Here is a 106,192-nt window from a genome sequence, read left to right as displayed (position 1 = left end):
TTATAAAAGTGACACTTTCACGGGTTCACTACTTTTTAGTGAGACAATCACATTTATAAATCAACGAAATAGTTTATTTTTTAAATAAATATTAACGATCTTGTTAGTTTATATTAACGAGATTGTCACTTTGAAATACATATACTATCGATCTTCCTGTTTTGGGAATTAAAATGAACAGTGAGTCGAAATCGGAATTTCATCATGTTAAGTGCCCAAAACGATAATTTACCCTATTAATTAATAACCTATGGCACTGAATTATTTAAATTCAAGTTAAGTTTTAGTGAAGTGTCCCAAAAAAGGTTGAGATTTGGGTGTTTTATCCAAACAACCAAGTATTTTGTAGAAATTATTGTCTTAGTCCCAACCACCACAACGTGAAAAAGCCCAAATTTGACAGTCTTAGATCGTCCAATTTCATAAAATTCATGGACCAAGGGGTCGAATTGGAGTCAAATTTTTCATTGTCAATTTTTTTTTCGATGAGTCGAAATTGTTAAATTAATGAAGGATGGGAGAAATTCGACAACTCTAAGCCATCAAATCTGGGAACATCAAGAATTTCGATGGTCCTAGACCATCAAATTTCAGTTTCTAAAATTTGTGGGTATTAGCCCATCAATTTTTTCTATCGAATTTTCCAATTTTCACGTAGTGCACCCTTTTGAAGCATTTATCAAAATGGTCAAATACCTATTTTGATATTATTTATTTGTACCAAAATGGACATCTATTATGTGGACATTAAACTGAATTTACCATCATATCCTTTTCCCAAGTCATACTGTCAGTGAACCGATATTTCACAAAGGCAAAAACAGTTAAAATCACAAATGTAACCATATAGTGAATACCCATTTTGGGAAAAAAGAAATAAATAACAAGACGGGCATAATACTCTTTGAAGAATGTTTTAAAACTAAAGAGTTACTATTAACACCCCAAATTTTACTTATAAAATCTTAATTTCTTAAATTATTTATCACATCCCAATTAAAAATTAAAACACACACTTCAAATATTATAAAGGTTTGATTCAAATTATAATCACAACATTATTGAACGTTATAACACTCGTTCAAACAATTTCAATAACCGTTTACAATAATGATTAGGCTCATAAAATCTTAAATCCAAAAAATAAAAATTTAAAATAAAAATAAATAAATAAATAAATAATGTGAGAATTTCTATTGAACCCTAACTTTGACTTATTCTCTATCATCCACAAATAGTCCAAGGCTGTTTTGGGTATTTTACCTTGAAAGGTATGGAGCTGCTCTAAATTTCTATCCACATGGGTCAGACAGGTTAAAGTACAAACAGGAGTATCATAATTCTTTATATACATATATTATTCTTTTTAAAACTTCATCAACCCATTTTTTTCCACCAAAGACTACCAAATTTTAGCCCTAGATTGTAGGCTAATCTTACCTTTGGACCATGACTCATATAGGGTGAGACACGTGGACAGTGGATGGATCAGTGAAACAACTTCTTCAGTATATTGATGGTGCATAATATCACTATTTAGCTTTAGGTCTTTTCATCCTTTTTTTAATCACTTCTATTAAGAATATTAAATACTCACAAAACACATAAACCACATCTCCTTTAATCATGTGATGAGATGACGTGGGAACATCGTACACCATCATCATACACCTTCAGCACGAAGATATTGTTCTCGTCCTCAGGATGACATTCTCCCTAGGATGCAAACTAAAATTCTGAATCTAAGGAGGATGTCCTCCTAGAAATCAAACAAGCTTCTTTTTCTTTTGGTCTTACGTGACAATCATATCTTGATTTTTCAATCAATCCTTTTTTACCTAATTTGATTCCTTTGGACCATATTTTGTTTATAGGAGCGACTGCTTGTAGATCACCTAGAACTGATAGCACGACGCCACCTAAAATAAAAAAAAAAATCTCACGTGTAGTCCATCAATATTATTGCACTTGAAACTAGCAATTTGATTACTTCAACACACATGAGAAAGAGAGAGAGAGAGAGAGAGCGTACTTTCTCAAGGGCGTGTTAGCATTATTTCAATTTAATCATTCTTTGTTTATATAGCTTTATTAGGATTAATTATCACTAGTAAAAGTTGTAACCGGAAAATTTAGGTTGTATCGTTACTTGGAATTGTAACCATTGCCATCAGTCTAACATGAACCTGTGAATAACAATTCCCCTTTGGTGAAGTATCTTTAATGTTTAGACTCACATTTTCCTCTTTGATCTTCTTTCTATGGTTTAAGAACTTTCTTGATGGAATTTTGATCTTTCAAGAACTCTCTAACCTTATTGATTTTAGAGTGCAAAATTGAATGGAGTTCTTGAGAATTTTGATTTTTTTATTGAAAATATATATGGTATAAGGGAGCCAATCCATACTTTTGTTTTTTTTTATTAACCGAGTGTCCGGGTCAGTTTGCGCATATCACAACTAATTACGAGAAGGACTACCACAACAACCCACCGACATGGTCCCCTAGTTAATAGTAGAGAGTTTAAATCTTCTCTAAATGAGAATCTAAAACTCATCAAAGGATTCTAATTCTTTCCAAATAGAGGTTTCCCAAATCAATTGAAACTCTAAATTTGTCATAAATTATTGATTTATTATCTTAATGAGAAAACCCAATATTTAGAAGCAATAAAAAACGTGGGTCATATGCTTAATGGGCCACCTAACGGATCAATAATTCCAACAAGGCAGAGCCAAAATTTTGTCAACGGAGGGGGGTGGGGAATTAAGACCTTATAAAATTTAAAATTTGTTGTGTGGGCAACAACAATGAATCTATTTTCCAATCTATTATTAGCCGTAGTAGCATATAAATCTTTATAATTTTTAAAAATGCCCATGTAGACAAGTGCCCTTATTGCCTTCACGGTAAATTCACCACTATACCTACTCCCCTCTTCATCTCCTATTTTTTATTCGTTTCTTTAACGAAGAGAGAGAGAGAGAGAGAGAAAAGAAAGAATCGCTTCTTTACCTTCCTTCAACTAAAAAACAAAGAGAAAAAAATAGAGATGTGCAAAGAAAATGGATAAATAAAGAAATTATAAAAATAAAATCAGCATTGAATCCATTTTATTTGAATCTAAGCTTTTATTTCACTTTATTGAGTGAGGTGGGGAAAAGTATTGAAAGACACAATTTGATGATCTGAAAGAAGTAAACTTTGGTCTGAAAAAATCAATGATCTTTGTGAATAAAATGCTTCCATTAAAGCTGTTCATGACAGCCTTGCCTTGTACTTCACCCTTCATATAGGTTGGCTCTGTAGCTCACCTTTAAGCTTTTACGAGAACAGAATCTCTTTGATTTGTTAATATTTGAATGGTAGGATTATACTATATCAAATTATTCTTTGAACCTTTGGTTTAACCCTTTCACACTTGACTTTGGAACCAACCACCAACCCATGAGTCTTCTCTACAATTGTTTTTTGTTTTTTTTTTGGTTTGTGGAGGTGAAAGGTGAATTATTGATGGGGTGGGGTGGGTCCATCTGTGAATATGGCTGAGTGGTCCCATGTGATTTATCAGGGAGAATATACCAAAAGTGAAGAGGGACCTACCCTTGGATGAAACAAAAGTCACCTCACAATCCCAGTTTATTAGATATATATAACCTTACCAACTTTTTATTATCACAGACCAAACATAGGGTTGATTAAACACGATTGTACCCACATCCTGACGTGAAAGTGTGTTAGGAGCCATATGAGCTTTTCATCGTGATACGAATAAAAAAGAATCTATGATTCTTACACACATTCACGTCAAGATATGCAATATGAGGTACAATCTTGAGGTCACTCTAGCACAATTCTTAATTAAATAAGTTGTATAGGGATCTTATGTTTTTATATTTATTACTTCACTCTATTCCTTTTCTCTTGATATTATATAGAGTCGTGATGGTATGACTCGCCAGGTGGCAAACTCAATCGACTCCCCTGACATGATAAGTCCAAAAGTCATAGATCTGTATGCATTTGAATAAACAATTGCACTCCCCCATAAGAAATTAAGTATATCCTAAGGGAGTTGTGTATCCAGAGATGTATATATTTACGGTTCTCGAACTTGTCCATGTTAGGGAGTTGATTGAGTATGCCACCTGACGAGTCATATTATCACGACTCTATTATGTATTTAGAATTAAAATGAATGAAAGAGAGAGAGAGAGAGAGAGAGAGAGAGAGAGAGAGAGAGAATTGCATGTACAGAAAAGTAATAAGGAAAAAAAAAGACATCAATGGGTGTGTATATCATTGTTTGGTATATAACAAGGGTTATGATATTACCACATCATTACAATATGACCATTCTCCAAAATCATTATATAATGAACACACATCATCTTTTTGTAAAATCACACCACTTGGGGTAATTTTGAATAATTTCTCCACTTTTTGGTGGAATTTAGAGATACTCTAAGTTTTCAAATTGATAATATACCCCCCAAGACTTAGGTCTTCTGTGAGAGATTAACATAAAATGATTGATATGCCCTTATATTCAAATTTTCTAAAATCCATTGCGGTGAGAAAATCAATGGTTTTTGCTAAGAGGATGATTAATATGATGGGTTGAAGAGGATCAACATGTTAAAAAATTTGGCTTAGAGGTTGAAGACAAGCTTTTAGGAAAAAGAAAATCAAGTATTTTTTGTCACGAGGTCGAAGATGATGGTGTTTTGGTCATTTTATGTTAGACTCTCGTGCAAGATAGCTGTCATCCATTTGGAATTTGGAATTTGTCCTTAATTTTTCAGCAAGACTCAGAGGGATTCTTCAAAATTGGTGTGCTATAATAAAATGTTAGTATGAAAATATAATCTCTCAAGATAATTACTCCTAACTCGTCATCAACAAAAGTAAATTACCAATAGTAGTCCTAAGATCTAAATCGTTGGATAGTCTTCGAGATTTGGATGTTGTGAATCTGGTGTTTGAGGATGTTAACACTCCAGTTAGGTATAAATAAGGCTCTACTAAATTAATGCTTATAGGCATCAAATCACTTAAACCTTTAATGTGTATGATTGCTGATGAGTCCAAAAGCAAGATATTGGTCGGATGACGAGGAACATAAGATCAGTGCTATTTTAAAACCGTGGCCCATCTCCTCTCTTCTTCCACTTTGTTTCCCATCAAAGGATTAGAGTGATACTTTCAAAGCATATTTACCTTCACTGAACATTTTTATTTCTATTATTCCTTTTTCCCTTTAAGAGATAATTTTTATTTTTATTTTTTTAGTTTATATATATGATAAATTAATATAATATTAAAAGCTCGCTTGATCAAAAAAGAAAAGGAAAATAATAATAATAATAATAAAATCAGCCCGAGACCTAATCTGACGCAAATTAATTGCATGCTCGAAATATCATGGTTCAAGCCATGTGGAACGAGAGGTGGAGCTAGTAAGAAGAGAGAGGGGGCAATTGCCCTCACGGAACTTTGAAACACCCTTGTATTTTTTACTAATTACATGTCCCATTAACCCCCACTCCCTCAACTCGCTCCTCATTTGCCCCCATTCCCTCTTTCAATTTTTTTTTAAGAAGACATTGCCTCTTTGACTGGGCATTCTCTCGTAGATAAATTGGAAATAACCTAAATATCAATTTCTTCAATTTCCAATAAAAAATCTCTAAATTTCTCTTCAAAATCATCCATTTTCAAATTCTTCCATTGTTTCCATTAACTATAGTTTGCCCTCAGTACAAGAAATTCCTGGCTCCACCCTGTGTGAAACCCTAGACTCTAACCAAATCAAGGGACATAGACCATGTTTCAAGCAATATGTTGAATGGGTAAAAAACCCAAAAATAATATACACTGTATCAGGCAATTTCAACCATCTGATCTAAAAAAACTTGTGGGCCACCAGATTAGACAATAGAAATATATAGTTCATAAAAAGTTACTTCCATGACTATAATTAAACAATATTAGCTTTTTTCAATGAACATCAGATTATTTTGCACACATCCACAAAAAAAAAAAAAAAACTCACTGAATTTAACAAAACATTGGTTGCATTTAACCATGTCAACTTCACAAGAATCCTAAAAGCCTAAGAAAAACAGAATCTGATGATGAAAGGCACCATCTTATCCAGTACATATGATGGGGGGAGAAGAGTAAGGCCAATTACAATGGAAATTAGGGTTCACAAGTCAATAAGGATTCCTCTTGGATCTTACCAAGCATCTCATAAACAGCACTTGCAATTTCATCCACTGATGTGAGCTGGCACTCTTCTTCAACCTGTCTCAAATCAACAAAAAAAGGCTTAATCACTAATTAAGGCTTGCTTATAAAGTGATTATTGCAGGCCATTTTTATATGATCAGACACTTTAAATACATTTTTATTAAAAATTATATTCACTGTCTATGATTATGTAATTTTGCAAGAAATATTTTTTCTCAGAGACAAAATTTCCACAATAAGAGAAAATATTTGTCAAATTGGTCATTTGATCAAATGATTTTCTCATTAGGATGGGAAAATTCAACCCATCGACTGGATTTTCTTCTCAAGATCTCTTTCATCAGTTGCATTCTCTCAGAAAATAAATATTTAAAAAAAAAAAAAAAACATTTTAAAGAACTATCAATATAGATGGAGAGCTTGTGTTGCTGCACCAACTTTTTATAACACACAAAATGTAAAATTAGATATTAGTTTTTGGAGTGTAGATTACCATTTTTTTAATGACCACACCCTTTCCCTTTTCTTCCTTTTCTAGTTTTCTTTGAGGTGCCCTTCCATTTGCGTTACAACTCAAATGAGAAAAGCTCTTCAATCATTAAAGGGATTGGTTATAAGATCGATCGAGGAAAAAAAAATTAAAAGGTTTCATGATTTACTTCGAGTGTTTAAATCTTGATTTGGCGTGTCATACATAATTTCATTATTGGTGTGTCATATAAGCTCTTGTCCTTCACCTCCATTTTACAAGATGAAGCTAAAGATGGAGACAAGAGAGATTAATGAAGTAACTGTACATAACTATATAAACTGACCTTAACACTGAAAGAGTAGAGAACCATCCCATCAACAGTTGTAACATTGAGATGAAGGATTGTAAGGAGGAGGTTTTGGAACCCAGCCACCATCTTCAGGAGTTGCTTGGGTCGTCTCCTTGAGAGTACTTTGAGGTTGGCATGGCTTTCCACCATTGTCACTTCAATGTCCGCAATTGCCGATCGATTCTCGGCCACTACCGACTCCGGGTGTGTCGAGCATGTGTATTGAGGGAAGGTAAAGAAGTCGGTGAAGGGGGAGGAAGAGGAGAAACCGATGTCGGTTTGTTGTTTTATTCGTTTCTGAGCCTCTACAGATTGAAGAAGTTGTTCGAGCTCTTTCACAAAATTAATTGCACCTCCTATAATGGATGCTTGATCACCCTGATCACAATTGCGAAAAAAAATTAATTGAAATATCTACAATAATCCCTTTTTTTATTTATAGGAATTTCACGAAAAACTAATTGAAATAATAGAGCATATGAAATAATAGACAAGATTCACAAAATGATCGATCACATCATAAATGACAATTTCTGTCAAGATTAAGGAAAGAGGGTAGACCCTTTGAACATAAGAAGCTGGCATCAAGGACCGGAGCACGGAGAGGTACTCATTCATTTGTTTCCGACGATTACGTTCAACTGCAATGTGGGTCATCCTTTGATTCTCAACTTCTTCCTTGTTTTTGCAACTTTTAGCTCGCCGTCTCTTTCGACGAACAGAATTAGTGGCCGGAGATTCCATCGGTGGGAATTCTCCGGTGAAGAACCCATCAATAGTGCAATTCTCTGGTGATGAATTGGTGTCTTGTTCCTTCACATGTTGCATCATTGAAGGAGAAGAATCCCAGTTTATATGAAGATCATGAGAAACATTGTCTTCTTGATCTTCTACACCAAATTCATGACTCCAACCCCCTATCATGGAATACAAATCTTTGCAATTATAGCTCAACAAGTCTTGGGGAAACACTACAGCTTCTAATGCCATCTCTCTCTCTCTCTCTCTCTCTCTCTCTCCTCTCTCTCTCTCTCTCTCTCTCTCTCTACACACACAGAAAATTAATGAAAAATAGAGTAAACCCACATAAAGAAACTCACATAGACAAAGATAAAAACTCAAACTCACTTTTTGGTCCTCCCTCGATAAAGAAGTCGAGCTTTTAAAGGCAATTATCTAACAATACTACAGCAAATTGCACGTGAGATTGGTCATGGGTGTGTGGACTGTAGAGTGAGTGATAAAGAGAGAGAGAGAGAGGAAGTGAGTGATGATCTTTGGGTCCTGCTGGTCAATTTATGGTATTGAGTACATCGTGGTGATAGGTTCGCGATGGATAGAGATGCTTTGTGGCCCTGGTTCTGGCCCCTTGGACTGTATGGGGGTCATGGGCATTAATTCATAGACTACTCCAGGAGTTGAGTAAGTTATTCAACTTCACATAGTCCCCATTTTTGCCATGTTTCATATATTCATGACCCATTGACTCATAAACTTTTGGTTAACCATCTAATGTCTGTTAATCACCTATGAAACTTGAGCATAGTTGAGAGAGAACTTGTGAGTCAACTCATACCAGTCGGATAAAAAATGTTATAGACTGTTGATATTCTAACTAGAAAGTCTTCACTCGGTCAATACTCAGCTGATGTGTTATGGACATGTAACCATAAATCTGTTTACTCGGGATACACAAATGCAATCTTTTATGGAGATTTGCATTTGTGTATCCTGAAGAAATAGATCTATGGTTCAGCTGAGTATTGACCGAGTGAAGACTTTCTAGTTAAATGTATGGATTTATGAACTTCCTTTCCAAATATGGTGATTAATCACAAGTTGGAATTGATTTTTTTTGCTCTTTTCTATCACTTATAGAAAGAAAGAAACCAAACGTATTTTCAAAGGAATTGAATCTCACAATTACTTGATCCTTGAGAAGATTGGAGAGGATACAGGAGGAAGAGTGATTTTTTGCTCATAGCCCAACACCCATTTGACATGTGACATAGATGGCATAAGTAATGAGAGAAATTTTCTCTCTTGCCAATGGTGGAAAAAAGAAATCCCTAGATTAGATCATCTTGTGGGATTCAAAAACATGATCCAATGTCACAGTTGTAGAGGACGAAATTCTATGAATTTTTTAAAAAATGTCATTTTTCATTGTTCAACTTAAATTTTAAAATTTAGGTGCTCGGTAACTATTCATTTACAACACTTTTGATCAAACTCAAAAAAATTTAGTATTTTTTTTTATCCTGAATTTTTTCGTGAAATCTAAAAGGTTGTGATTCATGGGACCCACGGTCCTTTTTAAGATTTGTGGATAGAGGATGTGTTGGCAGGAGTGAGAAATTCTCTTTCTTATTACTTACATCACCTTGCACCACATGTCAAATTGGTGTTGGGCTGTGAGCCAAAATTAACTCTAAGAGGAAACTTAGGTGGGATAGAAATAAAAATGATTAAAATGGGAATACTTTACCATTCCTAAGAAGTTGGAATTGCATAGCCTAATTTCATTGGGAAAATTTTCAAAGAGGGTTTTTTGGGCCTGTACCCCTAATGGGGTGCCGAAAATCATTGTAGGTGGAGCACTCTTATCTGTTGGGGCTGGCTTTGGTCTTCGGTTAAGGATAAGGATATAATTGTTATAGAGTTGAAGGCAATGAAAGAATCTTTGAAGTTGGCGTGTAGAAAGGGTTTCAAAAAATCCAGATTTTTCTGATTCACTTTACTCCATTAATTGCTTAAAATGATAACTAATACATCATGAAGGAATGAAGAGATTGTTTTAGAGATTCAAATCTTGAATCCTTATTTTCAAAGTTGCAATTGCAATTGTCAATGGAGAGAAACCAATAGAGTCGTTGATTTCTTGGCACGCTTAAGGGTCATGAAAGGGATTTTTTGTAGTTGAGAAGGCAAATTCTATACCTCGTGAACTCATAAATATCATTGTCAATGATCTATCTTGTAATTATATTTGTGAATTTTGATTGATTAAAGAGGGGGGGTCCCTCCAACCATAGCTTACCAATCAAAAAAATAAAAAACTTTTTTATGTGACTCAATGAACTTTCAACCTGACTCCATCAAACTGATCAGTTGCCTCGATAATATGCCTGGTTGACTTGACGAGTTGGATCCATTAAGTGAGGAGGCTGAATTACCTCAAATAGAATCAAATTGAGTTTCAAGTAGACTCAACAAGTTTTAAAACTATGGACTTGAGTAGCATTTATGCGTTGCTTTTCTTCCAGTGACCCCTAAAAGCCTTTGATTAATACTAATAGTTTTGGCTTTTCGCATTGATAGAAAGTTGAAATGAAACTAAAGCAATAGCCAAGGCTCAAGGCCAATTTTTTGTTTCTAGCTTCTAATTTTCTTATTAAATGTAAGAGTAATGATTTTTTTTACTCCCCCACGTGGCATACTAAAAAATACTTTTTTGATGTGACATGTACTAGAACCATAGATATTTTCTCCTCAAAATACACAACGGCACATATTTATGAGGATGTGCAATTGTGCATCCTAAGGAGTAAAGATTTACGGTTCTAGCACATGTCACGTCAAAGGAGTATTTTGAGTATGCCACGTGGGAGATTCATTTTATCACGACTCTAAATTTTAAAGTTATTAACTTATTTTTGGAACAACAATGTCCTTACTCTTTTTAGTTAATGTCTGAAATACCTTTGGAATATATATAAGATATTAAATCAATCACTAAAAGGTTCAAAACTTTATTGATTAATGAGGGAGTGACCTGTCGAGGACACACATGAGACATTTTGATATGGTGGCGTGCACATGCCCATATATGCATTTATCTAAAATACAAGTAAAATACATCTATGAATATGCAGGCATCACCACGTCAAGGTGTCTTTCTCTGAGGTCACTCTAGCACGACTCAACTTTATTATTGCAATGGAACAAAAATCCATAATTAAAAAAAAAAACTAAAGAAGAAAAATATCATTTTCTAAATGCATTTTCCTAAACACTCGATCACCAAGTGTTTAATTAACAAATCCTAATTTTACCAAAAGTCTATGTAAGGAATTGTTGATGAATCATATATATAGATGAATCGTGTTGGAGTGACCTCATTTCATACTTTCCTGACATGGAGATGCGCACTGAATCATAGCTACTTTTCATGTGTATCTCATTGTAAAATACTTATGGTTCTTACGCATCTCCAAATCACGAAAGTGTGAAATGAGGTCAATATTTGAGGTTACTAACATTATTCTATATACATCTAAAATAATGATTTTATGATACCCCTTTTGACACACGCCCTTGACGTGACATGTGCTAGAATCATAGATTATTTTTCTCAAAATACATTATCATAAATATTTATGAAAATGTACAGTATATATCCGGAGAGAAACTCTATGATTCTAACTCATGTCACATCAAGGGGCGTGTGGCAAAGGGGGCATCATGAAATCATGACTCATAAATCGATAAAGCAATACATCAAATAAACTAATGAAATCATGCCCACATGCAAAGAGAAAGGTGTATTCTAAAAATTTAACCGTTAAAGACCTCTTACAGTATCAGCTTTGCAAATATTTAATTAATGGCAATTCTTAAGTGTCTATGAAGGGGTAGGGCATATGTTCATAAGGGTCCTAAGGTGTGCCACTTGGAAGATTGAGTGATTCAATTCTGATGTTTGGGAACAAATACATTTTTGAGATATAAAATTTAAAAATAAAGTAAGAAAAGGGTTTCGATGCGTGGGCTTTGTTTCATTTGATAATAATGCGGTCGGACGAAAAACCCGAAAAAGAGAGAGATTTCGGAAAGGCTGACATAGCAGAGATTCTGTTGCAGATCGTCACAGACAGCTTGGTTTTAAAACACGGCTTTTACATCATCGAGTTGACTCGGCAGAGTCAAAATAAATTATAAGAAAAGATAATTGAACCGTAGTTCAATTTTTTTTTTTTTTATGAGTTGTGCTGGAGTGACCTCAGCGGGACACATGGAGGGGGACTCTTTAATGTGGTGGTGCACGCATGTAGATGTATTTTACTCTTATATCTAAGAAATGCATTTACGAGCATGTCCCCACCACCACGTTAAGATGTCTCCCGCTGAAGTCACTCTAGTATTAATCTTTTTTTTATTATTATACACATTTCTTTTTTTTTATATTTAATTAGAGTATTTTAGTAAAATTCTCTATAAAATTGGTGATGTTATGTTTACTATCCCGTAAATGTATCATCTTTGATCAAAAGTTAACGTCCCTCCTTTTTAATGAATTAATAGTGAAGATTCGAAACTTCACTATATATATTTTAAAACATTATTCAAAACTTTTGATCAGAAAGATAAATTTAATCTTGTACTTTGTGGGAATACACCTTATATGTCAATTTCACAGGAAAATTTTACTAAATGAGAAATTTTTTTCTAACATAACATTTCGTCACAAACTCTCCAATGAGTACAACGTCAAGTTGTGACGATTTTGTAAATTGGGGATGCCATTCAATACACATATGCTCGTGTGATTGGTGAATCCCTGATTTTGTGAGCAATATGAGCAAAACAAATTTCTTTACCAAATTACTGAAAATGATATTTTAAAAAAAATGGGTGGTTTATTGATCAAACATATTATTTTACAAAATTCAATCAAAGTTAAACCTGATTAGATGATTGGTTACCTTCATTTTTTGTTTTGTTTTTTTTTTTTTAAATATTGGTTTCATATTTTTAAGATTTGTTTTATTTTGCATAAAAATATTAAATAGAACCTTGTAATTGTAGGTATGTTTTAGAGTTGACTTCACTAGATTGATGACAAAGTCATCTTGAAATTCAACCCATTATCGAGTCAACTCGGACGGGTGCAGAATCAACTCGACGAATTTTAAATCGAGAGAGAGGTACAGTACGTAGGGAGGAACACAGCATGCAGGTCTTGGGTTTAGGCGTAGGACATGTGCAGGGGAATCCATGTGACCATACAAACAAAGCCACACTGCAATCATCTACCATAAAGACCAACTACCTTTCCCAAGATTTCTGTCTTTATTTTCTCTTCAAACCCAACATCTTAATCTTTTAATATTAATTAATAACTTATTAACAAAACATATTCTCCACTCTTTTAAGGTTTCTCCTTTCTTTATATGTCTTTTCATCCATAGAACATTATTATAGAACACAAAATTACTTATTTATTTATTTATTTAGGTTAATTTGAGGATTACTTTAAGTAAATGATCATTCAACATGATATTCAAGTCCACGATCCACCAAAAACTTGCATCAAAATCTCTTCACATGGATTCAAATTTGTTGAGATCATTACTAGTGGGGTATTAAAATATGACCATTCATTGGTGTTAGGGTTTTTAAATTAAAGATGATCCAATTGGTATCATATGGAATGTATCACTAATATCATTGTTTAAGAGACATCACGGGGATTAAGTCTTTTAAGAATAGAATGCAAGTGGGCTTGTTTTCCTTAAACGCGTATTGAAATATTGTTAAGTATTTGATTATTCTCTCAACAATGTTCTGATCAAGATATTGAAATACACCATGCGTGAAGCAAGCGAATAATGTTTACGGGTACCCATCTAATATTGCATATTGCTCAATATACGGCTCGAATCATATTTTATAATTTAAAATACCCAGTTGATAATTATTATAAATGATCTACTAAATTATAATGATAATTATTGTCCAATTAACATGAAGAAGGTAGTTAAGGAGGATTTTAATTGTCTGGCCTTAATTTGGGTATTGTATTAATCTTTGGATATGCCTCCTATATATACCTATAATTTTTTTCAATCTACAATACCACTTGGTTGATTAGAAAAAAAAAAAAAAAAGGAATAACAAGTATTATTCAATTTTCCTTTATGTATTACTTAATATATGTGTGGGGGTACTATTCATCCCCAATACAATTTTTTTTTTTTTTTTAAACTTTTGAGGACCTCCCACTTTAAGTCAAGAAAGTTGTTGTGGGGGACTGCCTAGAATTACCACAATTTCGGATTGTATCTATCCCTCACGTAATTTTTCCTCATTAATATATTCTTTGCTTATTTTGCCCAAAAAATAAATGTGTGGGTACCAAATCTCATAAAACTTTCTTATTTTGGATTTCTACCTATTGCAAAAAATTGTTTTAAAATCTTCAGCTCTGTAGATTCTAAAATAATACTTTGACAATAGTCGGTAAAGTTTTGATAGAATAATATGGTCGTTGCGATGGAAATTGCAAACAATTATCTCTATTTTGTGCCTCTCTATATGTTTCTTCAAATGTCTAATTATATTGCATGATGTCCTATCCTATCATGTTTGGGAACGTCAACACATGTTAATTTCGTAGTTTCATGTAATACTTATTTTTACATGGTGTCCATGTATCAGTGTAGACTCAATGTTATGGTCTGTTTGATTATTACGAATGCATTTTAGCCTGTGAACATAACTGATCAAGCCTTCTCAACACCAAGGTAGGGAGATTACTCAGTGGATTCAACAGTGAAAGTGTACAGGTTTTCTCAATATTGAACTAACTAATCCATCTCTTAGGCATACATTAAATTTTTTTCTCCCACAATATAAATATTTGATTTTATTCCTCTATTTACTTTTCTTAACAAGTGATCATAAAAGATAAAAGAATATGGATAATGTAATGTTGGGTTTAAAAGTGCATATGGTAACCCTAGTATACATATGTCATAACCATGATTCCCAAAAACTAAACTAGTGTGCTATTACAAAATATTATTGAAAGTAGGGAGGGAATTCCTCTGGGTCAACTCTAGATAGGAAATCCCTCACCATCCATGGAAACACTAATGCACATGTTGAATCTTTGACGAGCGGCTCAATGTCGATCATGTCAGAGAGGAAGGCCCCAAATCTCTAAAATCACAATTGTTTGCAGTAGGGATTATGTCTTATGGGCAAGGCCAAAAAGGAGCAACTACTAGAACATGTTCCCCTACGTGGCAAAAAAACATAACTCCGAGATGTAATAATATCAAATTATTAATTGACCTGAGTGTCATAGTGGAATTACAGGCATCTCATTGATTTCTAAATGGTCAACGAAGACAATCCAAAGACTCTCATCATGCATACCACACGATTACCGTTACTACTATACTTTTTGTTTTTTTTCTCTATGCATATAGCATTAGAGATAGATAAATCATAAGAAAATGCATGTTGACATACAATCATGTACTAATTCTAAAGATTAGGATTGTATCAAATTATCCCCAATAATATAGAATTTACTTTTTATTAGAATTTCTTTTATTATAAATAGAAACCCTATATGGTACAAGCAGTTGCATTCAACAATTAATATTTATTTGCTAAATTAGAAACGATTATATTAACGAAGAAAGATGCAATTAATATAGTTTTTATTTTATATGAAGGGAATAAGAAATGAAACCAAAATTTAGGGTATTTTAAAAGACAATTGGATGATGAAACCCCTTAAAAGAATGAGACAAAAGCAAAGGGTCCATATGTCCCTATAGGTTTTTTGTCTGCTTCTTTCCAATTCAACCCATGAACTGTTAGGGTTCCACACCATTCATGCAAGAAATACTGGAGGTTTTGTCATTATCAGTTAGAGTTGCAGAGAAATTAATGGATTTATTCAAGGATTTAGATATTGGTAGCTCCCTTTTCTAACAATGGAGCTGTGAAGTGTGAACACTATCCCCTCTAGGCTCCAGCCCACATTTGTCATTGTCTCCTATCAACTCAAATTAGAGGGCCATCAATAATCAAATCACACACTTAATGACAAAACCAAAACAAATCTACCTTACAAATTTCTCTCTTAACATGTGCATGTGAGCGTAAAACACGCGTGTGAGAGATCTTAACTGGCACATGTGCCTGTAATGTACGAATCGGCCGATATGCATTAGCTGACGCACAAACATTTACAATTTTTTGTAGTTTTGGAACATACCAAGATAATATAAGTGTCCCATATTAGGGAAACCCAGTGTTCTAAAACCCAAAATCTCAATTCCAATTAAGAGTGGAGCATGACCCAACCAACTCATTGATTTGGTAATTGACTGATAGAATGGGATTTTACTTAATGCATGATAAATTTCATGGTTTCAATACTGGTCTGAGTTAACACGAGCCAAGTAAACTCGAGATTAGAATTCAAGGTGGCTCAGTAAATATTTTCTTTTATTGTATTTTTGTTTATATAGAACATGAAAAAAACTTCAATGGGAAATCTGACATGCTTTCAAGGAAAGCAATGGAGCTGCGGCATGGTTTTAAAACTCAGTTTGACATCTCATCTTGTCCATGGACAAGATCGAGTTGTCTCAAACAAGTCAACCTTTCTTGAGTGAGAAAAACCATTTAATTCAGTTTAGAATGATTTATTCACGTATAGTTATATGAAAATAAGTATAAATATTTTTATAAAATAAGGTAGATTAGAAGATGTTTAGTCATAAAATTATTTTTTGGATATTTACGAAAAAAGTGATCAATTTTTGACCGATTTACAACTCCGGCTCACTGTTCATTTTAATTACCAAAACATGAACGTTATTGAATTTGGAGGTTTTAAAGGGACAATTCCACAGACAGGTTTCACCATAAACCTGAGAAATAGTCAGTTTAAACATATGAAATAGTCACTTTAAACCTCCAAATTCGTTACCGTTTACGTTATGGTAAATAAAATGAACAGTGGATTAGAATCGTAAATTCGTCAAATTCAGCTCACGAAGTGGTAATTCACCCATTATTTTTTATTTATATAGAAAATATTTAAGTCCTAAAAAATAATTATTTCAATCAAAATAGACAAAACCCAGGTTGATTCGGTTGAATTTTACTGACTCGGACCTAATGTTCAAAATATCATGTGAGTCATCTAGTTTATCTCGTGAGACTTGGCACAGTTGAGATGTCGTGTCTATCTGACTTGTTCATGGAAGATACCGAGATGACTCAGCTGAGTCATCTCAATCTCAGACGAAATTTAAAACCATGAATTGAGGATGCACTAGTAAAACATGAGTCGATATTTTCATCTTCTTCATTATTTGATTCATCTGACCCCCTTCTTCATAGTGTGGATAGCTTCCAAGGGAGAACTGTTAGATCTTCCAAATTTATTATCAATTTATAACCGATAATCAAAGGTAATGGATGATTAGCACAAAAGAAGAAGAAGAAAAAAAAAAACCAAGGTCTTCCAAATTTGAAAAGTGATTTAAATATTTATAAATATAATATATTTTTATTAGATTTGTCCAAGTGGACTCATGAAATTTTCACTTGACTCAACTCGACTCGATGGACAGTTGAGTCAAGCCCAGTTTTTCAAGATTTAAAACCAGGATAAATTCATTATTTTTTCATGCTGGCCAAAATTTTCATTAAACTTGGTGTACTTCAAACACAGTATACGAGAAACATTTGTGACTCACATGTCATCTCCTAATATAATTATTTTTTCATAGAAGCAATATACTTAATGCACATACCTAGGAAGCGGGAGACACAAAACATTCCCCTATTCATAGGTACAGCATATGACATATGATCTATATATACATTTTAAAATTTAAAACTCTTGAAATTTTGGATGGACTTAGCTTGTATGTATCTTGGGCCAACTCGATGACTCAACTCCACTTGAAGAGTAATAAAACTATATAAAATATTTATTATGAAAGAAAAAAAAAAAAAAACTTTTGAACATTTTCTTTGTATATATGCATAAAATATTTAATTTGTTGAAAAGGAGTTAAAGAAATCGATTAAATCAACTGTGGAGGTCAAATTTGTGATTGACCTCGAGATGTGGTTCGAAGCAAGATCATTCACCAATAAATCGTAAGAATAATGAAAAAGAGAACGAAAAAGAGAAAGAACACAAAAAGATTTTTTACGTGGTTCGACAAATGTGTTTACGTTCACGGGCTCAAGGAGCCGTTCCACTATAAATCTGATTTTCATGACTTCCTTTCCTCGGTCTCTCTATCCATCTATTTATAGAGATAAAATCGTAGAATCCCTTTAGATCATATTATTGATTTGACCCTTATTCGATTTAAAAGGTAGATCTTAATTGGTGATTTGGGAATATATCTAGTAAATATACAATCGCCATACATTCCTCCTTTTTTGAGATTTTTCCTCACCAAACTTTTAACCTCTTTTGATCTAATCCTTGATTTTATCCAATGAGAAATATCCTCCACATCAACTAATTTCAAAAAGAGGAAAGAAACAAGACAAAACAAAACAAAAAAACCTCAATTCAACCTAAATTTTCGACTAATTTTTGAATTGAGTCAAGCCACATGTTATTATCATGAACGAATTATTGTGTATAAAGTAAATCAAATTTGATAGATGAATATTTGATTAGATAATCATATACTAATTCAAGCTTTGTACATTGAGCCACCTCAAAATTATATTGTACCCGAATTAGACCAAATTTCGAAGTGGCGTATTGATATTTACAACCAACCTGATCTAATTGTAACGGTAGATGTCCCGAACCAACATAATTATGCTCAAAATTTGTAATATCATACGGCTCAATATTCATCTTGGGATAAAAAACTATCTCAAGTTTAAAAGGATTAGTATTTTGATTCCGAGAATTTTGATATCAAGATCAAAAAATGATAACTTGTGAAAAAGCGAAATAGCAAAGAAACAAACAAACGCACAAGGACTTACGTGATTTGTTAATGTGCCTACGTCTATAGCCCATAACAAGAATAATCGTTATTTTCTCACCAGTTTTACAATCATAGAGATATCCACTACCAAAACTTGTAAAACACATCAAAATAGAAACCCTAAAAATAGAAAAAATTTAAGAATAGTACATGATTATCCTTTTTGTACCCTATATGCTGGCAATTCTACATAACCTAACAGTATACAAGACATTTACACAACATAACTCTCCCAAAAGTCCAAATGTTTGATTTTAAAAAAAGTTATTTGCTCCCAAGTCTGAAGTACCCAAAGCCAAGATGTAGAATCCCCATAATGCAATCTGATTGAACCATAACAAAAGATGTAACCCAAGTACATGTGATTTCCAAGGAAGACAAGACTTAGTGGTACAACAAGGCGAGGTAAATGTTGACCAACCCCGCAATTGATGGTTTATTTAAAGACATATATGATTTGATGTAAAGCCGTGTAAGATATGATATTTTGCTTACCCACCTACCAATTGTATCATAAAAATGAGGTTTATCTCATGTATTAGGGTGGGGAGGGAGGCATCTGAGTATTTTTATGAGGGTTTTGTATATAACTTAAAAAAGCATAGTAAATCAGTTCAACAAATCCAAGGACAAGCAATTTTTCGACGAACCCTACCAGAACTTTTCGACATTCTGCCCTTGATTTACCTTAGATTCTTCACCATCATGCTCATTTAAAATTTTCAAAGTTGGGTTGTATCTAAAACTCCAGAAACTTGATTCACTTGATGAATGTCAATCATGTCAAGTCATTTACTCAGAGTTGACTTGGAAGAATAAAAAAATATATTAAATTTATAAATATTAAAAGATAGTATCTTAATATTATGTTAAATAAATAATAATACTTATATTTTGTGATTTTCACAAATATATCTATTTTCGAAGCGGGCAAAAAAATATTTATATTAAAAAAAAATAGTAATAATGTACAAAGATGGAAGGGCATAGCCCATTGATTACATGACTAACAAATGGAAGATCTAATATAAACCTTAATCCACTGTCTTCACCCCTTTAACACGGAGATTCTAAATTAATTTTGGATAAGGGGGTAGAGAGAGAGAGGATAACTTCATTGAATTTTTAACCTGACTCAATCGATATTCGATCTAACTTGGCCAAATTGACAAGTTGAATCAGCAATTTTTCCAACTGTCTCAACAAATTAGTTCCATCGATGGTCAAGGTTTGAGTCGACTCAACATGTTTTAAAAACTATACTATATAATGATGGGGGTCTTAACATTAGAACAAGGGAATAACTGTGTACTACGTCATGTACCACGTCGCATATGTTTTGTAATTATTTGCTCTCCATATCCCAAATAAATGCATTGAACCTTACCCCACACTTACATACATATTGTGTGAGAGAGAGAGAGAGAGAGAATAAAGTCAGAGAATTTGAGACCCCACAGGCTCGTGTTTCCACACGGAGGGATGATGAATTAAAAATGAAAAGAAAAAGGTAATGGTCTTTTGGTCTCTCTCTCTCTCTCATATATATTCTATCTTATTATGTCTGTGTGAGATCTCTTGAAGTTCAACACACAGAAAGAGAGAGATCTTTGTCAAAGAGAGAGAGAGAGAAAGAGAGGACCTAACTTTGTTTTGTCCATGAAACTTAGATTTAACTACATTGAATCTAACCCTCATTAGTCTATTTTAAGAGCATAATAGCCACTTATGAATCAAACAAGAAAAAGAGCCAACATTACTAACCCTTTTTCATGATTTCTTCTAACTACTACAAATCGTTGTCGTCTAAAGTTAATAAATCCATGTAGATATCTAAAGGCCCACCAAACAACAATCTCAGTTTCCTACCTTAGAAAAACTGAAAAAGTATTTCAACTTTTTGGTGATGTATACATCCACTTATGTATGTTGATTTTTTTTTTCACCTTCTAAGATTTTAAGTAGAAAATCTTGTTGCCTGAAATCTACAAGTTTCAAGTATATATCACATGGGTTCCACTCCAACATACTTTCCCAAGGAAGGAACCAAAAAAATAATATATTTTGCTCTAGATATATCTTATGATCCCCACTTTATGCAAAACTTAATTTATTAGGCACAAAGCAGCTGATGTTATATATGTATAGGAAAAAGGTTACATGCACCGAAAGATCGTGTATAACCTTGACCGAGGTCCTCATTTGGATCACATGGATTGTCACGTTAGTCCATATGACATCTTAACCCTCTAGTTTTCATGATTTGCCTTGAGTTTAATAAAAGGTAAAATAAAAAATTATAGGATAATTTTTTTTGAAAATGTATAAATTACCACTAAAACTCCTAAATTTATAATCCAAGTCCATTTATAAAATATAATTCTTTCAAAAAATACTTAGTACTTCCACATGTTCCATCCATATCTTTGGGTGTCATGTGATCATGTTGTCTATGTAAATGAACATCTCAATACTAGCGATGCGATGTTTGAATTATAGGGGACAATGGGTACGACCATTTAATTAAAACTAAAAATCCCAAATTTGGATCCTTATTTTCAATACTTAATTAGAGACAGGTCTTAAAAGGAACTGAACTGAATAGAAATCCGGACTTTTAGGTTCTACCAAATGGGTACTCACAACTGCTCTGAATCAATTTTTTTAACCCTTTTTTCATATTATAAATGGTTAAAATTTTTCATATCTTTTAAGTTAATTGATATTACATAAATTTTCTCATGTTTTCATATAAACTATATACTCTAATTTAAAACATCTATCTTTCCTATAAGTTTGTTAATAGTAAAAAAGATGGATTTTAGTTTTTGAAATAAAATAATCATAATAGTTGTATTACTAAAAGAAATATTTTTGCAATTATAACTTGTAAATAATTTTTTTTATATAAAAACCTTTGCATATAAACAAAATAAAATACTATTATTACTCTAGACTTTTTATTTTGTCTTATCTGTTTATTAAGATTCGAAACTAATGGATAACGGTGATTTTTGGAGGTTTCAATTTCGTTACTTTTAAAATCAGAACCAAAAAAAATATGATGATTATGATTCTAAAAGCTTAAGAACCCATCCATTGACACTCCTCTATGCAGTGCAATTAAATCTACATTTTTTTAGCTAAGATGAAAAAATAAAAATTAAATGAAGTTATTGGGATGTAACTTGAATCATATAACTCGTCTCAAAGACGTTATTCATTCCAAAATACAATCTACCCAGTTCTTTGATCACAATTTGCCATCTTGTGAAGGAATGAAACTACAAAAATATATGGCACTGAAAAAAATATAATGATTCTGATTCTAAAATCTTAAGAACCGATCCATTGACACCCCTATATGCAATGCAATAAAATCTACATTTTTTAAGCTAAGATAAAGAATTAAATGAAATTAATGGGATGTGACTTGAATTATATAACTCGCCACAAAGACGTTATTCATTACAAAATACAATCTACCCAGTTCTTTGATCACAATTTGTCATCTTGCAAAGAAATAGATCTACAAAAATATATGAAAAATTATTCTAATTAACACATTTTTTAATATAAAATGTATCTCTCCCCTTGAATCAATTCCTCTAGCCAATGGGTGGGATCTCTCAATGCCGAACCACTTAAGCTAAAATCTAGGTCAACAATGATGATTCAATTAGTGAGTTATTTTTTATTGGTTCTCCCATCACTAGTAGTGATTATTGACCAACTAAGAGTATTAAGAAAAATCAAACTTTCAGTATCTGATCACAATGTAACTTTGAGTGGATGACCAATCAACAATGGTCAGGCCCACAGGCAGATGTTTGGGGGTACATATTCTAAGTACATCCATAAACAGGGTATCATTATTTCACATTCTACGATACCAAATAATTGTGAAAAGGATTTTATACACATTTTCCTTTTAAAATAAATAAATAAATAAAAGAGACGAAATTTGCATGGATGTCTACGGCCCATCCTTTTCCTTACATTTGCTGTTGATTTGACATCTTAATTTGTCTTTCTTGCTTGGACGAGCACCTCATAGCTTTATTCCCAGCCATACACGTGTAATAAATCATCCCACGTCCCCATCAACGGTCTGCTGCACTGTAGTACAGTGACGATCCTTGGAAACCGCGGCAGAGAAAAACAGCTTATCTGAAACAGCGGTTTATTTTTCTATTTGTTTGGTTGATTTAGACACTTAACCCCCTCCAGGTTTTGGTGAATATTTTATAGATCCCTTTATTTTTTATAACTTGGTACGTGCACCCCTTGACCTCGGTCTTATATTATAGATTAATATAAAATGATAGGCATACCCTCTACTTCAATTTTTAACAAAAAAATAAAACCTTGGTTTCTTTCCCCAAAACAAGTCATATATTTTAAATATCTTGGTAGAAAAGAAAAATTCCTACTCTTAAATCTTAATATTCAATTTATATTATAATTAAAAAAAAAAAAAATTATATCCTCTTCAACCTTAAGATTCTATCTTAACTAAAACTAATAAAAAAAAAGAGGATTTTTGAAGTAGAAGATTATGGAATTATTAAAAAAATCAAAAATTATTTACAAAAGATTAAGAAGTTCAAAATGATAAATTGAAAATGACGCTAAATATATTAATTTACGAATCCTAAAGGTTGAAGAACTTGAAGATGACTGGTTTAGAGATTGTTAAAGATAAGAGTATTTAGATTATTTTCATTAGTATATTAGAGAAGACCAAAGTCATGGGATGTGTGATCAGTTTGGAAGTAAGGGACTTATCCAAATATTCACACTACATCAACTTTTTGTTTTTTGTTTTTATAGGACCGAGTCAAATGGAATCTTGTGGGTGAAAGAAACCAAGACTGATAGAAAAAAGAACAATGATGCGTTATCGGGGAAATTGCATAATCTTTCATCTTTGAAAAGTCAACATATTCCTCAACCCAAATCATAGCTTACACGAAATTTTGGATTTTTGTATTTTATATTAAAATAAATATATTTTAATATGCTATATTAGTATGAATTTTTTTAATTTTTGGAAGTTTTCAGTTCTTCCAAGAAAAAAAATTCATTTATTATTTCAATTTCTACTAGGGTTCAACAACTCAATTATGAATTAAGATTCGTAATTCTAGTTTGCTTTTTTGAATATTGAAATCAGAAACACTAGAAACTGAAATTAATATATTACATTTGTTTGTAATTTTATATTGGAATCCAATTGATAAGACTAAGATCAGGTATACCTCTTATACACTGATAAGGATCTCAAATTTCTTTGAGATTTTTATTTTATCAGCCTTTTAGTAATATATAGATATATGGATATTTTATGAAAATTGGTATAAATTTGTAAAAACTATAAAATTGGATATGAACATTAATGATTACAAGAGTGGATTATTTAACCATTTTCACAAATAATCCTTTTATAAAAGCAAGCAAGTAGCGAAATTCGATGCTTTTTTTACTTGAAATTAAATTGGGTAATTATGAAATTATGCCAAAATACTACAAAAATAACATTTGAAATGCAAAAATTTTAATTAAACCACTAAGTTGTTTCATTCGGATGGGTGTTCACCAGTTACCCAAAAATATAATACATATATTAATAGACATTGTGGAGGCATAAAATCCACGGCCTTCAGGATGGCGACACACATCACAACAAAGAGCATGGCTTGGCAAAGAAAAGTTTTGACTTGATAATCTGCAACACTCGGATAAATTTTGAAGAATGGGGCTCAAAGTGAGGTCGAGTCCCGTGAGCAAAAAGAGTTTCAATCCCAAAATTCTCGGGATTTGAGCACCACAACCCCGGAAGGACTCTTAGATAGAGGATTTCCCACGAATCTTATCCCTAAAAAGAAGGAGATAAGGAGGGAAAACGTACAAAAAAATAACTCCTTCTTTATAAATAAGGGGAGAGCATCACATACAAAGGTACGAATTTCTTTATTTAAAAACTCTCTAGTTTTTTTGTGGTTTGACTTTAGCATCAGAGGCTCTGTGGAATTAGGAGAACTTAATTTAGAGAAGAGTAAACCAATTTGTTATGAGCTAGCAAATCTCGAGGTGATGACAAAAAACACCTCTACAAACACAATGGTCTGATCAAAAGTTACCTCTTGATTAAGATTAAAATAGGATTCTGTTATTTTATAAAAATGTAAAAAAAAAAAAAAATTGTTATTTACGAGAATGATATATTAATGTTTCCACAAATATTTTTTTTTATAATCACTTCTATAATTATTGTCCAAAAGTTCATATCCACTTGTAATTCCTTCCAAGTATATAATTGCGATACCCAATGTTGGGAGGTGACGAATCTTGCTCACCACTTGCCAACTTGATGCAACCCTCCTCCTTTGTCCGGACTTGGATAAAAAATTTAGTGTACAGGAAACAATACACAAGCGAATTCATACACTATTACTTAATGAAAAATTAAAACAATTATTTCATTACTAAAATGAAATCAAAACTTCTAGAAACCATGTGAAAATTCTCACGAAGAACCTACTAGAACATCTATCTCATAAGTAACAATAAAATAGAGTGCCAAGGAATAATATGTACTCTATTTTTTCTCTTTATTTGTGATTCATATATATGAGATTTTTTTTTATGACTAGGTTTCGGACCTGTAGGCTTAACCAGTAGGGGTGAGGCAACTAGCCCCTTAGAACACCATTTCTCACCCAAATCCCCCGGGTACATTCAATACCCCACAAACCACATATACCAAGTAAGCAGGGATAAATCCTTGTGAGTGGCCACGAGGGAGCTTGAACTCAAGATCTCTCTCTATTTGAATCCGCAAATTATGAATGTAGCAATGGATTATTAGCTAGGTTTAAGAAGGCTCACGTAATCTCAAGATCGAAAGGTTTAAAATAACATGGATGAAGGTATTACTGTGTGTGTGTGTGTGTGTGTGTGTGTGTGAAGGCACGTAGCTTGATAGAAGATATGTTGTAAGACATATACGAGTAGAACAACAAAACTCTTTATGATAAATAGATCCATTTTGCAAGTTTGTTATTATAGGCAGTTCCTCCCTTTATGTCATGTGGTATTGCTACCTAAGATACTTCATACATTTGGTTCTCTTTCATAGTATGTAAGAAACTCAAATCAACCCATAGTTAAATTCTAGCCAATGCATATGAGCATTTTTATTTTCATCATAGGTTAAAGACCTCTCAACAAAATTCAATAAAGACAAATTACAATCCGAGTTAAAAGAAATATTCAAGTTAAAGGTTTTAAAAGATTGAAAAGAAGATTCAAAACAACATAGAAGAGATAATGAAAGCAAATATATATATATATATATATATATCAACCTGGTTAATGTTATAAGATTTGACTTTGGACTGAGTGGAATAGAGAAATATGATCCGTTTAGCCAATCCCAGATCTTTAAGATGAGACTTTCTTATCATTGTATTATATCATTAATGAATATTCTTGAATTCAAATGATAGAAATGAAGCTTCTTCTTTTTTGGGTGTGCGTGAGAGAGAGAGAGAGAGAGTAGTCAAACTATCTTGGGTTGGTTAGAATCAGTTTTCAACGGGCCGATTCATAAAGCCCATAATGAAGAATAAAAATGGCTAGAAAACACTAATAAAAAAAGACAAGATTTAATGGATTGCTTTTCCAGAGCAATTTGGTTTGGAGGATGCTTCCCTCCAATGAAACAATAGGGCCGTTATGTTGAATAGAAGAGATATTCTCCCGAGAGGATAAAGATTTCAAAGACATACAAGAACATTAAATTACCATTGCACACTGGTTCAGAAAAATGTCTACTGTCTATAGGTCCTAAATGGACCTTACGTTAATAAATTAAAAAAGATAGTTCTCAAGTTCTCAGTAACACTAGAGAATTTGGGATGGAGGGACTTCAGATTGAAGCCACTGGACCTTAATCAAGAATACTTCATGGAATAGTCTGTCAAACATGGAAGGCTAGCTAGACGGATTACGGGTGCTGGACTTGATATGATACCATGTCCTTGGAAATGTTGAGATCATAGCCGAGTTTTTTGTGTCAATTATTTAGTCACCTTTTTGATAGATGAGTTTGACTTGATTCAAAATCGAACAAGTAGAACGTATAGAGTTACACCATCTTCGAAATAAAATATTAAAACTTTCGATTGAGTTGCCACTTTTTCGATGGTTTAGCTATTATATCTTAAACATTTAGTGCATAAACCAAGTTAATGTATAAATAGATTGTGCCTGAACTATGCAAATAGTATTCGAGTTCATGACCCAAAAATATATGACATATACTTTGTACTAATTCTGTATGAACTGCAAATAAAACAATGTTGCATTGCTTGCAATTGTATATGTGTGTTTCTATATGTATGAATCATATAATGGGACAGATCCAACCAAAGTTACCTCATTGATGGTCACCCATCATAACCAAATGATTTACAAAATTTGAAGTATGTTTGAAGAGCAGAGTATCCAAAAATGTGAAAGAACTTGTAAGAACATTGAGTCCTCAGAACATTGAATGTGTCGTTCGTCATCTAAATCCACCTGTTATAAACCAAAATGTAGACTCTCTTGACCACCTGACCAAGAGCGAAATACCCAATAAAAAGAACGACGAGAAAACCAAAATACGATAATGGTAGGTTAGTCATTCCCAAGACTTTCCCAAATGGTGTGAACGGGAATACGATACCAATGGCAGTTATCATGACAGTAGAACAAATCACGGGCCATGATGCCACCTCTTGAATGAATGGAATTTTTACTGTTCGTATCATATGGATAGTGAGGGTCTGCATAAGAAGGCCTTCAACGAACCAAGCAGAATGGAAGAACTCGATTTGTAATTTACTATTCGCCCCGTAGTAAAACCAAAGGAACATTAAGGCACAAATGTCACATATAGAGCACAGAGGCCCATTCCACAGCATGAACAATGGCAAGCCATTTGGGGTCCATCGGTGCGGTGACTTTGCATACTCTTCGTCCATCTTGTCCCATGGGATCGCAATCTGTCCCACATTATATAAGAAGTTCTGTGTAAGGAGCTGCCTCGGGGTCAGCGGCTCGAATCGAAGGAACAACGTTGCAATGAGAAACGAAATAACGGTGCCTACATTAGTGATCATATACAATTTTATATACTTCATCGTGTTCCCATACGTGAAACGGCCCCGCTCAACACCAGCAACAAGGACATTGAGATCTTTTTCAAGTAGGATAATGTCGGCGAGGTCCTTGGCTACTGACGCTCCGGAGTCAACCGATATCCCAACATCAGCAGCGTCTAATACGAGGGAATCATTTATTCCGTCTCCCAAGAACCCAACGACATGGTTTCCTGACGTCTGCAAGGACTGGACAACACGGAGCTTCTGAGTTGGTGTTAGACGGGCCAGCACCGTTACTCTCTTAACAGTTTCATGGAAGGTGGTGTGGTCGAGAAGCTCGAGGTCTGGTCCTGTTATAACATGGGTGGTTCTGATACCCACCTCTTTACATACCTTTATAGCTAGGGAGAGTGAGTCTCCGGTTAGTACCTTTGCCTTAACTCCCTTTTCAGCCAATCGCCAAAGCGCTTGCTTTGCTGAGTCCTTGGGTGGGTCGAAGAAAGATAGGATTCCTAAGAAAACCATGTTTGATTCAACGAACTCGTCATTTACTATGGCACCTCCACTACTATCCTGCAACATGACAGAAATAAGGATACTAACAAGAAAATTTTGTTGTGGTTTGTCTAGCCTGATGGTACTGGTCAATAAGGAGGTACAGTTAATCAAGTCACATGTCCCTCCGGTCGAGCTCGGATCTGAGCTCACTTGGGGATTGGAGGGGGCCAACGGCCCCATGCCCGGAAGGTGGGGGTTCAGGTGCTGAGCCCCCAGAAGAAATTTTCCCAAGGGTATTTTTGTACTTTCGCAAGTATAATGTAAAACTAAGTGAAAAGGTGTAATCTTCATAATGGAATCGGTGAAATCCATGGACGTACCTCAATCTTGAGGAAACCACGTAAAATCTCTGTGTTTTGTGTGTGATTGTATCTTGCTTTACTTTTCTATATTTGTTGTTCTTGGATAGAATTCTCTACAAATTTAAGAAACATGCAATAAATTTTTAGAAATACAAAGTTCAAAGGGGGACGATACCGTTCTTAACCTTCTTGTCGCTACCCCGATAACCCTGAAACCATCATTGCTGAGTTCTTCTCCCATATTTAGGATTCTCTGTTGGTCTTCTAGAGAAAATGGTAAGGTCACACCCTTATCAACATGCTCTATGAAACTACAAATCTTTACTACTTCTTCAAGTGCTCCTTTAGTGACCATGAACCTATTGGTGTTGAGGCGATGGTTATTTCTGTCATCTAAGTTCATATCTTTTTCTATAAAAACAGAAACTCTTCTCCGCATAAAATCAAAAGGAATCTCATTTAATTTTCTCCACTTGGTTGGCTCGAACCTGTATCCATTAGTATAGACATACACCAAAATTGCGTCGTCCACTGGATTCTTTAGTTCAGTCTTGAAGTATGAATTAAGGAATGCAAAGCGCAAGACTTGCTCTTTTGGTAGACCCCAGCTATCAAGATGATGAACCATTATTACATTATCCATAGTGAGTGTACCCGTCTTGTCGATACATAGGATATCCCTGGGACATACACAGAAGCAAATGGTTACATGTCCTTAATTTTCAAAATCAAATAGTATACGAAATAAGATGTATCCTATGTTGCATTGATGCAACAACAACAACCAAAAAAACTAGGATTCATGGACACTGCATTAAATTTAAAATTACTAAAAGAAGGAAAATTGTGTTTATATAGTAAACAAGATAAAAATGAATTAAAAGATGGTGGGATATCTTATAATGCATATCATATAGATATTATATTTGCTACAAAGACATTTTCAATCTGGGGAGCGGTTTACTAGTCCTATGTCTTTAGAACAAGTAGACCCAAGAAAGATTATGTGGAATGCAACAGTATTAATGGCAGGAAATACTCTGAAACAACCATATTCGTTACCTCAATTATATTGTATATAAGGAGAGATTGAGGATGAATTAAATAGGATAGTTAAAGTGGAAGTGATCTTCTCGAGCTCTTATGTGACCGACCAATCAAATTAAAAGGAAATACCAAATATGCATTTTATAGAGCCAAATGTTTGGCAATCAAGAAACAACATGGATTGAGTGTAGAAGAGATGAAGATGCTGAAATATATAAATGAAAGACCGAGAAATAAAAAATTAGAAATGAACTCAATCTTGAAAACGTCGTAGTAGCCCCCAATAGGTGATAAACTAAGGGAGAGTCAGTTGAGATGTGTGATGAAGGCCGATTAAAGCCCCAATTAGAAGGAATGTGCAAGTTAAAGATTGTAAAAGAGCAAGAAGAAGACCTCAAAAGAATTGTGGGTAAGAAATTGTTTTAGACATAATTGAATGGAGGAACACGTATAAGGATTCAATGAAGATAGTCATGATGAATATCTTTCCATTATGAAAGAAGAAAAATCATAGGTGTAGAACTAACGTTGAGGAGTTACATAATCTCATGCTTGGCCAACATAGGTACTTCACCATTGTAGAACAGTTCATGCAACATTAATGAGAAAAGGCTAAAGTATCATTAAAGAATACTTATACATAAATGCAAGAAAATTAACATCCACAAGAACATTCATGGATAGACTTACATGGCACCCATATTCTGTATGGCAGCTAAGCTTTTTACTATACATTTGTCTCTGGCCATGGCAAGGGCTCCTCTTGCAAGATTTGTGTTCACAATGAGGGGAAGCATCTGTGGAGTAAGTGCAACTGCAACCGAGATACCGAAGAGAATACCTTCGCTCAAGTTATGACATGCATAATAATTAGCGAGGACAAGGATGGGTACTATGACAAGCAAAACACATATAAGTGAGTAAGACACATGTTGAACGCCTTTCTGAAAAGCATCCGGTGGTTTCTGTTTCCCTATCATAGAAAATATGGTACTCGTGTATGTCTTGGATCCAGTAGACACAACTAAACCAGTCCCACTACCGGTTATCACACTTGTTCCCTGGAAAATGGAATCAAGACCCACATTGTTAATTTAATAAATGGTCAAAAATGAACACAAGGAAGGGTAAATATGATGTCATTCACTCCTATAGAGCATCTCCAACGCCTCTTCAAACTGTCAAATTTGAAGAGTATGTCCTCTCCAACGTTGAGCTAAAAGACAAAGTCATTTTGACTTTGAGCTTCACACTCTCCTAATATAGAGAGTAATTGTAGTTCTTCAAATATGTCACATAAAAACGAAAGGTTAAAGTACCGAGAGAGTTGTTACAAGTATGTTAGTTGCATGGAAGCATAACAAGAGCAAAAACAAAGAAGAAAACAATCACACAAAGAACACAGATTTATGTGGAGATAGCAATAGAGAGGGTTGGAGATGCTCTTAATATAGTATCTACAAAAGTATAGGTGAAACATGGAAGTGTGGTCCCTTTCATAAGGTAAAACTACTGTCCATAACAACAAATGGAATATTGTAAAGAGTTAACTCACCATGAAACAAATATTTCTCAACTCTAGCAATGGAGTGGTCTGATCTTCTTTGATATCTGATATTTTCTCCATTGTCCCAGACTCCCCTGTTAATGAAGACTGACTGTTCAAGAAACAGGATAATAGTCACGTATTCCATAATCTACATTAGAAGAAGAATTGGCATGAAAGAACTTAGTAGATGCATGTAACAAGGACTTGGGCTGATGATACTAAGTGTCAGACACACTACTCCCCACCCAAACCTAAACCACCGAGACATCAATACATTTCTTTCATATGTTGAGAAAGATTTTTCCTTTTATAGACTGTAACTGTGTAAAATATAATAAGAATGCACCCGGATAAGGTAACGGAAAATTATTAAAAAATGGACGTGTCCTTGTTTTATTGAGTAAAACAAACGTGTCTTTTGCCAGGCAGCATACCTTACAATGAGGTCTCTAGAAGTCAACAGCCTTACATCACCGGGGAAGAGATCCCCCGGACCGAAAATGACGATGTCACCTGGCACAATATCCTTCTGATCTATCTGAACTATTAATTCTGTCTGAACAACTCTACCTGCACATCTTTGAACTTTAACAGGACATTTCAAGAGTTCCGACAGCTTCATGGCTGCTTTGGAACTGCTGTGCTCCTGAAAGACACATGGGTAACAATACAAACCATGTAAGAAGGATGAAATGTAGCGTAAAATCTCAAAATCACCCTAACCCTATTGTGTATATATATTTCAAAATCTCAAAAGAGCGCAGAATAAGTGAGCCAAAATAGTGGGGCATGAATCCAATAAAAAGTTCATCAAGAAAATTTTGTTGGGTGATCAGTCGCACCATTGAACTCAGTGAATGGTGACGACTCCAAAATCTTAGTTCCCTTGGATTCCCAAAAAAAGATTCACAACGCTGCACATGTATTTTCTTTACAAACATGCGTCATCTGATATATAAATTGTTAAGTTTATGAAGAACCCATTAATACATAGTCCTCAAAGCCAATACATGCACACAAGCCTGGAAAAGCATTCAAAAAAGTTAAACAGCTTTGAAAACTTGAGTAATTACCTGGAAGAAGCGGAGAGCAACACTGATGAAAACCCATGTGAGCATAATGCATCCATTCGGATAGTCACTTGTTACGAATGAGAGAACCGACAAGACTATTAAAATGATATTGAAAGAATGAAAGAAAGCATTCCATAGAATCTGCCACCAACTTGGGAAATGATAGGAAAGAGGAACATTTGGGCCATTTTCCTTCAGTCTTCTATCAGCTTCCTTGAAGCTCAAACCTGCCAATGAGAGAAGTAAATGGCTTAAAAAAGGTAAGAGTTTGGACATTTGTGCTTGAATTTGGTTGTTTGTACAAGTAAACATATACCTATATGTCTTGAAATGGAACAAATGAGACTATAACAAACAATCAAAATAAGGATGTTTTTCTAGAAGCAGAACATTAATGATCAAAGATTAAGGCCACAATTTTCAAAGGAAACACAATAGCTTATTCTATGAACTGGTACCCCGGCCCAAATTTTTTAGGTATACGACAAGGGCAATCATATAATATTTTATTAAGGGTTTTCTATTTTGGGAGTTTCTTGTTTGGGAGATTTACATGTTTTGGTAACTTCCGGTTTATAAGTAGAGATCTCTAGGGCTGTAAAACTTAAGAGAAAATAGTGATTGTTCTTGATCTGATCCATGGACATAAGCACACTGCCAAACCATGTAAATCCTTGTGTTTTGTGTGATTCTGTTATCTTTGTTGTTTAGTATTTTCACACCATAAACAATATTATTGGTGGACCAATTTCTAGAGGTTTTGAGTGCAGATCTGATTTCAAAATTAGAATATATTTAACCCCCCCCCCCCCCCCCCTCTTTCTTTTTCTTTTAACTTCCCCAAGCACAATAATTAGAATATTTGAATAAGATTGATAAATTCATTACAAGGATAATAAAAAATAAGTGAAGGGAGAATTTTCTTAAAAGGGGTGATTTTGTAGAATTTATGGCATTGCTCAATAGTATTTGATTCTCTTAATTAATCAAAGATAATCTAAAAAAAAAAAAAAAAACCCAAGTCCATGTTTTAGCATTCATCTACCACACTTCAAAAATTAATTACTTACACTTTACAGGGGAAAAAATCATACGTGGACCAATTTGCACTTGTGCCCTACAAATAAATTTCTGATACGCTTTTTGACGTGATTGAATAATTTCAACCAACCAAATGGGTCCCAGGCCCAACAATCATAATAAAGCAGTCATTAACCAACTGATTGCAATACTTGAATATTATTTATTTATTTTTACTTCTAGTCCGAAATGCTCGATATTGTTAGAATATTTTTAGTTCCTCTTTGTAAAAGTTTTGGGGATTTATGTACTACAAAGCTTCTTAAATAGTTTTCTAATCTGTCATTTACATTTATTGGAGAAACCATCAACAATATTAAAGAGTTAAAGTTGATTTTTTTAATCTTTGTTTATCTGTTATGGGTTTCTCTTTTTCCGATGCTCAAAGACTAGCAACAACAACAAAACCTTATCCCAAAGATTTGGGGTCAGCTAAACGAATCATGTTCCTCCATTCCACTCTGTTCCAAAGCCAAATCTTTTATTATTGAGAGTGATTTCATCTCTACTTTCACCATCTCCAATCAAGTTCTTTTGGAGTCTTCCTCTTGTTTTCTTTTAGGACCTTCAATTTGAATAATTCTTCTAATTGGGTTTGTCATCGGCCTTCATTGGACATGCCTAAACCATGTCACCCCACTTTCTCTTACTCCTAAATTTTCCCGAACTCAAAATCTTCAAAAACAAATCCTAATGACCATCCAATGGACTAGAACATAGTTGAGACATTTTTTCAAACAGATTATTTTTCTCTAACAAATTAACATAAAAACATTTCAAAACAAGTGAAATTCCTTCATAGACACATTACCTCAGCCAATTTACAATAACCCACAATTCAAAAACTGATTTTGAACACAAAATCAAATGATACAAACACACCTCTTTCAGTAGATCGAACGTACTCAAAAACCAAATCTTTTTCGGATTGGGCCAAAGCATATAACCAAGTGTACACGTTTTCCTCCTCTTTGGATCGCATTCCGCCATCAATCTTCTCTGTACAATTGAAGTAATAAAAGCCAAAAAATAAACATTTCAAGCTCACCCCATCAAAGAAAGTTAACTATAAAAAGCAATAACAGAGAAGAAGACTCGGGGACTAACTTCCTGAAAGGAACCTCCCCAAATAATGAAAAATCGAAGATGTAAATCGGCTTCTGTGGGTATTGTTGGGGCCATGTTTCCTGATTAGATTTTCAATAACAGAGTTGGAAGATGCAGGGTTTTGATGATTACTTGTGCCAAAAAATGAGGGAATTCTTCTATTTTCCATACGAGAAGGGTGAAGACGAAAATATCAAGAACAAAGACAATGAAGAGGAGATGTTGAGGACAACATTGTGAGGAGTTAGAGAGAGAGAGAGAGAGAGAGGTTTATTCTTATTTGTTTCTATTGCTTTTCCCAACTACCAACCCTTCATGACGGTTAGGTGCTGAAGAAACCAACCGTTAGGATTTGAATTGTTGGAGAATGATTGATTCAAAGGTGCTGGGGTCATTAAACACCAATGACCCCACCAAACACAAACTGCCACCTAAGAAATTCTTTGGCTGGTCCAAATGGGTCCTTCCACCACCTCTTAATGGACTTACTGACCAAAAATCAAATTGATTGGAGATTTCTAGCGTTGAGTTGGGCTCAAAATCCAATATTCTTTGATATGGGCCTGCCCATGATTAGATTTGTGTGGATAGAATTTGTTTCTATTTATTAGTGTTCTCTATCATTTTCTATATTAATGAAGAAAATAATTCAAATTCTATTTTTCTTCGTGAAGGTCCAACAGATAGATTGAAGCATAACTTGGTGAGCTAAGAAATTCAATTCATAGCCATCTGTGTTAGTCATAATTAGTCCCAACTCAAGATATGCCTATTATGGATATACACTGTGTCTCAATATTCGCATCATCTCGCGAGATAAACAAGAAGTCTCGAATGATATTTTAAAAATCTCAGCCAAGTCAGTAAAACTCGACCAAGTCAACTGGGATTTTATAGATTTTAATTAAAATATTTTTTTTTTAATTAGAATTTAAATATATAAATAATAAATGATTTTATGAATAAACATCTTCTAATCTACCTTATTTTATTAAAAAAAATCATAATTATTTTAATTTAAATATATGTTCATCAATTATTGTAAGTCAAGTCAAATGGTATGTCCCATATGAGGCGAGTTAACTCATCCAATACAACTTGGTCTCATCCATAGACAAGATGAGACGTCAAACCAAATTTTGAAACCATGTTCTTAATCTCGTGTATTCTTTAACAAAAGTCGAAAAACAAAAAACAAGAGAAACACTAGGAATCAGATGATGTGTTTTGTAATAGAAATAGAAGGAAACCAATTTGTAAGTATGAGGTAAAATCCGAGCATTATTTGTTTCTAATGTGATTTCTAATGCTCAAAATTTGATGACTTTTTATTTTGATATTGATGTTTCTTTGGCAGGTATCACACTAATTAGCAAAGAAGTACAGAAGCACACTCATAACTCTCAAGGTGGTGTTAATAAAAAAAGACCACCACATGTAATGTATAGATGTAACTTGACACTATAATCATCCTTGCCATTAACTCATCCTACATCTAAGCGATTCATCTAGGGGTGGTAATCTTAACATGACCCGCGATCACAACTTGAAAACAACACGAAGTTAGTGGATTTGGGTTTAGATCATAATAAATAACGATAATTATTTAAATTAAAAGATATATAAAATATATAAATTGATTTATTAAATCAACTAAATCTCAACTCTCAATATCGACCAAGACGAGATATGGGTTTTAAAACCATGGGGAAAAATAGTAATACACAAATATCAAAAAACTAAGGAAAAACAAAATTTCTTAAAGTTTGTGCGAGTTAAAGATTTCTTAATCAAAAGATGATGAAATCAAACATAGGGACTTAGAGCACAAATTTAAAGAACTTAAAAAAAAAAAAAATTAAAAAATTGTTTTAACCGTTGGATTTTAAAATTTGGAAGTTTGGAGACCATCAATGTACAAAGCTTGGATAAAAATTATATATTTCTATTGAATTTAAAATAAATAAATAAACTTGATCTGACCCAAATTTATAGGACTTGAGAATTATGAATCTGATGACCAAGAAACAGTGGTCAACCTTCAAACCTACAGATTATTAGGAAGCATTGTAAGATGTATTGTTTATTTCCATTGACTTCAAAAATAAAAAATAAAAACCTTGATGTGACCCAAATTTATAGGACTTGAGAATTATGAATCTGATGACCATGGTCAATCTTCAAACCTACAGACTATTAGGAAGCATTGTAAGATATATTGTAATATATCAATCAGTTAAAATTTAGATTTTGATCTAATATTGGACTAATCCACCTAGAACTAGTTGAGATGGTAAGAACGATTAGGTTTGCCCTCCAGGTCACACCTTCAAATCTCAATATACCCTTCCACACGAAGTGATTATGTTTAATTATTGTACACTCGCAGCATGATTAGTATGTGCGGCCCGCCAAAAAAAAATCTAATATTCGACTAACCCTATGTTTAAAAGCTCATTAAATGGATTCAACACAACTCAACTTCATTGAATGTTTAGGTGACTTTCGTACTAAACTTGTCTGGACCAAATTGTCCAAGTCGACTCAAAAACTTAACCTGTTAACTTGACTTGAACCTACTAGTTTTCCCTAATTCACATGTCAACATAAAAATGTTTATTTCCATTATTGTAAGCGGATGGAAACATCTTCAAAAATTAGGTCAAAAGGGTTAAAAATAAATAAATATGGATGCCTGAGTCATCCAATGAGCTGGTTTTTGGTCCATATGTGAAGAAATTATTGACTTACGTGCTCCATAAGTTAGATAAATGGGAAAAATTACTTAAAGGACCCTTGTGGTAGGGTTTCTTTCTAAATAGTCCTTAAGTTTTGCAAAGTAGCTTGATAGGACATTTAGTTCACTTTTGATTGTCGTTGAACTTGACGCTTTTTTATTTAGTGCCGAGTTCGTCTCTTTTTAAATGAATTCGACATTGGTAAAACTCACCCATTTTCAATTTTTAAGTTTTTTCAACTAAAATATATGGAAAGATTGACTAAAAACTTGAGATAACGGCTTATTTAGATGATTTCAACCCAAAAAAGTCATTCTTGATAAATTTTCATCTAAAAATTGAGAGAAAAAAATTGAAAAAATCTTAATTTTTTACATACATCTTCAAAATATTTGAAAAAATTCATGAAAATGATTTCCTCTTCCTTCTTAAATCTTTTTGACATAATTAAATTTCCAAAACTCGATTGAGATGTCAAAAATCTAATTTTTGAATGAAAACAAGAGTTTAAATAGTTAGGATATTCAATCATGAGAAATGTGGGAGATGAGGTCCGGTGACTATTTAGAAAGAGAAAATACTACTGAATGGACTATTAAGAAACCACCAAAACTTATACACTATTAAGAAAAAAAAAAGTCCCTCTGCCAAGGTCATTTATGTAATTTTCCTAGATAAATTTGATATATCTCTTAAATTCAAAGAATTTTGGCCCTTTATAAGATTAATTTTAATAAAGTCAAAAGTGAAAAAAAAAAAAAAAGGAGTCATCGAAGCCATCCATAGCATGTGGAGACAATGGAGTGTGTTTAAATAAAAATAATTAATTAATTAAAAACTCATCAATATTTTATCAATTCAAGTGATACTTGGACTGAGTCAATGATATAAAGAAGAAAAAGTCTTTTTTTATTTTATTTTATAATACATGACCTCATATGATCAATTAAAATAATGCTTCCTTTGTACGGATTCTAACATACTACTTAAAATATATCTATTCAGTTTAAGACTGAGTTATATGGTATTGGAAAATTCAAGAACTGAACAATTCCATTAAGATTATAGTTACTTAAACCTATCATACTTATGAATTCAATTGATTTGGTTTAACTAATAAATAAAAAATTAATTGGTCGCAATCCATTCATCTTCGTGGTGCAGTACGTAGGAGGATCAATGCAAGGTTTGGCCAACCATAATTCAAGAGAACTTATAGTTTTGAATGTCAGTTTTTGATTTTAGATTGTTAGAATTATATTGTGAAAAATGATTTCCAAAATCTTATTTTTTACATTGGGGGTGTTTGGTTGTAGCTAGCTGTAAACACCCAAATTTGAGCAGGCCCTCGACGCAAAATGCCCCAAAAATCGTAAAAAAAATTGGAATGGGCTCCGAAGTCCAAACCTACAAAAATCCAATGAATTTTATCATCTTATTTTCAATAAACGGCCCAAGGCTTCTCACATGGCCCACAAACCAAATCCCTTACCACCCTTCTATACTCCTCAACTCAGTCCAACATAAGCCCAAACCCATTCTTATTCTACCTATTATCCAAGCCTATTCAACTCAACCCAAATCCATTCTTATTCAACCAACAACCTAAGCCCAACCAAACACTCTACCCAAGCCCAAATCATTCAACCCAAACCCAACTCAACCCAATCCAACATCACAACCAATCACCACAATCATCAAGATGTGACACATGTCATCATCCCATCTCACCTCCCTCATTTCCAACTTATCCCATCACCTTTTCTTTAAATATCATCTACCCACACCTCCCCCTTAACCTATTCTATCCATTCTCTCATATCAAACACTTACAATCTACACCTCCCCCTAACCTATTATCATCACTCCCTACTAACTAACCATCACCTTCCCCTAATCTACCCCCATCATTCCCTATAAAATCCATCTCTACAACCTAAACCTACACCCATCATCTCAAATCAAACACTCCTCGTTTCCCATCAACTCATCTCAACCCTTCATTTCCACCCACTTTGACACATGGTATCATCTCGATCACCTTCTCAAAATATCATCAACCACCATCTTAAATCCTCCATTCTCTTAAATCAAATATCATTTAATCACAACCACCATCTTAAACTCACCTCACCAAATACTCCACCCAAATGGGTTGGGTAGGATCCAAATCATTTAGGTCAAAACTCACTCATTTATCCTTCTTACACAAATACCCTTCAAACCCCATCAATTTACACATACCCCTATCTTAAACCCCACACCATTCTACTACTTCTCATCATTTCACCCAATTCTATCCCTCAAAATAACTCCCAAACTCTATAAATACCCCTCTATTTTCTCCTTACAACAACTGATGAAAAATCCAATATCCCACACTAATGAAAATTTGACAAAAAATCCTCTAAAAATATAACTCTCTTCTCACTACTCAACCCTCAACTCACCTTACTACTCTTAACCCTCAACTCTCCTTACTACTCTCAACCCTCAACTCTCAACTCTCAATTTTCTCTCAAGCAAACCAAGAAAAGAAAAAGAAGCTCATCAAGAAAAGTTAAAGGAAGTCAAGGAAGAAACAAGGTGGGTTTGAAAAAGGCACACCCCCCCCCCAACTTCCCTCTTCTACTCTCCCTTTCTTTACACATTTACACACACCACTATGGTCTAAATCACCAAAGGGCCCCTTCTTCATAAGGGTGTCCTCAATGATTTGAATCGATATCGAAAGCCCCTCACACTTGAGGGCACACATCGAATTGTTTTTTGATTTCATTTTCTATTTTTATTTTAAAAAGATCGAATCCGAGGTTACCACATTATGTGGATGGAGTAGGGTGCCTAACACCTTCCCTACTCCATAAATGGACCCCCTTACCTTGAATCAAGGTTGGACCATGCACCTTATCCTACGAGAGTCATCAAAAATGTCGAAATGACATGTTTTTTTTGTTTTTTTTTAAATACGACTTCGGGTGACCATTCACACCCATTTTCGAATTTGAATGGTGGCGACTCCAAAACACCTCAAAGTGGAGGGATGTTTCAAAGATGTTGAAAATCCCATGTCCACACTAGCTATAAGTCAATCCTCAAGATGAGAAGAGAGATGAGTGTGCCATAACACACGATCCGCCTACAAGTCAAGCTACGGATTGGCTCTTGTGATAATATTAGTTCTTATTTTGTTGTTAATATAGTTAGAATTGATTTATTGCAGCAAAAAAAAAACACTTTAGATCTTCTAATCTATATTCCTTATAAAGAGGGGTTAGGATTTAATCTCACTGCAAATCATTATTTTTAACTTTGTTGTTTTTTCCCTTTCAACTTTATTATATTTTCTTTTCTAACCCTCTTTCTAAGAATGTCTCTCCAACAATATTTTCATTCCTCTTCTAGTACTTTGCAAGAAGAGTCCAGCTCTCCCACGCTCGTTTATGGGAAAGAAACACACGAATAACCTATTTAGCCATCATATTTTAATAAGTATCTCGAGCTTTCTTGCCATGTCGCCTACTTTCCACGGAATTTATAACTAAATCTAAATAATAACTTGTTTTATCGCTCATGATTTGGTGAATTTTGAAATAAAACCCTACATTTCTAAAAAAATGACAGTCATCTATGAATAACAAAATGACCAAAATGCCTTCATCATCAATGGTGTTAGGGTTTGTGCTCTTTGTCCAAGACCCATTAATGGTGTTAAGCTTTGTTCTCTTTTCATCATTCCTCTAGAAATCACCATGTTTAAGTACTTTTACCATTGGTTCTATTTCTTTTTATTCTCCCAAAATTTTCAATTAATCCAAGAAACTATGAAGTGGGGAGTGGTACTATTTTTCCTTCGGTGTCTTTGATTTTAGAAGGTATTGATTCTAATGTAACGGAGAAATCTTCTTTAATGAAGAATAAAGAAGTATTAAAATCAAATGCGTCTGAGAAATATTTTCAACATATTTTATTATCCTTATTTTTTTCCCTAGGAACACTTGATTTTTTCCTAAGTCCATCTTTTTCAACACTTTTATTTGACAAAGTAATTTTGAATAAAACCTTTGTTTATTCTAATATTTTTATTTGAAAAACTAAAAAATATTCTTTTATTTATTAATGGATCTGACAAAGAGAAGAAAAACATCTTGTAAAATACCCAAGGTTGAAGAAAAAGGTTTTAGGACAACATATGAAGTGAAAACAAAGGGGTATGAACAAATTACCTTTTACAGCAAGTTATAAATTTTGTCACAAGTGAGTGAAGTGGTAAAAACCTCAAGACACTTGTTGAAATCCAACGACTAAAGGGGTCAGTCGTGTGCTTCTCTCCCATGAATGAGCATAGGAGAGTCGGACTTTTTCAATGATACCCTTCCAATTTTATTACCTATTCTCTTCAACCCCCTTTCCAAGATTGTCTTGCAAACCTTATTATCTTTCCTTTAATAGCTATTTTACAATAGTACCCCTCCAAATTTATTTCCTCTCATCTCCTCTTCTACCTTTTTAACCCCAAATAATGCCCATCCTCATAGGCACGAGCAACATAGGCAAACTCTAGTAAATAATACAAACCAAGAGGATCCTTCAAGGCATGTAACATGATAATTACAAACTTTAATGGAATAACTTTTCGAAATTCAGGACGTCATCGTTGATTTTTCGATGCACTTCATAAACATATTTAGAGATATTTACAAAAAAAAGTGTTCAACTTTTGACGAATTTATAATTTCGGCTCAATGTGGATTTTAATTATCAAAACATAAACAATCACAAATTCAGAGATTTTAAAATGACTATTTCACAGGTTTTAAAGGGATAATTCTCCTAGTTTAAATTCACTAATTGGAAATAGTCACTTTAAGCCTACGAAATAGTCACTTTAAAATCTCTAAATTTGTTATTATTCTAAGAATTTTATGTAATTGTATGATTTATTAATGAAGGAATCCCCAAAGAAAATAAAAAAAAATGATTTCATCTTGTTATAAAATTGAACTTTAGTTCTCCCTATACATCTCCTTAGTCAAAATTATTTTTTCAAAAACAAGAAAGTATAAATTCTTGATAAAAGGGGCTATTCAAGTCAGACGTCTTCGTGTGAGAGACCAAAGGAATAGCTGAAGAACGTAAGTACGCACTAAAAATAGAATAGTTGAATAAACTAATGAATTCTGACGGTTCAAACTATATACTTTAGTCAAAGTCGACGATTTTAACAAGAAAATATCTCTAATTTTCTTTAAAAAATATTTATTTATTTTGTAATTTCCATTCTAGTAGCACTCGGCCCGTTACCAATAACCTTGAACGAAGTTTCATTGAAAGTAGACCATCAATCGTACGGCTGAGTTGGAGATTACTGTGAAAGATTTTATAAGAAAAGAATTTTCTTCTTCACATCTTAGGCTGTCTCCACTACTCTCCATCCTTCGTTTGGGAAAAAACTTTGAAGAATTTTGAACAAACCCTCTCCATGGGACTACACGTGGGATTTCTAAGGAGGTATTTTAAATTTTGGCAGAAATGTAAGGTTTGAAATAAATTTAAAATGCCACATGTCTTATAACGAGGAGGGTTAGTTAAAAGCCGACTCGTAGTCTCTCTCTTCATTTCATTGGATTTGCTTAAAAAAATAAAAAGGTATGTCATATTTTAAACGGACGGCTAGGATGAGACAAGAAACGTATACAAAATAGAATTTAAGTTTTATGTATACTTGTGGTTTGTTTGTCCAAATTATTCCAGGCTTCTAGCTCCTTGGTTCTGTCTCCTCAATCAGTGTTTCTCGAAGAGAAGTGTGGGCCCTCCTTGTCTGTAGCTAATACCTGGTCCACCCTTCATGAGCCTACATATCAAAACCCATCAAGATCGGTGATCTCTATACTATTTCCATTTTAATATTCCGTTTTTTTTATTTTTTTAAATCTAAAGATAAGCATGTATCCTTGTAGATAGTGGATCAGGCCGTATCTAGACTTTGCCCAGTCCATAAACCATGATCTTGTCTAAGGACTAGTCCTAGGATGCGTGCAACGCCCACACATCACATGCACCAAGTAAGTGAGGTGCACCCTCGTAGATGACCATTGAGGAATTCGTGCTCATATTGGGTATTGATCTTGCAACCTGAGGATTTTAACATTCTTAGTCAATGACTAGATTGAAATTGGGGATTGTAAAATCTGATGGTCTTCTGCCTTCTTTCGTGTGATTGTACTTCAATAATCGAGTTATTTTACGAAATTTGTGAAATTAGGGGTGGCAATTCAAACACGTCCCATGAACACAAGTCAAAAATAGTATGAAGTTAACAGGTTTAGGTTGAGTCGAATCATGTTTGGGTCATAATTGTGTTGGCCCGTCCCATTTAATACGTTTAGTTATTGTGTCACTACTATTTCAAATTGACCCGCAGACAATCTGACCTATATATAACCTATTTAATATATATATATATAATTTTTTTTTTTTTTTGAGAAACTCTATTTATGTTTTATGATACTTAATTTATATTAATAGCACATACATGTTTGGACCATAATCATGTTTATGTTTGTGTTCAGATTAGAATCACATTCGTGCTTGAGTCGTTAATGTGTCATATTCACAGGTTATACATAACGACATGAACATGACATAAACCTAAATGTTTACTAATAGGTCAAGTTTGGTTTTAAGGTCTTGACATGATTATTAAACAGAATACCCTTATTCTATACTCATTGCCACCCATATCATTTATAGACTTTCATTTTGAATGATTGTTTGGCATGGCATCCTACTCATATTGCTTCAAAGATATCAACAATTCGACTTTTCAATCATAATCTTGCTTACATATTGATTACATGTCAAATAAATGTATTTTTGCATAAATGCCTATAAATCGATAATTAATAACTCTGTTTTTCTTGGAGACTAGTTGTTAAGTAAGATTTTTTTTCCGTTGCTCCCGTATAAACATTTCCACAAGAAAATCACAAAATTTTCATTAATGGGCCAGGTTTTATGAAAACAAAGCACCAATCAAACTGATTTTTATGTGTTATTTGTTCAAGACTCGGAAAAAACATGTATGATCAACTGATCAAGATTCTTCAACCTTAACGTATCAGCATACGTGTACAGATATTATTGGCCCATTTATTCTTCTTCGTTATTTTTGTTAGAATCACTAATCTTTTTGTTAACTAGCAGCAGCAGAACATCAGACATGAAATCAAGAAATTATCCAGTACTTCGCAAGTAAAGCTTTCTACTTATCCTCCACATCCACACAAGAAGAAGTGAGAACTCTCTAAAAAGTCAAAAACGCAGCTGCCTTGAAACACACGAGACACAAACCCTTATATATATTTGCTTCTCTGGTTCACTATGCTTCCACCATTAAAACCCTAAAAGGAGAAGCAAAGGCATGATCTATAATTCCAGAAGATCAAAATGCATCACAGCCGTCCAATCTCCCACATGTACGGCTATAATGGATTCACCTACCTCTACTTGCTCATACTGTTACGATCTCTCTCTTTTGCTTCTGCACAAACCCGAAACGATACGGCCGTACAGAATCCGTATGCAAACCCTAACTTCAAGCCTTCAATGGCTGTCACGATTGTCGTCCTCGTAGGCGCCTTCATCTTCATGGGTTTCTTCTCGATCTACATCCGCCACTGTACGGAACAAGGTCGTAATGGTGGTGGTAGCGTACGCCCTATAAACGTGGGACGACGGTCGAGACGAGTGGCTCGAGGTCTCGATCTAGAAGTGATCGAAACGTTTCCAACGTTTATCTACTCAGTTGTTAAAGGGCTCAAGATAGGTAAAGGAGCGCTAGAATGCGCCGTGTGCTTAAACGAGTTTGAAGATGACGAGACGCTTCGATTGATCCCCAAATGCGATCATGTCTTTCATCCTGAGTGTATCGATGTTTGGTTGGATTCTCACACCACTTGCCCTGTTTGCAGAGCTAATCTTAAGCCTGATGTGATCCAAGTGACGGATTCTGACAACATATCGGAAGACGAGAACGTTTCATCGGAAGTCAACCAGCTTCAGAATCAAGTCTCGATCCGTGTGATTGATGATCAGATCAGAGATTCAGTTCCAGATGTTATAGATCCTAATCAGATTCCGGTCCAGAATCGTCCAGCGAGAGCGACATCGATGAAACCATATCGATTTTTCGGAAAATTTCCGCGATCGCACTCGACGGGGCACTCGATCGTCCAACCGGGAGAGAACTGCGAGAGGTTTACTTTAAAGTTGCCGGAAGACGTGAGGAAGCAGATCGTGAACGGGAAGTTGAACCGTACGACGAGTTGTATCACTTTCCCAACTCGGCAGGGATCGATTTCCGGCGGAAGTATTCGTGAGGGGAGCAGTAGATGGAAGAGCTTTCGCTTTGGGAGGTCCGTACGGGCGGCAAACTCTGATCGCTGGATGTTCTCGATGGCTCCGCCCTTCTTCTGGCGGACGTCTTCCGTTAGATCACAGAAGATAGGTGAAGGCTCCGTTAAGTTGCCGTTTGAAAGTTCTGGCGCCAAATCTGACGTCGTGGAGCAGCCTTCGTCGGTTCGGCCTCCTGTTTGATAACTGTCAGCGTATCAATTTTTTTTTTTTTTTGGAGAACTTCTATGAACACGCCAACTTTTAATTATAACACACCAATACATGTAAACGACCGCTGAATCTCAAACGGATCGGTGTGTGCTAAAAGTGGGTGTGCCAATAGAAATTCTCTTTTCTCACTGTAAAGGGTAATTCTCTTTTTCGTTGTTTTTATTTTTTATTTTTTATTTTTTTTTATTTTTACGTTATTTTGGGGCACAGATGCTTTATTCAGTTGTTTGGAGAGTAATTTGAGATTAGAGTGAAAATCCACTTTGGCCTAAATAATTACCTTACTCAACTCGTTAGCCTTGTTACTAATTGGACTGATTCGGCAAACTATTCGCAAGGACTTCAACACATCCATTAATTTAGATAAATTATAAATGGATAGTGTTTGGCGGACAATCTTAGGGGATATGGTTGGGAAATAAAATTTATCTTATATGACTGAAAAGATTTGATTTGGACTGATTAAAATTTTTAATCCCATTAAAAGTGATTTACAAATTAATGATAAGATAGATAGGTTCTCATTTCTTTAATCAATTAGGTTGATATTTTATCCTCACAAAAATTAATTCAATCTGAAATTTTTAAGTCGTATAGGACAAATTTTATCTTCCAACGTTGTCCCCTTAAAGTTTGTTTGTCGAAAACTCTCCATTCTAAATTCAAGAAAGTTTCTCAAAAAATTAATAAATATTGAAAAATGTACAAAAGATTTTTTATTTTATTTAATGAAATTGCTTAGCAAAATCCATCTTTTTTCAACCTTCCTAAAAAATAGGATCACAACTTGGGCAGGTTGGCCGGGTTAGGGATCAACTTGTGCCCAACCCAATCTTGGGCATGAAATGCCCAACTCAAGTTGGATTGGTTGGTTATGTTTATTCCTCTTTAATATTAGATAATTCATTAATGATATGAATTTATATAAAGATAAATGATATATAAAAATGGTTGGAATCTGTAGATTCGTGAAGTTTAACTCATATGTTCACACACAATCTCAACTGTGTATATGTGAGATTCAATTGTTGAGATTTACCTTAAAGATCCATAATATATTCTCAAGATACATATTTTATCCCAACCGTGGGATCCCAGATATACATGAAGGAGATTGTATGTAAACATATGAATTCACTTTTCATGAGTCTATGGATCTTGACCCATAAAAATAAAAAAAATATTTCAAAATTTACATACATACATGAAACCATAAGCATATGCAACGAAGAAGATAATTAACTAAAGTTAGAAATATGAATGACAGAGAAACAAAGATATTTAAAAATATTTTTAAATTATAATCATATTAAGTCCAAACTGATACATTGATACGACTTCAACCCAATTTGATGTCTTTTTTTTTTTTTTTAATCCAAACCCAGCCCGAATCCAAATTAACTGCACGGTTGGTTCAATCCACCAAGTTAGTTTTGTCTGCCCAAGTTGCAGCCTAGTAGAAAACCTATCTTGGAGGGTGAAGAGTATATAGTCATACCATACCTCGTTCAGATTTCATATTAGACCCTGAAATATTATTGAATCTGGTGAGAATACATTCCATTAAGGTTGTTAATGGATCGGATCAAACCCAACAATGACTAGACATTTGGATTCTAAGAATTCTGGTTCCGTAGATGTTACACCAGAGATATTAATAAAATAAGGTTTGACCTAAAACCAAATCAGTACGAATTTTCCATTTGAATCCTAATATTAATATCCAGCTCCGTTCGGATACTAAAATAAACTTTATGATTAGTTTTGGAGGGGTGTGCCAGGCCTGTGCAATAGTGCAACGCATAAGACCCCAATAGCAAGCTATTGTGGTGGGCCCTCCCCCAAGAAAAATTAATTTAATATCATGTGGGCCGATGGCCCACGTATCAGATATTAAACTGATAAGAACAGATACTACACTTGATCTTAGCCAAAAGGCCGAGAAAGGTATGCTTTGAATTATCTTTCAATTTCCTTTTTGTAGGCTTCACTTCTTGTCCCTCTTCTCTACTTAACCGATGTGGGACTAAAAGAACTCTTCAGCAAACAATAGAAATTGAAATAAAATATTGAGCATCACAGTTAAAAATTGTTTGGATGCATGATGAGGTATCTATTTCTAAATCGCTCTCCTCGTTTTAACTCATCCAAGTCAACTCGGCTGACAAAGCTTGATCGACTCTACCAGTGTTGAAGAGGAAAAAACTTTGAAACTTGGCCTCTGCTGAAGATGGTATTTTATAACCATAATATTAATCACGATTTCTTACGAACAATTCCAAACATAGCAATTCCAAACTATTTCAGTGTTGCACTACTCAGGGGGTGAGGGTTTGATTCGTACCTATTCGGGGTGTGATCATGCAAAGAAAGTTATTTACAGATGATATTAGCTCAACTCCAATTTTGAGGAGAGGTTTTACCAAAATTTTGAGACAATTTTATGATAGTTTGGATTTAATTAAATATTCTATTAATTTTTCTAGTTCATATCTCACAAAAACGCGTTTGGGGGCATGGAATAACATTAGGTGGTTGAAAACGATAATTAGTTAAATATAAGGGTATTCTAGTCTTTTTCTTTTTTTTCTTTTTTTTTTTATTTAAAGTCGGTGTAGTTCCAAACACCAGTTTAAATCAATAGGAAAATGCTGGAATGACACAGGATATTTATTGCCATTCTCACAAGTCTAACGTGGGATGTGCAAATAACCATAAATGTGTTTTCTCAATATACGAGTAAAAACCATCTACGATTGTGTATGCATCTCCACGTAAGAATTGTGAGAATAACAGTAAATCATGTGTCACCCCAACACGACTCAAATCAATAATATTTCTCAGAGCCACACATATCCTACACCAAAGTATTTCGCTAACTCATTTAAGCAATATTTTGGCTCTAGCTCTTTTTCGGATTACTTCTAGTTCTGTCATTCACAATGTTTTTATCATCTTTTTATATAATCGTAAATTTTTTGAAATATTTAATTCAAGGAATGAGTAATGGAAAATGTTGAAGTAACATTGAAATTTACATCGTTTCACATATTGTGTGACGTGGATGCATGTACGGAATCATGGATATATTTCCTCAAGATAAGAGTGAAAAGCATCAATGATTCTGTGGGAACCTCCATGTGTAGCAATGTATGGAATGATGTAAATCTCAATGTTACTCCAGCACACAACTCATGAATAAAATGTGAATAATTTTTATAAAAAAAAAAAGTATTTTTCTTTTTCTTTTTTCCAAGTAATTGTGTCTTAACCTAATTTTAAATAATTCCATAAATTTGTGTATAACTTGCTAAATATTCATCAAACGAAGGATCCCACAGACATTAATCAATATGTGGTTAACAATATCCCCATCGTCCCTTTAATATATTATACATTTATGACAAACCTATAATTACTTCATCAAGATTCTCGTTCATCACAAGTGCATTATTTCGCTATTTAGAGCAACTCCAACGGCCTCTTTACGTGTCATATCCTATTTATTATAAATAATGAAATGACAAAATGAGGGTCCAACAGACTCTTTACTCCCTCAAGTTAACGTAACAGACAAAGGAATCGAGAAGAGGACTCGTCAAAGAGTTGTTAGGCCCATATGAATTATCACATTGACAATCCAACACAACATATTTTTAGATTTTATGAAAAAATTTAAATTCATAAAAAAATAAATTTTAAAAAATATATATATTTTTAAGTTTAATTGAAGGTGTTAAAATGGACAGTTATCCAATTTTCAAAACTTAAAATTAAAATTCAACGATAAAAAATAATTTTTTTTTTTTTTTGAAAGTTCTTAGATTTTTATTCTTTAGAAGTCTGTGGCACCCAATCATATTTTTGAATTTCAAAATGTGACGTGACGCCTCTTATTAAGATTTGAGTCAATTTTCAACAGATGAAATTTTTCTTGAATCTGTTGGAGCACTAAAGAAATTATAGGCGAGTTAAAATAACATTTGTCTGATTTTAACAAAATAGGGTCTTTATTCCAAAGAGCATTGTTGGAAATGCTCTTAAACGCTAAAAACACTCTGTGTTCGAAGTTGGACTAAAACTACGGCTGATTTTGTTCTAGGCTTAAACCCTAACAAAACCTCCAACGAAATCTCTCTACTTTCATCCTTCCCCGCATTCTCTCTATGCAAATCAAGAACAAAATCAAAGATCAATCTCTCAAAAACAACAACAACAACAGCAACCAAAATTTGTCTCTCAGCGAGTTCGATCCAACAATCATCTCTGGATCTGCTTACCAGCAGTGATCGAAGAGAAGATGTCTTACGTGCGGTTCAATCCTCCCTATCTAACTGTCTCTCTGAAACCAATCTCCATCAAACCATCCATGGTCTCAAATCCAAGACCAGAGGCAAGGTAGATAATTTTACCCGGAAAAAAATTACTTTTTCTTCTTTATTTGGGTGCAATCTAGATTTTTCAGATTGGAATTTGTAGGTGAGAGATGTTTATGATGCTGGAGATTATCTTGTTCTAGTCACCACTGATCGACAAAGCGCTTTTGATCGAATTCTTGCTAGTATTCCCTTTAAAGGCCAGGTTTTTCTTTCGTTTATCCCCTTTTTGTTACAATTATCTGATGGATTTGTAATTAATGGAGATTTTACAGTCTAACTAGAAATCAAATATCCATTAATGTGTTAAAATTTGGTTTTTTCGACTTTTAGGTTCTTAATGAGACGAGTTTATGGTGGTTTAATAACACTCAGCACATAACTCCAAATGCCATTGTTGCGGCTCCTGATAAAAATGTTACTATCGCGAAGAAATGTTCAGTTTTTCCGGTTGAGTTTGTGGGTGAGTTATTTGGGATGCAAAAATTTTAAATTTGTTTGGCTGGGTAGAATTTTATTTGGTACATTGTGATATTTTTTAACCCTTTATTAATAAATTTCAAATGTTTGTTTCAATCAATGATACAATACCACAAAAGGGATTAGATTTTATATAGCTATATTTAATTGACATAATCAATATGTTATCCCAAAAATCTGGGGCTGGACACCTCTTGTTCTGCCATTCACCTCTTGTTCATTTGTGGTTTGTTGGGGGGTGTGGACGTAAAGGAATGCAAGGGTGTTCAAGGCAAAAGAGAGTTGTCCACAAGATTGTCATTGATGCTTTAGGACTCTCATTCCGCTGGAGCTTGATTTTCATTGAAACTAGAGGTGTGTTTTTCGGGGATTTTGTTGGTAGATGGGATTGGGTAGCTCTTAATGTTCTTTTCCTTCTTGTAGCCTTTCTTATGGTATGGTCATCTCAACCATCCTATGTTAATATATATATATATATATATATTTTGATAATGTAAGATTTTATTGAAGATAGAGGCTGATTTGGCCCTTTGCAAGAAAAGGAAGAAAACAACAAAGGCCGAACACCCTACAAAAACAAATCTCTACTGAACTAAACACAACAAACCATGTCCACTTGAAGACATCTTCAAATAACACTTATTCGATGTATTTGCTCAGCTTACGCAAAGAAAAAATATAGTAACCCCAAAATGTCTAGAATTGCCTCCTAAAGAGTCTTTTCCTCCCTCTAGAACACTCTTTTGTTTCTTTTCAAATCCCCCAACACACTGCAAAGGGAAGAATAACCCACAAGTGTCTTTTCCTATTGGAGAAAATATAATGGGTCCACCTAAGAAAAAGAGATAGAACCAAATTAGGGAATGCCCAATCCAACTTAAGAAGGGAAGGAAGTAAAATCAGATACAAGAAGAGAAAGGATAATGCAAAAGAATGTGGTTTCCAGCCTCACCATCTAACTTATAGAGGAAGCAAAAGAATGTTCCCACGTAAGGGTGTCAAGGTATTTCATGTATGGTTAATTGAGAATGTTCTAAATGATCAAAACCCTTCCGTGCACATGTCCAACAAAGAGGGTGAATAGGTGTTTTTTCCGCTTACATGTACAAGTTCTGGTACCATTTGTTATCTAATCGCATTGTCACATTTTAGCTCACTAATCAGGTCTATATTAATTCAATCTATTAAGATTTGATGCTTATTTGTAGTTAGAGGTTTGTGACCGGAAGTACCGATACATCGCTTTGGACAGTCTACAACAAAGGCGTCAGAAATTATTGTGGCAATGTTCTTCTAGATGGTGAGTTATACAATTTATTTAATATGGTCTTTTGTTGTACCTATTTTTTGTTTATCTAATGATTGGTGAATATATTGTAGGCTTTGTAAAAAACCAAAAGCTACCTGCAAATATAATCACACCAACAACTAAGGCTGCAGATCATGATGTTCCAGTAACTCCCAGTGAGGTTTGTTCACTTGCTTCTCTTCCTTATTTCTGTTTAATCCTAGTTTTGATTTCTAATGAAGGCATAGGAAGGTATGCTACTATATATACCTTTAATGATGGCTTGCATTACCATTGGCATAGGGTTTGTTTTCAACATGGAATTCTGGTTATTGGTAATATTCCATTTCAAGTATTAACTTTTAATGAAGACAGGCCAATGGAATGCATATTTATACTTATTTTATAATATAAATCATGGGATTATATCAATGCATACAAATATTTCTCAGCACGATTTATAGGAAATGCATGTATTAGCAGCAAAAGTTCCAAAATTTGAGAAAATGAGAAAATCAATATCTTTTTGGTCCTATATTGGGTCAAATAGAATACCATTTTAAAGGGAACGGATTAGTTCCCTGATTGCTAATTATATTGAGTTTTGTTGCTTCCATCTTAATTTTGTTGAGTGTTGTGTTATCTACCTCCGCTGTCAGGTATCACGTGTTCACATATCGTGCCCCAGTTCGACCCGTGGCTCTCTTATATTCATAGTTGCGCCTTCCCCATCAGATCAGTCTTTTGGGGTAAATGGTTTGTCAACATGGTATCAGAGCACGAGGTTTGTATAGGTCATGGGTTCAAGTCTCCTCTAAAGAATTTTCCACCCTTATGGGTGAGGGGGAGTGTTGAGTGTTGTGTTATCTGCCTCCGCTCCCGGGTGTCATGTGCTCACGTATTGTGCCCTAGTTCAACCCGTGACCCTCTTATATGCATAGTTGCACCTTCCCCATCAAATTGGTCTGTTGGGATAAATGGTTGTCAACAAATTTCACTGCCGAACTAGTTCATTTGAATGTAATACATTTCTTGTGTGCAAATAGTGGAACGTGGCCTAATGACACAAGCCGAATATCATGAAGCCAGTAGAAAAGCATTGAATTTATTTGAATATGGACAGGTGATTAACCATCGTTCCCCCGTACTGTCTTTCAAATTAAATAGTTCAGAACTCATTGCTATTTCATTGTCTTAGTCAAAGTGAACAAAGCTGTAGTTTCTAGAGTTTGCTGCTTTTCCTCAGGTGAAGGAGAAGTTCTTTTAAGAACCTCCTCTACTTACTTCCCAAACACTTTCTAGTTGCAGCTTTCACTAGGGGTGCACATTGGATTAGGTATATCTGAGAATCGAACCAATCCGAAGCCTTTTGGATTGGATTGGTTCGGATTGAGCATGGTTTGGTTTGGGTACGGATTATATATAAAAAAATCCGATTGATTTGGTTCGGTTCTGGATTAGGGGTATAATAGAACCGAACTCATCGAAGTCTTCAACTTTATCTCCTCTATTTTTTTATAACAAAAACTCATAAAAAATGTACACAAAGTTCTCTCTCAACTCTCAAATGAATCAACCCATTTATGAAAAAAAAATTCAAAGAGTTTGATTCCTTGTTTTTTTACAAGAACCTTTATGCCGTGTTTGTTAGATGAAATGTACTATACGAATCTAGGTTTGGATTCGTTAATTTACCATTTATGGATTAGTTTTCTCACTAATCCATCCAAAATACCAATTTTAAAATTGTAATTTTTTTTAGTCTCATTGAGTTTTCTCTAATTTTCAATTTATATAGATTTTAGTCATAATTTAATCATAAAATCATTTTCATTTTAAAAATAGGCATTATTTATGATCTGATCCAAAGGATTCCTTTTTTGAAAGAAAAAAATACTTGTTTTTCTATTTTGAAAGTATGAGAACCGAGAACCAATCCGAACCAAGTTTGGTTTGGATTGGTTCGGTTCTATAAGATAATTAGATTGGTTCAGTCCCAAATTTGTAGAACCGATCATATTTGGTTCGGTTCCAATTTTGCCAAAATCCGAACCATATGCACCCCTAGCTTTCACTACCAATTTACAATAAGGAATCTTTTAATAGCTTGATGATTCAATTGAAGTTTGCACACTTTGATTGTTCGTTGTCTTCAGATCTTGAAAAAAATGCCATGGACTGAATACTGTATCTGATATAAATAAATTGTATATTTTATTTATTTATTTATTACATTTTATGAATGCTAAGGTTTCTAGGAACATTTTTCCTTTTATTTCCATCTTGATTGAGTATTGATTCATTTATTAATTTATCGTATGGTATAATTTTTTTGCTTCCAGTTTATGCAGCAAAATAGCTTTAATGGTATCTCTGATCTACTTTACTAGCTTTTATCAATCTTTTGTAAGTGCAGCATGTAGCTTTAGAACATGGACTGCTATTAGTTGACACAAAGTATGAGTTTGGAAAAGCATCTGATGGCACCATTCTTTTGATAGATGAGGTTAGTTATAATATCTCTACCTGACCATGTAGCACCTTGTTTGTAGTTTTTGTTGTTGTCTTGTTGGATTGCTTTTTTTTTTCCTTGTATTTTGGTTGTGTGGTCGCTTTGGCTGCTCTTCCTTTCCTTTCTCATTAAAATCTTTTGCCTATCAACAAAAAAAATTCTCTATCTGAGATTAAACAATAATCTTATTATTTATAATTGTTATTTTAATACGCATACGTTAATTTTTAGGTGCATACCCCTGATTCAAGCAGATATTGGATTGCACATTCTTATGAGGAGCACTTTAAGACTGGTTTGGAACCTGAAAATGTTGATAAGATCTGTTTTTCCAGTTAAAATAGCTTGTTTATACTCTTTGAATATGAATTGTGGCTGAATGTAGGAAGTGTGGTTTGGTTGAAAGTTTGTGTTTCCTATGTGCTTTAGTTTTTTTGCTTTCTTAGTTAAGGGGTCACTCTTGACAGGTTAGCAAGAAATTACTGACCAATGAATTGTGATCAGGAGTTCTTGAGGCTGTGGTTTAAAGATCATTGCAATCCATACGAAGACAAGGTGACTTCTTAAACTATTTAGATTATGTTTTCCTTTAGCAATTCTATATGTGAATGAATTTGTCAAATCTCACTTAGGTGAGCCAAAATGTGTAGGTCCTCCCTGATGCTCCTGTAGAGCTTGTTTGCGAACTTGCTTGGCAGTATGTCTTTTACCTTTTTGTTCTTTGTTGCAAGGCTGGTCATCTCACCTGCCTCTAGTACATATTTCCTTTTTATCAATAAAGTTATACTTATCAAAGAAAAAAAATTGGGAACACCATGATTTTTTGTCATTTTTGAAGACAAGGGTCTATTCAAGATTTTTTTAGTTCGTGTAGCAGTTGGTTTATTAGTTCCTATTTGAATTTTGAAATTAAAGCATCCTTGAAAACATCAGATTGCCCTCCTTTTAAAACTGATACATCCATAAAGGGGGGGTAATCAAACAATCTTTCTTTGGAGTTTTGGAGGGAATAACTATAGTTCATTACTCGAGTACGACTTTTATTCTCTTACATTGAATTGTGGGGAACCTTTTGGGTGCCAATCAACTCTAGGCTATTAGGCCAAGATTATTGATCTTCATTGATAATAGAAATTTGGTTGTTTCTGCAGATATATTTTCCTGTTTGAGACGATCACAAAGTCAAAATTTGAGATGCCAGGAATGGAGGTAAAATATGTCTCCCTTATAAAGAAAAGCCCCTTTGCTATGCAAGTTTGGATGACTTGATATTGGTTTCTGTGCAGGAGCCTGTACATGACCGGATATCTCAGAATGTTTCTCGGGCATTATCATCGTTATAACAAATAGTATCAAGCCTTATTATAACTTATCATTGATCTGTTCTATTTTTTTAATTTTTTTTAACAAATAATGAGGAATTTTTAAGCCTCTGAAACATTTTTTCTAAGTTTAATATATTTATAGTGGGAATTTGGATGGGTTATGATAGTTCAATCTTAATACCATTTTTTTTTTTAGTGGGTCAAGATGAATTTTGAACATATTTTGCTAACAGAGCAAGCAGTACTTGAGGAAATACATTTCAGTTCAGCCCAGGAAGGATGTATCATCAAAGGAACACGAGCACAACCTGATAAGCTTTGGCTCCCTTCTGAGGAAACCTTGACACTCATCAGACTAGTATTTGAAGATGAGAGAGTTTTTAAAGTTGCCCAATTTTCTTAATAACAAATTAAAGGCTTGGTTACAAATTTAAAACCTGCGCGGGTGGGTGTCTCAGTGACTTGGGTATGTTCTCAAAGTGCATGAGTTCTACTCTTCCCATGCTTACCCGTTGCAGATGATTGCATGCATATAAAGGGATTGCCCTGTCCGTCATTAAGTTTGGTATATCGTCCTTCACCTAATTGAGAAGAGTTGGGCTGGAGTGACCTCAAGATTGTACCTCATTTTGCATGTCTTGACACAAAAGTGCTAGGAATCATAGATGCTTTTTGAATCGTATCTCAATGAAAAACACTTATGGTTCCTACGCACTTTCACGTCAGGTGCAATATGAGGTACAATCTTGAGGTCACTTCAGCATTATTCAAGCGAAAAAATAAAAATTAAGGTCTTGTGTAATCTGCCTAACCTTTTACTTTACTGAGTTGAGAATTTGAAGAGTGAAAAAATTATAAAGAGAATCAAAATTCAGATCTCTCTCTCTCTACTGCACCGATTTTGGACTTGAAGAAGATGTAGATGTTGATGTTGAAGAGGGGGGAGGAAAGGCTAGGACCCATCCTTTGGATATATATTCAATTATATGGGTGGTGTGTGATAATGAATAATTGGTGTCAATTTATAATTTTTCTTAAAGGCCATGTGTAATGATTTTCTAACTCAAGTACTCAGCTGACAACTAAGTCAGAAACTCACAGATGTGGCAATCATAGATTTCCTCGGGATACAGAACAGCACATCTCCATAAACTTGTTATTCTGTCCGGTTGAGTTGGAAAATCAGCACTCTAAATACATTAATGAACCTTTGGAACGTGACAGTAGCTTGAAAGTTTTTTTTCCAAAATTACCCTTTTAAACTTGTGTCATACTTCAACTATTCATTGGTCTATCTTTTTAAAAGCTGGACACCCCAACTTTTACTTCTTACACCCCAATATGTTAAATTATTTACCTCCCCAATTAAGGATTAAAACACATTCTTTAAATATTACAAAGATTTTATTCAAATTATAATCTCAACATTACAAAATATTACAACACTCGCCTCAAAGAATTTTAGTAGCTACTTACCTGTATATTAGGCTCATATAAAATCCTAAACCTAAAAAATAGAAATCTCTCAAAAAAAAATGATAGAACTTCTGTTGGCCCCCCTAATTTTTACTTGTTCCCAACCATCACTTATTTTCTTTAGTGTTAATCACCATTTCTTGTGTTGTTGAATATGACAAAATTCCAAATTTGATACACTGTTCATTTTAATTCTCAAAACACCATTTTTATTGCCTACAAACTCAAGAGTTCGTCACTTTTAATATCTACGAATTCATAGATATACCAACAAAATCATTGATTATAAAAGTGATGAATTCACTTAAAATGTAAGTTTTGAGAATTAAAATGAACAATGTACCAAAATCAGAATTTGGACATAATTGAGCATGTTTTGGGAAATCCATTTTCATTTATTTACAATTGGGGTGTAATGAGTAAAAGTTGGAGTGCTAATAGAAACTCTCTCCTTCGTTTTTTCCTTTTAAACCCTTCTCCCACCTCAAAAATTGGCACATTGTTCTCTCATTAGAAGAAAATGTCTCCCTTTAATGAAAGATATATTTGGCAATTAAAAGGAGATTTTTTTTCCAGCCAATTAAGAGGAGATTTTTTTTTTTCTTCTTTTAATGAGAGATATAGAAAGATTTGCGGGTGTAATTTGAGTTTTTTCTTGGTCAACTCGGAGTCCCCAATACTGTAATCGAATGGCTACAATAATCGCCAAAAAAATTTGTCTTAGTGGGTCCCACTAAAAGGCCACGTGTCAAAAGGGTCATAACGTTACACAAACTCCTGGAGGAAGAAGATTCGCACTCGCTTTAACGGCTCAATCGCTGCTCTTTTTTTTTTTTTTTTAATCCTTCAACGGTCAAAACCAGCCATTTAAATTTTCAAAATCTGGAAGATCGCCTCATTTATTTGCCTACAAAGAACTAGCCGTTTGAACCTTCTTTACTTGAACGTTTCCTTTTATATCTCTCTCTCTCTCACCAAAATCAATCAAACCTTCTGAGAAAAACACCATGGCCATCTCTACAAACAGATCTCTTTCCCCAATTTCAAGAAGAACAAACTCTTCAAACAGATCTGTTTCCCCCATTTTAAGAAGACAAAGCTCTAGTTCAAGAAACCCAGAGAGCAGCAGTAACACCCGTAAGACCTTCAGTGGAGGAAATCCCTTAACAAGACCCTCGATTGTTCCAAATGCACGAAGCTTTAATCCGATCACACCTGCTAATAGCCCCGCAGGTTCAAAGATCTCCAATAAAAAATCTCTCTTTTTGAAAAAAAAAAAAAATTGTTTGTATTTTATGTGGTTTTAATCATTTTCTTTGGTTGTTCGAATGCAGATTCTTCGCAGAGGAATTGGGTTTGTAAAGAGGGGATAGCGTCGTTGTTGAGTTCGTATGATCATAAAGAAAATGAAAAAGATCAGAATCTGAAGCCAATGAGGGTAAGATCACCTGCTGTTTCAATGGGTTCAAAGAATTTCATGGCTCCTACGATCTCTGCAGCTTCCAAGATCGCTCCTTCGCCAAGAAAGAAAGTGTTGGCCGAGCGAAATGAGGCTGCTAAAACTACTTCTGTTTCGATGTTTGAGGAAAAATCTCCTTTTGCTTCTATGAATGAGAAAGAATTTGTAGAAGAGATTGGGTCAAAGTTGAAAGTGATTTTTGATTCTCAGATACTCTCTGAAACACAAAACACATTGGAATCCTCGTCAATGGAGGCTCCTTCCATACCAGTCTCTGGTGGAGGAAAGCCCACCATGAATCCACTTAATTCCTTGGTAGTGGATGAGACCGGATCGAAACCAGATGAGGGTCTCCATTCTCGGAAACTCTCGTTTACCCATACTATATCAGAATCTTTATCTGAACCAGGATTTGTGGATTCAAAGACCAAGCCTCCTTCATCATCGTCTCCTGTTTTAGCTCCTCTCGACGTTGATCCATCTGTTCCCTACGATCCCAAAACTAATTACCTTTCTCCAAGGCCTCAATTCCTTCACTACAAACCAAACCCACGCATCGAAGTTTATCTCAACAAGGAAAAAGGGTTTGATCCAGGAGAAGGTGGTAGGCGGCTCGAAGACAGCTTCACTTCTGAAAGCTGTTCTGATGCTGAAAATACAGAAGAAATTCAATTTTCAGACTCACAGATCGAGGATGATTCTTCTGAGTTGATATCTGAAGAAGAGAAGGAAACTGAAGTTTCTGGACCCAAACACGATTACACCCATGAAAAAAAGGTCAAAACGATCTCTAACTCACGTTCGTTTGTGAGATCGAAATCGCTTTCTCTTCTTTGGATTCTTTTAGTTGCTTGTTTGTCATTTTCGGTTATTGATTGTCCTCTTATTACTCCTTCAGTGTCTAAAGTTCAGACCTTTTCTAAGTTTGATTCCACATCTAAAATGGCTGAACTTGCAAAAGCTAACCTTCATGAGCTAGCCTATGATTTCAGGCTCTGGTCAGTCAAATCCTTCCTTTATCTTTCTAAGATGATTTCCATTCCAAGAGCAACAGAAGAATTGGGTTCCTCCCATTTCATGAATTTAACAGCTGTAGATGAGGAATTATTGGTCGGTTTTGGGGGTTTTGGGGGATATGAAGTAGAAGAAAAGCAAGGGAAGAATAGCTTAGAGCCTGAGAAGGAGAAAAAAACTGAAGAACCAAAACGAGAACAGCATGGCATAGAAATCGAAACCGAAGGGTCCGAAACTGGAGAGGAGCCAAATGGAGAACAGAATTTTGTAGGAATCGAAACAGAAGAGCTCAAAATGGAGGAACAAACTGAAGAGAAGCCAAAGGAAGATCAAACCCAGGCTTTAGAATTTGAAGAACAATCTCTAATTTCCCAAGGTTTAGAGATCGAACCCCAACTGTCAGAAGCAGTTGAATTTCATGATGAAGACACGTTTGATTCTATGATCAAAAGTGAGCCACTCGACGTAGAAGTCACTCCCCAAAGCTCAGAATTCAACACTTCTCCCCAGAGCTCAGATATAAACAATCAAAGTTCGGTATCGGGTACCCAATTTGTCAATTCTCATAGTACAGAGCAGCCGCCTGAATTTTCTGTTCATGGGTCGGAAGATAACTCTCATGCAATCAATGTATTGGGAATTGCTTCCGTTCTTCTAACACTTGTAGCATCGACTGTGTTGCTATATCTAAAACGAAGAAACACCTCCACCAAAGAGGCAGCTGTCCTGGTGAAGCAATTGCCGCCAAAGAAGTTGGTGTTTGGCTCGTTATCAGCTAGTGGAGATGGTCAGAATCTGTATCAAGGGAGACCAACTTCTCAACATTGGTCAACGGAGGTGGTCGAGATGAATGGACAGTCGGGCCCTTTGGAAATGAGCAGTAGCTTGTCTTGCAGCCGGAGGGGATCTGAGAGAGCCAATGAAGCTCGGAGCCATGAAAGAAACCTCAGGAGAAATCCTAACAGAGAATCATTGGCCTCTTCCTCGGGGTTCTCGGCAGAAACAACCACCCCATCTTATGGAAGCTTCACCACATATGAGAGGATCAACGGCAAAAATGTAAGTCTGTTTAAACCTCGCTGTTAAAAGTAGTAGTGATTTAAATTTTCTAACCCCATATATGTTTCTTATACTCTGAATTATTTTGTGTGTGTTGAAGAGATGTGGAGAAGAAGAAGTGGTGACTCCAGTTAGGCGTTCGAGAAGAATCAGTAATCAAGTTATTACCTCCCCCTCATGAAGAAGAAGAAGAACAACAAGAAGAACAAGAACAAGAGCCTCATGTTCTTTTTCATTTATTAATCTAAAATTTAATTTGTTAGACCATTTGTAACTGTGTGGTAGTTTCTGACTTTAATTTAGTTTCGATCATTTGTAATTTGAAAACCGTGGTATCCTAATGATTCTAGTGAATTGTTTTCTGCTGTTATAATTGCCAGCCACAAGTGTTTTTAAAAGTCTGATGGGAAAACAACAATTATAATAAATCTTTTTGTTTTATTTTATCTTTTCATCTTTGGGTAGTCTCCAGGATAGATTGAATCATTATTTGCAAGTGATGTTTATCCAAAACAAAGGGATGCAAAATTTCAAAAACAATGTACACTGTATAATCTGGTGGAATATTATGCCCTGGGTTTGGAGGAGAGGACGTGATACAGGAGGAGAGAATTTCTCAATAATTAATGTTTTAGAGTTATGGGGGCAACCGGATGCTCCGTAGTATATGGGCTTTTGTCATCATACCCCTCCCCAGAATTAAAATTAAGACGGATAAAATTAGAAAACAGAGATCACAAGAATGCATTCTGACAAATTCCTTGTTATGATAGTGTACATAAAGAGACTTCTTCCATATGGGCATATGATCCTACCAGTCACAGTAATTACAGATTCCATTTTGCCCAAATGCCAACCCCCCCAAACCACCACATACATGGCATTCAAGGATTAGGAATGGAATACACATGAAAACTTGACATGGCATTCAAGGATTAGGAATGGAATACACATGAAAACTTGACATGGCACGTTAGAGTGGACTTGTTTAATGGCGGCAGAGCAAGGGCAGGTCCCTTCAACAGTTATTAACTGGACGATTCTTGTACTTGCTCTGGACCAAGCTCAGGAGGAAATCTGTAAATATGTGCTCATATCCTGGCATTTTACCTAAACCTGTAGGAGTTAAAAAGCCTTTATAAGAACTAAAAACTAAATGGATGCATGCCTACAAGGGAGGGGCTGTAGGAAGAAACAGGTGCATCTAAAGCACAAAGGGATGCAAAATTTCGAAAACAATGCTCACTTAGAAAACAACAAAACACATTTTCCTGTTACAAAAGCATTTGGAGGAATATCATGGTAGTAGGCATCAGCAAGGATAAATTAAAAGAGGAACAATGAGAACAGGTTTTCACTTGCCAGGGAAATAGTTGATGTCGATGACATAAAATCGGTCTCTGGTTCCATGCTCTCGAATTATATCTACGTTGAACAACCTCAAACCCTACACAGTATATAACAAAACAACCAAGCATTACTTATTATTTTATTTTATTAAAAAAAAAAAAAAAGGAAGAAATATTTGGATTACATTCTCAATGTAGGAGGACCCAAAAAAAATGCATGTTAATCTATAGATGAATTGAAGTAAATATTACAGCAAAGACGACGAAGAAAATGAAAGTTACCAGCCGACGACGGAGCTCCTTTGCAAGCCTCTCGAGTAAAGGTCGTGGAGGAAGCTCTGGCAGCAAAAGGGATGAAGTAAATACCTTTTCCACAAAAAGGGTGTGAAGGGCAACCAAAAAAAAAAAAAGACGGGAAATTTTGTATTTGTTTTTTTCTAATACAAGTAAAAAAAAATTTAATTAAGAAAAAAAGAAAAAGTAGGCCGAGATGGCCCTCAAAAACATGGATACAAGAAACCAAAAAGAACAACAAAAAAAAAGGCCAAAAACAGCCCAACCCGACTACAAAGCACCAAGTGAGTCCCACTTGAACACAAAAAACCTCAAAACAAACACTTGAAATCTTTGCTCAGCTTGCACCAATAATAAAGTAGGCCCAAGATCTCTAGAATCACATCATGAGTGGAATCCTCCTTTCCCTAGGACACCTTGTTATTCTTTCCAAAGCCCCCCAACAAACGAGGAACAGAAGGATGGCCCATAAAACACTTTTGTTAGTGAAAAAAACATTGTTAGTGGAAATTAATGATAGAACAATGGGACTCTCAAGTAGCTCACCAGCAATACCAGGGTCAAGATCAGCATCATCTGCAGAAGCTGCAGCACATGAAACCCTTGGGAAACGGAATACACCAACATTATTTAATTGTTCACGTTTATTCACATCAGGTAGAGAGAAACGCCGTACAACTTTAATAGTTTCCCCAACAATATAAACCTTGAAGAGAACACCTCCTATAACCAGATAAGTACGATATGGCTCCAGATTATCAACACAGCAAAAGTTAAAATAAAGCTACTGATGTAACAATACATCAATTCCAATATAATACCATGGTTAACAAACTCCTGTAGAACCAAAGGAGGATCAAGTTTTGATAGGGAGAACTGATCATAAGCAAGAGAGAGTTGATGTGACTTAGGGCTTCCATCAGCAACTAGCGGCTTTGCAACTGAAAAAGAAATTAACCAAAAAGTATGCAAACAATTCACTTGATGAGAAGAGTCACAGAAGACAATAAAATTACAAAAGTGATCTTTTCTATTTGTTATTCTTATTATTTCTTGGGGAAATCAGCTGTGAGGTTGGTTTCGAATACTATAATCTCCCCTTCTTTTTTGGCACACCAGTCCTACTAATATCAAGAGTAGTTTGTTTCAATGACATACAGCTAGTACTGAAGAAAATGCCAATGTTACAACAACAAAAAATGGGGAACCATAGATCTACACTACAACCTTACCTAGGGGTAATGTCAGCCCAGCTTTAACAACTGCATCAGGAATGGATGATGGATCTTTTGTGACAACTAATTGCTTGGGAACTCCAACTTTGCCTACAACAGCAGTTCATATTCGATGTAAAGTTTGCTCCGTTCTACCACAGCTGTTAATATGAGAAACTTAAGCTCCCACACACGTCAATTTTTGTACACAAGTATGCAGATATGATATCAAAATATTTTGATGGCTAACCCTCACAAAGCCTTTTTTTTTAAGATTAAAAAAAAAAAGGCTGCATTCACCAGATATATCTTTTTGCTAGGAGAACTACTAATCGACTTACCATAGCGGTCCGACAAGTTCAGATCAGCCACATCCTGAAGCATGGATTGGCGATTGTGTACATGTTGTATGGCATCTGGAGGGTCTAGAACTGTAACTTCTGGATGCTTTTGCCCAAAATCCTTTAATAAAAGGAAAAGGAAAAAAAATGGGGTCAGAAAGGGCTAGACACGAACTGGACAGTAAAATTTAAATAAAAAAAAATGAAAGATATTGAACAAAAGTGATCAAAAGCATCTGAAGAAGGAATGTCAATAAATAGTGATCCAGTTTATCATTTATAAGATTGTTGCAGGGCTCTGGTCTCATATGTTTTTAAGAAAATCAAATCTGTGTGCTTTTTATCCAAGGAGACCTCAAAAAATGCGGAAAGGAAGTAGGCGTGTGAACAAACTTGAGAGAGTTAACCCACATGCTTTTATCCTTATCTCAGGTTCTGGTCCCGTATACTTTTGAGATGAATCATCTTAAGAATTGGAAGTTTGTCACCAAGATATGCTATAAGATTATCATTCATACTATTATAGTATTTTTTATCTAAAACTGCAAACAATGTCAAGGTGATTAATTTAATAAATCCACCAAGCATGAAGCCAAATATGCAAGCTTGTAAGTAGGCAACAAATAGACCAAGATATAGGTCTGGCTCCCCTATACACACGTAATTGCAGATAACATGAGAGTTTATAGTTCATGTAATATTCCACTTGATAAATCAAAGAGACTGACACATAATTTATTTTGGGCATTTCACAAATAATTGATTCCATGGAAGGTCATAATTTGTGTAATCAACTACTTAAGAAATAAAGAGACTGCCACACCTCATTTATTCAAATCCTGCCAAACCACCATTAATCATCAACTGAAATAATTAATTTATGATCTAGCTGAGTCAGAGATGTTGCTGCTAGAATCCTTGCACATGAAAAATGGACTGATTCTTTCATTTTGAAATAAGTCAAGCAAATATTCTTGTCAAACTAATAAATCTGAGATAATATAAAAAGCTGGCTCTAAAAACATGAAAGGCAACATCCACAGCCCTTCAACAATTAACCTAATCAACTGAGCTATCCTATATATAGAAGAAACAAGCAAAATAAAAAAAATAAAAAAATGGTGCCCCAGACAACTGTTAAGCCGGAAAATCAGAAAATTCATATTGTAAAGCAAACCACACAATAACACAATGATTTACGTGGTTCGGCAATTTGCCTACGTCCACGGGAGACAATGAAAATTCAATATATATGTGGAAAAATATACAACTCTCTCAATCTCACACTCTCTGATTTACAAATTTTTTCTTCTTCAGATTGCTACACATTTATAAATGAACAAAAAAGAGAAATTTATAGGGGAGAAGGGGTTAGTGAAGCTCACCATGGAAGACTTCTTCCATGGTTAGTGAGCATACCAATGAAAACTTCACCAATTTGACCCACAATTTCAACAATCTCCACCTTGACGAAAGTCCACCAATCAACGTTGCCTCCCATGCGCCCTTAGGTGCTATGAGTTCGAGAGATATTGATCAAGTCCAAACAGTGTTGGAACTTAATCCCTGTAACCACTTTTGTCAGCATGTCTACAAGATTATCTGCAGTCCCAATCTTCTGAAGTAGAATGTTCCCTTCATCTACTATTTCTCAAACAAAGGGGAAACGAACATCAATGTGCTTGGTGCAGGAATGATGGACCTGATTCTTTGTCAAACAAATGGCATTCTGGCTGTCACAAAAAATCTCCACGTTTTTCTAAATAATTCCCAAGTCTTCAATCAAACCATGAAGCCAAATAGCTTCCTTGAACACTTCTGTTACAGTCATATACTCTGCCTCTGTAGTAGACAAAGTCATTGTTGACTGTAATGTTGATCTCCAACATACTGGCACTCCTCCCATAGTGAATACGTAACCATTAGTAGATCGGCGTTTGTTAAGATCTCCAACATAGTCTGAATCTACATATCCAACTAGATGCCCATCAACTGTCTTATCTCTTTCAAACTTCAAACTAATATCCACAATACCCTGAATGTAGGGTAGAATCCACTTTATCACTTGTCAATGGCCTTTACCTGGATTGTGCATGTAACGGCTCACCATACTTACTGCGTGGGATATGTCGGGTCTAGTACACACCATCGCATACATCAAGGCACCAACTGCATTTGCATATGGAACATGATCCATCTACCTCTTCTCATCATCTGTACTTGGTGACATCAATGCACTCAGGTTGAAATGTGGAGGCAATAGTGTACTTACAAATTTAGTCTTGCCATCAATGCCAAACCGTTGAAGTACTTTCTTAATACTGAGTTTGAGTTAAACTGACTGTGCCTTTCCTCCGTCTCTCCTGATTTCCATCCCAAGAATTTTCTTGGCCTCTCCAAGATCCTTCATCTCGAACTTTGAGCTCAATTGATCCTTAGCCTGTCGATCTCCACCTTGCTCTTAGATGCGATAAGCATATCATCCACGTATAAGAGCAAATAGACAAAAGTACCATCTTGAAGTTTACAAAAGTAGACACAATGATCAAATTGACTGCGTGTGTACCTCTGATTTCTTACAAAGTAGTCAAACTGCTTGTACCACTTTCACGATGACTGCTTCAAGCCATACAGTGACTTGCTCAACTTGCAAGCACAATTCTCACGTTTGGGAACTTTGAACCCATTTGGCTGAAACATATAGATTTCCTCATTTAAAGCACCATGGAGGAATGCAGTCTTCACATCAAGTTAAGCTAGCTCGAGATCAAACTGTGCTACCAAAGCTAATAATATCCGAATTGACGAATACTTAACAAGTGAGAATACCTCATAGTCTATTCATTCTTTCTGAGTATAGCCTTTCGCTACCAATCTAGCTATGTATCTGATGTTGTCTTTGCCAGTATCACCTTCCTTCTTGGCATAGACCCATTTGCAGCCAATAGCTTTCTTACCCTTTGGAAGTTGAACTAACTTCCAAGTTTGATTCTAGTGCAGCAATCTTATCTCCTCATCCATCGTCATCTTCTAATTGACATGGTCCGCACTCTGCACAGCTTCTTTGTATGTGTACAGGACATCATCATCAATCACTAGAAAAATGTATGCCACTATGTTAATGTATCGAGCAGATATCCAAATATTTCTCTTTGGTCTACTAGTGGCAGTAGAGTCTGGCTGCTGATTGATCATCGGTGTTGGTGCTGGATCCTCCACCTCAACTAAGATTTTGTCTTGATCATCAAATTCATCTTTAGGACGATCGATTGTCTGAACGGTCTTTTCTGGAATCTCAAACTCCACATGTTGGAGAGAATTTGGGTCCTCATTCTCCTTTTCTGGTGTTGTCTATTTTAGCATTACATACTCGTCAAAGGTAACATCTCGGTTTAGAACGATCTTCTTTGACTTGTGACACCATAGTCTGAATGCTTTAATTACTTCACTAAATCCCATGAAAAGAGTTTTCTTAAATCTAGGATCCAATTTTGATTCCTTAACATGAAAGTATGCAGGACACCCAAATATATGCAAGCAATCATAATCAAAAACGGGTTGTCTAGACCATACCTTCTTAGGAGTTTTGCCATCAAGTGCAGTAGCAGGAAGTCTATTGACAAGATGAGAGGCATATGACAAAGCCTCTGCCCAAAATGCCTTGCTTAACCCGGATTGAGACAGCATACATCGAACCTTATCAACCAACGGGCAATTCATTCATTCTGCTACACCATTCTACCGTGGCGTGCTAGGAACAGTAAAGTGTGTGGCTATCCCTTCGTTTTGACAGACCTTTAGGAAAGGATGTGATTTGTAAGCACCACCATTATCTGATCTAAGCCTCTTGAGCTTCCTACCTATTTGGGTTTCAATCATCTTCTTCCATTTAAGGAAGATATCCAAAACTTCATCCTTGTGTTTCATGGTGTATACCCATACATATCTAGAGAAATCATCAATAAAAGTCACAAACCAATGTTTACCTCCCAATGAAGCATTTGTAGAAGGTCCCCAAACGTCAGTGTTAACATAGTCCAGTGTTGCCTTGGTATGAAGAATTGCGGTGCTGAACTTGACTCTCGTATGCTTGCCCAAGACGCAATGCTCGCAAAAATCCAATTTTCCACTCTTGGCACCTTTCAATAGACCTTGTTTCACCAAGCCTTGTAAAACCTTCTCCCCGGCATGCCCTAAGCGCATGTGCCAGAGTCGAGAATTATCAGATGCCTCATCTTCAGAACTACTAGAGACAGTTGCTCTCCCTGTGATTGTATGCCCATTCAAGAAATATAGATTTTCCTTTCGAGTACCCTTCATCTCCAAGAATGCTCCACGTACAACCTTCAGGACTCCATTTTCCATGGTCACCTTCTAACCGTTGGAGTCTAAGACCCCAAGTGAAATGAGGTTCTTCTTCAGATTCGGAACATATCTAATATCTGTAAGTCGTCTGATTATACCATCATGCATCTTCAACGCTGTCCCTATCCCCTATGTCTAACAGGCATTATCGTGTTGCCCATAAGCAAAACTCTATCAAATTCCTGAAAACTTGAGAACCAATGCCTATTAGGACACATATGGGAGGAACATCTGGAATCCAAAATCCATTTATCAGACTAACTGTCTGATGATGAAACTATAAAAGTTGATTCCTCTTTTTCATCTTCTTTTCTTGCAACGTTCACGGTTGTCTTGTACTTGTTCGAACAATCTTTCTTCCAGTGCCCCTTCTGGTGACAATAGGCACACTCGTCCTTCATAGGATGTTTTCTTGATGATTCTCCTCTTGATTTGAGCGAGATCTTCCACGCCCACTGGATCCTCCGGATCTTCTGTTGTTTCCTCTGCCCCTGGCTACCATCAATGCTTCTGGTGTTGAGTCCTTGTGATCATTTTGATCCTTCTTTCGATATTCATTATTCACCAAAGCATTAGAAACATCTATGAATTTAACCTCATCTTTTCCATATAGCAAAGTTGTGGTTAAGTGTTCATAACTTTCAGGCAAGGAATTTAACAACAAGAAAGCCTTGTCTTCATCAACAATATCACCATCTAGATTTTGCAGATCAGCTAGAATTTATTGAAATTGTTCAAGTGTTCATTCATAGGCATACCTTTCTTGTACTGGAAGCGAAAAAGCTTCTTTTTCAAGTAGAGTCGATTCTCTACACTTTTCGTCGTGTACTTGTCCTCCAGTTGTTTCTGGAAACTTGATGCTATAGTCTCCTTCATGACAAATTACTTCTAGTCCATGGCTAGGCACAACCGGATTGTGCCGCAAGCTTAGCGATTTACAAATTTCCAATCTTCATCAGAAATATCCTTGGGTTTAGAATCCAAGGCAATATGGGACCCTTCTAGGAATAATTGATCCAGAACTTCACATTGCCACATACCTAAGTTATTGGTGCCGTCAAACTTCTCAACATGAAACTTTGAGTTTGACATCGAACTTTTTTGCCAAGAGGTTCTGGTTGATAGAGGGGATTGAAATTCAATTTGGTTTTTCCAAAATTTCTCAAGCATTTTGACCTTCTATAATGTCCGAAACAGAGTCTATATAGCTCCACTAAGTCAATTCAAAAACTTAGGAGCAGAATTAGCAGAAACAGACGGCACGGTTGCATCTAGAACAGTCCAAATGGCTAGAAATCGGTCCGACTCAGTTGAAAACGGGCCAAAAAATGGACTAAGTTGCCTAAAAAAACACTGAGCTAATTGACTCGAGAATATATTGGAATATTCCTTCTAGATCCACTCAAGTGGCCCAACTTGGCTCAGCTTGGTCAAATTCGATCTAACTCGGTGAGTCGACTCAGCAACTCGGTACCGTCTCCTTCGTTGGGCAGCAGCAAAAAAAAAATGTAGGATAGAGGAATATGCAGGGCGGGTAAGATACACTCACCGACTTCAGGCGGCGCGTGAGGCAGAGGTCAGGTGAGTTGGAATCGTTTCTCTGAGATGAACGCAACAATATGCCCAACTTCGATTTCGACCACTTTTGAAAAATTGGATGTTGCTCAACAATGGTGTTTTCTGACCTTAACAATGCTCTGATACCAATTTGTTAAATTAGAAAATCAAAAAATTTAGATTGTAAAGCAAACCACACAATAACACAATGATTTACGTGGTTCGACAATTTGCCTACGTCTATAGGAGGAAACAAAAATTCAATATATAAGTGGAGAAATATACAACTCTCTGAATCTCACTCTCTGATTTATAGATTTTTCTTCTTCAGATGTTCACATTTACAAATAAACAAATGAGAGAAATTTGTAGGGAATGGGGTTGGTGAAGTTCACCATGGAAGACTTCTTCCGTGGTTAGTGAGTACACCAATGAGGACTTCAGAAAAATTGGCAAAAGAAATTAGCAAACACATGTTGAACCTCTTAAGTACTCTTTCAATATATTGTGCCTGAGATAACCACAATCTGAAGAGTTTTCTATGAAGGATTTGGGTGCATCAAAACAAATCCTTGGTATGTAGATCAACAGGGATAGAAAGAACATAAGATTGTGATTATCTCAGGTACAATACATTGAACTGAAGAGGTTCAACATGAATCATGCAAAACCAACAAGTACTCCTCTAGTAAGTCACTTTGCACTTTCGAGAAGGCAAGAAGCGACAACAGATGAGGAGTGGGAATACATATCAAAGGTACCATATGCTTCAACAATTGATAGCCTTATGTATGTCATGGTTTGTACTAGACCAGACATTGTACAGCAGTGAGAAAACAGATTTATGAATTATCCAAGCAAGTTGCATTGGAAGGATGTACAATGGATTACGAGGTATTTTAGGGGTACCACAAATCTATCTTTTTGTTATGGTGGAATAAAGATTAGTCTGCAAGGGTATGTTGATTCTGACATAACAAGATCACTAAATGGCAAAAATAGCACTACAGGCTATATCTTTACATTGGGTAGTGCAGCAGTGAGTTGGGTCTTAAGATTACAGAAGATAGATACTCTCTCGACTACAAAAGTAGAATATGTTGCAGTTATAGAAGCGTGTAAGGAAATGATATGACTCAATCTCTTTTGAAGGAGTTCGATAAGGTGCCAGATGATTGCAAGTTGCACAGTGATAAAGTGCAATTCACCTAGCAAAGAACTAAAAATATCATTCGAGGACGAAGAATATTAACATCAAGTATCACTTTATACGTTCAGTTCTGGAGGAGAGGGTGTTTACTTTGGAAAAGATTCACACAAGTGTGAATCTTGCAGATATGTTCATCAAGGTAGTTACTATTGAGAAATTGAAAAATTGTTTAACTTCTATTGATCTTCAAGCTTAAAAGATAAGGATGATTCACACCGAATTTGCTATGAAGGCGTTACTTATCAAATGCAACAAGTTTAGTGAAAGATATTCTTGATCAGTCTCCAAATAGGAGATTGTTATTGTGGAGACATAACCATGGAGGCAACGTTGATTAGTGGATTTTAGCAAAGGTGAAGATTGTTGAAATGATGGGTCAAATTAGTGAAGTCCTCATTGGTGTGCTCACCAACCATGGAAGAAATCCTCCATGGTGGGGCTTCACCAACCCCATCTCCCCTATAAATTTCTCTCCTTTCTTCATTTGTAAATATGTGGCAATCTAAAGAAAAAAAATATGTAAATTAGAAAGTGTTAGATTGAGAAAGTTGTATATTTCTCCACATATATATTGAATTTCCGTTGCTTCCTATGGACGTAGGCAAATTGCCGAACCACGTAAATCATTGTGTTATTGTGTGGTTTACTTTACAATCTGAATTTTCTGGTGTGCTCACTTGTTGAAATTCTTGAAGTCTCAACCTCAACAATCCAATCATCATTCATGACGACAGAGGAATGAGTAAGCAATCAAAAATTACATCAGACGGGCATGAGTTCCAAGTTTTAAGATATCCAATTGTAAAACAGCCTCTGCCAGCACATACTGAGCAACATAACATATAAGGACATCAAACAAACATGATTTAACAGAAATCAGCAGTCTCTATAAAGTTAACGCTTAAGAAAAGAAATAAACACTAAAAAGTTTAGATTGACAAACCTCAAGAATTTGACACCACTCCTTTCCTGACAACTGGATGAGGAAGAAAATATAAATTTCATTAGATATGATTCATATGAACAAACTTCAAATCATTGAACCAAAAGATTTCCATCCAAATTCATTAAAATAATGTTCAATTCAAGCACAATGCAAGAAGCATCTATATAATAAAACGCAACCGTAGGGCCCACTTTGCTATAGTTTTGTGGGGGACAAACATCACACCCATCCCTTTGTGTGGGCCCCACTATATTGCCTTCTCTCTTCAATCTTCACTCCTTCAACTTTATTATCTTCTCTCCTTCCTCCTCCAATAATACCCATCTAACTACTATTTTTCCTCTTTTACCCCTTTAATAATACCCTTTCAATTTTATTATTTTTCCTCTTTTACCCCCTTAACACCCAAAGAGGATGACCGTGCCGTAAACATGGGCGAACTCTAGTCCAATGATAAATTGAAAATTTACTAAAACATGTACATGCATATATTCTTCTAGTTAAATCACCATTTCGTGAGTCAAAATCACCCGGAATACCCAACAAAGACTGGAAGGGAAAAGCAATTCGTGGAACAACAAAAATGCATTCCAAAAATCAATAACAAGGTTTCGAAGGGGAAAACTAGATAAGACATAAAGCTCCGCTAACCTTATGTAAAAGAACGTCAAATGGACCTTGATCCGAAAGTGGTCTGTTTAGGTCAACAGCAACAAATAATATTCCCTTATTCCTGCATCATATATGATTAGTAGTCATTAGAATTGCCAAGGAGAGAGGGTAAAATACAATACATAAATACATATACATATAGGTTTAAGAGTGAAGGTGGGGGGTTGATGATTATCACACACAAACTTTACCACCTCTCCAAGGTGACACCTTCTTTTAGGCATAAATTCATGTATGTTAAATAATACATTTTTTTCATTGACCCATGGTTCAATGACACTGTAGATATAAACCCCTACCATTATCATCATCAATATATCCCAAATTTTATTACAGATTTCAATACGTTAAAGAAAATGGTAGGTCAAAACAATAACGCAAGAAACTGCGAAAAGTTTTAATAGGGAAGTAGGGGAAAAGTCTTACTCTGTAGTATTTTTTTTTTTTTTTTGTTGACAACAGTACGATAGCATCAAGAATTGACTTTGATGTCCTCTTCGTATACTATTCTTAAGGTATATATGGCAGAATATACCAATTCGGGAAAACAGAAAGAAACCAAAATTCCAGATATCAAGAACAATAAGTCAAACAAACAATGGTCATATTGTATTTATAAATTAAGATCCACATACTCAGTCAAGTTTTTTTATTATTTTCGTCGAAAATCCACTGCAAAGGGCATAAAGACCAAGATTCCAGAAGAAAAACGATCTTTTATATTTACAGAAATCAGTGAAAACTATAACATAAATAAATAAATAAACAAATATCTCAGGGGAAAAAAAGGAGAAAGAATGCTACAGATCTGACTAGAGGGGGGAAAAAAGACAAATTTTCCCAAATTTATCTAAATTGTAGTTTCTAGCAAGCAACACTGTGAAGTGTCACACACACACACACGGGCGCGCGCACACACACAAACACGCATACAGAGAGAAATCAGGAAACGAAAAGGAGAAAAGTTTCAAACTTGAAATCAAATACATTAGACCAAATAATTACCTAGCCAAACCTTCGAGCTTCGGCTGCAAGAAGCTCTTCGTCTTCTTCGACGTCAAAGCGTATCCAACAACGAGTTTCTGCGGTTCAGGAAACCCTGAACCAATCGAATACGACTGCGGAGAATTTATATCGTTCTCGTTCTCCTCCACATTTCTACACAAAATTTCTTCGTTGAACCTCATGCCCTTCTCAATCTTTCAAAATCAAAACCTAATTTATTTGATTTCCTCAACCAAAACTCATCAAACCAACAAGTTCCGTGACCAAAAAAAAAAGAAGATGAATTTGAAATTAGAGAATTACAGATCAAGCAATGTTAGTTGATAAAAGAGACACTCAAAGGTAGAAATCCGAGTTTCTAGGGTTTTCTGATTCTCTATCTCGCTTTTAAGAGAGAGAGCGCGAGCGGAACTTGGAGAAATGGCGGAAGGAGAGAGGATAGATGATGCAGGCGTGATGAACGTGTAAATAAATACTGTAGAGTGGAAAGGATATATTCCTGACATACCCCTGTTCATTAATTATAATTACTCAAATGCCATTTTGGAGAATAGTTCTTATCATCCTCCGTAGAGAAGTCATCCTTAGTATGACCAAAGTTCACAATAATCCCCGAGATTACCCTTCACAAATCTCATAGATAATTTCATGGTCCAGAGCTACGGAAGTGTACTACGTCCTCAGGAGGATATGATCGTTTTGTTCTATATTTGCATGAATATTCATTCGAATTGACGTTGTTTGTCGTGTGTTGAGTCTTTGAAGAGTCAAAATATAAGGTAATTCAGAATACCTCACCTGAGTTCCAGGAAAACTAAATATACTCCTCTGAATTTTCAAAATGATAATTTGCCCTACTTGACACAAGTCTTCCATTAGAGACTAAAAGTAAATGACCTAAATGCCCTCTTCTTTAACCTCTCGCCATATATCCTTGATTTTTTTCATTTCACCAAAATTCCACCACCTTCAACTTCTGGACAGAGTCAGTTATTTCTTCCTCACCACCTATTTTATTGTTGAGGTTTGGAGTTTGAAGGAGGAAGAATCTTTGTGGTCGGAGACAAGGATATCTTAGTCATTTTAACTACTAATAGTAGAGTGTAAGGTGTGTCATATCATCATTTTGAAAGTTCTGAGGTCAATTTCTAAATTTCACCAAAAACAGAAAGCGTTACCTATAAATCACCCAAAATTAAAAGGTGTGTCGTCATTGTGGGTCCACACGGTCCTTATCAGTAACGTCAATAGTGTCTGATTTCATTATTTCTTCAGATATTCAAGAGAAATGATGATCCACTTATAGTAATTATTTATTTTTTATTTGTGGTAGCATTTCATGCATGATTTATTTTTTGAGACATTTACTGGGCAGACCTATCTGGGGCAATTTTAGTACAAAGCCTTACTTTATGAATCATGCTACCATGACTTTTTTAGTATGATTTAAAGCCTTACTAATGATCGTTGGACCCACGTGGATGATCAAATTAGCAATCCAATAATACGGCCTTCTAGGTTACATGCAAAACCCAGATTCAAAATTAAAAAAAAGAAAAAACACACACACACACACACACCCTTTTTGAGTTTGATCGCAAGTGTTGAAAATGGATGGTTACCAAACTTCTAAATTTAAAATTAAAATTTAATGGTGAAAATAAATATATATTTTTTTTTCAAAGTTCTTGGAATTTTGTCCTTTATGACCTAGTGACATCAGATCACATTTTTATTTTTCACAAATTGATATACTTAGAATCCACTCTAAGGTATGTTAAGTAACAAATTAACATCATAAAATTGAATTTTATGACATGAATCCCCACTCCAAGATTTGACTCGTATCAGACTTGATAAAGTGAGGTTTGTTGGGTAATAAACTTGATAAAGTAAGGTTCCCTTAGAGTTGTCAGAACTTCAAAATAGTTTTTGTAATAAAAATGCAACAATTGGGTCAATCGGGTAAATCTCTCTTATTTATTTATTAGTAAGTAATTAGTGAGTGAATGAAGGTTTTTAAGGTTACTCATGGCGGTATGGACATTAACAGGCCTTTGCACCTCAACAAGTTGGCACCATCAACATCTCATGCATGATGTTTTTATTCAAATTTGTATTTTTGTTCTTTTTCCTTAGATATTTGGTAGGTTTATGCAACACCCACTTGATCTTGTGGTTGTTACATTCCCCTTTTTTCAAGAGGTCATTTGGTTGGTTACCGTGTGGGTTTTAGTTTTATTGGTTGACATTTTTTCTCTTATATATATATATATATATATATATATATATTTCTTCTAATAGGTTATAAAATAATTTGTTGACATATTTCAATGTAATTTTAAGTCTGAGGAATAGATACAAGTGTAATTTTGATATGATATTTGAGTTTTGGTGTCAACCAATTTAAGTCAAGTTTGAAAGAGTTAACCCACTCTCATAAAAGGTGAATTGTGCTCCACTGAGTCTAGATTTATGCACCTTTCAAAATCATCGAAAATTATCTGATGCTATTCTTGGTAAAAATTGGTGTTCAATCTCCGATCTAATTTAAAATTTTATTATTTTATGATTTAATTTTTAATTAATTTTATTAATAGATCAGACATTCATCTATCTATCTATCTATATAAAGTTGGGATCCGTTGACTCCTAAGAATTACTCATGAAAAAAACACATGATCCCAACACTTTAAACATAAAATCCAATTGTTGAGATTTATGAGTATCTTGATAACACAAATCTCAAAAATACTTATTTTGATTATAAATCTCAACCATTAGATTTTGCCTTTAAAAAGTTGGGATCTCATCTTTTTTTCATTAGTCATTCTTAGGAGTCAAGGGATCTTGACTCATATATATGGGGGGGGGTTTGGTTCAGGAGTCAATAAGATAATCAAAGTGTTGTCTTATATGGGCTAAAAGTTTGGTAATGAGCTAATTTTTTGTGAGGATAATCTCTACGATGAGTAGATCATCCTCACAAAAAAAATCAGCCCATTATAAAACTTCTAACCCCATTGGTCCATTTTTAGTGTTAATTTGTAAATCACTTTTAATGGGATTAGAAGTATTAAAATGTGTTGATTTTTTGTGAGGATGATCATCTCAACATAGAGACCATCCTCATAAAATGTAACTCTATTCTAAAACTTTTAGCCATATAGAAAAATATTTGGCTCTCGAATGCTACCTTATGCATACATACTAGAGTTTGCTCGTACCTATGGCACGAGACATCCTCTTTAGGGTCAAGGGTGTAAAAATAGAAAATAAAATAAAGCTAGAGAGATATTATTAAAAAAATTGAAGTTAAAGGGGTAAAAGAGAAAATATAATAAAGTTAAAAAAGAGTAAATATTAAATACTATAAAGTGGCCCCCACAAATTCAAAACTTGGTGGAGGGAGGGGGGGTTTATCCCTCACAACATTGTAGCAAAGTGAGCCCTATAGTTGTGTTTTATCATATAGATACACACATAAACAATATAGTAACGGGCAAAATTGACATTGTTAGGCCCTAGGTTGATTCGGATTTAATCAATTAACTTTTTTGTAATTGAATCATATCTTTGCGAGCTCAAAATCAAGGTCCTAAACCTTGTTTATTATCATGATGAGACGGGTCTGTAATCCAACAGGCCAAATTGACAAATCTAGTGAGAATCATAAAGAGTCGTACTAAAGTGACGTCAAGCTAGAATCTCAATTTAGACTTATTGACGTGAAAGTGGGTAGGAACCATATGTGCTTTTTCACTCTTATCTTGATGAAAGCATATTATATGGTTCTCATGCACTTTCACGTCAAGAAGTGCGATATGAAGTTCTAGCCTAAGGTCACTCCAGTATTATTCAATCATAAATATCCCTTTGGACTTGCAAAATGATGATATCTAAATAATAAAACATAATTATACATCCCACTTCTGTGGTGGGAGGTGCCCACATTTATACTTTTACTATTTCAATTGACATATTTTAGAGGAAAAAAAAAAAAAAATCAAAAGATTGGAGATAAGGATATTTCATTTTTTTTTTCCTTATCAATCTCTCGTAAAATACCACATCATTAGGGGTATTTCTAAATTTTAACTAAAAACTCATAGGGGTACCTCAAAATTACTCAAAACAATATATTTTCAATAACCAATAGTTGGCATTGATATAGTATTTTGTTAGCTTTTCCAACATATATGATCAGTCGACAGTCTACCCACTTCCTCAGCACATCAATTCATTCAATGATCATACACAATTATAACATAGTGTTTTTAGGTATGTTTGAAAGTCATAGAATATTGAAAGAATAATAATAAAGTGACCTTAAAGATTGACCTTATTGCATTATTTGCTTATGTGGAGTTGTGTACGAGTCATAGATGTTTTTCATCGAGATACAAGTGAAAAGTATACGTCAGAAAAGTATGAAATGAGATCAATCTTGAGGTCGTTCCAGCACGACTCATCTCGAAAATAAACAAAATCGATGGTTTTTGACATGACTTTAGTGAGGACATCGTTATTATCTTCAAAGCCTTCTCTTAGATATTTGTTATCTTCATGTCAATATGTTTAGATATTTTATTTTCTATTGTTGAAAATGTGCGTGTTTAATCCGGGTTGAATTAGTTGGTGAACCAGACCCGTGAGCCCTTAAAGGGTCGAGTCCATAGTGAAAATCCAGTTATGAAGAGGCCGATCCAAAAGAAACCCATTAACATTCTGATGTGGTGGTGCACATATAACCATAGATATTTTTCAGTCGTATCTCGATGAAAAAAATCTATGATTATATATACACCACTGCATCAGAAGGTACAACCGATGTACATTTTAATGTTACTTCAGCATTACCCTTCTATTAATTATTAACCTCCCCGACAGATGTGATCGTACAACAGTCTACCTACTTCTTCGTCACATCAATTCGTCCAACGATGTACACGTGGATAATGCAAAATAGCTGTCATTGACGTGATATCATTCTATCTTGTACAAGGCAAGAATCTCCAGGTAATCCAATGGTGCAAACATACGAAGGACAGTTCATCCAACCTCACAATCAGTATCATCTCAAGTGGGTCCCACTACATTGGAGAACAGTTTGTGGCAATTACCACGAGTGGAATGGAATCATTTCTGCTCCAACTATTGTGGGCCCAAAATTAAGTGATATAACTTTGGAATGATAATGACTTCGGATTTGATGTTGGTGGGTGTACGGTGCACCCTACCCCACATACAATCCCAAAGGTATATTAGTCATTTCACTTGATGCATTAATGTCATAATGACACTATGCCCTATTTATTAGTGAGTGCTTTATCCTAACATGTGACACATATGCTCTTATAGGATAGGTCTACATAGATTCATAGAATTCGGGTTGTCAATGGATCGGATCGGACGAACAGGATTAGACCCACGTGGGACCAACCCAATAAGGATTTTATCTGACACCACCAGACTAATCTAATACTAATCGACTTCGACCCTTGTTCAAAGATTTTTTATTGAGAAATTACTTAATAGAACCTAACATTATTTTTTTTTTTTCAATTTAGTCCTTGATTTTTGTGGATTATAAAAAATAATTCATTTTAGTAAATCACTCTTTTCAAAATAGTCCATGACCCCACTCTAGATATTTCTCACAATTAAAAATTATCCCTTTCATTCAAATTCACAATTTTTTATAATAATAATAATAATAAAATTTCAGCATCTCAATTGAATTTTTGAGGCTTCATTCTAATGAGAATGATTTAAGAAGGAAGAATAAGTCATTTTCAAGGGATTTTTTTTTCAAGCATTTTGAATATGTATGTAAAAAATTATGATTTGTTAATTGTTTTACATTATTTTTAGATGAAAATTGATCGAGGATGATTTTTTTTTTTTGTTTGAAATTATTTACACAAGTCATTATGTCAAGTTTTAAGTCGATCTTTTCATGTATTTTAATTTGAAAAATTATAAAAAACAAAATCAAGTGGGTTTTACAACGTCGAGGTCGACAATTTTTAAAAAAAAAAATTTGTCGATGTCACCAATATATTTTTTTAAATTGTCGACCTCGACATAGTAAATCCACTTGTTTTTTTAAAAAAAAATTTTAAGTTTTTCCTACAAATATACATGAAAATATTGACTTACAACTTTGCATAACGACTTGTGTAGATGATTTTAAACCAAATTAAAAGAGCCATCCTTATCGATTTGCATCCAAAAATGAAGTAAAATAATTGAAAAAATATTTTTTTTTAATGTACATTTTCAAAATCCTTGAAAATGACTTCTTATTCATTCTCAAATCCTGTTCATTGGAATAGAGTATCCAATTTTATTTTTTTTTGTTGATAAAAATGGTGATTTTGAATGATTAGGGCAATTTTGACATTTCAATCATGAAAAATGTCTAGAGTGAGGTTTAATGACTGTTTTGAAAATAGGATTTACTTAATGGATTATTTTGATAACATGCAAAAATCAATAACTAAATTAAAGAAAAGTTAACGTCAAGGGCTATTAAGTAATTTTTCTTTATTTATTTATTTATTGGATCTCACTATTATGATCTAAATTAAATTTCATAGCAATCTGATGTATAGATAAGTCTCTTATGTTCAAACAAAATATATAATATAATTTTATCATGCTAGACCCTAATTCAATAGATTATAAAAGAATAATGTTGAAGTCACCTCAGGTTGGAACCTCTTTTTTGCTAGGCAAGCAAGGCATTAGTAGTTAATGGAAGTGAAGATGAATTCAACGAGATTTGAACCTTAGGTCATGGGATTAACTCTCCTCGAGTCTTTACTACTTCGCTAAGTAACACCTTCTTGACGTGAAAATGCATAAGAGCCATATATATATTTTTTTCATCGAGATACGAGTGAAAAACATCTATGATTGCAATCCATTTTTATGTCAAGAAGTGTGATGTGAGGTTCCAACTTGGAGTCACTCTAGCACGACTCATTATAAAAGTAGATCCTTATCAGATTAGACCTAAATGCTCATTCCCATCCAAAGTTACTAGATTGAAATGACAATGCCAATCATACATGCATAAAATAGACTTTCTAGGTCTAAAGTCAACACGATTAGCTAATCACAAACAATATATATATATATATAGCCACATTTTTTAATTTTTAAACGGTTCATTTTTTTAATATGTTGGTATCAAGTTGTTATGGGTGATTGGTTAAATATAACATAATTTCAGATAAACTCGATAACTAGACGACATTCATGATCCTTTTTAAAATATCAAAATACATAGAAGAAGGAAGTTTAAATATAGAAAGAAAACTATAGCTATTAAAGAGATTTATATTGATTTCGTTGGGGTTTGACTCATAGCTCAATTGATTTCACATTGCAAAACAACTTTAAACTCGTCAATTCAAGTTGAGTTTATCATCTAAAAAACCATATCGAATTCGTAGAATTCTATTTTGTAATCCAATTGGGTACATTTGTATAATTTTGCATGCAAACTTTTTAAGAGTCGTGATAATCTCTCTCTCTCTCTCTCCCCCCATGTGGCATGTGTTAGAACCATAGATTTTATGCCTCGGGATACATATCCATACATCTTCATAAATAAAGTGTAAGTTTGTATCCCGATGAAAAGAGAACTATGGTTGCAGCACATTCCACATCATTTGAGTATGCCACGTGGGGGAGTAAAAAAAATCATTACTCACCTTTTAAATAGTGTACTTACACAAAAAGACAAAAGTTTCTATAGAGTTTGACAAAATCATTCAACTAATTTAACCAAATTAAGTAGAGTTCGTCGTAGGGGGACATTATTATCAACATAATCATTATCCCCATATTATTAATAATCATATCAATACATTTTATTTATATTTTTATTGTCTTTATTTTATTTATTTATTTATGACGGGAGTGTCTGAACTTACGCTCGACAAGGGGAACCGAAAAGAGCTAGTGCCAGAGCCAAGGCATATGAGAACCTCCCTCAAACACGTGTAATGCTTGGACATCACACACACCAGGTAAGTTAGGGTGCGCCCTCACGGGTGGCCCCGAGGAAATACTACTCATACTGGTATCAAACTCACAACCCGGACTCTCACAGTTTATATTGGATCCAAAATTGCCATTGAGCCACCCATGGGTGTTTTTCATTGTCGCAATAGTAAAATATGATTTATTTCAGATGATTTTATTTTTAGTACGGTATACGCATAAATACCTCATTTCCCCTATTCTTTTTATCCGATGGTTGACACTCTATTTAGTAAGAATTTAAACGACTCCTCTCGAGCCAACATGCTAATTGTAGCATGTTTGGTGTCCATTCCAAAGTTAGTCTCATTCTTTGTGAGGATCTTCAGCCCCTTTAAAAGCTCTCGTAGTTCTCAATGTTGATCATAGTCGAAGAAATTATCAGCCTCTCCAAACCTTTAATATTTGCCACTATCAACCTACATTTTATTCTCCAAGGAGAATTGTCTTCTTCGAAATTAATTGCATTTTTCCCGAGTATATTAAACGTGGGATTAAAATAAAACAATCATTTAGTCTATATTAGTTGAAAGTATAAGTATTTTAATAACTAATTCTCTCTTTATATATATATATATAAAAAGATAAGGATCTATGAATTAAATTACTAATTCACAAATCAAATGTAAATTTTATTTACAAGTGTACAAGTCTTAATGACCAGAACACGGAGCGGGTGGGGCTGCAAAAGCGGGAGTGGAAATGTGGCAATTCCAAGCTCAAAAATATCTTAAACTGTATCGGGCCTCCAAAGAGTTATTTATAATATATTCAAATATCAATTTTATTGTAGTATGCTTCATTTATCATTTTAAATCCATTACTACTTACTATTTCTTAAAAAAAAAAAACTTCTTTTACAATTTAAAATTAATAAACTCATTGCACACGTGGCACACTTAATCGACTCTCCTGACGTAACAAGTTTGGAACCGTAGATCTGTACGTCTTAGGATACAAATTGCACTTCCCTATAAAAATGTGTATCCCAAGGCATACAATCTATGGTTTCCAAACTTGTCATGTCTGGAGAGTCGATTGAGTGTGCCACGTGTTATAGTCAGATTATCACGATTCTACATACAAAAATCTAATGGATTTTGTGCTTGTTTGGGGTAATACATAAGCCCAACAGGCTCCAGCCCATGGGGAATATAATAATCTTTAGCTGATTGGCGCAATAACTTGCCCTATAGGCCTATATATATACATGGACCGAAGCTTCAAGCAAATTTTTTTTAGACCAATTGGTCCAATAGTTTGTAATAATCCTTCGCAGTTTGGCCTAATAACTTGCCTCGACGTACGAGTTGTATTAAATAAAATGTTCACTATAATTTGATAACAGGGGTATCTAGACTTACGTCCGACTAGGGGGACCGGATAAGCCAGGGCCAGAACCAAGGCATATGGAACCCTCCCCAGGGCACTTGCAACGCCCCCACGTCACACGGACCAGGTAGTGAGGGAACACCCTCCTGGGTGACCCCAAGGAAAAACTGCTCATACTTGGTATCAAACACACAATCTACATACGGATGCTCTCCTCTTATTAGATTCAAAATTGCAATTTAACCACCACTTTGGGATTCTATAATGTTCATTATTAGGTATCTAGGAATTATACTTTTATAGTATTCTAGGCATATTGACACACATACGATTGTTTAAATTCCACTTCACTCGTGACATTAATAATTTACTTATTTATTCAAAAGTAAAGAATATGAAATACTATATGAATATGTATTCGGTAATTTTTTCATTAAGTTAGTCATTCAAACCTCAGGTTGTATGTAGTTATGTAATTTGATTCTTTATCATTACTAGGTGTTATATTGTTATTTTTTGGTTTTTGGATGCTCCGAGCTCACACCATGTGCAGTGAAACATTATTTATCTTCAATTTCACACTTTATATAGTTGCTAATTATAATTTGACAGTTGATGGCTGATGGGTGTGTTTTCCGTGTTTATTTTTATTTTTATTTTTATCATTTCTCATAGTTTTAATGAAATTTTTTTACCGTCCCACAATGCTTCCATTATTGTGAAATAATGCATTTCTAGACTGACTAGTGGAATACACCGAAACCAAAATTTAATGCCTTAGATTAAAATTTCAGTTTCCATCGGTTCTTATGATCCTCAAATCACAGAACAAGTAATGGAACCGTTCAATTTTTGTCCTTTAAGTTGTTCTCAGTTCATAATGGTTTTGGTTTCAAGAGACCTGATTCTAATTTAGGCTAATAAAAAGGGACCCAGAATCGATTAAATGGGTACCCATTGACACCTCCAATGGTAACAAGTGTTTGAAATAATTCGGTGCATGTAAGTATTTATTTTCCACGTTTGATTCTACGAGACTCCATGTGCTTACATTGTGTTCTTCCCGTCGTCACTCGGTACCACTTTCCTACCTTAATCATATTTCTCTCATCACATCTTTTATTTCTTTGTTCTTGATTTATTTCTTTTCGAGATGGAATCTGTTTCTAACTTAGTTCATCATACAGTGATATCGGACTGGTTAATATTACTAACAACAACGAAGATGGAATAAGAGAGTTCATGTTAATGAAATTTAGCGCATGAAGCATAGCAAAGGCAAGGCCCAAAAAGGCATCAAAACTTACTGTGTCCGCCGATTAATTATCACATGGTTCTTCTTTTGGTTTTGGATTCAGTGTCGGTTCAAAAGAAAATACATGAGATAATGAATCGAGATTAGAAAATTATCCAACTTAGTAAATGTAGTTTTAGTTGATCTAGCAAAAAATTCAATGTAATATTAAAATTATAATAAGGATAAAAAATTAAGAGCTCATTTTATTGCTTAGCATTTTGTAATTCCTCTATGATTTGGAAGTCAATTTGCATGGTAACTACAAAAAGGGGTTAAAGTAATTGTAATTAATAAGACAATGGTAAGTTACTATGCATCGATCACAACGTTGTCGACCAATCTTACAATCTCGAACTACTACCACCAAACAACCCCAAATGATATTATTATAGGTGATTTAGATACAATCTTCCATTTTTTGTTGAATATTATACTTTTCCCATGCAAGAGGGAAGACAATAAAGTTCAAGGGCGTAATATTGGAAAAGTGGGAAGAAGAAGAAAGAGAATAATTTTTATTTATTTATATTTTTATGGGTAAGCTAGACTTGAACCCGTGACGTCAGGTTACTTTGCAATGTGTCAAACCAATTGAGCTATAGGTCTAAGTCCGAAAGACAATAAAATTAGAGGGGTATTCTTGGAAGGATAAAAGAGAAGCAAGAATAAAATTGAAAGTTTTGATGAAGATAGGTGTGAGATTTAATCTAAACCCCTTTTTATAGGTGGATAAACATTGGGAGATAACCATTGTGTTATATAGATTTGAGATGCCCTCGCTTATCAAACAGATGACACACTCTTTGACCTTGGTATACTTCAGAGACTAACATAAAATGACTTAAATGCCTCATTTTCAAGCTTGAGCCAAAAACCAATAAACTTTCTCTTGAAAATCCCCATTGCCTTGTCTATCTAAAATACCATCATCTTTTATTTCCCCACAAATCTGCTCTTGCTCTTGATGTTTGAAGGTTAAGGGAGAAAAAAAATCTTAAGGTTGAAGGAGTGTGTAAAATATTTATCTAAAAGTTAAAGTTGATTGGTTTTACATAAAGGTTGAAGATGAAGGTATTTGGTCATTTTTCATAAGTCTCTCAAAGAAGACCAAGGCCAAGGGATGCATTTCTTTAGTTTGAAAACATAGGGAAGACGTCTCCAACTTTTACAAAAACATGAAGGGCCTATCTAAATCAACCTATTGTTATTTGTTAGTACACAACTTTTCTAAAATCATAGCTCAAGAAGGCCATTTTTTCACCCATGTTATCCATATCACCCTTATTACTTTTTATCCAATCTGGGAAAAAGTCTGACTAGCCGTACTAAGTTAGTAAGGATTTCACCTTTACTAAGGATCATTGGGCTCAACTTGAGGCATCCGAAACTAGATGTTTGAGGGTTATAGATCTAGGCTAAATTTTTTATGAATTTTGATTTTTTTCGAGAATATTTTCACTCTTAAATTTTAATTTTAAATTTGAGAGTTAAGTGAAAGTTAGGTAGCCATCCATTTTCAAAACATTGAATTCAGTGCAAAAGATTTATATATATATATATATATGGGTTAGGTTCAAGGGCCATATGAGAAAACATATAAGAAAACTTTCGTTTTTCAAAATAAGGGTTAGAGGTTTTGGATTGAGCTGATTTTTTGCAAGGATGGTCACTATGATGAGAAGATCATCCTCACAAAAAATCAGCTCAATCAGAAACTTCTAAATCCATCAAAAGTGATTTACAAATTAGTGATAAAAATTGGTAAAAAATCGACGGTCCACATTCTAAATCACTTTTAATGGGGTTAGAAGTTTCAGATTGGGCTGATTTTTTTTTTGGATGATCTTCCCATCATAGAGATCATCCTCACAAAAAATCAGCTCAATCCAAAATTTCTAACCCATATTTTAAAATTTTATTTACCATCGAAAATTTTCTTATATGTTTTCTCATATGGCCCTTGAACCTGACCCTATATATATATATATATATATATATATATATATATATATATATATGGGTCCCGTTCGCCACCCTTAGTTTTACCACACACTTTAACAAACGCGTTTTGTCTTACATGGGTTAGAAGTTTCGGAATGAGCTGATTTTTGGTGAGGATGATCTCTACGGTGAGGAGATCATCCTCACCAAAAATCAGCTCATTCCAAAACTTCTAACCCCATCAAAATTGATTTACAAAAAATGGACGGTCCACGATTTTTCAACGTGTAAACATGGGGCTAAACATTTTGGAATGGGCTGATTTTTGGGGAGGATGATTTTCTAATCATAGAGATCATCCTCACCAAAAATCAGCTCATTCCAAAACTTCTAACCCATGTAGGACAAAAAACGTTTGTTAAAGTGTGTGGTAAAACTTAGGGTGCTGAACATTTCCCTATATATATATATATGAGTTTTTCCTTGAAATATAGAGGATTGTTGTGTTAAATTGTCAATTTGAGCAAAACCATCCTTAGTAAAAATTAAAATCTGACTAAGTTACTAAGGAAAGTGTAGTGTTTTGGAAAATATTGTAGTAACTTTCTTATTGGATTGTTCTAGGGATTTGTGTAGAATTTTTTAGGGATACATTTTTCTTGATAATCGCTAGTATCTCAACTGTCTTGGTTGATGAAGAACCTCAACCATAGGTTTCATGCCAGTGTTTTACTTTGTAGCACAAGTAAATCTTGGATCAGATCATGAACGGTTCATCTTTCATCGCTGCAGTATAATATAATAAGATGGGAAGCATGTGATCAGAAACTCAAAGGGACTAGAACCGAACTCCCTTCCACGCTGCCGCGTCTATCTCACACATGTTCTCTCGAAGCTACTCGTGGCCATAAAGCAGCACACGAGCTCATGCGCACATTATCCTAAAATCGCGGGAAAATGCTAAAATACACCCGAGTGACCGCAACAAAAAATCTGCCCTCATCATTAGCCGTCTCTCTTCTTGCTTCTTCCATACGATTTTCTTAGCTTCTGCTAATGGGTTTTGGTTCCAATTGATCTCGAAAGGCAGAAACAATGGCGTCTTTACAGATCTCGAAATCGAGTTTTTCTCCTCTTTTAGGGTTTCGATCAGATTTCGGATGGAAATCTAGCTGGTTTCGGTCTGATTCAGAGATTAAGATTTTGAAGTTGCAGAGTCGTGCGAAATCGAAAGTTTCGATCGGTGGAAAGTTCAGGATTTGTTGTCGACTTCAGGAAGGAGAGAACGATAGTAATGGTGAGTTCTTCCGATGTTTCTTCTTCATAAATTTTAGTTTGTTTAGCTTTTTTAACATCTTCAGTTGAGATTGTTTGGAAAAATTATCATCTATAGCTGGAAAAGTTGGATTCTGAGATGAGATTAGAGAGAATAAAACAGATTTCGATTTAGTTTGGTGAAGAAAGAAAGGTTGATGATTTAAAATACAAATATATGTTTTTTAATTTTACTGTTAGTGTTATTGAGCTTGGCGTCCAAAAAATATGCAAAATAAAAATAAAAATGAGGCCTTGCTAGCCTTTTTATATTAAAAAATTGATCTTTTAAATAGTCCATCGCGTTTGATATAAATTTCTGACCCAAAGATTATGCAGATTTAGTAAATATTTGAAAAATTCATCTCTGTTATAAGTTTATCTAAAAAATGAAAAAATTGCATATGTTATGTGTAGTTTTTCAATATTGTTGATTACTAAAATGTTCTTATATGTTGAGTTGCAAAATAGTTGTAATATTATATTTCCGTGTTATAACTATGCAACATGAATGGTGTCTCAAGATGTTGAAAATTGAAAAAGAATTCTGCAGTGCTATGACCGGAAAAAACTTTGAAGCGGGTATCCTGCTTCAAAATTTTGAAGGTACCCTCTCCATTGGATTACACGTGGCATTTCCAAGGAGGTATTCCAAATTTTGGCGGAAATGTAGGGGCATGACATAAATTCAAAGTGCCATGTATCTTGTAACGAGGAGGGTTCCTTCAAAATTTTGTAGCAGCCTGCCCGCTTCAAAGTCGGACTCGCATGGACCTGTCAAGTGCAATAAATTTATTGTTTCCAATAACAAGCTAAATATTTGTTGCTAGAAATAATGTCGATAAAGAATTAGATTCATAGCTCAGTTGGTTTGACGCGTTGCAAAACAACTTTGAGGTCATGGGTTCAAGTCCAATTTACCCATAAAAAAATAATGGTGTCGATAAAGGATATGTTATTTTTGTGCCTTGAATCCTGTTGGTGTGGTAATATATTGGTAGAATGAACTCTGGTGGTATTTGTGGCTAGTTATCATACTGGAATTCCTATGGTCTGTTAGTTTCAAATACTTGATTAGATAGTACCAAAATTTCACCATCAAATAACAATTGAAAATATTATGTGTTTTTCTTTGTTAATCCAAAAATAATATAACATGGATATAGGTTTGCAACCGCACGGTCAAACCTTGGATGTATACAACAAATGTTGATAAAACCTTTAATTGCATGGGTTTGTTCACTTTGTTGACTTGCATGGCTTTTGGCCTATATGGCTATCACATACCACGCCGTAGCCAAAGCATGCAACTTCGGTTCATGTTAACCATTGCCCAAACTTTTTAATATTCTTGGGTCTCAACTCTCAACAATCTAAAATGCAGGGGCGGAGCCAGGAAGGGACCAGAGGAGGCAACTGCCCCCCCTCGATTTTTTTCCTCTTTAGACATCCCTATATATTTTGGTTATTATTTGAGATTCTCCCGTGTTTTCATACCGCTGATAAGGAGGAGCCCCCTTTACTGCGTTGCCCCCTCTCATCCACACTTCCAATTTTTTGCCCCATCCACCAAATATTCTGGGTGATTTAGACACTCATATGGTTTGGTGAATATTTGAGATACTCCAGTGTTTCCAAACTCAATTTTTTGATAAATGAGACACCCCTCTACCAAATTGATGGATAGAGATATCCCTATGTTTTCAAACTAATGACATGTATCCCTTGACTTTGTTCTTCCTTTATTAACTAACAAAAAATATCGTAAACACTATCATTTTCAACTTGGAATCAAGAGGCTGATTTTTTCTTCACAATACCAATAAGTTCCAAGTTTTCCAACCATTATATTATATCAGTTTTAATCTAATTAAAATCATTTTCTATTTATCTTTTTGAATGGTGCTTTAATTCCTAATCCCTTGTAGAAAATCCTAGAATTTTCTATAAAACTAATGTAGATTAATCTTATGATTGAAGATTAAGATAAATTTTTTATCTAAGATATGAGAGATGACTAGTTTAAATCAAAGGGTTTTCCATTTTATATTGAAGAGACGAGGGTAATGAGGTCATTTTGTATTCGTTTATTAGAGAAGATTGATGTCAAGGGACATGTAGGTTTTGGTGAATATTTAAAATATTCTATGTTAAATTGATGAAATTTCCGCCTTAACTTTGGTCTTCTCTCATGAATTAACAATAAATGACCTAAATGCCCTTTTCTTCACCCTCTAACCAAAAACACTTAATTTTCTCCCCAAAATCATTTTTAGGTTCCTCAAGCTTACCATTAATTGTAGTTTGCCCCCCCAAAAGAAAATCCTAGCTCCGCCCCTGCTAAAAAGCAGTATTTTGGTTGAACCATATCGATCTATACTAGGTGATTCACTTATACTTAGCAAAGAAGGGAATATAAATGGATAATTATTTATTCTCACCTTCTACTTAGAAGGTTCTAGCAATGTTATCAAATGGCATATGAGAAATGACATATGGCATATGCAGTCGCATATTGCACAAAATATATTTTTTATATTTAAAATAAATAAATAAAAACAGTATAAAAAAAAGAAAAAAAAAGGGGAAAATATTTAAAAAATAAGAAAAATATAAGAAAATAAAAACAAACTTATAATAATATATTTGGATTTTGGATAGCACTCATTTTTCAAATTGATTAACATTGATTACATTTAGTAACAAGAATAAAAGAACTCAAGAAGCTAAGTAGTCAATGATATATAAACATTCATGATACGAATGCGGCCTAATTTAATTATCAAGTTCTAGTTCTAGTTCTATATAATTAAAGTGGATTTTACTTTAATAGTTTAATCATTGGATATTATGATCTTATGTTAGAATGCATAAACTCAATATTTTGAAAAAATAAAATAAAAATAAGATTTAAAGTGAATATATGCGAGTGAAAGAATAAAAGAAATAACTTAGAATAATGCATGAATAGGGGGTGGAAATAGGTTAGTTGTAGGAAAAGATAGGTTAAAAAAAACTTGAATTTAATGCTCCAATAGTCAAATCATTGCCTATTGGAGTAATATGCCATCACATATTACAATATGCGATCGCATAATGAACCAGAAACCCTAAATCGTATATGCCATCATGGAATATGCGATTTACTCATGCATAATTTTGCCACAATTTGCAATATCTTTATCTTTTTTGATCACCTGATGTTTCTTTCCACTGGATATCTTCATTTTACAATGGCACTTACTAAGAGTGTTTCTCAGGTGAAGAACCTCCGGAGTCATTGTTCATGAAGGAATTGAAGAAAAGGGGTATGACTCCTACTTCGCTGCTTGAAGACAGCAGCAGAAGCATGTATGGATTAGATGAGGAGAGAGATTTGAAAGAAGATGATAGAGGTTTCTCAAAGAAAAAGGTAGTTTCAACTGAGTATGAGAAAAGCCTGTCTAACCAAAGGGAGCGTTCTATGGCGTTGAACAGTGAAGGTCTCGAGGTTGGCACATCTTTCTTATCTCTATTTATCACACCCGTATTATTATAATTAAGTGGCATGGTATAAAGTCTTAGTCCTGAGTTAAATTTTTATCAATTGTAAGACCGAAAATCTTTCCCAAGGTGATACAATTCAACAGGAGTCAATAGCAAGCGAATCAAGACAAAGCAAAGACAAAACCTCAATGCATTGTCTCTGCCATCTCTGAGACTCAGATGTCTCTGCGAGGACATTCTGTGATGGAAAAATGCTTTCAATATCAATGGGACATGAATGTTTCATTAAAAATTATGGCTTCGAGTCATATATTTCATTTCAAACATTGTGATTTGTACAATTCGTTAAATGTTAGAACTTGTTCTTCCCAATGTTGTGAATATTAGTCTAGTATTATAATTTTATTATGTCAACATATTCTCAAATCTAGGTCTTGAACTCATTTGATCTTCCATGTTTAGGGATATTTAATGGTGAAATTGTGTTATTAACTTGTAGGCCGATAGTGATTATTGTCCACCTCAGTTATTCATGCATGTGCCATACACAAGAGGACATTGATGGACAATCATTTGTAATTTCATTAACACTCATTCCAGCGAGAGTTTTGAACGTCTACATCATTATCATTATTCCAACTCTATTATCCTTGTGTTTTAGACTTTGAAAATATCATATCTTATGCATGGAACTACATCACCAGTGGAAGCACTATGATCTTATTGGAGCATTGGCTCCAATTGACATATTATTAGGAAGTACTTAACTAATTTATTTGTTGGTATTGATGTTTTGTATTTGGCAGTCAACTCCTCATTCTGTTAAAGAAAGATCTTGATTCCACTGAACTTCTGCATTTTGTTCTTACGTGAACATCAAAACCATCCACAATTATGACAAATCTAAAAAACTACAAGCATGCCTTTGTCTTAGGAACTTAAACAAGGGTTACTGCAGGAGCAGTACCCATAAGAGCCAGCTTTTATTTTAGTGAGGAGAGGAGCGTTGGCTTCTTTGAATGACATTAAGCGTATTCCTCAAATGGCTATTATGTGGTCTCCCTTGTTAGGAGGGCAACTTCCACGAGGTCCTTGGGTATCATGGTTCTTGCAATAATATTTCTCCTTTTACCAGAATCCTAGGAAGGAATATTTCTTGGAGATTTTTAGGTGTTTGTGGACCATGTTGAGATGTGCCTGGCACGTCAGTGTTGGTTCCATGTATTTGGTGTATGGGGACTAACAAGGAATAACCGAAGCTGCCTTTTTTTTAACTGGTTTATGAGGTTAGGCTGCAGGAATTGATATGTCCAGTTTATGTAGACTAGTAAACTACCTTGGGTACTTGGAGGGTACAATGTTTTATATTTTATATTTTTGCCTATGCTCCATAGTGTTTAACTTTGTATGTCATTTGCACCTCTCATCATAATGGAATGGGGTGATTGTAACCAGTTTTAGGTGCAATTTTTTTTTTTTTTTGCTTTTATGTTGATTTCCAGCTGGATGCATTTGTATAAACCTTGAGACTTTGTTGCAGTATCTGCAACATTACATTCTGGTTGCTATTGAATCCTTGAGATAATTTTGAATTCTCCAAAATAAAAATTTAATTGGATTATCTCTAATCGCTCAGCATTATTACTGGAGTGTGAATGGCATATTTTCCACAAAGAGAAGATACCAAGTGCTTAGAAGCGTCTGCATCACAAGCCATAAGAATTAGTTGCTAGGAATATCTCAAAAGGATAAGATTGCAATGTATAGTTCCACAAGTGGTAGGTTGCAAAGACATGATTGTAAAAGATTGACACAACTAGGTATGAGTTGATGGGCAATGTTGTGCAGAAAGTGGTAAAAAAAGGGAATTTTTTTTTCCTATTTTTCAATGGGTTGTTGGGAAGGATAAGAATTGCCACACCTAATAATGTTATTACCTGTGCGTGAGCATTATTGGTTGTGGTGGATGTTTAAGAGGTAAAGTTGTTGATGATGATGAGGTTAGTGCTTTGAATAGAAGCCATTTTGTTTGCTACTGAATAATTTTAGTGAAGGAAATTGGGCTCTTTTAAGTGTTCGTAAAATGCTTGTGCATCACTAGCTCATTAAATTAGGTTTTTTTTACCGAATCCGTGAATTGTAGTGTTGGTGGGTTTTATTTATGTTATTTCTTTACTGATTTCTGCTATATCTTTATTAATTTTTTTTCTTCTTAAACTTGCTTTTAATTCAGGGTTTGATTCCACGTGCTAAACTGTTGCTAACAATTGGAGGAACATTCTTCTTGGGATTTTGGCCTCTGATTCTCATTACAGTTGCATTCTTTTCAGCTCTCTACCTTGTAAGCTTTGTTATATCTCTTCATTTTTATGTTTCTGCTACATTTCCTAAAGTTTTTGTGTTAATTAGACACTTCATCACTGTCAAATAAATAAAAGAAAGGAAAAAAGCCATCATATCACTGCTTGTTTGGTTTGGGTGACCCAGACTCTTTTCATGTGGGAATTTCTCTAAAGAACCAGTTTCAGTAGAATATGTACTTATCAGTTTCTGTGAAGTGCATATCTATTTATGATAAATGATGAATATAGAGTTAGAGGAATTGAATGTTTGGTAGTGATATATCTTTTTGAGACATTTTTGTTTTTTTGGAGAGCTGCTATTGGCACCCTTAGAGTTAGAGGAATTTAAAAGGTTGGTTGTGATATCTCTGTGAGACATTTTTATTTTTTGAGAACTGCTATTGGCACCCCAACTCTTACTTATTACACCTCAATTTTTTTTATTTTAAAAAAAGTGAATGGTTGGGACTAAGTAAAAGTTGGGTTGCCAATAGAAGCTCTCTCATTTTTTTTTGGGCTAGATCTTTATTTTTTGGGTTTAGAATTTTATATGTGCCTTATCATGTTGAAATTGTTTGAGCTAGCGATATAATGTTTGGTAATGTTGAAACTATAATTTGGGCCAAACCTCTCTTATGTTTTTTTGGGGGGTGAAATAATTTAAGAAATTGGGGTGTAATAAGTAAAACTTGGGGTGCCGATAGCAGTTTTATTTTTGGCATGGATGAGGATCATTTAATTTGTGGGTTATGTTACTCATGGTGATAACTGACTATTGATACCATTTGCAGTACTTTGGACCGAGTTTCATTCACGATGCAAGCAAAATGTCCATAGCACCACCCCCGTATATCGATCCATACACTCTTCTGGAAGAGGAAAGGTTGTCACAGTCGGCTCCCCTTGTAAAGTGAAGAATAGAAAGCCTCGGCATACACCAGTTCCCTATATTGTTTAAGGTTTCTGTTTTTTTTTTCCTTCTCTCTCTACATTACAGCACTTTGTGTCTATTTCTAAGCCCTTTGTAAATCTGAAACTTTAGATGTGTAGACTGTAGACAAGCAATCGTCAATCTTGATTTTAGGTTTAGTGTCTTTCACATCTGTAATCTCCTCAGTTAACTCTTAATGTCCATATGTCATTTATTGAACAGGTGCACCTCGAAGTGGGCTCGAGGCTTCTAAACTTGGATACTGTCGTCCCTGTACTTGTACGCATCCATGCATTATGGTCTATATCTAGGTGAAAAATATTCAGCAAATCCAACTGTACTCAGAACCCCCCACACACAGTTAAAAGAGGCCCAAACATTTGTCTTTGTGATGAGAGTTTTATTACACCCAGGGCCCTCATCTTAGTTCTCAAATATTTGTCTTTATCATAAGATATTTCTCATCCCCAAATGCCCTCATTAATTTTCCCAACTTTTCTTATTTATTTGTGTTTGAGTTTAGTAGCAATCTTTTTAGGATAATTAATCCATGGATCTTTAATTAATTCTATGGTGACTCCCCACTCTTAAAATCATCTTATTGGATGATTTCTTGCTGTTGGATTGGAGCATCTACAAGGATGAAAATTATTGCAATTTAAGATTGCATAATTCAAAGCATTGGTCATTCAATCACTGCAATGTCCATGGAAGGAAAGTAACAATGGGCATGTACATGGAATTGTAATGGCCAAATTAGGTACCAATGTGGCAAAAGCAAGGTTTAAAATTTTGTTTCTAGACATTGTTTTGGTTAGGAGAAATATTGGGTCAAAGCCATCTTGAAAAACTCATTTTTTTTTAATGATTAAATTTGTTTTTATTAACGAGTGATTGTGGTGACCTTAAACTCAAAAGAGAGTACGAAACGTAAAAGAAAACAAAAATAAACACAATTATGGGCTACTCATAAGATTACAAATCCAATCCCACCTCCCTAAGAGGTCTCATCCTGAACACTCTCGCTCTAAATAGTTCGAGTCGGGATTGGATCAGGGTCAATTTAATAGGAATAGGATCAAACCTGTATTGGATCTCAGTAGTATGATCCAAATCTGATATGATGACAATTGTATTGGGCCAAAATCTTATTTGATATAAATTAACTTCATAATTTAAGAAATCTGCTATAGCCACACCAACTTTTACTAGTACCACACCAATTCTTATGTAAATTATTAAAGAATTGCACACAGTTGGTGTGGCAATAGTAACTCTTTAATTTAAACAAAATATGATATAATTGTTGCACTATTGGATTGGGACACGATTGATCCAGATCCGAAATCATCAATCCTTTCGGGTCTGATCCGATCTTATCCATGTACAGCCCAACTCACACTCCCACTGCGGGACGTACAAGGATACAAGTCCTAACAGACTATGGAATATGGGCCACCCGTATATCCGTCAAAGTATGGGTCATGAAGCCTTTTTACTATCTATCTCCTTGGAGCACGGAACTATCACTCTTCCTATAAATTTAAGCAACAAAAAAATATTATTGAAAAAAAGAAAGAGAGAAAACCTCGAAGCTCTTCCGATCTCCTCTGGTGTTCCAACCCAGCTTTTTGGTGCTCGGGAAAACCCTAACCCTCTCCCTCTCCCTCTCTAATCTCCAATCCTGAAAACCCTAAGGTTTCTGATCTTGAAAGGTAATTAATCTATCTACCTACCCTTTCGTTGCGAATTATTGAAAATGCGTGTTCTTTTTTTTGGATTTGCAGTTATTCTACTTATCTAGAAACCCTTCTTCTTCTTCTTTTTTATTTTTTATTTTTTATTTTTAGAGGTGAAACTGTGAAGATGGGGTTGTGATCCGAGGTCATTGTTTCTCATTGTTGAGGTCTTTGATGTTTATATGTGGAAGTGCAAATTAGGGAATTTGTTCATTAGTTCAGGGTTCAGTTTTGAACGCTGCAATAGAGGAACTTCGTTTTTTTATTTATTTTTTAATGCTAGGTTTTCCATTGTTTGTTGTTAATGGGTTCAAATTCAAATGAAGAAAACAAGGGTATGTTAGTTTAGAGAGTTCAAGATACTTTGCAAAGTTGTTAACTTGCACAAATATGCTTGATCATATGAGAAATCAAGAGGTTACCTATACTGTAAAACCCTTAAAAGCCCATATAACCCTGTCGGCACAATACGATCCGTGCTTGTTTGGTGGAAAGCTTTGTGTCCCATGAAGATTGGGCACCAATTAATGTGCCAGACCTGTTAGTGATTTAGGCCTAATGCAGAGACACAATTAGGGTGCGTCATAAACATGGTATCTACACTTAAAAATGAAGTTTTATTCATGTTAAAGCTCTGTTGGCGACATAGCCTAGCAGCCATGGTAGCTGGTGTGATTGATGATTATTTAGTTTTTAAGATGCCAGATAAATTGGTAAAGTTCATGTGTGTTGGTTGATAACCCATGACTGAGGTGCAAAACATGTCTTCACCTTGCCTACCAAATAAGTAAATGTCCAAATACATGGTCTGTATGTTTTTAAACTACTAATATGTCTGCCCATTTGAACCAAAAATTCCGTTATTGCAAGTTTGAATCTTCTAGGGTCAGGACATTAACTTATAGAAAATAAAAAATAGAATAAAAAACATGAACTCCAAATTTTATTTTCTATATATGATATTTTTCTAATATGAACAAAAAGTCAGTTTTGAATTTTTACTGTTTCCATGGTTAATTGAAGAAGGATAGGAGTCCTTACTTTAATTTGTTTCTAACTTTTTTTTTTTCAATTTTAACTGTAATAATTTTGGTTCATGTGTTTTTGAGGAAAAGGTTTCCAATATCTGAAATTGTGATTATAACTGCCGCTTCTTTATCATTGTTATTATTAATATTAGAGAACTGCTATTGGCACCCCAGCTTTTACTTATTACACACTTAAAAATAAAGAAAATAAGTGAATGGTTGAAAATAAGTAAAACTTGGGGTGTCAATAGAAGCTCTCTTGTGTTTGCTAGATTTTTATTTTTTGGGTTTAGGATTTTATATGAGCCTAATCATAATTGTAAACAACTACTGAAATTGTTTGAATGGAGTGTTATAATGTTGAGATTATAATCTGAATGAAATATTGATAATGTTTGAAGAGTGTGTTTTAATCTTTAATTGGGGGGTGATAAATAATTTAAGAAAATTGGAGTGTAATAGTAAAAGTTGGGGTGCCAATAGCAGCTCTATAATATTATTATTTTTTCATTCTGATTTTGTGTACAGAGATCAGGTTTGCCGTAATAGTTTGATAAATGTCTTTTCCTTTGACTCCTTCTAAGAGACCCTTTGATCGGAACCCGTTGGAGATGAATGGAAAAGGAAAGTGGCAAAAGTCAGGTGGTTTTCATTCACAACTTCCACCATTGAAAATATCTCCAGGCAGTACTGTTTTTCGTGTGCTCTGTCCTGTTTCCAAGTCTGGAAGTGTGATTGGGAAAGGTGGAACCATCATATCTCAGATACGCCAGGACACTGGTGCCAAGGTGAGGGTCGAGGAACCCGTCCCCGGAGACGATGAGAGAGTTATTGTTATTGTAGGTCCGGATAAAGAGGTAGAAGTCAGCAATGAGAAAAGCAAAGAGGACGCTGGAGATGATAATGTTGCTGTTGAGAGTGATGATGTCAAAGAACCTGATGAGACCAATGAAGAAGATAATGAAGCCCCTCCTCCTGTAGACGATTCACAATCTGAAAAAGTGACTTCTGAAAAAGTGACTTCGTCTGTGCAGAAGGCTCTGTTACTTGTTTTTGAAAGAATGGTTGATGGTGAACCTGAAAATGATGAAGGGGATGAAGAAAGCAAGAATTCATTTGTTGTGAGGTTACTTGTGCTCTCCAGCCAAGTTGGTTGTCTCCTTGGAAAGGGTGGAAGCGTAATCAAGCAAATGTCAGCTGAAAGTGGAGCTCAGATTCGGATTCTTCCTAGAGACAAGCTTCCTCAATGCGCATCACCTTCTGATGAACTAGTCCAGGTAAAATCCAACATATTTGTTCTGTACTCAATTTCTTAGAGTGTATCCTATTAATAATGTCATATAATCATAGTGACAAAAGTCTGGGTTTGGGAATAATTCGGCAAGGGAAAGCTGCAGAAAAAATTGGCAAAAGTCAATAAAGTCAGGAAAACATTAGATAAATTAAAAAATAAAAATAAAATTTTATTCGCGATATTTTAAAATAAAACATTTGAAGAAATCGTCATTTAATCGATAATTTTTAAAATCGTGATTTAATCACGATATTTTAAAAAAATCATAGATTTTTGTCACTGCATATAACTAAGGTTCCTCTCCATAGCTTAAAGTTTTTGGAATGTATACATTGTCCAGACATAAATTCACGCATTTTTATGTGGTTCTTTGTAACAGCAGTATGTGCAGCCATAAATTCTGGTAGTTCTATATTTTCAATCTTTCTGATTTACTTATTGACTAATTTTTGGATGGCATATTGTTGTTGCAGCTCACAGGTGGTTTGGATGAAGTCAGAAAGGCCCTTCAATCTGTTTCTCAACAGCTTCTGGAGAATCCACCTCGTGATCGTGACTCTGTTCCTGCTAGCAAGCCTTCTGGGCCATCATCACATGGATTTGGTCCTCTTTCTAAGCCCGAAGTTCACTCTTCACCACGCTATAATTTTCCTGGTCAAGGAGCACCATATAATAGTGGGCCTCATGATCATTCTGATTATCATTCAAATGTTCCACCAATTCCTAAATATCGGGACAGTACTATCCCAAGTCGAATGCGACCTTCTCTGGATGTCACCTTTCGTTTATTGTGTCACAATGATAAGGTCGGAGGTGTAATAGGAAAGGGGGGAACCATAATTAAGGCACTTCAACATGAAACAGGTTGTGACATCAAAATTCTGGATGGTGTTCCTGACTCAGAGGATCGCATTATAGTCATATCTGGTCCAGTGGTAATGCTTTCACTTAGTATAGTTATTTTTATGGTTTATTTATCTATTATGTTTGATCATTCTCTTGTATGGGAATGTTGCTCAATTTGTTTTATATAATTCATGAAAAGCAGAAAATGACATTGCTGACCAAATAAATAAACTGATACAGCATCCAGACGATAGGATTTCTGCTGCACAAGATGCGGTTCTTCGCGTGCAAGGCAGGATAGTTAGGGCCGTACCTGATAACAATGAAAAAGTAATATCCAGGCTTCTTGTCTCCTCCAGTCAGATTGGTTGCCTCCTCGGGAAGGGTGGTTCCATTATAGCAGAAATGAGGAAGTTATCTGGGTCTCACATTCGAATATTAGGAAAGGATCAGATTCCCAAGTGTGTTTCAGAAAATGAAGAAGTAGTGCAGGTGTGTTTGCACTTGTGTTTGTCTATGATCACTAGTTTTTAAAATCTTTGATATAACAAGTCATCTCACTTTAAGGTGCACCAATACGAGATTGCTAATATAACTTTCCTATCTGAGTTGTGTGCCATTTAATTTAGATGCCATGTGACAATGATTTGTGTCTTGCATGAATCTAAAAGATAGTCAGTCATGCTATTGTTCGTGTTAGCTTAGTCAAAACTATTTTACTTTGGTGGTTGTGTCATGCAGATCTACTTTTTTGTTTCCCCTTGTTTCTGATTGATTGATTTGGCTTTTATATCTTGTTCATGCTAGTGGTGTTAGAATCTTACAATCGATTCATTGTCTTACAGATAAATGGAGAATTTGAGTCAGTACAAGAAGCTCTTTTGCAGATAACGACTAGGTTGCGGCATCATCAGTTTCGTGATACATTTCCTTCAATTAATCGTCCTGCACATGCTCCCTTTCCAGACCAAGTGCATCCATTTCCTTCGTATATGGGAAGGAGAGAACCTTCACCTCCCGGAATGTTTCCTAATATGGGTCCATCATTTCACAAGTTTGATACTGTTGGTGGCTTACCTCCACATGGTCGCATTCATCACCATGATGATCAATCTGCTTTTGTGCACCATATTCATAGACCAGGCATCACCCCACATGGTTCTGGAAGAATTCCTCATTCAGCACCGTGGGATTCTCAGGTACCTTATTATCTGCTTTACAATTGGTTGAGCCTTTGAATATATGGTTGCTTTCATAGGATTTTTTTGGAAAGCTAATAAAATTACTCCTCAGTGGCCACTGATGTGTTTTCCCAACTTCTTATCTTGGAGCAAATGATGGGGAAGCATAATGAAGAAAATCCATTGAGAAAGTAGATTAAGTGGATTTCGTTCTTAGAAATTTGCATTTCCCAATGCAAAATTTGTGTATAATTCTCTGTTTCTTTGGTTGCCCATTTCATCAACTAATGAATTATGCTTTATCTTTGTAATAGTTCTGTTGCATTTAATATTTTCCCTAATTAACTCTCATACAGGGGATGACTGGGGGTGGTGGTCCAATGGGAATGTCAGAGTATGCTGGAGCAGCACCTCAAAGAAGATTTGCGGGATTCGGAGGGTTTGTGAATTTTTGTTTCAGTGCTTTTTAAGATTGGAAATTTCACCTTGGATGAATATGAATTTCTGGTTGTGTCTATGCAGTGGAAGCCAGCCAGCTATTATCACAAGTACTACTGTAGAAGTTGTTGTTCCTCGAGCTATTGTTCCTTCAATTTATGGAGAGGATGGAAATTCTCTGAAAAAGATCCGCCAGGTTTCTTATATAATCTCATAATATCATGTTTGCACATATGGCACTATGACGATTTCATACTAACCACCAGTATTATTTCAGATATCTGGTGCAAAGATTACCATTACTGACCCCAGACCTGGAGCAACGGAAACTGTAATTATCATGTCTGGGACACCTGAACAGACAAATGCTGCACAGAGTCTTCTCCAAGCATTTGTAATGAGTGGGACGGATTCTCCTTGATCTGACATGGCAGACAGGTATTGACCCCACTAGTGAAGTGCATTCTGTTTTTGAGTAGTCATAACATTTATCATATTATGTGATTAGTACTAGAGGTATAAGTAATTTCAATGAAATTACTTTATAGTTTTGCTTATACGAACGAAAAGGAATAAAATCTAATATTTGGTACCTCATCTGTGCTGTTTGAAACTTGACACACCAGCTGAAGACAGAAGCTTGACGAGTGCGAGATTATAAACTTTGCAGTTTTGAGACACTATGAAACTCTGTGGAACTTTACTAGGAGTAGACTTCAAACTTTGCAGATTCACCAGACTTTCACAGAAATCATGCCTTCCCCATTTCAGTTAATAGTTATTTTGAGCGTTTGAATTGCAACAGAAATGTGAAAAACAGAAAAATTCTACGGAATATGTTATATTGGAACTAAGTATTGTTGAAGTTATTGAAGGGTTTTGTTTTTCCTCATGCTCTTGAGCTATGGAGAATTCATCTCACAAAACAAAAATTCATTTTCTTCCATCACATAGCTACCACACAGTTGTGAAGTATGCATACTTGCACTGCTTGCAAAATCAACGGGAAGAGCTGCAGATCACAATATTCTTTATTGTTAGTTGTAGGGGAATACAGTTCATTTAGGAGCACAGATAATTGGAAATTAATACTAATGGGCAGTGACGCCAATATACTTGAAGGATATGGTGTGGATAGGCCATTGGCACGTACCAAAATATGGATATATCACATATACACAACACATTTTGAATTTTCTGGGTAACATAGTTTGCTATCCATATTCCTCTGGAAATTTGAAAGTTTTTGTAGTGCCTGGTTATTCATGCTGAGCTCTCAGTGTTTGTTTTTATGGACTCTGTTGTTTTTTTTCCTTTCATTTTTTCATGCAATTTTATTTCTAAAGAGAAACTCAAAATTACTTGTTATAAGTTTGATTTGATTAAAGGGGAAGACATCTGATGCACGAGTAAATTATACCCTTCAAGGCTGCTATATAGTGGGAGGAATGGTATGGCAATGAAACTTAGATGACCATTGAAGCCAAGAGGAGAGGGAATTCTAGATGAATCTTCCTGCAACATGCTAATACAAGCAATCCTAATAATTCACAAATGAATTAAATAAACCCTATAGGCTAATCTCATTCAGTAATCAAAGGTTTCCCTAGGATGCTTTCATCAAATCTATTCATAAGAAAATAATACCTTAAAAAAAATGAAGTAACAAATCCCAGTTATCCATCTAAGCTAACTTAATTGTTTGTTAATTATAATACTATCCCTAGGTCATCTACTTACCTACCATTGATCCAAAATTACTAACCCATTTTTGAGACTTAAAAGACCAGAGTATTGATAACAATCATTAAATAGTTGTTATGTATTTCCCAAATGGATATTTGAGTATAAGTTATGCCTCTTAGAACATGAATATCTTTGGGCCCAATGGAATTGAGTTCTTTTTCATCATCTATTCGTTTTGTTGCTTAAATAATGCATGAACTTTAACTGTTGGCCAAATTATTCAGAACGTGTATAATTTTTAACACCCACATCAATTTCACTTTTGTTACTTCAGTGATCTTTGGTTTACTTCTTGTTTTTTCAAGTCCGTTTGTTGAGCATTGGTTGGCCAACCTACAATTTTTAATTGATTACATGAAGGACCAACATTAGATTTACTTCCATGTTAAATATCTGTACCAATCTAAGATTTTAATTATGCATATTTTAATTCTTATTTATATGCTGGTGGTATGTGGACACATGTGTGTAGCCTTACCCTTTAGGATACCACAGACCTCTCTCCCACGTCACTCTCAAAGTAATAAATTGGTTATGGGTACATGACAACTTCTAAAATTTACTGCAGAGGATTAGTAAAATAGAAAAATGATGAAATATGATTTTTTTTCAATATTTATATGATTTGATTAGTTGGGCATTTCATTGTAGTTAATTTTATTTATGAACTTGTTTCTTGCTTTGCTCAACTTCTGAAAAACAGTTGATATCAGTAGTTCACTAAACTGAATAAGCCATACACGAATTTTCTTATAAGGCCATTATTTTGTTTATCAAGCTACATATATCAATCGCCGCATTCCCCAAGCATTTCGTCTCAGGATTACAAAAATTCTTTTTGCAAAGTTGTAAATTCACTGCATCACCCGATCTTTTTGTTAGAAAGTTAATACAATTTTTCTATGAATATAAAAGAGAGGCTACCAAAAAATACAGTGTAGATATGTTTTAGCCATGTAAAGAGATACCAACATGTAATACTGGCACGTAAAACAAACCCAGTAGGGGTGGTTCACTTTTTTAGGTGTCTCTTCATGGGATCATAACTCCTTTATTGTAGACCTGAGAAGAATTGTGCAAATCTACTGATAAATGGCGATAGAGCCTTAGTTAAAGAGTTTGTTTCACACATTGACCCTAAACCAATAAGCAGCTGAACTCTTTGAGCCAGGTATGAATGCTAAGTGATATGGTCTGCACACAGTAGAGTACTATATTGTAGTGCATTTTTTTAGCACCATATCATATACACCATTATGAAAGATGCTTCACGATATTTTCCATCTATAGTTAAACCTTATTTTACTCTTGCAAATTTGTTTTGAATTTACTATTTTTAGTAAAACGTGATGTATGACACTTGGGTAGGTGCAAGGGGGTTTACACAATGGCTAAAAGAGTCTTGGTAATTTTGTTTAACTTCGTTCATTATAGTAAAACCTCTACTATCTTGATTAGTTGTAAATTGTACAGGTTTAGGAAAGTCATGGTTCTAGGACTGCATGCATCCCAATGATTAGAGGTCAGAATACCTCGGTTCCCAAAAAAAAGGCAATATTATGTCTAGTTTGAGTTTTAGTAAGGGTGCAAGGAACTATCAGGCTGTTTTCATTTATAAATATTCATTTACTCCAATTTTAGTGAGGATTAATTCAATTTGTTTTATTATTTTTGACTTGTGAGTTATATGTGCTACTCCCAACTGTTCTTTGGGTGGTGAAGATTCCATCCATTGATGATCTTTGGGAGAATTACAACGATGGATCTTATCATTGAGGTATGTAATATTCCAACACCCACAATATCAAAAAAAAAAAAAAAAAAAAAAGGTATGTGTATTCCAAATTTATGTATCTTATGCATACAAAATGGGGAATGGGTAGTGCGTCTTCTTATTCACTGCAAGATAGCTTGGGAAATTAGTCTCACTTCTTTGCTTTGTTTGGCATTGTCGGCCATAGTCACTCCTCAATTTGGACTTTGTTCGAAGGTTGGTTATCACAAGATCATATGTTTTGTCAGCATCAAAGAAGAAAATGTGGAGTCTTGTCTCACTTGCTATTTGTTAGGGATCATGGAAAGAGAGAGATCATAGGATTTTTCAAGACTGAGCAGGGTTCCTAGTTATGTTATTGGTGTAAACTCGTCAAGGAATTCGTTGGAGTTCTCTCTCTCTCTCTCTAATGGGTAAGTTGGACTTGAAACCACAACCTCTAAGTTGTTTTGCAATGTGTCGAACCTGGGTCTAAGTCCGAGGAGTCCTTTTGATGACTTTGTGGTGAGATGGGATTGGATTTGAAGTAACCTGTTGGCATTTTTTTTTGAAGTCTTGTAATTTTGATTGGTCGCCTTGACCCCATTAAATGAATATTTTTTCTTAATCAAAAAATTATTTGGGGATGAGAATCATACTAGGCCAATTGAAACTCTTGGCTGTATCTTCTCATTAGTTCATGATGTATCATTACCCTTTTTGGTTTGTTCTACAAAGTCTTACCAACAATGTCTTGCATCAGTCATTTATTTCAACCCTATTATAGTCCTAATTTAACCATTCATGATTCTTCTTCATAAGTCTTCAAACCTAAATTATTTCCTGCCTTAAAACACTAAGCACTAAATTTCTAAAAGTCACTCAAAGGTGATAAAAACCGGCTGGATCCGTAACCATTCAATTAAAAAGTTTCAAGCTCGCTAGAGATATTTTTAAATCAAGCAGAAATAGTTGTAATGGTTAAGCACAGAATTTGGAGTTGAAAACCCATTTTCTTTAATTACTTGTTTATAAAAAAGGACATTTTCTATATCTTATAGTAAGAAATTTTACTCTTTTAGACTTATTAATTAAAGAGTTTGAATAGCTTGAAGATTGAAGATTTTCAAGAGAAAAAACAGTCATTTTTCATTAGTTGGAAAGAGAAGACTAGTTCCAGGGAGCATGTTATCAACTCGAAAACAAAAACAAAGGGGATTCCTAAATATTCGCCAAAACAAGGTTTAATTCTTAATCAGCCTATTTTATTTTGGTTTCTCTCATTGAAGGTCATGAAATTTTTTAGAGTGAAAAAAAAAACTAAATAAATAAAATCCCTGAATATGTTATCAGTTGATCAATTAAATGAATGCTGATTTTCTATCTCAACCTGACAAAATAATCGTAGATTTTTTTCTCTTCAGATATACAATTGCA

The 106,192-nt window shown here is 34.6% G+C and overlaps 8 protein-coding genes and 1 pseudogene across 12 annotated transcripts; 5 read left to right on the top strand and 4 right to left on the bottom strand.

Moving 5' to 3' along the window:
• Window positions 1-6,034: 6,034 nt before the first annotated feature.
• On the bottom strand, window positions 6,035-8,333 carry LOC147403952 (transcription factor bHLH94-like). 2 transcript variants are annotated; one of them, XM_086437687.1, is made up of 3 exons: window positions 7,638-8,323; window positions 7,071-7,454; window positions 6,035-6,309 (listed from the first exon to the last, which is right to left on the bottom strand). In XM_086437687.1, exons 1-3 carry the CDS (start codon window positions 8,064-8,066, stop codon window positions 6,205-6,207), a joined length of 918 nt encoding a protein of 305 aa, XP_086293813.1. In that variant the 5' UTR covers window positions 8,067-8,323; the 3' UTR covers window positions 6,035-6,204. The 2 variants fall into 2 exon arrangements, with proteins under 2 accessions (XP_086293813.1, XP_086293812.1); XM_086437686.1 differs by lacking the exon at window positions 6,035-6,309 and adding an exon at window positions 6,353-6,844 and having other exon boundaries at window positions 7,638-8,333.
• A 19,033-nt stretch (window positions 8,334-27,366) lies between these two features.
• On the bottom strand, window positions 27,367-34,994 carry LOC147403951 (uncharacterized). Its single transcript, XM_086439754.1, has 8 exons — window positions 34,725-34,994; window positions 34,500-34,616; window positions 32,538-32,764; window positions 31,899-32,110; window positions 31,471-31,573; window positions 30,606-30,976; window positions 29,044-29,548; window positions 27,367-28,581 (listed from the first exon to the last, which is right to left on the bottom strand). The coding sequence occupies exons 1-8, from the start codon at window positions 34,891-34,893 to the stop codon at window positions 27,433-27,435; spliced, it is 2,853 nt and encodes a 950-aa protein (XP_086295880.1). The 5' UTR covers window positions 34,894-34,994; the 3' UTR covers window positions 27,367-27,432.
• Window positions 34,995-44,700: 9,706 nt separating this feature from the next.
• LOC147403950 (E3 ubiquitin-protein ligase ATL6-like) lies at window positions 44,701-46,467 on the top strand. The gene has a single exon (XM_086439753.1). The coding sequence runs from the start codon at window positions 44,912-44,914 to the stop codon at window positions 46,058-46,060; it is 1,149 nt and encodes a 382-aa protein (XP_086295879.1). The 5' UTR covers window positions 44,701-44,911; the 3' UTR covers window positions 46,061-46,467.
• Window positions 46,468-47,857: 1,390 nt separating this feature from the next.
• On the bottom strand, window positions 47,858-48,041 carry LOC147403949 (U2 spliceosomal RNA; annotated as a pseudogene).
• On the top strand, window positions 47,965-56,232 carry LOC147403948 (phosphoribosylaminoimidazole-succinocarboxamide synthase, chloroplastic-like). Its single transcript, XM_086437587.1, has 11 exons — window positions 47,965-48,037; window positions 50,133-50,488; window positions 50,570-50,671; window positions 50,800-50,929; window positions 52,199-52,246; window positions 52,327-52,415; window positions 54,651-54,740; window positions 55,251-55,301; window positions 55,397-55,443; window positions 55,898-55,955; window positions 56,033-56,232. The coding sequence occupies exons 1-11, from the start codon at window positions 47,965-47,967 to the stop codon at window positions 56,087-56,089; spliced, it is 1,101 nt and encodes a 366-aa protein (XP_086293713.1). The 3' UTR covers window positions 56,090-56,232.
• Window positions 56,233-58,436: 2,204 nt separating this feature from the next.
• On the top strand, window positions 58,437-61,452 carry LOC147403947 (uncharacterized). The gene is made up of 3 exons (XM_086439750.1): window positions 58,437-58,780; window positions 58,882-61,079; window positions 61,180-61,452. The coding sequence occupies exons 1-3, from the start codon at window positions 58,555-58,557 to the stop codon at window positions 61,258-61,260; spliced, it is 2,505 nt and encodes an 834-aa protein (XP_086295876.1). The 5' UTR covers window positions 58,437-58,554; the 3' UTR covers window positions 61,261-61,452.
• A 190-nt stretch (window positions 61,453-61,642) lies between these two features.
• On the bottom strand, window positions 61,643-74,477 carry LOC147403946 (inositol-tetrakisphosphate 1-kinase 3-like). Of its 4 annotated transcripts, none has more exons than XR_015177664.1 (11): window positions 74,033-74,477; window positions 73,007-73,088; window positions 72,353-72,385; window positions 64,278-64,398; window positions 63,955-64,047; window positions 63,544-63,663; window positions 63,269-63,445; window positions 62,711-62,766; window positions 62,442-62,526; window positions 62,028-62,195; window positions 61,644-61,978 (listed from the first exon to the last, which is right to left on the bottom strand). XR_015177664.1 is itself a non-coding variant. In XM_086439751.1 (10 exons), the coding sequence occupies exons 1-10, from the start codon at window positions 74,212-74,214 to the stop codon at window positions 62,098-62,100; spliced, it is 1,047 nt and encodes a 348-aa protein (XP_086295877.1). In that variant the 5' UTR covers window positions 74,215-74,477; the 3' UTR covers window positions 61,645-62,097. The 4 variants fall into 4 exon arrangements, 2 of the variants coding, with proteins under 2 accessions (XP_086295878.1, XP_086295877.1); XR_015177665.1 differs by having other exon boundaries at window positions 61,644-61,974; window positions 62,029-62,195; XM_086439751.1 differs by having other exon boundaries at window positions 61,645-62,195.
• Window positions 74,478-87,603: 13,126 nt separating this feature from the next.
• LOC147403945 (tubulin alpha-6 chain) lies at window positions 87,604-95,223 on the top strand. Its single transcript, XM_086439749.1, has 5 exons — window positions 87,604-87,954; window positions 91,232-91,461; window positions 93,691-93,798; window positions 94,591-94,758; window positions 94,953-95,223. Exons 1-4 carry the CDS (start codon window positions 87,753-87,755, stop codon window positions 94,711-94,713), a joined length of 663 nt encoding a protein of 220 aa, XP_086295875.1. The 5' UTR covers window positions 87,604-87,752; the 3' UTR covers window positions 94,714-94,758; window positions 94,953-95,223.
• Window positions 95,224-96,286: 1,063 nt separating this feature from the next.
• LOC147403944 (RNA-binding KH domain-containing protein RCF3-like) lies at window positions 96,287-102,148 on the top strand. The gene is made up of 9 exons (XM_086439743.1): window positions 96,287-96,445; window positions 98,026-98,774; window positions 99,265-99,726; window positions 99,878-100,129; window positions 100,483-100,836; window positions 101,175-101,257; window positions 101,341-101,452; window positions 101,534-101,694; window positions 101,883-102,148. The coding sequence occupies exons 2-8, from the start codon at window positions 98,055-98,057 to the stop codon at window positions 101,675-101,677; spliced, it is 2,127 nt and encodes a 708-aa protein (XP_086295869.1). The 5' UTR covers window positions 96,287-96,445; window positions 98,026-98,054; the 3' UTR covers window positions 101,678-101,694; window positions 101,883-102,148.
• Window positions 102,149-106,192: the final 4,044 nt, after the last annotated feature.

This window comes from Akebia trifoliata, chromosome 4, assembly GCF_017979445.1.
Source record: "Akebia trifoliata isolate Shusen 1 chromosome 4, ASM1797944v1, whole genome shotgun sequence".
Classification (NCBI taxonomy): domain Eukaryota; kingdom Viridiplantae; phylum Streptophyta; class Magnoliopsida; order Ranunculales; family Lardizabalaceae; genus Akebia; species Akebia trifoliata.
This window is presented reverse-complemented; position numbering and strand designations above follow the sequence as displayed.

Excerpts from the sequence above, each read along its gene's own strand:
- LOC147403948 (XM_086437587.1), top strand. The coding sequence starts at position 47,965 with ATGGCCCACGTATCAGATATTAAACTGATAAGAACAGATACTACACTT. Across the intron at positions 50,930-52,198 it reads TTTTCCGGTTGAGTTTGTGG|TCTACAACAAAGGCGTCAGA; the intron begins GTGAGTTATTTG and ends CGCTTTGGACAG. Across the intron at positions 52,247-52,326 it reads TGGCAATGTTCTTCTAGATG|GCTTTGTAAAAAACCAAAAG; the intron begins GTGAGTTATACA and ends AATATATTGTAG.
- LOC147403945 (XM_086439749.1), top strand. The coding sequence starts at position 87,753 with ATGGCGTCTTTACAGATCTCGAAATCGAGTTTTTCTCCTCTTTTAGGG. Across the intron at positions 87,955-91,231 it reads AGGAGAGAACGATAGTAATG|GTGAAGAACCTCCGGAGTCA; the intron begins GTGAGTTCTTCC and ends AGTGTTTCTCAG. Across the intron at positions 93,799-94,590 it reads TCTTTTCAGCTCTCTACCTT|TACTTTGGACCGAGTTTCAT; the intron begins GTAAGCTTTGTT and ends TACCATTTGCAG.
- LOC147403944 (XM_086439743.1), top strand. The coding sequence starts at position 98,055 with ATGTCTTTTCCTTTGACTCCTTCTAAGAGACCCTTTGATCGGAACCCG. Across the intron at positions 99,727-99,877 it reads TAGTCATATCTGGTCCAGTG|CATCCAGACGATAGGATTTC; the intron begins GTAATGCTTTCA and ends AAACTGATACAG. Across the intron at positions 100,837-101,174 it reads CAGCACCGTGGGATTCTCAG|GGGATGACTGGGGGTGGTGG; the intron begins GTACCTTATTAT and ends ACTCTCATACAG.
- LOC147403951 (XM_086439754.1), bottom strand. The coding sequence starts at position 34,893 with ATGGAAAATAGAAGAATTCCCTCATTTTTTGGCACAAGTAATCATCAA. Across the intron at positions 30,977-31,470 it reads TGAGAAATATTTGTTTCATG|GGAACAAGTGTGATAACCGG; the intron begins GTGAGTTAACTC and ends TCCATTTTCCAG. Across the intron at positions 29,549-30,605 it reads ATACAGAATATGGGTGCCAT|GGATATCCTATGTATCGACA; the intron begins GTAAGTCTATCC and ends TGTATGTCCCAG.
- LOC147403947 (XM_086439750.1), top strand. The coding sequence starts at position 58,555 with ATGGCCATCTCTACAAACAGATCTCTTTCCCCAATTTCAAGAAGAACA. Across the intron at positions 58,781-58,881 it reads ACCTGCTAATAGCCCCGCAG|ATTCTTCGCAGAGGAATTGG; the intron begins GTTCAAAGATCT and ends GTTCGAATGCAG. Across the intron at positions 61,080-61,179 it reads AGAGGATCAACGGCAAAAAT|AGATGTGGAGAAGAAGAAGT; the intron begins GTAAGTCTGTTT and ends TGTGTGTTGAAG.
- LOC147403950 (XM_086439753.1), top strand. The coding sequence starts at position 44,912 with ATGCATCACAGCCGTCCAATCTCCCACATGTACGGCTATAATGGATTC.
- LOC147403952 (XM_086437686.1), bottom strand. The coding sequence starts at position 8,066 with ATGGCATTAGAAGCTGTAGTGTTTCCCCAAGACTTGTTGAGCTATAAT. Across the intron at positions 7,455-7,637 it reads CAGCTTCTTATGTTCAAAGG|GGTGATCAAGCATCCATTAT; the intron begins GTCTACCCTCTT and ends AATTGTGATCAG. Across the intron at positions 6,845-7,070 it reads TCTACTCTTTCAGTGTTAAG|AGCTTTTCTCATTTGAGTTG; the intron begins GTCAGTTTATAT and ends TAATGATTGAAG.
- LOC147403946 (XM_086439751.1), bottom strand. The coding sequence starts at position 74,214 with ATGAGGTTCAACGAAGAAATTTTGTGTAGAAATGTGGAGGAGAACGAG. Across the intron at positions 73,089-74,032 it reads AAGCTCGAAGGTTTGGCTAG|GAATAAGGGAATATTATTTG; the intron begins GTAATTATTTGG and ends TATATGATGCAG. Across the intron at positions 62,527-62,710 it reads AGGAGCTCCGTCGTCGGCTG|GGTTTGAGGTTGTTCAACGT; the intron begins GTAACTTTCATT and ends TATACTGTGTAG.